Source organism: Rhinoderma darwinii, chromosome 4 (assembly GCF_050947455.1).
Source record: "Rhinoderma darwinii isolate aRhiDar2 chromosome 4, aRhiDar2.hap1, whole genome shotgun sequence".
Taxonomy (NCBI): Eukaryota; Metazoa; Chordata; class Amphibia; order Anura; family Rhinodermatidae; genus Rhinoderma; species Rhinoderma darwinii.
Genome location: NC_134690.1, coordinates 195,739,436 through 195,863,898, shown reverse-complemented (window position 1 = coordinate 195,863,898; position 124,463 = coordinate 195,739,436). Strand labels below are relative to the sequence as shown.

General features: G+C 40.4%; 1 protein-coding gene across 1 annotated transcript; it reads right to left on the bottom strand.

Annotated features, from left to right (window-relative positions):
* Positions 1–16,733: 16,733 nt before the first annotated feature.
* Positions 16,734–95,733, bottom strand: LOC142760983 (CD109 antigen-like). Its single transcript, XM_075864159.1, has 33 exons — positions 95,638–95,733; positions 93,034–93,194; positions 91,324–91,352; positions 90,016–90,246; positions 89,540–89,665; positions 89,055–89,094; positions 86,675–86,762; positions 80,392–80,488; positions 77,426–77,528; positions 74,910–75,019; positions 68,571–68,801; positions 67,197–67,292; positions 66,884–66,946; positions 62,434–62,619; positions 62,196–62,348; positions 60,929–60,958; positions 60,783–60,828; positions 56,890–56,983; positions 56,521–56,638; positions 54,204–54,317; positions 52,645–52,860; positions 52,375–52,519; positions 47,911–48,087; positions 44,242–44,323; positions 38,975–39,206; positions 34,991–35,162; positions 31,635–31,825; positions 30,591–30,755; positions 28,132–28,197; positions 24,979–25,115; positions 22,950–23,100; positions 20,651–20,753; positions 16,734–17,139 (listed from the first exon to the last, which is right to left on the bottom strand). The coding sequence occupies exons 1-33, from the start codon at positions 95,709–95,711 to the stop codon at positions 16,955–16,957; spliced, it is 4,212 nt and encodes a 1,403-aa protein (XP_075720274.1). The 5' UTR covers positions 95,712–95,733; the 3' UTR covers positions 16,734–16,954.
* Positions 95,734–124,463: the final 28,730 nt, after the last annotated feature.

Sequence of the window (124,463 nt, the reverse complement as noted above, 5' to 3'; positions counted from 1 at the left end):
CCAGATGAGAAAAAATGGAGAGGTGACTCTCTTTTGAAGCCTAAGGGAGTTGCTGGCTTGGCTCTCTCCATAAGTCCATAAATATCGGTGTGGTGGGTCACGGACATGCACGTCTGCTATATGTGGCTGCGATAGGGGGTCAGGTGTAGTCCCAGATGAGGGATGGCCCTCTCTACCAACCTTAATAATGTCATGGTGGAGGCCATGGACATTTGCCCTCTTCCCCCTCCTTCAATCAAGCCCTGTGTATTTTGTATCTCAATCTCAGTTATCACACATTAATGCACTATTTTGATGCGCTCTCTTTTGGGTGTATGTAAGGCCTAACAAAAGCCTGGGGCAGTTATATTAGTATTCTGTAGACATCGTATAGTGTTCTTTTCACCTATAATAAATGCATAGGAGAATACATCTAAGGCTATGTTCACACGGCATATGTTTAGATGTTTTTTTTATGTGTAATTAAAAAAATCAGCTTCAAGAAGGGACATTTCACTTTTTTAAAAAGCATATTTTTATGATGCGTTTTTTAAATCTGCAGCATTTAAATATGAATGACACAGTGTATTTTCCATAAAAATTATTGGGAAACTATTTGCAGGTGTATTTATAGATATAAAGCGTAATATGAGAATTTACACTCCAAAATACGCATGAAAATATGCCGTGTGAACATGGCCTATTATTCATTGTGTCACTAGCCATTTATAAGGCTAGATGCACACGTAGCGGAAATGCTGCAGATATTCTCTCCAGATTTGTAGATGGAAAATCTTCAGCGGATTACAGTAGAACAAATCTCATCTACATGCTGCAGAGCTTATCCGCATGGAAATTTACCTTTGGTGCGGATATTAAAATCTGCAGGATGTCAATTTCACTTTCAGAACTATGGGGGGATCAACCCCAACACATGTTTCGCACGAAGCTTCTTTCGGGTTTTGTCTGTTTTTTTTATACTACTTTGCTTTGGATGGTTTCTATCCATATTCATCGTATTACTTATGTACCAGTCTTTGCATGCACTGTTTGCACTTTATTATAGAGGCTGTGGGACCCGACCTATGTGGGGATCCTTTTTCTATGGGTAATGTTACTGCCAATGTACTTATTTTTAACGATTTTGTCTTTCTATAAAATATTGTCTGATTTTCACTAATAATGGTTCATGTGTGATTTCTTATATAGGCGTTCATATTCGTATATCACACAGTTTACTTGAGTTGCTATATGCATGTATTAGCCCAACTGTCTTAGTAGGTGTTATACTTTTCATGTACGTTAACGTATGTATGGAAAATATGCATTAGACTTTGCTTTAAAGCTTCTTGTGAAAGTGAATACAGGATTTGCTTATCGGCATAGTTTGTGTAGTTTGTTTAACCCCTTCCTGACAATTGACGTATACATACGCCAAAGTCGGTATATATGTGTGTGTGTGTGTGTGTGTGTGTGTGTGTGTGTGTGGTGTGTGTGTGCGTGTGTGTATTTGTATGTGTGTACATGTCTGTCTGTATATATACAGTATACATATGCTCTTTTTTTTGCTCTCACACCATTGCCTTTCTCATGATTACACTTTCTGGTTTCACAAGCAGACAGGATAGCCTTGATGCCATTGGTATGCAGAGAGGAAGGGAAGTGAAGTTCCTAGTCTTGGAGACCATACAAATCACATATGATTCACTTCCTTGCCTCGAGTCTAATATATCCCATTATGACATACGCATTGCTTAAAGGAGACATGAAAAATGTATGCCACCTGATGGTCACATCTAGTACCGCAGTATATATATTTTTTTTCCTGTACAGTATGTGTGTTTTTTTTTTTCTCAGGCTAAATTCACCCCACGTTTGTTCTGTGTGGATGAATAAATCTAACCTGGATTTTAGCAGCCAGAGATATGCCAAATATGTTTAGTCAATTAACATTGCATACCGTCATATATCTGTTCTTTTCGTTTGTATTGAAAGCCATGTTTTATATGCAGTATTTATGTGCCAATAGACTACATCAAGTAGTCCACTTATAAGGAATCCCGTTAACTGCTGGTGCATTAAAACATAACTTATAATGTTCATTTAAAATATTATTGTCTACCTCAAAATAACTATTTCAACAAAGAGTTTGGTTAAAAGGGCCGCGGTATAATAATATTAGCCATTTTGTGTATATTTTAATATTACTGCTGTTGGCAGCTTGATTGTATATATGACCACTGTGGAGTTCAAACTCTCCACATAGACATTGTTTGTATATAGATTACTAATTTCTGAAGTGGCGTGCTGCAACACCTTGCTGTAGCTAAGTAGAACAGCCTAAAGACAACATTCACGTGGGTGATTAAAAACATTTTCACAGACACCGTCGGCTAACCTGACATGTTTCCCCTATAGAACAACATCCTCAGGAGTCTCTGCACACAACAGAGTCTATAAGGGTTTGACCGTTTCACAGTGGTCATATATACAAATAAGGCTTCGTTCACATCTGTGTTGGGACTCCGCTCATGGGTTCCGTCTGAGCTTTCCATCAGGGGAACCCATGAACGAAATCCAAACAGAAACAAATGGAAACTATAGATTTCCGTTTGCATCACCTATGATTTCAACGGTGACAGATCCGTTGCAAATGGTTTCCGTTTGTCACCATTGATTAAGGGTTCCGACATTTTGACGGAATCAATATCGTAGTCGACTGCACTATTCAAACCTACCTGACGGAAAGGTCAGACGGAACACATGAACGGAGTCCCAACGCAGATGGGAACGAAGCTTAAGCTGCAAACAGCAGTCACATTGAACTATACAAAAAATGGCTAATACAATTATACCGCGGCCCTTTTAACCAAAATCTTTGTTGAAATTGCTTTACCTGACTGGCTGATTATTTAATATGAGGAATATGAGAAAAAATAGATGCGAATGGTTTGGGCCAAATTAGGTTAAATTGGATAAATTGTCACCCAGCTCTCTTGGAGTTTGTGTGTACAGCCGACTAGAATTACAACAGCAGAGAACAACTCAGGAGCCTATATTTACTAGTAATTTTATTTTGCTTGTTTGTTTTAGGGAGAAATACTATTTGCCATTTATTACACATACCCACATTTTCTCAAATGGAGCATTCTGAAAGATTGTATTTCTCGCATGCCTCTGTCTATGGTATCTTTCAGGGTTTCTTTATTGACACTTGAGTCAGGTAAAATGTGCATAACAATTGTGGGTAAAGGAAGTGGAATATTTTTAGTAACTGCTTTCAGCAAGTCTTGTTCTGCATTTAGTTTGTCTTGTTTTTTTTGCAAGTGTCTGGAATAAAGTCACACTTGACATTGTGTAATAAGAAAAGGCTGTGACAAGTTCTATCAAATGCATACTGCTGGTGTGACATCCCCAAATACCCACAGTGGTGAATACAATTTACTGAGTAACAAGGGAGCAAAGCATCAACTACACATTAGTTCTTAAAGACATTGTCTGCTTTGGACAATCCCTTTTAGTTAGAAGGGGTCCCCTAATGATAAGATGATGGAGTCCCATTGCTAGTTCCCCAAGCGATCACCTCTAATCAGTGGGGTAACCTCCTAGCAAGGGAAATTAAGCATTGCATGCTGCCCATGGGTTGTCTGTGTAATGCAGGGACATGACGGGTCTTCCAGAACGAGTGATGCTCTTTGTAGACACTCTCTGCTCTGGCTGATGGAGGGTTAACCTAAATGGGGGAATTCTCTTACACCTCTTGCACACAACCAAGTTAGGGCCGAGAAAAACGGTCCGTGTGTCGGACGGATTTCCCTGCCTGACCGCAGTACAGGTGAACGGGACTCCTGCCATCATAGTAATTTATGATTCCAGGAGTCTCTGCCTCCTCATGGAACTGCTATTTCGTACTGAACAAATTATACAGTACTGAACAGCAGTTCCGTGGGGAGGCAGGGACTCCTAGCATCATAAAATGTCTATGATCCAGAGGAGTCCTGTTCACCGGTACCATGGTCATACCGGGATCGTTTTTCACGCACCCAACTCAGTCGTGTGCAAGAGATGTTAGAGAAAATGGTGTTGTAAACCAGATAACCCCTTGGAAGAAGTTTCAGCTTTTATGTAAATTAAGCTGTAAAACTATATTTTATTCCTTAAAGTAATTTCCAGCATGTAATACTGATGGCCAATCCTTAAATTTGTGATCAGTGGGAGTCTGCTGGAGGACAGCAGCCCCTTCACTGCAATACCTGATGTAAGTTGGGGGTCACTCAAGGGGCACTATTAATGTCTGGAAGGCACTAAGGGAGTGTTATTAATGTGTGGGACACTTTTAATTAGTAGGGGCTCTAAGGGGGCATTTTTACTAGGTGAGGGCTTTAAGAAGCCAGTATTACTATGTAGGGAAGGTAAGGAGACATTATTACCATATACTAGCAGTAAGGGGGCACTATTACTGTGTAGGGGCAGTAAAGGAGCATTATTACTGTGAAGGGGCACCAAGAGGGCACTATTAGGCTTTATTGACATGAGAGATTTTTCAAGTGGAAAAGTTTGAAATGGATTTGCCAGAGAATATTAAGTTTGATATGCTGCACACGGATTGGTCCCATTAATGGGGCCAATCCGCAAGTGGCTACCCACTGCGGTTTCAAATCCGTGTCAGAAAATCCTACGTCATATGAACTGACACATACATTTCCCATTTAAATTTATGGGAGGTGGTTTGTAGGTGATTTCACTCGAATATCATCGCAGAATCTGCACTGGAATCCACGTGAAAAATCAGTCTTGTGAACATAGCCATAGTGTGTGGGGCACAATGACGCAGATACATTACTGTGCGTAGAACTATTGTTGTCTGGGGCACTATTTGTTTGCCACTATTATTTTTGGGGCAACTATAGTTATGACACCCTTATTTCTGAAGTACAGTATTTAGGGGCACTTTACTACACATCATTTAAAGTAATGTGGGCACCTGGGGTAGCAATAGACACAGTAATGGGGGAAGCAGCAGAATGGTCTTGTTAAAGGGGAAGCAGGATGGGAAATTTTTGTAGAGGGTTTTTGAATAGGAAAAGCCAAAAATGCAGTCCAGTCATCATGGCATTTGTCACGGGGCCCGTGGATAGTGAGACTGTCACAGGGCCTACAGAGGATGGTGTGGGCCCTCGGTGTCACCAAAGGAATTGATGTAGGGCTAACCTAGGGAGCATGAGGTGTTCATCAATAGACCTCCATACGGATATGTGGACATGGCCGCTAGAATCTGTTGGCAATGGCCGTCGTGGACAGGTGTGGTACAGAAACAGCAGACAGTATGCATGGTCAGGTATGGCGTACACTCAGGGTTAGCAGAGCCAAAGGTCAGGGTAGGCGGCAGATGGCGGATAACAATCAAGAGATCAGGGCAGGCAGCAGGCAGGGATAGTCAAAGTACAGGCAGAGGTCAATAACAAAAAATCCAGACAAACGATAAGCAGGGTACTACTAGTAAGCTATAAAATACAACCTAATTGCTCAGGCATTGAGTGGAGTGGAGTGGGGGCTTTTATAGCTTGGGAAAGCTTGGTGGAATTTTGCTGCATGCTGGCCTTTTAAGAAGAGAAGCCCTAGCAGCAGTAGCAAGGGACAAGGGAGGAGGTGAGTGTCGGTGGCATGGGTGGCCACCTGCAGCAGAGACCAGAAAGAAATGAATCGGCACTGCCAGGAGCCAGAAGACACCAGGAAGCGATAAGTATACAGTGATGGGTGCCCTAGCAACGTCGCTGGAGCACACAATATTTGATAACTATTACTGATTAGTCATTCTCAGTCCCTGGGTGAATAGATAGAACATAAAATATGTTTTTAGAGTAATTTAGTTTTACTTGCTGATAACCTGTTTGCAAACAGTACATCAATTTCTGTATTTTCTTTTTTTTTGCATGAACATACATCCTAGGAATGATTCAATACATTATCACAGTCCCTATTTGCATAACCATGCCCTTTATTTTCATGACCACACCTACAAATATTGCACAAACTGCACAGCTCCATGGCTTACTGCCTCTTCAGACATTTTAGCCCTGGCACTTTTTTATGACATCCCAGCTAAAGTCCCATAGTTGCCAACATTTTATTTTTTTCCAGGGTCACTAAGGATGTGGCATCTCTGGTGGGTGTGTCCTATGGGGATGACTTGTCTGGTTGGTGTGGCATTGCTTTTTTTTCCAGAATTTCTGCATACAAATAAACAAACAAAAATGTATGCACTGGTTTGGCTGACAACTACAGTATCGCTCTCTCTGGTTAACCGGCTGTTTAAAAGCAGTTGATGTCTCACTTTATCACTAGGGCTAGGCAATACGTGCTGTCCACTATAGGCTGCAAAAAAAAAACAGCATAGATAGTGCCACACCCAGCGACCCTTGTGCAGTGGATATAAAAAACAATGCCAGATTTTTTTGAACACAGTGGTGTTAAAATGCCATGTTTTTGTCATGTCAAAAAATCAGTACAAGATGAATAATTTCAGAACTTTTTCCACCTTTAATGTGACCCGTAATCTGTACAATTCCATTGAAAAACAAACTAAAATAATTTAGAGGGGAAAAATAAAAATAACAAAACTATTATAATGTGGTTGCATAAGTGTGTACACCCTCTTATAATTGGGGATGTGGTTGTGTTCAGAATTAGCCAAGAACATTTAAACTCATGTTAAATAGTAGTCAGTACACAGCTGCCATTATTTAAAGTGATTCTGAGTAACCCCATATAAAGTTCAGCTGTTCTATTAGGATTTTCCTTACATTTTCTTTGTTGCATGTGACAGCAAAAGCCATGGTCCCTAAAGCTGCTTACAATACATCAAAGGGATCTGATTGTTGACAGGCATTAGTCAGGAGAGGGGTATTAAAGAATTTCCAAGGCATTAGAACACAGTGAAGACGGTCATCAAGAAGTGCATTACATTTGGCACAACAGCGACACATTACCAAGAACTGGACGTCCCTCAAAACTTGAGGGAAAAGACAAGACGAAAATTGGTCCAGGAGGCTATCTAGAGACATACAGCAACATTAAAGGAGCTGGTAGGTACTGGTTGTGTAGTGCATATGACAACAATCTACCGTATTCTTCATATGTCTGGGCTGTGGGGTAGGGTGGCAAGATGGAAGACTTTTCAAACAAAGAAAAACATGCAAGCTCGGCTATGTTTTGCAAAGACCTACATCAAGTCTGCCAAAAGCATATGGGAAAATGTGTTATGGTCTGATGAGACCAAGGTTGAACTTTTTGGCCATCATTCCAAAAGGTACACTACCGTTCAAAAGTTTGGGGTCACCCAGACAATTTTGTGTTTTCCATGAAAACTCACACTTATATTTATCAAATGAGTTGCAAAATGACTAGAAAATATAGTCAAGACATTGACAAGGTTAGAAATAATAATTTTTATTTGAAATAATAATTTTCTCCGTCAAACTTTGCTTTCGTCAAAGAATGCTCCATTTGCAGCAATTACAGCATTGCAGACCTTTGGCATTCTAGCTGTTAATTTGCTGAGGTAATTGGGAGAAATTTCACCACATGCTTCCAGAAGCCCCTCCCACAAGTTGGATTGGCTTGATTGGCACTTCTTGCGTACCATACGGTCAAGCTGCTCCCACAACAGCTCTATGGGGTTGAGATCTGGTGACTGCACTGGCCACTCCATTACAGATAGAATACCAGCTGCCTGCTTCTTCCCTAAATAGTTCTTGCATAATTTGGAGGTGTGCTTTGGGTCATTGTCCTGTTGTAGGATGAAATTGGCTCCAATCAAGCGTTGTCCACAGGGCATGGCGTTGCAAAATGGAGTGATAGCCTTCCTTATTCAAAATCCCTTTTACCTTGTACAAATCTCCCACTTTACCAGCACCAAAGCAACCCCAGACCATCACATTACCTCCACCATGCTTGACAGATGGCATCAGGCACTCTTCCAGCATCTTTTCAGTTGTTCTGCGTCTCACAAATGTTTTTCTGTGTGATCCAAACACCTCAAACTTAGATTCGTCTGTCCATAACACTTTTTTCCAATCTACCTCTGTCCAATGTCTGTGTGCTTTTGCCCATATTAATCTTTTCCTTTTATTAGCCAGTCTCAGATATGGCTTTTTCTTTGCAACTCTGCCCTGAAGGCCAGCATCCCGGAGTCGCCTCTTCACTGTAGACGTTGACACTGGCGTTTTGCGGGTACTATTTAATGAAGCTGCCAGTTGAGGACCTGTGAGGCATCTATTTCTCAAACTAGAGACTCTAATGTACTTGTCTTGTTGCTCAGTTGTTCAGCGGAGGCAGCCACTTCTCTTTCTACTCTGGTTAGAGCCTGTTTGTGCTGTCCTCTGAAGGGAGTAGTACACACCGTTGTAGGAAATCTTCAGTTTCTTGGCAATTTCTCGCATGGAATAGCATTCATTTCTAAGAACAAGAATAGACTGTCGAGTTTCACATGAAAGCTCTCTTTTTCTAGCCATTTTGAGAGTTTAATGGAACCCACAAATGTAATGCTCCAGATTCTCAACTAGCTCAAAGGAAGGTCAGTTTTATAGCTCCTATAAACAGCAAAACGGTTTACAGCGGTGCTAACATAATTGCACAAGGGGTTTCAAGTGTTTTCTAATCATCCATTAGCCTTCTAACACAGTTAGCAAACACACTGTACCATTAGAACACTGGAGTGATGGTTGCTGGAAATGGGCCTCTATACAACTATGTAGATATTGCATTAAAAACCAGATGTTTGCAGCTAGAATAGTCAATTAGCACATTAACAATGTATAGAGTGTATTTCTGATTAATTTAATGTTATCTTCATTGAAAAAAACTGTGCTTTTCTTTCAAAAATAAGGTAATTTCTAAGTGACCCTAAACTTTTGAATGGTAGTGTATATATGTGGTTAATTTTTGGTTTCTGGAGGCAGCAATAGAGAGTCCCGCACAGGCACCATCCAACCTAAGGTCGGCCCTGGTTCCATACGCTGCATAGAGGCCATGTTGCAGTACTGCAAATCTGCTCCCATTCACTTAAGTACTGCAGCTCGGCCGCTATTCTGTGACTAGAGCCACCTGCTGTGCCCGGAGGCAGCCAGAACAGCTAATCGGTGTGGGGTCCAGGTGTTGTACCCCCACCGATCATATACTGATGACCTATCCTGTGGATAGGTCATCAGTTGTCCGTGCCCGGACAACCCCTTTAAGAGGGTATATGCAGGTCTGATATACATTCTTTAGCACTTGCTTCTTAATATTATTGCAAAAATATGTACTCAGACAGTGTATGAATGCAGCACACTGTATTTGTCAGGTCAGCGGCACGGAATGGGTCAGTGTCAGCGGTTCCTGCGTGCCTCTGACACTCAGGATAGAGCTGTTACTGATCATATCTAAGTTCATAACATAAATGTGATCGATAACAGGTGGATATCCATGATAAACATGAGGTATTAGTTGAAAGCCAGCATGGTGAACTACATGTAACCGTGTGACTGGCACACTTACAGAAGCTATATCTGTGTCCAATGATAATACTGAAGCAGCCACCCCTCTCATGAATTACGGGTGTGAGAGTGGCTGTTCATCAGTATATTGCACCTGAGTAATCTCCCACTATGTAGCATTGTGGTTTGTCTGCATCCTGCTGGGAAGTGGTGTGTGTACCTGCCCTTGTGAGTAAGTATGGCCTGTTCAGTGATTTTAAATTAACACAGCTCATTTTTGTGATTCTTTTTTTTTTTTGTACTTTTAGGTAGCATTTTAGATACATAAACATTTCCAAAGTATTTATTATAGTAATAATGTATTGAATAAATTATTAACAGCTGGCAGCAAGTTATAAATAAGTTATTATATGAATTACTACAGTTAGCTCACCTTATGTGTAGTTTCAATGTTGTAATGGAGGCATATGGATACTACATGTGTATGTTTGTTTCGTAATTTTCTGCTTTCATATTTTTCAGATCACTCTAGCAGAGGGGTCAGCAACCTTTGGCACTCCAGATGTTGTGAGACTACAACTCCCAACATGCTCTCATGGCCAAAGGTGTTATTATTCTAGTCAAAGGCTATTAGAGCATGCTGGGAATTATAGTTTTACAGCAGCTGGAGTGCCGAAGGTGGCTGACCCCTGCTCTAGGTTGTCTCTTCATCTTTAATTTTTCTTTTATATTTAAAATTCTTTAGTACACAGAAAATTTTGACTTCCAGGATGCAGCCTAGTTTTTAACCTCACGGGATTATGAGAGTCATACATTTTTTTCACTGATGTTGCTGTGTGAGACTCTTCCCTTTGACAATCGGCATTACAAGTGTACTGCTGCCAGTGCTCTACATTTACAGCACAGAGCGTCATGGGGTTACGGCATACTTCAACTTAGAAAAATATTTAACCATATAAATATTAGGGCATTTGGCTAACGGTTATGTATGGAGATGAGCGAATCAATTCTACACAAAACAAATTAATTAAAAATTTCACAAAAGCTTTGGATTGTCGCAAATCTGAAACTTTTGGTATTCGACCTGCACTTGCTTAAAAAAGTGGCTGACATTTTACAGATTAGAAGACAAGAACACAAATAAGAAGGATCACATGAAATCAGGAGGCATCCCGTTGGGCCTCCCCATAACTTGCAGGGAGCCCTCCCTTTAGAACAGCCAATCAAGAGGGGTATAGGGTGTAAGTCACTGATGACTCAGTGGATGATAATCATATGAATCATAGCCACTATAAACAGTCCAACTTGGAAATGTGAGTGCTTTGTGGCTAAGGATACAGATAGGAGAGACAGGACGTCAGAAAGAGAGTGATAGTTACATAGTTACATAGTTAGTACGGCTGAAAAAAGACACATGTCCATCAAGTTCAACCAAGGGAAGGGAAAAGGGAAGGAAAAATTTCTACACATAGGAGCTAATATTTTTTTGTTCTAGGAAATTATCTAACCCTTTTTTAAAGCCATCTACTGTCCCTGCTGTGACCAGCTCCTGCGGTAGGCTATTCCATAGATTCACAGTTCTAACTGTAAAGAAGGCTTGTCGCCTCTGCAGCTTGAACCTTTTTTTCTCCAGACGGAGGGAGTGCCCCCTTGTTTTTTGAGGGGGTTTTACAAGGAACAGGATTTCACCATATTTTTTGTATGTGCCATTAATATATTTATATAAGTTAATCATGTCCCCCCTTAGTCGTCTTTTTTCAAGGCTAAATAGGTTTAATTCTTTCAATCTTTCCTCATAACTTAAATTCTCCATGTCCCTAATTAGCTTCGTTGCTCTTCTTTGTATTTTTTCCAACTCCAGGGCATCCTTTCTATGAACTGGAGCCCAGAACTGAACTGCATATTCTAGATGAGGCCTCACTAATGCTTTGTAAAGTGGTAATATTACATCCCTGTCCCGCGAGTCCATGCCTCTTTTAATACACGACAATATCCTGCTGGCCTTTGAAGCAGCTGATTGACACTGCATGCTGTTATTGAGTTTATGATTTACAAGTACACTCAGATCCTTCTCAACAAGTGAATCCGCCAGTGTAGCTCCCCCTAGGACATATGATGCATGCAGGTTGTTGGTACCCAGATGCATAACTTTACATTTATCTACATTAAACTTCATCTGCCAAGTGGACGCCCAAACACTTAGTTTGTTTAAATCTGCCTGCAATTCACGAACATCTTCCACAGACTGAACTATATTACATAGCTTGGTGTCATCTGCAAAAATAGAAATAGTGCTATTAATCCCATCCTCTATATCATTAATAAATAAGTTGAATAATAGTGGTCCCAGCACTGAACCCTGGGGTACACCACTTATAACCGGTGATCATTCAGAGAAGGAATCATTGACCACAACTCTCTGGATACGGTCCTTGAGCCAATTCTCAATCCAATTACAAACTATATTTTCTAAACCTATAGTCCTTAATTTACCCATTAAGCGCCTATGGGGGACAGTGTCAAATGCCTTTGCAAAGTCCAAAAACACTAAATCCACAGCGGCCCCTCTGTCTAGACTTCTGCTCACCTCTTCATAAAAACAGATTAGGTTAGTTTGACAACTTCTGTCCTTAGTAAAACCGTGCTGGCTGTCACTTATAATGCTATTTATTGTCACATAATCCTGTATATAGTCCCTCAATAGCCCCTCAAACATTTTCCCCACGATGGATGTTAAGCTTACTGGTCTATAATTACCTGGGGAAGACCTAGAGCCCTTTTTGAAAATAGGCACCACATTTGCGCTGCGCCAGTCCCTTGGCACTATACCAGTCACTAGAGATTCTCTGAATATTATGAAAAGGGGGACAGAAATAACTGAACTAAGCTCTTTAAGAATTCTAGGGTGTAACCCATCTGGTCCCGGGGCCTTGTGCACATTTATTTTATTTTATTTAGCTTGGACCATCTCTACATTCATGCAATTCAGTATATCAACTGATATATTAACAGCACTGGCAGCGGCTACATCAGCTGCTCTTTCTTCAGTTGTATATACAGAGCTAAAGAACCCATTTAGTAACTCTGCCTTCTCTTGATCCCCTGTGATCAACTCCCCATTACCATTATCTAGGTGTCCTACATGTTCAGACCTTGGCTTTTTAGCATTTATATACTTGAAGAATTTTTTGGGATTTGTTTTACTATCCTTGGCCACCTGCCTTTCATTTTGTATTTTTGCTAATTTTATTACATTTTTACAGATTTTATTAAGCTCTTTAGATTTTACAAAGGCTACAGCTGTACCCTCAGATTTGTATTTTTTAAATGCCCTTTTTTTGTCATGTATTGCCCCTGTCACAGAAGGTGTAAGCCAAGTGGGTTTTAATTTGAGTCGTTTATACTTGTTACCTATAGGAATAAATTTTGCACTATAATAACTCAAAGTAGATTTGAAAATCTCCCATTTATCATTTGTCCCATTATTTGACATTAGTTCTTCCCAGTCCATATCCTGAATTGCAGCCCTCATCCTGGGGAAATTGGCTTTCTTAAAATTAAATGTTTTTGCCCTCCCAGCCTGCGTTTGTTTTTTACAGTATAGGTAAAATGTAACTATATTATGATCACTGTTACCGAGGTTTTCACGAACATTGACATTCCCAACAAGATCTGCATTATTAGAAATGACCAGATCCAACAGAGCTTCACCTCTAGTCGGGTCTTCCACAAACTGGCCCATAAAATGTTCCTGCAACAGGTTGAGGAAATGTCTCCCCTTTGCAGTTGAAGCTGAACCATGACACCAATTAATATCCCGGAAATTAAAATCTCCCATTATCACTACAGTACCCGCCTGTGCAGCCCGCTCCATCTGTTTATATAGCTGAACATCCATCTCAGTTATATTGGGGGGTCTATAGATTACACCAAAAGTAATTTTTTCAGTGTTTACCTCCCTTTCTAGTTCCACCCACAAGGTTTCAACCTCCTCACAGTATTCACCCACTATTGTCTCTTTCACACTCGCCTTCATATCATTTCTCACATACAGACATACACCACCACCTTTCCTATTCGTCCTGTCTTTCCGAAAAAGTGTAAAACCCTGTAGATTTACAGCCCAGTCATGTGAAGAGTCCAGCCATGTTTCAGCAACACCAACTATATCTATATTTTCTTCCAGTATCAAGGCCTCCAGCTCCCCCATTTTGCTTGCTAGACTTCTGGCATTTGTGAACATACACTTTAACTTGCCTGTCAGTTTTTCACTTTTATTATCAGAAATGTGATTTGACATTAATCGGGCCTTTTTATTTACACTGATGTTTTGTAACGAAAGGATCTCCTTATATTGTTGTCTAGTCCTCTCCCCACATTCTGTTTCTCCCCCCACCAATATAGTCTGACCCCTCTCTAACCTGGCTACCCCTTTTTTTTCTACATTGACCTCCCTCCTCAGCCCTAGTTTAAATACTCCGCCACCCCAGCTAGAATTCTCTCCCCCAGCACAGCGGACCCCCTTCCATTTAGGTGCAAATCATCTGCAGAATACAGTTTGTACCCCAATGAAAAGTCAGCCCAGTGCTCTAGGGAACCCAAATCCTTCTCCTCTACACCAAGACTTCAGCCATGCATTTAACTTCCTGAGCTCCCGCTGTCTTTCCTGTGATGCGCATGGCACAGGCAGTATTCCTGAGAATACTACTTTGGAGGTCCTTCCCTTCAGCTTGTAGCCTAGTTCTTTAAAATTATTCTTAAGGCTCCTCCACCTACCATTTATTCTGTCGTTGGTACCGACATGGACCACAACAGCTGGATCATCACCAGCCCCTCCCAGCAATTTGTCCACCCGTTCCACCACATGCCGAACCCTGGCACCAGGGAGACAGCAAACCATTCGGTTGAGGTGGTCTTGGCGACAAATTATTCTATCCGTCTTCCTGATTATAGAATCCCCTACGACTATCAATTGTCTTGGCTTACCTGCATTACCATCCCGCCGACTACTAGCTGGGCTGTTCTCCCGGCTGTTAGGGAGATCAGTATCCACTAGGGCTGCCATTTCTGAGACTGACACCCTCGCATCATCACCCAACTTGGCAATTTTGCTTGGAATGTCAGAAACCGGATCGGCCTTCCTTTTCTTTGACCCCTTTCTACTGCCCCTAACTACATTAACCCAGCTACTTACCTGATCCTGCTCACCCATGTCTTCACCCTCCAGTTGTAACCCACTAACTGCATGCTCCGTGAGCAGCAAGCTCAGCTCAAGATTGTCTATCCTCCTCAGTGTTGCATTCTGCTCCTCCAGATCTCTAATACGAGCTTCCAGGTGAACAACATGCTCACATCTGCCACAGAAATATTCACCCTGGAACTCCGGCTCCAGTCGTGCATACATATGGCAAACTGTGCACTGAAGAAAACCTCCAATCTTGCTATCCATTATCCAAGTTACAAAAAAAACAGCGAACAGGTGTTAATCAAAAAGAAAAAGTAGAAGAGTACTTACTGGGGCTTTAACTCCTTTTTTTGGAACTCCACTTGATCTACAACCCACTTGTTTTTTTTCAAGCCACAGAGCAGGCTTTACAGAGTACTGAGGCCTGATTTATAGCACCTGGTACCAGCTAACCCCTCCCCCTTACTCAGCTACTCAGGAAGGAAACTGCAAGGGAAAAATGGTTTTAAATAATGTCACTTTTGCAAACTTTGTAGCAAGCAAGCAATCAATACATATATCACATACAATGTCCCCCCACTTTGTCACACACAACACAGTAAGTCAATCCGGTTTTTGGAACTCCACTTGATCTACAACCCACTTGTTTTTTCAAGCCACAGAGCAGATGATATAAGATTAGTGTTAGTGAGTTTGTTTTATAGGATTTAGTCAGTGTCAGTGTTACTTAGACAGTTAGCCATTGCTGTGAATGCTACTGCCGTTCTACAGTTCTTACATTTAAGTAAAATGAGTTCACACCAGTGTTCGGCTTTCCATTGTTCTGCTCTGTCAGAGGAGCAGAATATCGGAAATACCGGAAGCGCTGGTTCCATTGCACGACGGACATCACTGGCGGCTGATCGAACATATTGACTTTTTATGGGTTCCATCAGGTTTCCGTCAGGGTGTCCATGGTTTTACCGGAAACAATAGCGCAGCACGCTGCACTATTGTTTTCGGTATTATTGGCCGTATCTGCGATGGTAGCTCCCTAAACAGAGCCTCCAACACAGATGTGAATGAATTACCAATTTTCATCACATCATTCCTCAATAATATTAATCCTGGTACTGATAGAATGCTGCTACCTGTTGATCCCGACATCACAATCACTCATTGTTTTGCATATATCTAATTGGTAATCATAGTGCCACTAAAAATTGCTTCTTCAATTTCCAGGACGATCAGGCACACTGTCCCTGGCACATGTAGTCGTGATGGTGGAAGTAGTGGATAATATACATTCTATTTTTCTTTCAAATAACACCAAATCTGTTGCTACTTCCAAAAAAATAACAATTTTGGACCGCTTGTTAAAAAGCCATTGTTTGTTCCAAAACCACAGTGTTTGTATAAACAGGGATAATTCTTTGCACTGTTTTTTAATTTTAAAAAGCAGAAAAAATGTGTGTGTGTGTGTGTATGTATGTGTGTGTGTGTGTGTGTGTGTGTGTGTGTGTGTGCGTTTATGTATGGGCTCATTTAAATGGCTGTATATGCAGTCCGTGTTTCCTCTGTGTGCAATTTGTCAATAGGGAAATAGCAAACATTGTGAGAAATGCTTGGGATCCAATCCTGTCTTTGGCAAATTGTACAGCGCAAACACATACCATAAATTTAGCCACGTAAGCGAGCCCGTGCATAGTTAGGCTGTTTTAACTTTGCTAAAGAGGCTCAGTTCGGTACCTCTGTCGCAAATTCATCACATTTGACGGTAAGAATAGGGCTGCAGGCTACGCTATTCTTTCCATCAAAATGACACACACCTAACAGACCCCATTATAAGTCAATGGTATTTGTCATATGACAAATCCGGCACTGAGCTGTTCCTTCCGTTATAAACAGAAGCAGGTGTAAACATAAACATATATATATATATATATATATATATATATATATATATATATATATATATATATATATATATATATATATATACCCTGACCCTACAATATCCTTAATCACCTGGTTGCATTAGGAGAACATTATAGAGTAGATTGGAAAAAAAAATCATAGCACCCCGAACCATAAAGAGGTGTTTATTTGGTAGCTATATGTATATCATATGAATACATAAAAGACATTAGTTATTGACCACATTCAAAAATAACACACCATGTTCTCTAATGTCACTATGTTGTTATTAGATATTACATGTTTCTGACATTGTCATAAAATATGATGGAATGATTGTAAAAAAAAATATATTTGACCATATTCATAAAAAAATTCTAAAAGTTTGGTACTTTAAAAATGGCAACATAATAATATATTACAACAAGTAAGAAATAAGAATGATGCAGAGGCACAGCAAGTAGAATCCTGGTTTGGCAGAACTGTTGGTCTGAGGTTTGATTGGCACGTTTGAGCTACACTGATTGCAGTTGAGCCCACAGAAATCACAGTATGATATCTTTTTCATTGTCAGAGAATTATATGTCCGTGTTGCTGTGTTTCCTAATGTAAGAGAAAAAAGCATAACACGTATTAAAATCAAAGAAAAGGTATTGATATTGCATTAACCCCTTCCTCTGCAGCCATTTTTATTTTTATTTTCGCTTTATAATCCCGCTTTCCAAAATCCATAGCTTTTTTATTTTTCCTTCAATATAGCCAAATGCGAGCTTGTTTTCTGCGAGACGAGTTGTAGTTTTTCACGTCACTATTTATTGTAACATATAATTATTGTTTTTTGAGTTTTCTTTTTATGGTGTTCACCATGCGGTAAAACTAATTGTTAGAAATACAATTTTAAAGTTTTGTGTTCCCATATTCTGAGAGCCATACCTTTTTGTTTGTGTGTGATGGTTTGTTTTTTTGCGGGCCGAGATGTAGTTTTTAATGATACCATTCTGGGATACGTTATATTTTTTGTGAGAGATAAGGTGACCAAAAAACAGCGATTCCGGCTTTTTAATTATTTTTTTTACTGTCTTTTTTTTACTGCCATCTCTATCTTGACTTTTAACGCATTAAATACACAGTCACAAAACTTTATTTACCTGTATTTAACTTTTTTATTAATCCCCATACGGGACTTGAACCAGTGGTCGCTTGCACGATATACTGCAATACTAATGTACTACAGTAGATTGTGATTTTTACAGGCTCTATTAAGCCCTGCCTCTCGCCCCCAGACTGCTGTGGCAACCTGCCATGACCTACTTGCCTTGATGTGCCATGAGACCTTGGAGGGGGCTGTCCCTTCTTTCTAACATCTTAGATGCCACGGTCGCTATTGCCCGTGCCATCTAAGGGGTAAAACGAGCGGGATAACGCTCCTTGCATTGAAGTGTCGGCTGTAACAAACAGCTGAGACACGCAAGTTTTGTAGGCCCGGTCCATGCTTTCCCTCCTGCCCTCTGCTGTATATATACCGTAGATGTCGGAAAGGATGATAACAGCTGATCGTTGGGGGTTAGGGTATGTTCACACAGCCTATTTTCGGCCGTTTTTCGGACCGTAAACGCCCGAAAAACAGCCCAAAAAATCATCGTAAGCAGAACACCTCCAAACATCTGCCCATTGATTGCAATGGGAAAACGGCGTTCTGTTCCAATGGGCCGATTTTTTATGCAGCCGTTTTGAAAAACGGCCGCGAAAAATAAGTGCAAGTCACTTCTTGGGATGTTTTTTGAGCTGTTTTTCTTTGACTCTTTTGAAAACAGCTCCAAAAATGGCCGTAAATAACGCAGCGAAAAACGCAGCGAAAGTCGCGAGTGGCTTAAAAAATGTCTGAAAATCAGGAGCTGTTTTTCCTTGAAAACAGCTCCGTATTTTCAGACGTTTTTGAGTTTGTGTGTGAACATACCCTTAGAGAAACCAGACATGTGATTACTGCTTCTATTTAACCTATTAAGAGCTCAGCTATTTTCACCCCTGAAGACACAATGATTTTTCATCACTGAATTCCAAAAGCCATATTTCTGTTGACGTAGGGGTATGAGGACTTGTTTTTTGCGGAACGAGTTATGTTTTTTAATGGCACAATTTTGGGGTACATATAATGTATCCCCAGAGGAAGCCGGAAGAGCGAAACCCAGGCTACAGAACTTGGTGTGCTGCGTGTGATTTTATATTATATATGCCTTTTTAATTTTGTCTATCTTGTAAGTTTTTTTCCACTATCTGTCTTTTTTCTCCCTTGTTTGGAGTTATAGACCAGCGATTGAAAGAACTTATATAGCACGCTGCTATATCGCTTTGTGGAAATACAAGATCTAGAACTACAGAGAAACACACCAGTGGAAGTTGGAATTGTCTCTTTGGCATGCAGGCCGGGGGATAAGGGAACTCTTCGTGAACACTTCGGTATAAATGACATTTTAACTTTATTAACTTTATTCTGCAGTACAATTATGAAAATACCAAATCTATATATTTTTTATGTTTTACCGCTTTTCGCACAATAAAAACACTTTTTAAAAAAAACTTTTATTTTGTGTCGCCACATTCTAAGAGCCATAACTTTTTTTTGTACTGTCGACAGGGCTGTGTGAGGGTTTGTTTTTTGCAGGACGAGTCGTAGTTTTCATTGATACAATTTTGGGGTACAAAGAACTTATTGGTTAACTTCTTTTCCATTTATTTTTTTTAAGGCGGATGAACAAAAAATGCAATTCTGTCACAGTTTTATAAATAACAGGATAGCCGGATAAATAACGTGTTCATTTTATAGTACGGGTTGTTATGGTTGTGGCAATACCAATTATGTGTACTTTTTTAGAAAAAATATTTTCATAATAAAGCATTTTGTAAGGTAGAAAACTTTTTTTTTGTTGTTGTTTTTTTCAGAGGATTTTTTTGTATAATTCTATAAATTTTATTTACAATTTTTTTAACACAAATTTTTTAGTCCCAGTAGATGACATGGACATGCAATCGTTTGATTGCTTACACAATACACTGCAATACTTCTTATTAGGCAGAGGCAGGGCCTAATAGGCATGCACAAATGGCAAACTTAAGGGCCTTCTTCAGGCCCCGGCTGCCATGACAATACATTGGCACCCCGAATTCACATCATAGGGGTGCCAATGACAGGGTTCTCTCCCTCTGTCTAACCACTAACAGTTAAAGTCCTAATTTGACATACACCTTCACGCATTCATTAAAAGGGGACCGAAAAGTATTAGCACTGTACACACTGCAGTATGTGAGTACACTTATATACGCTAATATACATTCTGGTCCCACGTAGCGCTGATTATGAGATTTTATTAGAGTTTTATAGCGCTGGCAGCCCCACTGTACTCTTATGTAATCAATGTACTACTGCTTGTACATAGAGTACAACGGGGCCGGTCACATGCTAATACTTTTCGGTCCCCACATAGCCCCTTTAAAACTCAGTTTTTCACAATTTCTGAAATCTAATCGTAGTACACATTTCCTCTATTAGGTCAGTGAAGATCACTACTATATTTCAAGAATGTTAAATATCAGAATAATACTAGAGACAATGATTTTTCCAGATTTTATTTCTTTCATTACATGAACATTCCGGTGAACATCATTATGGTGGGAAATACGATGTTCACAGCTACTGTGTTTAGTTGTATTTCCTACCTCCTACCTTCACCCTGCCAGCAGTCACTTTAAACATTTTAATGCTGCTGGGGAGGCCACTGAAGTGGATGGCTTTACTAGAACGTCTACATTTATGGCCAATATTTAGATCAGTAGGGACCCAACTCTGGGCACCCCCACCGACGGATGCTGCAGCCTCTTCATGTATCGTAGTAGTTTGCCAGACACAGCCCTCCGTAGTGGCTGTGCCGGGGATTGTAGCACCTGTCACATTCACTTGATTGGGATCGAAAATGCAATCCCCGGTACAGCCGCTACAGAAGTGTACGGGCTATGAACAACCAATTTAAAGAAAAGTTACCCGCTTGAAAAACCTCTTATAACCTATGCTTTCATAAAATGTATAACTGATAAAATATAACCAAACATTTGCACTTACTTGGATTATAATATTCATAAATAGTAACTACAGCATCTTGAGAACCTGCAACACTTGCGGAACGGACCAATGGAACAGATATACAAATCTCCTCAGAGGAAACCTAAGAGAAATAAGTGTAATAGTAAAATAACATGTTAGTGTTCATAGTATTCATATTATAAAACAAAAATACAAGCGTCGGAAATGCAGGGTCCCAATAATGACAAATTATGCATAAATATTCCCTGCCAATGTTGTTTGCTGCTTAACTACATAAGGCTGGGTTCACACTACCTATTTTCAGACGTAAACGAGGCGTATTATGCCTCGTTTTAGGCTGGGTTCACACGACCATGTTACGTCCGTAATGTACGGAACGTATTTCGGCCGGAAGACCCGGACCGAACACACTGCAGGGAGCCGGGCTCCTAGCATCATAGTGATGTACGACGCTAGGAGTCCCTGCCTCTCCGTGGAACTACTGTCCCGTACTGTAATCATGATTACAGTACGGGACAGTTGTCCTGCAGCGAGGCAGGGACTCCTAGCATCGTACATCACTATGATGCTAGGAGCCCGGCTCCCTGCACCGTGTTCGGTCCGGGTCTTCCGGCCGAAATACGTTCCGTACATTACGGACATAACATGGTCGTGTGAACCCAGCCTTACGTCTGAAAATAGGGCTACAATACGTCGGCAAACATCTGCCCATTCATTTGAATGGGTTTGCCGACGTACTGTGCAGACAACCTGTCATTTACGCGTCGTCGTTTGACAGCTGTCAAACGACGACGCGTAAAAATACAGCCTCGTCAAAAGAAGTGCAGGACACTTCTTTGGATGTTTTTGGAGCCGTTTTCTCATAGACTCCAATGAAAACAGCTCCAAAAATGGACGTAAAAAACGCAGCGAAAACGCAGCGAAAAACGTGAGTTGCTCAAAAAACTTCTGAAAATCAGGGTCTGTTTTCCCTTGAAAACAGCTCTGTATTTGCAGACGTTTTTGGTCACTACATGTGCACATACCCTAAGTGCAATGTACATGCACCCCAAATATACGATTAGTGCTGTAAATAATTGATCTGTGTGGAATAGCCCTGAAAGCCTATGTAAACATTTGGTGATATTTTTTATTATTATTGTAATGTACTTATATTGTGATTATAAACAATTTTGGAATATATATTTACTAAAACGTTTGTACCGTTTCAGCGTTGCAGCTTCTTTGTATCCAGGATCAGTATTAGGCTACATGCAGACGTTGCATATTTTGATGCGGAAAATACGCATCAAAACCGCGGGAAATTCGCAGATAAAAACCACACCTAATTGTGCATTTTTAAATGCGGTTTTTACATTTTGATGCGTAAATCGGTGCGTTTTCATGCTGCTACACCTACACAGATACAATTAGCAAGCGGAAACGCAACATAAATTGACATGCTGCGGATTGTAATATATGCATCGCAGGTAATTTACGTGCAGAAAAAAACAGCAGCGTGTACATGAGATTTCCTGTATTACGCTGTGGATTTGCTGCACTCAAATACGCGTGGCAAAACAGAACATAATACGCATGGTGTGCATTGAGCCTTAGGGTTTGATTTAGTGTCAGAGGCACACAGGAGCCGCTGTCAGCCAAGCCATCAGTCCAGCTCACTGAAGAATTCACAGCGGCGTTATGCAGCTTCTATGTAAAGTGGATACATAGAAGCTGCAACGATGAAATGGTACAAAATGTTTAATAAATGTATATTACAAAAGTGCTTATAATTACAATATACATGCATTAAAAAAATTTCACTAAAGGTTTACATATCATTAAATGTATTCAGCCAACACAGTTGTAATAGAAGTGACAGTGCCTCTGGTGCTTATATATGGTACTGCAGGCTGTTTTGTCATCGGTGCCTACTCTTTTTTTATATTTTTGCTGAGGCAAGCCAGAGTTTTGACTCAGTCTTTTATTAGGCACTGCAATACCTATAAGGAATAGCATTGACAGTGTCTCAAAAGTGTTTCTTGTTTTTTCTCTGCTTAGATCAGCACTCGATACAATACCACTAAACCTAAATGCAGGTAAATTATTGTTGAATGCTTTTATTTAGTAAAGATTCACAATTTTTTGTTTAAAGTGGAACAGATTTATGACTAGTTGCATTTTAAAGAATGAGAGTAGTTTTATGAAATGTAAGTACACAGTTCTGCTAATATGGAGAAGGGAGAATGTTAGTACAGAAATCAGCTTTATGTAAATAATTTTTACCACTAAAATAAAACCAGTTGCTAACAACAGTATTTTACTTTTGATAACTTACCGAATCCAAGTATAAGTAAACTTTATCATCTTTTGGCTCCACCAATTTGATAATCTCAGTTGTGGGAATACCTGTAGGGCTTAATTTGAAACCACTGAGGAATCCCACATCTAGAATTACCATACCGCTCTTAGTATTTGCCCCTTGGTATCTGAAATCAGAAAAGCACATTACTTTTATAGACCTTCTTTGTATAGTTTAAAATTAAAATAACACACAAGACATAATAACACAAGATTTATCACATCACGCTATTATTAAAAAGGGTTCTGTATGAATATAGCCCACAATGTAAAGAATGGATTTTGATATATATATATATATATATATATATATATATATATATATATACAAAGAAAAAAGTAGTAGGGATGCACACTGTAAAGGATTTTAAATCCCAGAAGGGTGCTCAGCTCACAAACCTAGGTCGTAACAAAATGTGGCAAAGAGAGAGCCGCACTCCAAAAGTTGGCTTCCCACCTGGCAGACCTACTTATGTCAGACCCGGTATTGACGTAGGTCTGCCAGATAGGAAGATGGTGTCTTCAGGGTCTATGGTAGACTGCACTTACGTGCTGAATGTGTGTCTATTGGTCATCAGCAACGTGTGATAGATTCAACCTATGAGGGATAGGTTGGAGCACAGGCGCGGTAGCGCCATTAACAAACACACGAACATGTGCAATGTTTGATCTCCTGAGTGAGTGCCATCCTCCTATGTTTATTACGTCAAATATTTTAATTGTGCTATTGGATACATGTGTGATTGTTATGATATTATTATGGATTGTATATCATTGAAAACATACTTTGCACTGTAAGTGATGATACAATATGTCTGTCTGTTTATACACTTCTTTGATATAACTATATTATGCACCTTGCACTTTGTTTATATATAATATATGAATTGTTTTTTATTCACATCATTTGATTATGCACATTTTTTTAATTTTTCTGTGAGATAGGTGTGTGTATATATACCCACACACAACTTGTTCACCTTGCTTGAGAATGACTCTATGGTAGGGCCGAAACATTGTCTGTCCACTATGGGTGAATAAACTTAACATTCTGATTAAGCCAACTTTTGGAATGCCACTCTCTCTTTGCCACATACATATACTGTATGTATATATATTGTGGGTATATATATATATATATATATATATCTATATATATATATATATATATATATATATATATATATATATATATATATATTATGCACCATCTTACATATGTTAGTATGTTAGGTTGAGAAACTGACCATATAAAAATATAAATGAAAGAAACACCATTACAGATGAGATAACAGAGTAGACATATTTCTTCATGTTAATGGCAACCAGATTGCTGATTTCTTATAACAAACAATCTAAAAGATAGAGACAATTTCCAAACACATGTCCCTGGTGAAAGCCGTGGCAACCAGAATGAAAACAATTAATATATATATTGCTGACTGCATTAAGAGAATATTTACATTGCTTCTTTATTTATCTTCTGACAAGCCTATTTATTAATAAAAATGATCAAGCAGGCAAAAGCCCCAGTGAGGACGACACCCTTTTCAAATGTAGTTCGCTAAGGATCAGCTGAATGTGGGGGTTCAGGTTTCTGAAACCCTCGATGACAATCAAATGTTATCACCCGAGGCACCTACAAATGCCTGCACATTTCACCTGGCTGCTAGAGTGGGAGATGCTTTTTGCTGCAGCTCTCCATTCTGGCTAATAGCGTGCAATGCATGGGTGAAGCCCCTAGGCAATTACCCAATTTGCCCTCCCTATAATCAGGCCCTGCTTCTAGAAGAGATTTGTTCCATATTACGGCATGATGAAACTTCTTTCTCACAGGTTCCATATTAATAAAAAAAATAAACAATGTGTGCCATACAATATGGCCACGTGCATGTCTAAATTGTCTCATTCAATGTCGTAAACTTACAGAAGGGAATCATGTTGATAAGTGGTTCATAAAATATAGACAGTATAGGTTGTGGTAACGCTGGACAGTCTGGTCTTACCTTGTACATACATCCACAGACAGTATATGAATGTTACTTGTGTCTTCCTTCACAGTTACATCTAACTTGAAGGCTTCTGGTACAGGAGAGTTTCTCTTGGCTCTGGAAGATGCCTTCTGATTATATACTAAATTAAGCTGCGAAAGAAATAGAAACATCCTTTATTTATGTGAGCTGAGCGATACCTATTGTTTAAATCAATTTTTATGTTAAATATATTTAAAGAAAATTAAAAGATTGGTGATGTTTTAATTAAAATTTTCCATGTAACTATTTAAAACATTTTTTTTTATTTTTTTTTTTAAATCTTGCAGTTTTCACTCTGGCCACTGAGCCTCACAATAGACTCACACTTCCTGTTCTGTAGAGATCACTTCTCAGCAGCCATCTCATCATCACAAACAGGATTACAATGAAAGGTAAAACCTCTATATAGATAACACAGGATCCCCTGCACAGGTCACAGAGCATGCCTAGAACACTGTCCCATAAAAGTCAAATGGTCATCTTCAAACTAGCATTTCCTAAGTCCATGTGGCTGCTGTAAAGCAAATCGCTGATCTGCTGTTCACAGCTCGAAATAACAGCTCAGGCAAGATGGACACCTCCATAATCATGTACAAAAAATAGAATTAAACAAATCTACAATCATGCGGCACTGGTATGTAAAAGTGCTATCACCCTCTTCTTTTCACATTTTTTTTGTTAGAGCTTCATAATATCAGCTCCATGTTGAGATGGTATGTGGCCACCTGAAGTTTCTTTTAGTTTTGCAGTTTTCAAGAGGGTCAATTATACCATCATTATATATTGCTCCAGTGAGCGTTTTATATCTTTACTATTAGTGTTGTTACCCTTATTTATATACACTCGGTGAACATCATTACAATTGTGCATGTTCTGATTGGTTCTTATTACATTTACCTATCTTTTACACATTCATAAACTGTGGTTATTTATCTGAATTGTTGGTTCTCTTTACTCTCACAGGTTATTTCCAATGTATGACATTGTGACTTTTTGAAATAAATATGATTAATAAAATATTGTTTTTAAGCGCAAAATAAACTCTGGTTTATGTTCTATATACCACCTTCAAAAAATATACCAAACGTGTCTGGTTTTAATTAGAAAAACTTTATATATGTAAAGGATCTGCCAGGCACTACGTCTGTGGATACTCCCAGGATTAATCAATCGACACCTGAGGCCGGACCTCTTAGACTGACTCCGGCTCCCACCAATCAGGGTGGCAGGCTCAGGAGTGGGAGAGCCTATCGCGGCCTGGTCAGTCGGAGTTAGCTCCGCCCCCTGTCCATTTATACCTGCCGTTTTCTCTTCCTCATTGCTTGTGATTCTTCCTGGTTTCCTGGCCCTGCTACAGCCTTGCTCCAGCCTGCTACTGCCTTGCTTCAGCCTTGCTACAGCTTCCGCTTATCCTGCTTCGCTCTGACCCCGGCTTGCTTCCTGCTCCTTGCTCTGCGTTCGTATACTTCGTGACTTCCTGATTCTGACTGGCCCGTTCACCACTCTGGTTTCCTCACTGTGTTCCATGGTCTACTGCCCCTTCCCTTGCTTGTTCCCTGTTTGTATTCCCTTGCACTTAGTCAGCGTAGGGACCGCCGCCCAGTTGTACCCCGTCGCCTAGGGCGGGTCGTTGCAAGTAGGCAGGGACAGGGCGGTGGGTAGATTAGGGCTCACTTATCCCCCTCCCCTTCTTCCTGCCATAACAATATAGGTGGTACATTCCATTTTTATAATTATGACCTTGTTTTTTTATGTTGAATACTTTTTAATACTGAAATAATAAAACAAAGATTCAAATGTAAAAAGTTGTCAAGCAAAACAAAGGAAAAAAGTAGAAATACCATGTTACTTGAATAATTTGATTATTTATCATACAGTCCATATGACTGACTCATTTATAACTAATGAAAAATCCAGTATCACTAACTGTATCTTCCGCAATCTTTCCCTGTTTTCCTACATTTCATTTTGGGATGCATACACCCCATAATCCATATTAGAACTCATGGGACTAATTTCTTTGTCACCTGTTCACCGAGAGTTCTCTTCACTTAGGTCTCCCTGGCTTATCAGTCACAGGAACAGTTTCCTCCCCTTTCATTGGTCTTATTGTTCAGAGACGTACTTGGTTAAATCTATGCTTGTAGGCAATAACATATGATCTGGCATCAGTAATGAAATGTGGATTTGTCCATCATGGATAGACAAGAGTAAAGACATGCCACATTCATTTACTTTTGCCAAAAAGGCGCTACATGTAAATATCCCATTGAAAAATTGTGTATTCACTGATTATAAAGTAAGAATAAATCATAAAATAGATTAACCCATAAAAGAAATGTACTTAATACAACCAGTATCAGCTACTCCAAACACAAGTAACTTTGTGTTTACTATACCGCCACCTATTGGCTATTACAGGGACTGGACAAAACAGGTACTCTGAATGCCATTGTGATTTACATTTTGGATTACTGTGACCGCATTTACTTTATAGTAAGTGAACAGACCAGAGCTTACACCATTATGTATAACCTATAAGAGTATAAGTCTTTTAGAGGGGTTGTTTTAGGAAGATAACCTCTGTAGTTTTTCCTCCTACTTAACTTTTACTAGATGTCACTGGTAGCCTAGAGGCATTAAGTGCATAAAAAGAAAAGGTAAGACATGGGATTTTTTATATACAAAAGTTGCAGTTTTATTTTACACCCTGAGACACAGTTAGATCCTGAACAGTTTTTTCTTCTAAATTATTGAAATACTCTTTATATGCTTACTGCGGAGATGGCGCAGGTACAACAGCTGCATACACATCATAACCAGCAAAAGCCAGTTGTGATTGACAGACATCATCAGAGATAACTCCGGTCCTGATTCTTTAACATCTTAGATGTTGTCGTCAATAGCTACCCTTTGTTAATCCAATGGTTTGCATTGCAGACTGCCATAAGTCTCTACGGCATCACCGAATAGGTCCCTTAAAGTTTTAGACCACTTTTTAGTTTGGCAAAACGTACATATGAAACCTATAGAATGCTCTGAATTTAATATTTTACAATTAACCACGCAGAAATAGTAGTAAGTACACAAGAGTCCATTAATGAAGTAATGCAATTGACTTTGTACCTGAAAAATAGCTAGTCCTCTTCCTACTGCAGTAGCGTTCATTAAAAGGGGCTGAGGGACTTCAATCTATCAAAGAAAGCACAAGGTTATTATAATATAACAGTTCAACTTTTATTATACCATTTAAAAGCCCAAACTTTGAATACGTGAGCCTAAAAGTTTTTAAATATAAGAAATAGTCTTAGGAGATCAGTCGTCTAGAAAAAAAAGTAATAAACCAACTTAAAGGGTTTGTCTCAAGAAAACAACCCCTGTCCATATGCCCTAACATTGTATTAGGTAGTTCTTCGCTCATGACCCTCCCCTATGAGCCATGTATTAAATGATCGACCATTTATTTGAATGCTACATTTTCTCTGCAGTGACCACTACAGGGGATATGACTAGCCAGACGTAGTTGCCCCGGTGATGACAGCTGACCACCAGGGGTTAGAGAAGGCAGACATTTGGCGATCAGCTGATCGCTGTGCCAGTTTTTATTAGAAAAAGGGATTGTCTACTTAGACAAAGCCCTTTAAATGTACACTACCGTTCAAAAGTTTAGGGTCACTTAGAAATTTCCTTATTTTTGCAAGAAAAGCACAGTTTTTTTCAATGAAGATAACATTAAATTAATCAGAAATACACTCTATACATTGTTAATGTGCTAAATGACCATTCTAGCTGCAAATGTCTGGTTTTTAATGCAATATCTACATAGGTGTATAGGGGCCCATTTCCAGCAACCATCACTCCAGTGTTCTAATGGTACATTGTGTTTGCTAACTGTGTTAGAAGGCTAATGGATGATTAGAAAACACTTGAAAACCCTTGTGCAATTATGTTAGCGCCGCTGTAAACAGTTTTGCTGTTTAGAGGAGCTATAAAACTGCCCTTCCTTTGAGCTAGTTGAGAATCTGGAGCATTACATTTGTGGGTTCGATTAAACTCTCAAAATGGCTAGAAAAAGAGAGCTTTCATGTGAAACTCGACAGTCTATTCTTGTTCTTAGAAATGAAGGCTATTCCATGCGAGAAATTGCCAAGACACTGAAGATTTCCTACAACGGTGTGTACTACTCCCTTCAGAGGACAGCACAAACAGGCTCTAACCAGAGTAGAAAGAGAAGTGGGAGGTCCCGCTGCACAACTGAGCAACAAGAAAAGTACATTAGGGTCTCTAGTTTGAGAAATAGAAGCCTGACAGGTCCTCAACTGGCAGCTTCATTAAATAGTACCGGCAAAACGCCAGTGTCAACGTCTACAGTGAAGGGGCGACTCCAGGATGCTGGCCTTCAGGGCAGAGTGGCAAAGAAAAAGCCATATCTGGGACTGGCTAATAAAAGGAAAAGATTAATATGGGCAAAAACACACAGACATTGGACAGAGGAAGATTGGAAAAAAGTGTGATGGACAGACGAATCGAAGTTTGAGGTGTTTGGATCACACAGAAGAACATTTGTGAGACGCAGAACAACTGAAAAGATGCTGGAAGAGTGCCGGACATCATCTGTCAAGCATGGTGGAGGTAATGTGATGGTCTGGGGTTGCTTTGGTGCTGGTAAAGTGGGAGATTTGAACAAGGTAAAAGGGATTTTGAATAAGGAAGGCTATCACTCAATTTTGCAACGCCATGCCATACCCTGTGGACAGCGCTTGATTGGAGCCAATTTCATCCTACAACAGGACAATGACCCAAAGCACACCTCCAAATTATGCAAGAACTATTTAGGGAAGAAGCAGGCAGCTGGTATTCTATCTGTAATGGAGTGGCCAGCGCAGTCACCAGATCTCAACCCCATAGAGCTGTTGTGGGAGCAGCTTGACCGTATGGTACGCAAGAAGTGCCCATCAAGCCAATCCAACTTGTGGGAGGGCCTTCTAGAAGCATGGGGTGACATTTCTCCCGATTACCTCAGCAAATTAACAGCTAGAAGGCCAAAGGTCTGCAATGCTGTAATTGCTGCAAATGGAGCATTCTTTGACGAAAGCAAAGCTTGAAGGAGAAAATTATTATTTCATATAAAAATCATTATTTCTAACCTTGTCAATGTCTTGACTATATTTTCTAGTCATTTTGCAACTCATTTGATAAATATAAGTGTGAGTTTTCATGGAAAACACAAAATTGTCTGGGTGACCCCAAACTTTTGAACGGTAGTGTACGTGTGTGTAACATCTCATAACCATATTCACCAATGTAGCTCCTATACCTGCAATACGTAATCATTTTGCTAGAGATCGCTCTTGAGGCAGGCACATGAGCACATACATATACATGTTCTGACTAAAGAGATTCCGATAATAATAGTTTTTTATATAATACCCTAATATGTACATGTAGGTTACTGCTCAATGACTATTAGAATTATTATTATTATTAGATTCATAAAAATAAACAATATTAGTGTATTATAATACATACACATAGATATAATTGCACACATATCATTTATATATATATTTTTCCTCATTCTTTACCTGCTGTTTTTGTAATACTAATAGATTGTTGTTGCTGTTGATCTGAAATGTTTTTGGTACAAATGATCCTGATCCAGTTACTGTCAAAGTAAGTGATGTTGCACCTTCACCAAAGTTCACCGCTGACACGAACTGGGAAAGAGCCTGCAGAGCCATCACTGTGTCCTATAGTAAGACAGATAATACATGGTCAGTGAATACGGGGCTGTTTTAAGGAAAATAAAGTGCAATACAAAATGCATAACAGATATCTTACTAAGAAGTATAGTACGTGTTATCCTATGCCTACAGGAAGCTCTGTAATACAGTCGTGTGTTTGAACCCTAAGGCCCCATGCACACGAACGTGCTTTTGCGGCTGCAATTCCCCTGGAAACCCACGGGAGAATTGCGGCCCCATTAATTTCAATGGGCCCAAGCACACGACCGTGGTTTCCATGGTCCGTGCATGGCCCTGGAGCCTGGTCCAGACTCATAGAAAAGAATGGACGTGGCCATGTGCACGGCCGCGATTTGCGGGCGGCTCGCGGTTGGCACTCTGCGGCCGTCCGACCCGAAAATCACGGCCATGCACATGGCTACGGTTGTGTGCATGAGGCCTAACATTGAGCATTTATTAAATGTGTAGGGACAACCACCTGCCCTACGCTGTACACCATAGGCAAGATTTTAATATTTCTTATAGGCATTCCCTTGATTAAAAAATGAATCGGGGTGGGGAGACAACAGGTGAGCCCTAATCAACCCGCAACTAAGTCCCTGCCTACTTGCACGGCCCATCCTAAGTGACGGCGTACAACTGGGCGACGGTCCCTACGCTCAGTAAGTGCAAGACAGACAACACAAGACAAGGGCACACAGAAGCAAAGGGGAAGTAGGGGCAGTTGCCCACGGAAAACCGTGAGCAACAGGCAGTGGTGAACGAGCCGAATCAAACCAGGAGAGTACGTAGTAGCAAAACGGAGCAGGAGAATAGTCAGGCAAGCCAGGGTCAAAAAGTTTACAGCGGTCAATCAGGTAAACCCAGCTTTATTCCATTCATTACCTGAGTAGATGTATATCCTCCAAGATGATTCCTTTGTTGACTCAGCCATTTCATGACAAGAATACCATCAGTGATTCTACCCTGCTGATAGAAGGAAAGCAGGGCATATGCTGCGGTCTCAACATCAGTTGTTCTTGGTTGCCAGTAACTGTTTGATTGTTCAGATGGTGAAGACCAGTACTTTGTACTCCCTAAATACACAAAGAGTGAAATAATGGTATAAAGGTTTGTGCATCTGATCAGTCCAAAATACCCACATTTATATCAACATTTTTATTAACAAGTTTATACTTATTACAATGATAGATAAATAAAATAAAAAAATCATTTCAATAAAGCCTCCTTTTCCCCAACCCCTGTCCCTGCCATATACCCCCTAGAGTGATAAACAAAAAGAATGGAGCATATTAGGGCTGAAAGCGGTTGTCTCATGAAGACAGCCCTTGTCCATATGCCCTCTATAAGCCTGTGGAAGAGCAGCTGCTGATCTGGTGGACTCAAGACGTTCATCTATTATATGGACAGACGATCATCTGAATTACAGCCATGTAATACTTCATTTCCCCTGCAGCAGCCACTGCAAGGGAAACGCCTGGCCTCGCCTTACAAATCATCTGTTTGCCAGGGGTGCTAGACCCGCAGTGATCAGATGATCACCGCTGCGGCTCAGTTCTGAAAGGAGATGTCTCTAATAAGACAACCCTTTTAATAAGTCAATTAAATTTAAATAGAGTAAAGTAAAATAACCACTGTTCCTATTCCTCAAACTCAATCTTGGTCTCAGTTTCCACCACTTTTCTTTCTAGTTCTATGCAAAATAGCTCATATCAGCAAAACAAGAGACTGGTCTGTTGAATCAGATGCCTTAAGGCCCTATTACACAGGCCAATGATTGGGCAAACGAGCGTTCATATAAACGCTTGTTCCCCATCATTGTCCTGTTTAATAAGGGCAACGATGAGCCGATGAACGAGAAAATGCCCGTTCATCAGCTGATCTGGTCTTTATGCAGATTTAAAAATCATCGTTGTCGGCAGCACATCTCCCTCTGTAATCAGGAAGATGTGCTGCCGACATGATGAAAATGTATGGGGAAGAACAATCAGAGTTTCGGGCGCTAGTCTTTATACATATCCAATCATTGCTCCATGTGATAGGAGCAAACGAGCGCCAACCAATGAGCTGTCTCGTTGATCGGCGCTCGTTCACACAGCCCATGTCTTGCATTAGTACCTTTAGACGAAGTTTGAGGGGGGGGGGGGTGAGTACTGGCTATCATTGAAGAGACCCAGCAGTTGTATGGAGGCTTATACTCCATGGAAGAAAGTATGCAAAATAGCTTGTATCAGCCAAACTAGAGACTCCTACAAAAGGAAGAGTGACCCATCTGTAAACAGCACGGTCTTGGGGTTCTTGCCCCTCTTTAGTACAGGGCACGGTACTGGTTAGCTGAATGAGAAGCCTTAGATGCATTTTTTATTTTTTACACTTTCGGTTAGCTATAATGATACAAGTATAACCATGCATCAAGATATACCTTCCTTTTTATATATTGTCTAATAATGTTGATATATTTATTCCCAAAAATCTCTTACAATCAGCACAAGACCATAGACTGTGAAAAAAATTGGCATGTGAGTAATCCTATATCAATTACACTCATGATTTCAAATATATTTTCCTAGCGTTATATGGAAAGCAAAGTATGTCCTATGAAAGATCTTAAATGGAATTTCCCTTTGTTTTATCGAGTTAAGTGCTTTCTTCACATTGTTGAGACCATGGATCATTCTGTATCTAACCATATTTCCCAAGATCACTAAATCCATATTCCCATTTCTCTAGGATGTCTTTTTAGCCATCTTTTTCCCCCAATTCACATATTCTGACATTGAATCTGAACATGGTTTCCTCTGCATGGAGTTTGTATCTTTCTACGTTCTTTTGTGGGTTCCTCCGTGTACTCAGATTTTTTTTTCTGACATGCCAGAGACACTGATAATTTAATAGGCTTCCTATAAAATTCGCTGTGGTGTGTGTATGTGTGCATGTGATAGGGAGATTAGATTTTGAGCCCCAGTTGAAACATAAACTGATGTGAGTGAATGTATTCTGTATACAACACTCTGGAACATATTAGAGCTATATATAAATGATGGGAAATAAATATATGGATTCTATTGCCTGCAAGAAAATAACGCTGAGACACATATATCATGGTCAGTGTGCAGCATGGGTGGTCTTCTCTCTGGTTAGGGTGTACACAGTGATGTAGTCAGAAAGATGCTCTGTTGTGTGCTATGAGCAAATTAGATGTCTCCTTCCTACTACTCCCCTCTCACAGCATGAAGTCTCAAGCACGCTAACTGACTGCAGCTACATTACCCTCCTCCCTGTCTACACTTACTGTATTACTAAAGACAACATACAGGCTTCTGGACATTTACCAAGAGTCTAGAAGAAATTGTAACTGCAGGCTGGTGAAAGGTGAGAAAGTTGGCACTTTGCCCTAATAAGTCATATATTCACATGTGCTACAGTTATTATAATGACAGGTACACTTTAAAAAGGATCTGTCACTAGTTTAGTAATGTCCAATCTCCTAGCTAATCTAATAGGTGCTGTCACACTGATAATGCTAGAGGAAATTGTGTCCCAAAACTTTTTATTATTTTAAAAGTTATGAGCTTCTTTCTAAACATGCAAATAGCTGTGAAACAACCGGAGGTATCACCAGTTAAAGACAGTCGGGAATGGAAACTGTATATGTATATAGTATACAGCTTCCAGAACTGTTCTAAGTGGTACACTATTTTAAGTGATCCCCCTTCTCTCCAGCCTCAGTCTCTCACACTGTGTGAAGCAGCTTCATGCTGATAGGACAGCGTCAGAGGCTGTGAGGTAGCTCCACCTCTGGAGAATCGCTGGTGTTGACGCCCATTTGGCATGTATAGCCTCATTTGCATATTTAGAAAGAAGCTCATAACTTTTAAAATAATAAACCTTTTGGGGCACAATTTCACTAGCATTATCAGTGTGATAGCGCCTATAAGATTAGCTAGGTTTGGGCATTGCTAAGTAGTGACAGATCCTATTTAAAGAGGACCTGTTACCTCTCCTGACATGTCTGATTTACTAAATATTTGTATCCCCCATGAAACAACATTTCTGGAGCACCTTTTCTTAGATATTTATCTTGTGTCGTTCCTCTGTTATTCCTCCTAGAAATTTATGAATATGTTAACAACTATATTATCCCAAGTAGGTTTCTGAGAAGCAACCCCACATTTTGCCTATTTTGGCACTATGTTAAGAGATGTATTGTTAGTTTGTGTTAATTTTATCTATAACTGTACCTGTAATGCTTGCTCTTGAATTGAGGTCATTCAGAGCAGCTTCTGCCTTGCTGCTGTTGGCCAATGATAGAGCATATGCCACAACGGACAGAGTGTAATTACTAGATATCCCTTCACTATATTTGCTTTCAAGGTACTGCACAGCTTTCTGAACTCGGGACTCGTAGCGATTCTGAAAGAGAGCAGAAAATACAGCGGATGTTTTTTAAGTACAGTACATATGTATCATTGTTATGTCATGTGAAATAAAATGTATATTTTTGAGGAGAATGGTTTCCCGTTCAGGTTAGTCAATGAATAAAGAAAACTGATGTAATAAATATATTGTCAATTGATACCAGTTAAAAAGAAACAATTCTAAGGTAAAATTAAATTAAAATTTTTACCTTTCTCCTTGACTTTTGCTATTGCAAGTAGCTTTCACTTAGTTTACCCTTCGCTAATGTATATCTCAACTGCCTTCACAGCAATTCTCAAATTTATACCTATTGGACTGGGATTCCCCAAGGCGTTTTTTGCTGCATTATTGAGCCACAGCAAAAAAACGCAATGGAAAAAACGTGTATTCAATTGCATTAGAAAACATTGCCTTTTATAGAGGTGTTACAACATTTAACACCTGCATACATCACTGGAAAATATATGCCCAGTGTAGAAAAATAGCAAGGGTAGCAAAAACATGAACTCTGCACAGTACTCAACCAATTCAGGTATTTAATGCCTGGCAGCCTGGGGGAGATATATCAAAACTGGTGCAAAGGAAAGTGGACATGTTGTCCATGGCAACCAATCAGGTAGCTGCTTTCATTTTTCAAAAGGCCTCTAAAAAATGAGAGGTGGAACCTGATTGGTTGCCATGGGCAACTACTCTTTTCCTTTGCACCAGTTTTGATATATCTCCCACATTGTGTATAAAAAAAAACCCAAAGAAAATAACACTTAGAAAACTACATAGACCAACATTAGCCACTGTTTTGCTCTGGCTTTAGGCCCCCTGCACATGCTACAGATTTTGTTGCAGAAATTTCTGCGACTGAAAATCAGTTTGATTTATCTGAATGGAGTTATTTCAGCAGAAAGCGCAAGATCTTCAACAAAATCTGCAGCGTGTGCTGCGGGCATTATATAACAAACAAACAAACAAACAAACAAACAAACAAACACGTAAAAGACGCAGCAAAATCTTCTGTGGAATCCCAGCCTATGTGATATGTGCACCTGTAATAAATGCCAATCTGTATACCTGTAGGTGAAATCATTAATTGGGGGGATTTGATTGGTTGGGGAGACATATTTATGGACAACACTGGCTTTTGTATATACCCATTGATAGAGCCATTCACAATATGCACGTTGGGGTCTCCTGCATACTCCTGGATCTAGCTCATATGCAATTGCCACTATTGCTTATGTTGATGTATGTTACACAGTTAAACTTTGATATGATGTTATTATTACTATTAGGCTGGGTTCACACGTGGCGGAATTTCACTTAAATTCCGCTGCGGACACTCCGCAGCGTTAATCCGCAGCGGAGCCGTTTGTCCATTGACTTACACTTTAATTTAGCAGTGTTCGTTTAGACGAGGCGTAAAATTCCGCTGCGGAGCATAGGCTGCGGAGCGGAATTTGGTGTCCGCAGCATGCTCTGTCTGTTGCGGAGCAGTGGCGGACTCATGGCGGAATTTCTCCATTGACTTCAATGGAGATTCTAATTTCCGCAATGAAGTCTGCAGCTGTCATGCACATGTTATGTGTGCTGCGGATCCGTCTTGCTTTTTTAACTTGACATTTCTTCATTCTGGCTGGACCTATGTATTTCTAGGTCTACAGCCAGACTGAGGAAGTCAATGGGGCTCCCGTAATGACGGGAGCGTTGCTAGGAGACGTCAGTAAATAGTCACTGTCCAGGGTGCTGAAAGAGTTAAGCGATCGGCAGTAACTGTTTCTGCACCCTGGACAGTGACTACCGATCACAATATACAGCAACCTGTAAAAAAATATAAGTTCATACTTACAGAGAACTCCCTGCTTCTGTCTCCAGTCCGGCTTCCCAGGATGACGTTTCAGTCTAAGTGACGGCTGCAGCCAATCACAGGCCAATAACAGGCTGCAGCGGTCACATGGACTGCCGCGTCATCCAGGGAGGTCGGCCTGGATGCCGAAAGAGGGACGCGTCACCAAGACAACGGCCGGTAAGTATGAAATTCGTTTACTTTCACTAGGGAAAGTGCTGTCCCTTCTCTCTATCCTGCACTGATAGGGAGAAGGGAAGCACTTTTCCCGCAGTCCGCAGCAGCTAGTCCGCATCAATTTACTGCACATTTTGTGCAGATCCGCAGCAGAATCTGCAACGCAGATTCTGTGCGGCATTGATGCGGACAGTTGCGGAGGAAATCCGCCACGTGTGGTCATGCCCTTAAGCCTTATTCACACGAACGTGTCCGTTTTGCGCGTGTAAAAGCGCACACAAAAGTTCTGTGTGGCATCAGTATGTGGTGCATGCCTGCGTGATTTCAGCGCATATGGCAGCGTGATGAGACTCTGTTTTTTATGTTTACAAACATAAAAGAAGGAGGTGCTTTTCTTGTTTCATTTATTTTACTAAATCACGTGCGGCACACGGAAGTGTACCCATTGTCTTCAATGGGTGCGTGATGCGCGGAAAACGCACAAATATAGGACATGTCGTGAGTTTTACGCAGCGCACATACGCTGCGTGAAAATCACTGACAGTCTGAACAACCCCATTCACTAACATAGGTCTGTGCGACGTGCGATGTATCACGGACGTATAACACGTTCGTGTGAATAAGGCCTAACACTTAGATATAATGTTATCGCTACATATGCAGCATATGTATAACAAGTAGTTGATGTTCTTACCGTCTAGACGAGTTTATTGTCTTACTGTTCAGTGCACTCTTCCAATCATTTGAAAGTATTTTATTATATCATTTTAATAAAAATAGCACTATTTAGCTATGTGAGTGTGTTGAGCTCATTGGTTTTGTAGATTGTTGTATTTCTGAGCATAGCCCCACATTATTTATTGATTTTCTTTAGTTTGGTGACTTTGGTGTATATACTGTATACCTATTGGTCTCAGGGTTATTTTGGCTTAAGGGCTGAGCAAGAGTAGGGAAATAAAATTCTCTCTGGTATCTGTCACTAGATACAGGCTAGATTTATGGTGCTTGTGATCCATCAATAAAGAGAATAAAGGGACTGTGAAACATTCTGTTGCTAGGTAGAGCAGCTTCGGTGAATTTGATTTCCCTGCTTTTGTAAAGGAACATTTGATTGGTCAGTATATATCAGGAAACAGTGTTAAATAAAATTCCCTAATATATCATTAAAGGCTCACAAAAGTTGAACATCTCCATTAATATGTATGTGCACTTTTTTTATACTGTCTCTGAAGTAATAATTATCCCTTGCATACATTATTATAAATCTACTTTCATTGCGGCTGAAAAGCGAATTTTTTGGGTACACAATAAACATAAAAGTTGTAACCATATAAATGACTTGTCCGAAAATAATCCGCTAGGCCTTTTCAATCAAGCACGTCATGAAACTTAGATTGGTAGCTATCTCGCGAACAATTGAATTAGCTCCAGTCATTGTAAAGTGACTGCTCCATGTAAAGGTTTGAGACTATTTCATTCTTGAGATCTGTTGTGTCTGATTGAGATGCCATAAAAGTCTATCTTGGGACAATTCCTTTAAAGAGGTTTCCCACAATATGCATTGATGACATACTGATTATGTAGGTCACCAATGTCTGATAAATTGGGGTCCAACAATTTATCAATTTCTGTTGTCACTTCGTCGTATACAACTGCCAGCCCCTCCCCATGATACATTGATGGTACATATATCTAATTGATTCTTATCATGGAAAAAAAGCCTTTCAGTTGATAAATTAATTTTAAACCAGCAGATGTTGGGGAAAATTGTTATATTTCAAGTTGTGCTTACTCTGTAGAATTCATCCTCGAGCAGTGAGGTCACTATATAAGCTGTTAGGGTGATGGGACCAGTCAGTCCGCCTTGTAGTTCTGTGTGAATGACACGTCCCGGTTCAGAAAATATGCCAGTGTTTATGTCTTGAAACTGTACCAACCATTCTACAGTTTGATTTAAAACATCTGAATTTATGTACATAAAGGGCCGAGCTTGTAGAAAGCATCTAAATACAAATGCTGTAAGCCTGCAAAAAAAAAACATAATGCATAGATTTTAATTTTATAATACAAATTAGATCCAAAGAAAACCATTATAATAAGACTGATAGTTCTTTGGAGTATTTTATTTAGTGCACACTACAAGGACAATGTGGCAACATAACATTGCAACCTATTGACAACACATAACATTGAACCCATTAACCTTAAAGGGGTTGTCTAAGGAAAAAAATCTCACACAACCCCTCTACATGCAAAGTTAAGTATTATGATCGTAATTAATAGATAAAATACAGTTAAATGGGATTATTCCTCCTTGGTCATTGGGCCCTTGCTTGACTGTTTCCATCAGTCCCATTGACTTTGAATGGAGCATGCATGCTTGACCATTCAAACTCCTACTCACTGTGGTGGTGCGGTGAGGAACAATGGGGGACTCAGGAGCCCCATTCTGGTGATCAGTGTTGGTCCCAGCAAGCATAGGTGATAAATGAGTTTCGTGGGACAACTTAGAAACAATGGAAGATTGTCTTCTTTCTGCAATATCCCAAATAATCAGGTTATTGTGCCCTTTTTAAGTGACATTGTTGGCCGCAAAATTAAAATGCTAAATATATATATATATATATATATACATATATATATATATACATATATATATGTGTGTATATATATATATATATATATATGTGGGTATATATATACATATATATATATATATATATATATATATATATATATATATATATATATAAATACAGTTGGGTCCAGAATTATTTGGAGAGTGTCACAAGTTTTGGCATTTTAGCTTTTTACCAAAATATATTGAATATACGGTTATATAATCAATATAGGCTTAAAGTGCAGACTCTCAGCTTTAATTTGAGGGTATTCACATCCTAATTTGAGGAAGGGTTTAGGAATTACAGCTCTTTAATATGTAGCAGCCACTTTTTCAAGGCACCGAAGGTAATTGGATAATTATCTCAAAAGTTATTTAATGGTCTATTCCCTGTGGGGCCTCACCCCTCACAGCCGAAATGCACGTCGGGTTGTGTGCCAGGCAGCCCTGTCTTTGTCCAGTTAACATATATCCATGTGTAAGATACATATACTTTATGTGCTTTATATGTATATTGTACACTTATAGTAATGTCATGTGTGCTTATTTAAGAACTATTTACTTCATCTGTTATAGAGGTACAATTCTAACTGTAACATTGCTCAATTATAACACATACAAATTAGCACAGTACACTTAATGGTGAAATACAGTTTGTATCTAAATACTGGAGTTGACTAGTTTTCTATGCACATTTGTGCTTATATGTTTTGTATTTCCTGCCTGGTTTCCAACCTACCACACTCTGGGCATTATCTCTGTTTTTTAACGTATGTTTTTAGATTGATATACTAATAAAATGTATACATCTTATATGCATATTGGTGGAATTAGACTCGTACTTTCATAGGTTTAGTGGTTATATATGTGCGTTTCTATTACTTACCACATGTTCAGCTTCTGGCTGTATGGGCCCGCCCCCTTTGGATTATTTAAGTATTAGCAATATGTCATTTCTTTATAATGGGGTGTGAGGCTCTGGTTGTCCTCTATATAGGTTGTGTCTAACTGTATATATGTGTATATATATTTACATATACACTACCGTTCAAAAGTTTGGGGTCACCCAGCCAATTTTGTGTTTTCCATGAAAACTCACACTTATATTTATCAAATGAGTTGCAAAATGACTAGAAAATATAGTCAAGACATTGACAAGGTTAGAAATAATGATTTTTATTTGAAATAATAATTTTCTCCTTCAAACTTTGCTTTCGTCAAAGAATGCTCCATTTGCAGCAATTACAGCATTGCAGACCTTTGGCATTCTAGCTGTTAATTTGCTGAGGTAATCAGGAGAAATTTCACCCCATGCTTCCAGAAGCCCCTCCCACAAGTTGGATTGGCTTGATGGGCACTTCTTGCGTACCATACGGTCAAGCTGCTCCCACAACAGCTCTATGGGGTTGAGATCTGGTGACTGCGCTGGCCACTCCATTACAGATAGAATACCAGCTGCCTGCTTCTTCCCTAAATAGTTCTTGCATAATTTGGAAGTGTGATTTGGGTCATTGTCCTGTTGTAGGATGAAATTGGCTCCAATCAAGCGCAGTCCACAGGGTATGGCATGGCGTTGCAAAATGGAGTGATAGCCTTCCTTATTCAAAATCCCTTTTACCTTGTACCAATCTCCCACTTTACCAGCACCAAAGAACCTCAGACCATCACATTACCTCCACCACGCTTGACAGATGGCGTCAGGCACTCTTCCAGCATCTTTTCAGTTGTTCTGCGTCTCACAAATGTTCTTCTGTGTGATCCAAACACCTCAAACTTCGATTCGTCTGTCCATAACACTTTTTTCCAATCTTCCTCTGTCCAATGTCTGTGTGCTTTTGCCCATATTAATCTTTTCCTTTTATTAGCCAGTCTCAGATATGGCTTTTTCTTTGCCACTCTGCCCTGGAGGCCGGCATCCCGGAGTCGCCTCTTCACTGTAGACATTGAGACTGGCGTTTTGCATGTACTATTTAATGAAGCTGCCAGTTGAGGACCTGTGAGGCGTCTATTTCACAAACTAGAGACTCTAATGTACTTGTCTTGTTGCTCAGTTGTGCAGCGGAGCCTCCCACTTCTCTTTCTACTCTGGTTAGAGCCTGTTTGTGCTGTCCTCTAGTTTGAGAAATAGACGCCTCACAGGTCCTCAACTGGCAGCTTCATTAAATAGTACCCGCAAAACGCCAGTGTCAACGTCTACAGTGAAGAGGCGACTCCGGGATGCTGTACTTCAGGGCAGAGTGGCAAAGAAAAAGCCATATCTGAGACTGGCTAATAAAAGGAAAAGATTAATATGGGCAAAAGCACACAGACATTGAACAGAGGAAGATTGGAAAAAAGTGTTATGGACAGACAAATCGAAGTTTGAGGTGTTTGGATCACACAGAAGAACATTTGTGAGACGCAGAACAACTGAAAAGATGCTGGAAGAGTGCCTGACGCCATCTGTCAAGCATGGTGGAGGTAATGTGATGGTCTGGGGTTGCTTTGGTGCTGGTAAAGTGGGAGATTTGTACAAGGTAAAAGGGATTTTGAATAAGGAAGGCTATCACTCCATTTTGCAACGCCATGCCATACCCTGTGGACAGCGCTTGATTGGAGCCAATTTCATCCTACAACAGGATAATGACCCAAAGCACACCTCCAAATTATGCAAGAACTATTTAGGGAAGAAGCAGGCAGCTGGTATTCTATCTGTAATGGAGTGGCCAGCGCAGTCCCCAGATCTCAACCCCATAGAGCTGTTGTGGGAGCAGCTTGACCGTATGGTACGCAAGAAGTGCCCATCAAGTCAATCCAACTTGTGGGAGGGGCTTCTGGAAGCATGGGGTGAAATTTCTCCCGATTACCTCAGCAAATTAACAGCTAGAATGCCAAAGGTCTGCAATGCTGTAATTGCTGCAAATTGAGCATTCTTTGATGAAAGCAAAGTTTGAAGGAGAAAATTATTATTTCAAATAAAAATCATTATTTCTAACCTTGTCAATGTCTTGACTATATTTTCTAGTCATTTTGCAACTCATTTGATAAATATCAGTGTGAGTTTTCATGGAAAACACAAAATTGTCTGGGTGACGCCAAACTTTTGAACGGTAGTGTATATATATATATATATATATATATATATATACATATGGATCCGTCTTTATCTTGACTTTTAACACATTAAATACACAGTGGCAAGATTCAAGATAAAGATGGCTGCATCCGTGTGTGTACATATATATATATATATATATATATATATACAGTCAGGAATTTCGGGGCCCCATACAGCTAAATTTTCTGGGCCCCCCTACCGTGGCACCGCCTGTAAACGGTACTCCATCCAGCACTATATCATGCTACCCAGGGCCGCCATCAGGGGGGTATTAGGGGTACTGATGTGAGGGGCCCGGCCAAACCTAATTGAAAGGGGGGCCCGGCAACTGCCGCGACTTGCCTTTGGTAGAAAAAAAAAACAGGCCCCTGCAATGGGGCCCGTTTTTTTCACCAAAAGAATGTCGTGAGCTGCCGGGCCCCCCTCTCATCATGGGGGCCGTCAAACACCACCCGCGCGACCGGTCGCGCGCACCCGCAAACTCCCACGCATGCGCACTCGCAAACTCCCGCAACGGAAAGTGACAGCACAGCTTCCGTTTCAGTCACCATTGATCTCAATGGTGACGGAAACATCGCTAATGGTTTCCGTTCGTCACAATTCCGACTGGTTTTCGGACGGAATCAATAGCGTAGTCGACTGCGCTAATGGTGACGGAAACGGCTTGAGAAAGGTTCCTGTTGAACCGAAACGTTGCTGTGTTGAGGTGAATAAATCCACCCTGCTTTCATCTACCCTGAAGTCCTGGTGCCGTTACTGTGTTCTATGCTTCTCTCTCTCTCTCTCTATATATATATATATACACATTATATATATATATATATATATATATATATATATATATATATATATATATATATATATATATGTATATATATATGTCTTCAAACTTCAAACTGCTCAGCTGTGACCTGGGGTTTTATGCATCCAGAAGATTATTTTATCATCATCCTACTGACCTTGGTTCTGAATCTTTACTATTTTTTTTATTGCAAATTATTTTGGAATACAGGAAGGGCAGTGATCATAAGTTAAAAAGTTGGATGATGATGAGCGATAAACCAATAATATTCACAACGTAAATCACTAATTAAACTGTCCTATCATGAAATGCTTTAATAGAAAAATATTTCCTTTTTGCGCCATGAAACTTTATTAGTGCCCAAAGGAAACTACAAGATTTGCTAGTCAAAAACACACAGGAGTTACTAGCTTCTACAGTAGAATTGCCACTACCTGAAAACATTACCCTCTGAAGTTCTCTTTGTTCTTTATTATAGGTAAACTGAAATTCATCTTAAACTTAATTCAATGTAATAGTGAAATTGTATATTTTACTCACCAGGTACTCCCAGAACTGTCATTGTCTCCAAATGCGCTAAAGGAACCATCATATCGCTTGTAATTCAGCTCCCTTTGATAGCCTGGGCGTGAAATATACACAGCTTTCAGTAATATGATATTACAATTATTAGTACTATAATACAAATGTAAATGAATAGAAATGTAGAGACCACGCTAAGGACATATTCACATGCAGCAGATTAGTTTCAGAAATTTCTTCAATTGGAGATCTATTCTATACATTTGAATGGAATTGTTTCTGCAGCATGTGCATGAATTTCTTCAATCTCTATTGAGGTGAATGGGACAATCTCAGAAATTTGTGCAACAAAACTGCCACGTGTGAATTTGGCCGGATTCCCACGTGTCGAATACCGTGCCTAAAAACTATGCAACGTATAGTACATTCCGTCCAAAAAATGTGATGCGGTTTTTCGGGCAGCATTTCTGCTACAGAAAGCAGTGCTGAAAAAAACCATAATGTTTATACTTACCCCCTCTCTCTTTTCTCTGAGTAGTCCGACCTCCTAAGACAGGGTCGCAATGTCCATGAGGCGAGATGAGCTGCCTCTCTGAGGGGGCGGCAGTGCCACTGAAACCAGCCACAGCCAACCCTGCCTGCACTACAATTGTACCTGCCTCTATAGGATGCAGATACAATTACATGCATAAGCACTGAATGGCTGGGCAATTTAGTGCTCTGCCAAATCAGCGCCTTTCAAAGACTATCTACTTGCCCTGTCATTCAGCGCCTTTTAACGATGCAAGCGGCACGATGACGTCATTGCACCGTTTCCATCGTTCAGCCCAGCAGACCTGCTGATAAGAGAGCAGGCCTGCATTGCCACAGGATGGCGCAGTATGTACAGTATGTAGAGTTTGGTTTAATTCTGCAGATAATCAGAACTGTAGTCACTGTATGATCTGCAGCGAGATGATGGGTGGTATGATTTTTTTGTGTGTAAAACAGCAACACCCAGCATATCCTTACCATTGTTCGGGCCATGCTGAGAGCTGTAGTTTTACACCGTTGAAACCTATACGGCAGGGGTGCACTAAATTGAGCTGTATTTGTGCTGGTGTTGTATTTCTGTTATGAGCTTGGTTCTAGTACTGCATTTATGTACTGAGCTTTGTTCTGGTGCTGTATATATGTACTGAGCTTTGTTCTGGTGCTGTATATATGTACTGAGCTTGGTTATGGTGCTGTATATATATATACTGAGCTTTGTTCTGGTGCTGTATATATGTACTGAGCTTAGCTATGGTGCTGTATATATGTACTGAACTTTGTTATGGTGCTGTATATATACTGAACTTGGTTCTGGTCTTGTATTTATGTGCTGAGCTCGGTTCTGGTGCTGTATATATACACTGAGTTTTGTTCTGGTGCTGTATTTATGTACTGAGCTTTGTTCTGGTGCTGTATTTATGTAATGAGCTTGGTTCTGGTGTTATATTTATGTACTGAGCTTGGTTTTGGTGTTGTATTTATGTACTGCGCTTGGTTCTGTTTCTGTATTTATGTACTGAGCTTTGTTCTGGTGTTGTATTTATGTACTGAGCTTTGTTCTGTTGCTGTATTTGTGTACTGAGCTCTGTTCTGGTGCTGTACATATGCATTAAGCTTTGTTCTGGTACTGTATATATGTATGAGCTTGGTTCTGGATCTGACAATATTTCCAAACATTCCCTTGTATGTTTTTTTCAGATGCAGAAAAATCTATGAAATCAACTTTTAAAACAAAGAGTCACGTAGTCCTACCTCCAAACCCACCTTTCCATGCTTGATTAACATCCCCCTGACTGTTATACATAACTAGCAGCCTCCTCCTACTTCCTCGGATACATCATTGCCTTGTAGTACTTGGGCACGCACCGTGAAGCGAGGTGTACTATGCCCGGCTTCATCGCTGCACCATGCATGTCAGGGAAGTACAAGGCAATGGCGCATCCGCAAGAGTTGGAGGATGCTGCTAGTGATGTAGAACGGTCAGGGGGATGTCAATCAAGATCTGGGGGTGCCATTTCAATTTTCACCTCAGGCAGCAGAAAAGCTGGAATTGGCCCTGTCCTAAGATGACGTTGCAAGCCATGTGACCGCTGCAGCCTGTGATTGGCTGCAGCGGTTACATGGGATGAAACATCATCCCAGGAGGCCAGACTGGAGAAAAGCAGGGAATTCTGGGTAAGAATAACTTTGAGGCCTCATTTACACGAGCGTATTATACGCGCGTGCGACGCGCGTGCTTTTCACGCGTGTCGTACGCACCTATAATAGTCTATGGGGCTGTTTAGACGATGCGTGAATTTTGCGCAGCGTGAGTGCGTTGCGTAAAACTCACGACATGTTCTATAATCGTGCGTTTTTCACGCAACACGCACCCATTGAAGTCAATGGGTGCGTGAAAACAACGCATGCCACACGGACGCTACTGCGTTGCATGCGCGAAAATCACGCAAGAGCTGTCAAAAGGATGAATGTAAACAGAAAAGCACCACGTGCTTTTCTGTTTACAAACATCCAAACGGAGTGTCAAATTAGAGATGAGCGTACCGAACTTCACCGGGTTCGGCCGAACTCGTTTTGACCGAACCCGGCAAAAAATGTTCGGGTACGCGACGTCAGGAGACAGTCACTGCCCACGGTGCTGAAAGACTTAAACTGTTTCATCACCATGGACAGTGACTTTCGATCACAATATACATATACGTGTAAAAAAAAACAGAAGTTCGGACTTACCGTAAGTCCCGGCTTCTTCCTCCAGTCCGACCTCCCGGGATGACAATTAAGTCCAAGTGACAGCTGCAGCCAATCACAGGCCAAGCACAGGCTGCAGCCAATCACAGGCTGCAGCGGTCTCATGGACTGCCGCGTCATCCTGGGAGGTGGGGCCGGATGACAAGAGAGGGACGCGTCACCAAGGCAACGGCCGGGAGACCGGACTGGAGGAAGCAGGCAGTTCATGGTAAGTTTGAAAGTCTTTTTTGATTCACAGGTTGGTGTATATTGTGATCGGCAGTCACTGTCGAGGGTGCTGAAAGAGTTACTGCCGATCAGTTAGCTCTTTCAGCACCTTGGACAGTGACGGGCGTCGACTAGCCTCATCTCTATGATGGCGGATGCGCGAAAATCACGCAGCCGCGCATCATACACGGATGACACACGGAGCTGTCAATTGCCTTTTGCGCACGCAAAACGCAGCGTTTTTTGCGCGCGCAAAACGCACACGCTCGTGTAAATCCGGCCTAATTGTAATTTTTTGTTACTTGCGATTTTTGCGCAAAAGTCGCCACACTTTACTTTCTGTTGCGGGTTTTGCATCCCCTTGAATTCAATGAGGAAAAACGGCAACAGAAAAGCAACTAAAATGCAGCATAAATTTACATGCTGCCGATTTAATCTCAGGTCATGCACCTCAGGTCAATTTGTTAACATTTACGCTGTGTATCTTTTAACTTGGGCATGAGATTTTCTAAATCTCATGCACTTTGCTGCTACTGTAAATGGTGCGGAATTTCCACACAGAATTCCGTTGCAGAAATTCTGCAGCGTTTACGGTACATGGGAACCTGGCCTTATGCTTCCAAAGATCAATCGATGCATTTAAACAAAAGTATCCCCCCCCCCCCCAATATAAGTATTACCTGTACTGCATTCAATTACCTTGCTCCATGAAGTTTATGGCTCTTTCTCTGATATCTGATTTAATTTGACTAGTTGCTATTAAATACACAAGAATATAGATGTTTGGTGCAAAGTTGATCATGTTTTGCTCTCCGCAGCCATATGGCATCATGATAAGTGATTCAAGACCACTTATTGAAGGTGCAAGAAGATCTCCTGTTAAAAAAGAGCATGCATTGGATTGAGTAACTACAAGTTGCCATATTCATGGAAATAACAAAATTCATTTTTAACTGTAATTTCTTTTGCAGATAATACTTGTAATTCAAGAAGACTTGATTTTTAATTCACTTTGAAAGTTATAAATATTATCCTCCAGTATATAATTGAAAATGGAATCCATTTAAAATAAGCAAACCCCTTTTTGTAATCTCATAACCCTTTAAAGATGATTTCATAGTAAAAATATCCTTATAATAGTAAATCAGACATTAGTGCAGCACCCAAATTTCATTTATTTGCGTTTCAGCTGGGGTGGCCATTTAGGTAAAAATGACAAAAGAAAGCGCAGCCATATTGGCTGTCACTTTAAAATGATCTTAGGAAGGGACTACAAACTGTCATTTTGTCAGAATGTTCCATAGATAACAAAGTGACAGTTTTCCCATCAGTTGTCAAAAATTACAATTAATATGGCTGCACTTCCTGTTTTGACTTTTTGCAAAAATGTCTGCCACAACTTATTAGAAAGATGTCAATATCTCGGTAGATAAAATAAATAAAAATAACAAATTCTGGCCACTGCTCTTCCCTTTTGATTTAACCCCTTAAGGACACGGCCAATTTTAGCCTTGAGGACAGAGCAATTTTTTGTAAATTTCCCTCTTTGTATCCCGACGCTCATAACGCTTTTATTTTTTGTACGACGTAGTTGTATGAGACTTTGTTTTTTGCGGGACGAGTTGTACTTTATGTACGTAACATTTTTTGGTACAAAGACATTATCGTTTAATTTCTATAAATTTTTAATTAGATTAAAATGCAGAAAAAAAGCAGTTGTGCAGCAGTTTTAATATTTTTTTTTTTACACCATACACCGATCATAATAAAGAATGGTATACATTTGTAGTACAGGTTGTTACGGTCGTTGCGATACCAAATATGTCTATATTATTTCATGTTTTGGGACTTATATTTTAAAAAGTTGATTTATTATAAAAAATGTGTGTTTCTGTGTATTTTATTTACTTTTTATTTATTTATTTACCATTATTTTTTTTTTACATTCATTTAACTTTTTTTTTTAATCCCATAAAGGGATTTATCATTTTGATTTTGATTTTGTAACTGTAATGTACTGGCATAGATCTATATGCCAGTACATTAGCCTGTTACTGATCGTACACAGGCAGTTGTTAGGGCATACCTCAGTATGCCCTAACAACAGGAAATATGTTCAGACAGCCCTGGGGTCCTTCACTGGACCCTGGGCTGTCTGGCCATACGAGTTGTTGGCTTTGATCGCGTCACAGTTATATTCTGTGACGCGATCAATGTGCAGTCCCCTCTCCTTGAACGCCGCGATCAGCTGTGATCGCGGCGTTCAAAGGGTTAACAGCGGAGAGAAGATGTTTCTCTCCTCTCCGCTGTCAGAGCGGGGCCGTGGCTGTGTATTACAGCCGTTGCCCCGCTCTCAATCGCACACACAGAGACGGCAGAGACTGCTGTCACACAGGACGAGTATGCTCGTCCTAATGCGCGAAGTGCTCGCTGCTCAGGACGAGCATACTCGTCCTGTGTCGGCAACCAGTTAAAGAGGATTTCCACTTAAAAAAACAAAAAATTGCATATTTAATAATTTATCAATATCTTTAAGGAGACTTAACTAGGCCATAAAATTTGCAATAAGTGGAATAAATGGATTTCCTTTAATGATGGCCCATTATTTTTTTACTGAACTGTGTAAAAAATAAACAAAAAAACAACTATTTTGATTTTTGAATATCACTTTTTTCCTATATTCCTGACGATATTACACAGTAATTTATGTTTACCCACAAACTTTGAAACGAAAAAAATATAACTTATCCGGCATAAAACAAAGCATTGTACAGCCACGTCAATGAAAAAATAAAAGAATTATGGCTGCTGAAATGCGGAAAGGCAAAATCAAAATAATTAAGCTGGTCATTAACCCCTTAGTGACCAGCCTATTTTAGGCCCTAATGACCAAGCTATTTTATTTGTTTTTCTATAGTCGCATTCAAAGAGCTAGAACTTTTTTCTTTTTTCATCTGAATACTTTTTTTTTACAGGATTAGTTGTACTTTTTAATGGCACCATTTTAGGGTACATATAATTTTTTGATTAACTTTTATTAACTTTTTTTGTGGGAGATTAGAAAAAAAACCTGAACTTCCACCATTGTTCTATGCGTTTTAAATTGACGCCGTTCACTGTGCGGTGTGAATAACACATTACCTTTATTCTATGGGATAGTACGATTACGACGATACCACATATGTAGAGTTTTTTATGTTTTACGACTTTTGCACAATAAAAACACTTTTGAACTAAAATGATTTGTTTTTTCATCGTCGCTTTCCAAGAGCCGTAATTTTTTTATTTTTCCGTCAATGCAGTTATTCTTTTGGCTTGCTTTTTGCGGGACGAGATGTAGTTTTGATTGGTACTGTTTTGGGGTACATGAGACTTATTGATAAATTTTTATTCTGACTTTTTTTGGGGGGCAATGGAAAATGGTATTTTTCAGGTTTTTTTTACGGTGTTCACCTTGCGGTTTAAATTACATATTAACTTTATTAATTGAGTAATTATGGTCGCGGCGATACCATATATGTGTACTTTTATTTATTTTTTACACTTTTACTAAATAAAACCACTTTTTATGGAAAAAAAGGGTTTTATTTATTTTTTTACTGTCATTTTTATTAATAATCTTTATTTCACATTAAGTACTTATTTTATTAGTCCACTAGGGGACTTTACTATGCGATCTTCAGATCGCTGCTATAATTCTTTGGTATATTTAGGCTGGGTTCACACGTGGCGGAATTTCACTTAAATTCCGCTGCGGACACTCCGCAGCGTTAATCCGCAGCGGTGCCGTTTGTCCATTGACTTACACTTTAATTTAGCAGTGTTCGTTTAGACGAGGCGTAAAATTCCGCTGCGGAGCATAGGCTGCGGAGCGGAATTTGGTGTCCGCAGCATGCTCTGTCTGTTGCGGAGCAGTGGCGGACTCATGGCGGAATTTCTCCATTGACTTCAATGGAGAGTCAAAATTCCGCAATGAAGTCCGCAGATCTTATGTGTGCTGCGGAGCGTATTGGTTTTACTACCATGACATTTCTTCATTCTGGCTGGACCTATGTATTTCTAGGTCTACAGCCAGACTGAGGAAGTCAATGGGGCTCCCGTAATGACGGGAGCGTTGCTAGGAGACGTCTGTAAATAGTCACTGTCCAGGGTGCTGAAAGAGTTAAGCGATCGGCAGTAACTGTTTCTGCACCCGGGACAGTGACTACCGATCTCAATATACATGTATCTGTAAAAAAACATATAAGTTCATACTTACCGAGAACTCCCTGCGTCTGTCTCCAGTCCGGCCTCCCAGGATGACGTTTCAGTGTAAGTGACGGCTGCAGCCAATCACAGGCCAAGCACAGGCTGCAGCGGTCACATGGACTGGCGCGTCATCCAGGGAGGTCGGGCTGGATGCCGAAAGAGGGACGCGTCACCAAGACAACGGCCGGTAAGTATGAAAATCGTTTACTTTCACTAGGGAAAGTGCTGTCCCTTCTCTCTATCCTGCACTGATAGGGAGAAGGGAAGCACTTTTCCCGCAGTCCGCAGCAGCTAGTCCGCATCAATTTTCTGCACATTTTGTGCAGATCCGCAGCAGAATCTGCGACGCAGATTCTGCGCGGCATTGATGCGGACAGTTGCGGAGGAAATCCGCCACGTGTGGTCATGCCCTTACAGGTTAAACGGCCGCGATTGAAGTAAACTTCGATCGCGGGCGTTGGAGCAGGAGCCAGGCTGTCATCAGACAGCCAAGCACCCGCTCCAGCCTGCACGGGACACCCATGCAGGACTTAGACTGGGCCGCCGTGAAAAGAAGATGGCATAGCCTGAGGCCCCTTAGTGACCGCCGTGAAAAGGCGTATTGGTGGTCACTAAGGTTAAGACCCTTTCAAGCCTGATTATTAAGGGGTTAAGAAAGCTCCCAAACATCCTAAAATAAAAATCCTTCATGGAATCCTTATTTATTTTTCCAGTTCTTGTTTATTAATGTCATGTGACCACAGGGGCAATTTGCCGCCTGCCATATAGACGTATAGACAATGGTGATGTGACATGTCGTCCCAATGAATGACTCATCATTACGCAAGTTTGTAATGACCGGAGCAGCCGATATCTGATATGCAGGAGGCGCTGCAACATTTAGAAAAGTATTTAATGGCAAAATATTCTTCTTACCAACAACTGTGACAAACCCTTCTATAGTGTCTGGTACAACATCACTAGGGAATGTGAATGAGAAGTTCTTCAATACAGTTTGTACTCCATTTCCACTAAGGTCAAAGAGGGCAGATTGTGAGTAGAATAATTTCACTCCTTCCGCCTGCAGAGTAAATATACAGCAAGTTTAGCAGTTTAAATGCCATACTTTTTATTTTTTATTTAAAAAAAATCCCATGAACCTATTAAAAATACACATCACCAAGAATTGGATAAAACTATTTTTACCTTCACGAGAATTGTTTTGGTTAAAACTTCAGTAGCTGCTTTTGATGTCACCGTCACTTTTACTGTGGCATTGCCCAGTTTTTTCGGTGTTATTGGAAACAGAACAGTTGTTTGAGCTTCACTTTGGACTGTCACATTATATTGGCCTGGAACAGTACCTGAATTATTAGGTACAATTATGTCAAATGAGTTGCTGGATTCCAAAGTGACCATAACCTGTAAACATTGGAACAGTACATGTTAAAATAAAGTCTAAACTCATGATTCATAGCTGGATATCCAGCGCCAAATTATACTTTACCATTTACCTAAACCTATGCCTTCAGAAGACAAGCACGGTAGTATAAGGGTCAGTTCACAATCAGGATTTTGCGTGGCAGGTCCCGCCGCAAAATCTGCGGCGAAATTATTCCCGCTGTCAGCAGGAAGATTCCTCCTCGCATTGACTTCAATTGGAAGTCTGGGCGTAATCTGTCCACAGATCGGGCAGGATGCTTCTTTTTCCTGCTAGCTGAAAAAATAGCGTCTGACTCCCATTGAATGGGAGGCGGAATTTTGTAGCGAATTCCGCCGCAAAAATTCCACCATGTGAACAGGGCTTAATACATATACGTTTGCCAGGTACTGTAGTAGCTGGGCTGTTCTTTACCCAGAGCAAACAATCAGTTTCCTGCACTCGCTCTGTAGCTAAGTACCCTGGCCAAGTATTGTTGGCACCCAGCACTGGGGAACATGCCCAGCCAACCCCCCCCCTTCCAATCAGCATCACTCAGGCTGTAGTTGAGAGGTGTAATTTGCACCTTCCATGTGCCAGTTATATTACTGGTATCTGCTTATGTGGCAGAGGGGCAACCTCTGCTACCTCTAAAGCCCCTATAGTTACACGCCTGCTGTTAGGTCAAGGTTATGAGTACTGTCATGCAGCTATTGATTTAATAAATTTAGTGATATTTAGAAGTAAAACATTAAACTCCAGTCATTAAAAAATTTTACATTTATGAGTCCTCACCCCCGCCAAAGGACACCAGTGGTAGTCAAGCTTTCTAACAGTAGAAAGCAGATGTGTCTTTCCCTAAGTTTAATGCACTCAGAGGAGCTTATTCCCAACTCAGACATGTATTGCATACAGTATCACCAGTCAAATGTCGCAGATCTGGGATCCGCAACTATCTCCAGAATGGCGCTTAACTAATCCTCATCCTGATTTGTGAGGTGGCCCGGCATCTATCAGATATTTATGGCATATCCTTTGCCATAATTTACTGAGTTGGGAATACCCATTTAAGGGGTTGTATAAGTTTGGTAAAACATAGCTACAAAGTTCCAGAAATAGCGTCACTCTTAGCATAAACTGTGTTTGACATTGCAGATCAGCCCCATTCACTTGAATGAGATTGAGCTGCAATACAACATACAGCCAATGGACAACAGTGGTGATATTTCTGGAGGAAGACAGTTATTTTTTTTTCATCTACAATCCCTTTAATTCTCTGTTTGTGGGCTTGAAGTGCTATAAACAGACAGGGTATAGCACAAAAACTGAATGCGAAAAAACATACCTGCAAGTTTTCTTTTAAGGAATTGAATAAAATGACTTCTACAATACATTGTTCACCTCTTGTCAACGAAAATGGCATGTGGAGTATAGTGATCAAAGACTTGACAACGGATATCTAGAAATAGATACAAAGTTGTAGCTGCAGAATTTATGTTATCATTTTATTTTGGGCTACTCTTATAACAGAATTTTACAGACTTTTCTATGACTATCGCATTTCATTATCTGACTGGCACCTATTAGGTTCCGTTGATCTCACTTTAAAGAAATGTTACTATATAATGTTATTATTGATATCACTAACTCTACAAGTTGAAGGAATCCAATAACAAACTTCAGAAAGTGCATATTCCCACACTGTATAAAATACAGACAGTTACAGAAGCATATCTCTATAAAAATGCCACTGTCATGAGACAAAAAGCGTCAAAATACTGCGCAGAATGGGGGCTGGGAAGAGCGGTTTGCAGATTTGTAGCTGGGAGCGGACCTGCATTTGATACAAAGACATTGTAGGTTAGCCATCCGTCCCCTGTATTAAGAACTGTACATGTGTTGAAGGAAATGGGGAGTATGTATTATAAATGAGAAAACTATAGACTAGTGAGGAAAGAGGGCAGCTGGGGGCCAATAAATGAATTATTGCCCAGCTGTCATCCTGCTAAACTTCAGGAACCGAGGGTGGTGGGGCATACTCTGAATTCTGAATTTCCTGCCTTTGTCACCAAGAAACCTTGTCCCACCCATGCGCAGAATGCCTGCTGTACAGCACCTTGTACTGGAGTTTGGACATGCTATTAAGCGCTCTCACTTTTTGGAAAGAAAGTCTCATCTGAGGGGCAAAGTCCTGTCATTCAGCAGCATTCCTCTAATTAGTAATGCTGAGCCTTCTCATGACAGTGGCACTCAGCTGTTGGTGGTTGTTATGTGGTGGCTGAAATAGACATTCCCTGTTATATGTAATGTTAGTATCATCACATAATGGAATTATTGTTGTAAGATTTTCTAAAAAACAAATAGCGGTTGTATAGGCAGAGGCGTAACTAGGTTCTCCTGCACCCGGGACAGATTCACTTTGCCCCCAAAACTTCTTTCCTGACATCTCTTTTCCCATCCCCATGTTTGCTTTCTCTACCAATCAATGAGGTGTATTTATTTTTTTTTTTTTATGTAATACGAGCATAAAACCATTTGTACATTTCACAAGCAATATAATTATATAAGGGAGTTAACATAACAATAAATTAAAAGAAAATATATTAAAGAGGTCAGTGTGCCTGATTAGAACAGAATGTATAACTGAGGCTTATCAGACCATATGAGGACATAATGAACAGCCTCCTTTTGTAGGTAGTGCCACCCCCTTGTAGATAGGTCCACACAGCCTCTCTGTAGATAGTGCCACACACACTCCCTTGTAGATTCTGCCATAAAGCCCCCCTTGTAGATAGTGCCACACAGCCCCCCCATAGATATTGCCACACTCCCTCTAGTAGATAGTGCCACACACCCCCTGTATTGCCACACATGCCACATGTAGATAGTGCAAAAAATACCCCCTGTAGATAGTGCCACCCCCTGTAGAGAAAGCCACACAGCTTGCCGCCCTTGTAGATAGTGCCACACACAAACCCCCCGGTAGATAATGCTCCCCCTCGTAGATAGCGCCATTGGGGTTCCCAGTAAGAGTGAAAACCCCAGCCAGAGCATTGCCGATGCTCTGGCTGGTGATTCCGCTCCTGGAGGAGCCCCTAACTTCTCTGTCCAGATATGGATAGTGACGTCAGGGGATACTCCAGGAGCGGAATCCCCAGAGTCGGAAATGCTCTGGCCATGGATTCTCCTCCAATCGGAGCCCGTGATGGAACTCTCCATGTAGGGACAGGGACGTCAGGGGCTCCCTCTAGGAGCGTAATACCTGGCCAGAGCGTCGGCAACTCTCTGGCCGGGGATTCCGCTCTAGAAGGAGTGAATGTCAGAGCAGGGAGCGGATAGTTTCCTGCTCTGCCATAATATTTAATTGTATCTGCGTCCTGAGGACGCAAATACAATTGAATATGGCAGTTTTCGGGATAACTCCGGGACAGTAATCTGCCAGGATTGTCTCTATAAATTTAGGAAAGTCCAGGCAAATTTAGGACCGTGGGCAACTATGCCCATGCCACACGGCCCGGTGCTTCTCCTTCCTTCCCTCCTAGTTGTGCCTGGGGCACATGCTCCGCCTGCCCCCCTAGCTACGCCCCTGATATAGGAAAGGGTACTTGACCACGGAAAGCAAATTGCAGCATTGTTAAAAATAATTTTAACAGATAACTTACCTCAATAGGTATATCAGTTACTCCAAGTCCAAGTCCCTCAGAAATAACAAACGCAGTGGCCGCCCAAGTAGTGTTTTTGTTAGGAACAGATACTTGAAATTTTGTTGTTAAAGATGAGCTGTGAAAAATTGTTATTTTGATGAAAAAAAAACAAAAAAAAACTGACTTTTATAAACCCTAATTAAAGTGCTCCAATAAATTATGCATTCCAAGAATAATTTGGCTACGCTTTGCTTTTACCTTGAAAGTTGGTCATTCACCGCTATTTAAATGACTTAGTATCATTACATTGTGTTGTCCAGAAGTCACACTCAATTTCACATCAAATGTACATTAGCATTAGGATGTAAGCAAAAGGTTTTAACATACCTTATATTGGTGTCCAGCCAAATCCAGGTTTCTGGACAAACAGGTTTGGCCATTTGGGTGAAAGCCACTTCCTTAAAAGCTTTTTCATAATAACCTATAGAAATTATATATGTCAGTTCCATTGTCTAAAAATACTTAGTGTAAAGCGGGATATTGTATATCAGTGATGTTTAACCTGTCACATTATGGAGATGTAAAATGTGGCCCTTGACTTCATTAGAGAGACGCATATTCATTTAATAGTTTAATATTTTTATTAATACATTTCTTAACCTGATTCTCAATTTGTTTCCTGTTGACTTTAAAGGGGATTTCCAGTCCCTAAAAAATGATTGCCTATCCTCAGGATAGTTCATCAATAGCTGTTCGGTCGGTGTCCGACTCCTGGGAACCCCCGCCAATTAGCTATTTTGAAGGGGGTGCAGCACTAGTACGAGCGCTGCTTCCCCTTAATTTCTTCTTGCTCACTGTGAATCGTCGACACACATGTAGCGGCGATTGAAGTGAATGGGAGGAGGCTTCAATACTGTGAATTGGCCATCAATTTTTAGGGACTGGAAAACCCTTCAATTGTTAAAATAATCCGATATTTAAAATGTGGTTGTTTTTTTTTCCTACAAAGAAACTTCCATAATATGAAAAATGGCAGTAGATAGATGTGAATAGAGCCTAATAGGAATTTAGAAATTGAATATTTAAAAAATTATATTATTTTTTAAGACGTTAGCTGATGAGAGAAGGATTTTTTTTCCTATCTTTGCACCACAGATTGGTTAGAAAACCTAGTCGGTGGACAGGGGTGGGCCCTGACTTCTTTACGATGGACCAGGCTTTAGGCTTTCTAAGGCTGGGTTCACACACACTATTTACGGATGTAATTTGGGCGTTTTAGCCCCGAATTACGTCCGAAAATGCGGCTCAATAGCGTCGGAAAACATCTGCCCATTCATTTGAATGGGTCTTACAATGTTCTGTTCCGACGATCATTTTTTTTACGCCCCGCTCTCAAAAGGCGGGGTGTAAAAAAGACGCCCACGTCAAAGAAGTACCTGTCACTTCTTCTGAGCCATTTTCCATTGACTCCATGGAAAAACAGCTCCATTTATGTCCGTAATGGACGCAGCAAAAAGCGCCTCAACATGCCATTACGGCTGAAATTACAGAGCTGTTTTCTCCTGAAAACAGCCCCGTAATTTCAGCCGTAACGGAACGCTGCCGTGTGAACATATCCTTATGCTTATGTTGAACTTGAAATCAAAAAGCTAAACTGCACTCTGAGTACTGTATTTCAGACACTGGTGACATGGTATATGGAGGTCGATCGTCACATCCTGTTAGTGGGAAAATACTGTGTTCAGAGAGAGGGTGAATGAACTAGAATTTTGTTTTATGTTTTTATCATCTGCTGAAAATATAATAAAATTGGATAGTTGCAGCAAGGCGTTGGATGGACAGGGTCAAAAAATTTAAGACAAGCTGTGAATTATCTGCAAAAGAGTCATTCTTCGTGGAAACTCATGAAACACAATGTGACAAGTGCCTAAAGGCATTTCTAAGGTAAGGAAAGCTAAAGCATCATCAACACATAAGGTCAAAAACTCAAAAAGCCAAGAGAAACCTTTAAAAAAAAAAAAGTTTCTTGTGTGCCCTCCACTGCCCCTTCCAAACTGCAGGAGAGTGGTAGTCGGTTGCTTGGAGGACTTCCTTTCACTTTAGCAGTATACATTTTTACACCCATTACATATCAATGTGATTTAAAAAAATAAAATAATAATAATTCAGGTGGAGGTGTTAGTACAAGTTATTGTAATAACCAGGGACGCTAATAAGGAAATAGGGCTGGTACAGCCATTAAGGGTGCAGTCAAAGTGTCAAAAAATTAGGGCCCGCTACTCTATTATTTTGTATTGACTAATAGGCCCTAGTTCATAGAAGCCGGGCCAGGGCTTCAGAGCCATGATGCTTCCTATCCTGACAGCAAGGAGGAAAGGCAGAGGAGACTAGGAGAGGATGAGGAGGAGACTAGGAAGAGATGATGAGGAGACTAGGATGGGAAAGGAGGAGTCACAGTGTAGCTGCAGGCGGGAGTCAGGACACTTCAGAGCCAGACGCTGACAGGCTACAGCACAGAGCAGAAGTAAGGAGGAAAAGACTGAAGCTGCCCTGCTTCCCACAGAGTCCTTGGTGCCTGTGAGATTGTCTCCCCTCTCCCTAGAGCGTTCCTGGCCCCTGATAGATTAGGCCCGCTCTCCTTACAGAGTCATTGGTCCCTGATTGATTGGGCCTCCATTCCTTTTAAACCCCTTAATGACCGCCGATTAGCCTTTTCACGGCGGTCATTAATGGGCTTTATTCTACAGCGCGGCCATTCCATGGCGCTGCATTAGAATAAAGCACACAGAGCAGGGAGCCGTGAAATCTCCCTGCTCTCAGCTGCCAGAGGCAGCTGAGGGCTGGGGGCGTCCCTTCTCTGCCGGGTGAGATCGATATAAGTATCGATCTCACCCGTTTAACCCCTCAGATGCGGTGCTGAATAGCGTGCACCGCATCTGAGTGGTTTTGGAGAGAGGGAGGGAGCTCCCTCTCATCCCACTGACACCAGGCGATAAAATCGCAGAGTGTCTGTGTCTCCGATGGCAGCCGGGGGCCTAATAAAGGCCCCCAGGTCTGCCTGTCATGAATGCGTGCTAGAATATGCCAGAGGCATGACCTAGCAGATGCCTGTCCGTTTTAAACGGACAGGCAGTAATACACTGCAATACAATAGTGAAGTCCCCTAGTGGGACTAGTAAAAAAGTAAAAAAAAGTTGAATAAAGTTAATTAAAAAAAATGTGAAAAAAAAATAAATGAAAAACGCACTTCTTCCAATAACAAAATGCTTTACTATTAAAAAAACAAAAAACACAATAAAGCAAAAAAGTTGCACATATTTGGTATCACCACGTCCGTAACGACCCCGACTATAAATAGATTACATTATTTAACCCGCACTGTGAACGCCGTAAAAAATAAAATAAAAAAACTATGGAAGAATTGCTGTTTTCTGTTAATCCTGACTTTAAAAAAATGAGATAAAAAGTGATCAAAAAGTCGCATCTACTCTCAAATGGTACCAATAAAAACTACAAGTCGTCCCGCAAAAAACAAGACCTTATATAGCTATGTCGACGCAAAAATAAAAAAGTTATAGCTCTTTGAATGTGACAATGGAAAAATGGAGAAAATGGCTTGGCCATTAGGGCCCAGAATGCAAGCAGGGGGAAGGGGTTAAGGAGACCATGGCACTGGTAAATTGAGCCTCCTGTCCTCATTGAGCACTTTTCCCTCGGCAGATTGGGCTCAATTTCCCCCCCATAGAGACCTTGACCCCTAATAGGTTGTGACCCTTCCCCTCATAGACACCTTGGCCCATGGAGAATTGTGTCCATCTTTCAATGTACCCTTTCCCTCTCATATCCACTAGATAGGCCAAAAAAATCCTGACGGAGGCATCTGACCCCTGTTTCTAAGTACAGGGTTCTTGGTGGAACAATCGACTGAGCATACACTGTATTTCTCCAGATAGAAACAGCCTCATGAGAGCGCTCTCTCTATGGGGTTCCCTTGTACTCAGGATCAGTGGTGCCCCCAGCAATCAGAACCTACCATTCAGATTTTTATGACATCCTATGGATAGGCTATGAAACAGTAGTTTGTTATTAGCCCCTTTCATATATTTTATATGTTTCACTTCATGTGCTGTTTAGAGATAAGATAAAGATAAAGCGGCCAACCCCATAATAAAAATGAATATGTAATCTACTTTCCCCACACTAACCTTTTAGATGGATATATTTTTATGAATTATGTTTTTGTAATAAACGTTTGTAAACATTAATAATAATAAACTTACCATACCAATTATATACTACAGCATCAGTCAGACGTGCTAGGGAACTCTAGGGGGATACAAAAACCATCAACTGTTTTAGTATTCAGGGTACAAATTGGTATGTATGAATCAGAAGAAGTTAGATGTTCCTTTATATATGAACGTACCTGATAATATGTATAGAGTTCATTTTCAATCTGGAAATAAAAGGTAACATTTCATCAGAAGACATTTTTCTTTCTCTTTGGAAATAAAAGGTAACATTTCATCAGAAGACATTTTTCTTTCTCTTTGAAAAACATTTTAAGAAGGATTGATTCAGATATGATGTATAATTTCAGTAGAAAAACATTGACTTTGTCATGAACAATGTACTGATACAATTCTAGGGCTTTTGTATATAAAATGTGGCTAGCTGTAATTCTGTATCTAAAAATGCCAGATGTGTTAACCAGTCATGTGCCATATGCATAATATGTTCTACAATATTTTCCAGTATAGAAAAGCATCAGAAACCAGTAAGTGGTCTCATGAAAATGTTATGCTCATGTAAATGTTTTGCTTATGTAGCAAGACTAAGGCTGGCCATACATACTGTATATGATAGCTTTTAACAAAATTAGTATTCGGCCGACATTTATCTTGTATAAACATGCAAGCCAGTGGGAGATACTGGCAGTTTATTATTATTAAATCTTGCAGATGGTATCCCACCAGCTACATCCCTGGGTTTCATATTGCATGTGTATGTTAACCAATCTGCCGATAGACAACATAAAAAATGAAGAGAAAAGGACAAATCTTCTTGTGCAAGTTTATATACATTCACAAAAACTAGTACTATTGAAATACAATAGAGCTGCTGCTTTAAAACAGATGTTTTGCAAAACTGATAAATGGAATAAATTTGTTGCGGTGTCTCCCTTTCTGGTCTAGTTTTATCCTGTATAACTTTACATCAGAATTAGTAAATCTGCCCCTACATTTTTTTTGTTCACATTGCTTTTCCAGCTGTTTTTGTCAGTCTATATCCCCTTTTTTAATATAAATGGAAACCCTTAAAGAGAAGACGTTTGCATTGCTTGTTCCCAAGAAGCATTTTGGGATGTCATGTAGACGTTCCTGCATCTAAATATAAGCGTCTTCTCCCCGTTTTATATTCAAAATAAGTACAGAAGACACAAGGGCTTAAATATGGAACTAACATTGATATAAATGTAGCAATGGTGATATAAATGTAGCAATGGGCTCTAGACGAGGGAGAAAAGATTGGAGAAAACTTTAGGTGTACAGGCCAAAATGTTTTGCTAATAGTTACAAATAAGTTTCCAAGTTTATTGTAAGGACAATAGTTGTAGAGCACAAAGCACACATTCATGAATGAAAAGTGTAACGTTTTGGGTGGAGACGTAAGTGCATGTCATCGATACTCACTCTGCTGGCAGTTATATCATTTCTGTCTGCCAGGAGCAGGCAACTTTTATCAACCACTTGCAAACACACCAAAGACCGTGATTCTTTTACACTGATAGACAAGGACACATTTTCTGATGGTTCAGCTCTGTTTTTACTCCATGATAAAGTCACCTAGATAATTTAAACAATTAAAATATAATTCCAAGAAAATATACATTAAATAATGAAACAATTTAAAAAAAAAACTAAATTGTACCTGGTTTCCTATTGAGGTTTTAACAGAAAACACTTGAGAGATATTTTGCACAATATCACCAAAGCTCCCGTTAATATTCAGGTAATACACCATTAGCTGGGCGGTGGGAGTCCAGGAATAATCAGGAGTTAGACTAAATGTCGTTTTGTTCTTTCCTGCAGATAAAATCCTCCCATTGGCCATAACCTAATAAAAAGAAAAAATGATTAGCGTGATATGTGTAAATAAAATGTTTTATTATATGCTGTGTCTAAAAGAAAAGTCTGACATTATTCTCTAGACAGAAACAAAATTACTTAGGTTGAAAAAAAGACACATACTGTAAAACCTTTCCCAGATCACATCATTCATTGCTAAATTATCTATAACGCTCAATGCCATTTGTAATTACATAAACATCTAGCCCATTTGTGAATATATTTGGATCACTCTTTGTTTTTATCCCTTTAAACACCCTAAAATCTTATTTGTTTTTCCAATCGGCACTCAGTGGCAGTACTGAAAGGCCACATTCAGACGTGGCAGAATTTTTCCGCTGCAAATGTTGGTGCAGATTGGGGGCAATTACACAACGAATCTGCACCAACATTTGCATATTTGACAGGTAATTCAGATGTTGCAGAAAACACAGCAGACTTGCCACAGATTTCAGTTTTTGCATTGCAAAGGCTAAAATACGAAGGGAAATTCCGCTTCTTCTCCACAACAGACAGTGCATGCTGCGGACTGAAAATTCCACACCTAAGCCTATGGTCCGCAGCGGAGTTTTCCGAAACATCTGAACTAACAATCCTAAAAATGTATAGAAATAAAAGTAAAAAATGGCCGCTGGAGAATTCCACTGCGGACTGTCCGCAGCGGAATTCAACAGCAATTCCGCCACGTCTGAACATGCCCTTAGAGTTGAAAGACTGCATGTAGTGATCTTTAAAACCAGAAAGAATTGATATAGAAAGTATGATGAAAAATGGTATAGCTTTTCATTATACAAAGAATAACTTTCACATCAGCGTCACCCTTCCATTGATGGGTTCCACTAGACCTTTCCGGAACGGAAATAAACGGCAACCATTTGCAACGGAAGCATTACCATTGAAACCAATGGTAATGCAAAGGGAAGCTTTGGTTTCCATTTGCCTTTCAGTTGATGGGTTCCTTCAACGGAAAGGTCCAGCGTGACGCTGATGTGAACAGGCACTTACTTGCTGAAACTGGAATACCCCATTTAACAATCCAATAATACTATCTACTATGCATAAAAGATTACATAGACTTAGGGCACATTCAGACGTGGCGGAATTGCTGTGGAATTCCGCTGCGGACAGTCTGCAGTGGAGTTCTCCAGCGGCCGTTTTTTTCATTTATTTCTATACATTTTTAGGAAACTTAGTTCAGACGTTGCAGAAAATTACTTTGCGGAAATCAGGCTACGGTGCAGAATTTTCCCTCAGCAGCATGCTCTTTCCATTGCGGAGAAGAAGCGGAATTTCACTGCGGATTTCAGCCTTTGCAATGCAGAAATTTAAATCTGTGGCAAGTCCACTGTGATATCTGCAACGTCTGAATTACCTGTCAAATATGCAAATGTTGGTGCAGATTCATTGCTTAATTGCCCCAAATCTGCACCAACATTTGCAGCGGAAAAAATTCTGCCATGTCTGAACGTGCCCTAAGTGTGCCTGGGTGGTGCTTGACAAACTGCTAGCAGTTAGGGCGGATTTACATGAACGTGATTTATATCCGTGCAACCCGCGTGAATTTCACGCGGGTCGCACGGACCTATGCAAGTCTATGGGGCAGTGCAGACTGTCCGTGATTTTTGCGTGAGTCCGCTGCGTAAAACTCACGACAGGCTCTATATTTCGGCGTTTTTCGCGCATCACGCACCCATTGAAGTCAATGGGTGCGTGAAAATCACGCGCGCCACATGGAAGCACTTCCGTGGTACGCGCGTTATTCGCGCAACATAAGTAAAAATATGAATGTAAACAGAAAAGCACCACGTGCTTTTCTGTTTACAAACATCCACACGGAGTGTCATAATGATGGCGGCTGTGTGAAAAGCACGCAGCCGCACACCATATGAACATGACACATGGAGCTGACAAGTGCCTTTTGCGCAGGCAAAACGCCAAATTTTTTGCGTGCACAAAAACGCACACGTTCGTGTAAATCCGCCCTAAGGGTATGTGCACACGATAACGTCAATTACGGCTGAAATTACGGAGCTGTTTTCAGGAAAAAAACGCTCCTGCATTTCAGACATAATTGCTCGTACTCGCGTTTTGCGAGGCGTCAATTACGGACGTAATTTGGAGCTGTTCTTCATTGGATTCAATGAAAAACGTCTCCATTTACGTCCCAAGAAGTGTCCTGCACTTCTTTGATGAGGCTGTTATTTTACGTGCCGTCTTTTGACAGCGACGCGTAAAATTACAGGCCGTCGGCACAGTACATCGGCAAACCCATTGAAATGAATGGGCAGATGTTTGCCGACGTATTCGAGGCTTTTTTTCAGACATATTTCGAGGCGTAAAACGCCTCCAATACGTCTGAAAATAGGTCATGTGAACCCAGCCTAACAGTCATCCCTTAGACTATTTCTAGCTTTGTCTCAGACTAAACGATAGCAATACAACACTGTAGCTGAGATAGCCAGGTTTGTGGACTGTCTCAGTGGTGTCCTAATGGATGTAAAAACAATGAGGAAATGAACTGCTCCTGTTCCTCCCCTTTACAAGCTGATGCAGCACCAGCTTGTACAGATCTCTCTGTAAGGCCTGATTCACATGAGTGCTGCGCATCTCGGACGTGAAAAACTGCATCCTTGCTCAGCGCTGAAGGGGACACAATGTCACGCATCCCCCATAGATGAGAGTCTATGGACGGATGCGTGATGCGTGAAAAGATAGGACATGTCCTATTTTCCCACGGACCCTTCACACGGTCCGTTGAAACAACGGCTGTGTGAACGGCCACATTGAATTACATAGGTCCGTGGGACGGCCGCTGTTTCATAGGCCTAAGCATGTGAAAAAGTAAAAAGTCCAGAAAAAAAGGAGATATCCAGAGGTATAACTTGAAGCTTTTGGGCCCAAATTAAAAATCTGTAGCAGGGCCCCACGTACATGTGCCATTTATAATTCTTGTGTCTTCTTATGTGGCAGAGTGACCTTTAGGCCTCTGAGATCTTTCAGAGACCATCAGTCTCGATCGAGGGGGTGCCAATGGTTGTCATGGCCACCCAGGGGCCTAATGAAGGCCCCCATGGCTGCCTTTCGTCATCCCCTGTTAAGCCCTGTCTGTAAAAATGACAATATACTGCAATACACTAGTATTGCAGTGTATTGTAACAGTGATCCAACGATCACTGGCTCAAGTCCCCAAGGGGGACTAATAAATTGTGTAAAACAATTAATAAAGTTTTTAGTAGTGTAAAAAAATTAAAACAAAATATTAAAAGTTAAAAAAAAAAATTTCCCATTTCTCCTCTAAAGTAATGTAAAAAAATAAGCAGAATTGATGTCACCGTAAAAGTCCAAACTGTTACAATATACCAATATTTAACCTGCACGGTGAATGCCGTAAAAAATAAAAAATTAAACCGCCATTTTTGGTCACATCATATGCCACAAAAAATTAAATAAAAAGTGATCAAAAAGTCTAAAAAATGGAAAGTACAGCTCAACCCGCAAAAAATAAGCCCTCATACTGCTGAATCGACAGAAAAATAAAAAAAAGTTATGGCCCTCAGAATATGGCGACAAAACACTAATTTTATTTTTAACAATTAGTTTCTTCCTTGTAAGTAGTAAAACATAAAAAAATATATACATTTTGCTTCGCCCTAATCGTATTGACTGGTAGAATAAAGTTAACATGCCATTTTTACCATACGGTGAAAGTCCTAAAAACGAAAACCCTAAAAAGGTTGAGGAATCGCTGTTTTTTTCCTATTCCACCCCTCAAATAATTTTTTTTACAGATTCCTAATACATTATATGGTACAATAAATGGTGCCGTGAAAAACTACAAACTCGTCCCGCAAAAAACAAGCCCTCATATGGCTTTATCGACGGAAAAATAAAGATGTCATGGCTTTTGGAAGGTGGGGAGGAAAAAATTAAAACGAAAAGGGGTTAACCCCTAAGCGCAATAGTATATAGTATATATAGTATAAGTACAATAGTAGCGTAGGGACCATGACAAGATTGCACATGTTCCTGTCTCTACTTAGCTCCTGTTCCCCAACAGGTTAAATTCCTGAGAGCACCCCTGACCGCAGAAGGAAAGGGGACATAATGGTATTGTATTAGGGAAGGAAAAAAATGCAATGGTCAGCCAGGTTTAGACTATATTTTTTTACAGTGCTCTACAGGCAAGATTACGACATCCCACTGGTGATCAAGGCCACAACGTGAGCAATTCAAACACCCTAAATAATACTTACCACATAATAAATATCCTGTACACTTGGGACGGTATCAATTTTTACATTAAATGGTGTTCCAACCTGCATGATACAATTTTAAATGTTAGCATAATACTATTCTTATAAGTCTACATTATTATATGTCATTCTAATTGCATCTTTACAACATAAACATGGCACATGCTTGTTCACACATATCAAAAGAAAATCAATGAATAATCAATTTCTGTGCAAAACTCTCCCTTGATCTTTTTGAAGCATATGGGAAAGGGGAGAAACTTACTTAAAAAAATTCACAGCCAGACATTTATGTGTTAATGACTTAAATTACCTCTAATACTGTTTTTGATATTTGCAGCCGGATAGAAGGGCGTGTCCCATATGATTTGTCAAAGTAGAATAGCTGAGTGGTGTTCTGGTAATCAACCTATGCCAAAAATATTAGTTTCAATATTATTAGAAGAAAAGGAAAAATTAAGTATAAAATGAAGTATAAATTAAGAAATACAAAGCAAGGGTTCTGCATAGTAATGCAGCTGCCCCTATATCTACATACACTTGTTGAGTTTTTTTAAAGGTGTTGTATGAGATTAAAAAACATGGCTACTTCCTTTCAGAAACACTGCCACTCTTATCCATAGGCTATGTCTGGTATTGCAGCGCAGTTGTATTCAAATAAAGGAGGCTGAGCTGCAGTACCAGACACATCCTATGGATCAAAGTGGCACTGTTTCTGAAAGGAAGTAGCTAGGTTTTGCTAATTGCATGCAACCTTTTTAAAGAGGCTCTGTCACCAGATTTTGCAACCCCTATCTCCTATTGCAGCAGATCGGCGCTGCAATGGAGATAAGAGTAACGTTGTTTTTTTTTTAAAAACGAGCATTTTTGGCCAAGTTATGACCATTTTTATATTTATGTAAATGAGGCTTTCTAAAGTACAACTGGGCGTGTTTAAAGTAAAAGTACAACTGGGCGTGTATTGTGTTCGTTACATCGGGGCGTTTTTACTTCTATTACTAGCTGGGCGTTGTGTATAGAAGTATCAGCCACTTCTCTTCACAACGCCCAGCTTCTGGCAGTGCAGACACACAGCGTGTTCTCGAGAGATCACGCTATGACGTCACTCACTTCCTGCCCCAGGTCCTGCATCGTGTCGGCCACATTGGCACCAGAGGCTACAGTTGATTCTGCAGCAGCATCAGCGTTTGCAGGTAAGTAGCTACATCGACTTACCTGCAAACGCTGATGCTGCTGCAGAATCAACTGTAGCCTCTGGTGCCGATGTGTCCTCGCTGGTCCGACACAGTGCAGGACCTGGGGCAGGAAGTGAGTGACGTCACAGCGTGATCTCTCGAGAACACGCTGTGTCTGCACTGCCAGAAGCTGGGCGTTGTGAAGAGAAGTGGCTGATACTTCTATACACAACGCCCAGCTAGTAAAAGAAGTAAAAACGCCCAGATGTACATACACAATACACGCCCACTTGTACATAACTGTAAACACGCCCAGTTGTACTTTAGAAAGCCTCATTTACATAAATATAAAAATGGTCATAACTTGGCCAAAAATGCTCGTTTTTAAAAAAACAAAACGTTACTCTTATCTACATTGCAGCGCTGATCTGCTGCAATAGGAGATAGGGGTTGCAAAATCTGGTGACAGAGCCTCTTTAAGTTCTATAAGAATACGTTTTCTTTCTACTCACCTCAACTATTATAACTTGGATTGACTGAAGAACAGGGAATTTCACGTCAATAATGGCAGATTCAGGAATGGTGTAATTCAGGAATGTGATATTGTCACCTAATATACTACCACTGATGCTTCTGCTCCTGCTAGTCCAATATTCCCCGGCTAACTGAGTTATTTTAACAGAAACTGTTTTACTCCTTTCCTCCTTAGTTAAGTTCTTATTGTCAATCCTTTGTACCTGAACCTGACGAAAAAAATGGGAAACAGACATTATGATAAGTATGTAAAATATTGTTACACTTTACAAATTATTGTGCTTGAATTATTAGTGAATTGCTTTAATAACCAGTTGTTATTTCCCAACTCTCTCCCTTCTGTAGGTAATTGGTATTTGGAGTTTTTCCAATATGAACTATCAAAGATTCCAAGACAATTGCCATGCTGCTGAGACCAACACGGAATTTAGTTAGGTCTTAGGAGAGGGCAGCAGAGGATCTAATGAATGGCACCATTTAGATACTTGGTGGGGATAGTAGAGCTCCAAGACTCTGGTCAAAAGCTGTATTTTCATTGCCCAATGCTTCACTTGAAATACAACCATGAGGCTGGGTTCACACAACCTATTTTCAGGAGTAAACTAGGTGTTTTACGCCTCGAATTACGCCTGAAAACACAGCTCAAATACGTCGGCAAACATCTGCCCATTCATTTCAATGGGTTTGCCGATGTACTGTGCCGACGATCTGTAATTTTACGCGTCGCTGTCAAAAGACGGCGAGTAAAATAACAGCATCGTCAAAGAAGTGCAGGACACTTCTTGGGACGTAATTTGAGCCGTTTTTCATTGACTTCAATGAAGAACAGCTCCAAATTACGGCCGTAATTGACGCCTCGCAAAACGCGAGTACGAGCAATTACGTCTGAAATGCAGGAGCTGTTTTCTCCTGAAAACAGCACCGTAATTTCAGCCGTAATTGTCGATATCGTGTGCACATACCCTAAGTGTGAATTAAAGATAAAGTGGGTTTTGCACCTACAGTCAGGAGAAAAACAAAGTACTTCCATTTAGATTTCTATGGTTTTACGTATCAGAACATAATAATAAAAAAAAACACACCTGGTCCTTAGAAGGTCCTTAGAAGGTCTTAAAATTAGGGAAATACAACCGCAGATGAAAAAACAACATATGACAAATTACACCGTGTCAATATTTAACACAAACTAGGCCAAAATGGAAAAGCCATGTGTGAAAAACGAAGTACACCCTTACGGCACATTCAGACGTGGCGGAATTGCTGTTGAATTCGGACTCTGCAGCAGCCGTTTTTTACATTTGTTTCTATACATTTTTAGGAAACTTAGTTCAGACGTTGCGGAAAATAACTGTGCGGAAATTAGGCTGCGGTGCAGAATTTTCCCTCCACAGCATGCTCATTATGTTGCGGAGAAGCAGCGGAATTTCACTGCGGATTTCAGCCTTTGCATTGCAAAAACTGAAATCTGCAGCAAGTCCGCTGTGATATCTGCAACATCTGAATTACCTGTCAAATATGCAAATGTTGCTGCAAATTCGCAAAGAATCTGCAGCAACATTTTCAGCGGAAAAATTCTGCCACGCCTGAACATGGCCTTACTGCTTCCATAGGAATAAATAGGGTAAGCTGCAGCGAGGTGCTGCTAATCAAATACCCTCGATTGACCATCATCAAGTGTGACCACCTCCATAAAAGCAGAAGGTTTGGCATTTTGGGGGTCTCGAGCAATAATGCCCAGCGCCACAAATAATATTATGTGTAGTTTAATAAAATTGACGATCATTTATAAACGTATTATAGCACCATCTAGCGTTTCAGCGCTCCCCCTATAATGCATCCACCTTATTAAGGTGGACACACATTCGCGGTTTCTCTGCTCCTCTGTTTTCTCGGTTTCATCTTAGGTGATGTGGAAGGATCTCTGCTAGTGAGCCGGCTGTTATTTAATCCTTGTAAGGCTTTATTCAGACGAACGGGAATTACGTCCGTGCAACGCGCGTGTTTTTCACGCGCGTTTCACAGACCTATATTAGTCTATGGGGCCGTGCAGACATGTGCGTGATTTTTACTCAGCGTGAGTCCGCTGAAAAAAAGTCACGACATGTCCGTTCTTTGGGCGTTTTGCGCGAATCACGCACCCATTGAAGTGAAAACCACGCATGTCGCACGGAAGCACTTCCGTGCGAACAGCGTGATTCGCGCAACAGCTGTCAAAAGGATGAATGAAAACAGAAAAGCACCACATGCTTTTCTGTTTACAAACATCCAAATGGAGTGTCATAATGATGGCGGCTGCGCGAAAAGCACGCAGCCGCGCATCATATGATGCTGCCACACAGAGCTGTTAAGTGGCTTTTGCGCAAAAACGCCACGCTCGTGTGAATCCAGCCTAAGAATAAAGCCTTAAGAAGGCCTGAATGTCCTCAGCAAACTTTTGGAATGCCACATTCTAAGGATTAATATTTTTTTTAATTTTTAATTTTAATTCCCCCAAATATGTTTTGGGGGACAGATCCGACTTTAACCCCTTAGTGACCTGCCTATTTTAGGCATTAATGACAAAGCTATTTTATAAAAAAATGTAATCGTCACGTTCAAAGAGCTATAACTTTTTTAGTTTTCTTATATTGTTTTCTTATGTTTTAATACTTTTACACAGTATAAAAACATTTTTCAAAATTATTTGTTTTTGTGTCGCCATATTTTAAGAGCCATAACTTATTATTTTTCCGCCGATGCAGCTGTATGAGGGCTTTTTTTTTTTTTTTGCAGGTACCATTTTGAAGTACATGTGACTTTTTGATCACTTTTTATCACATTTTTTTTAAGGCAGGATGAACAGAAAACAGCAAATCTGGCATTGTTCTTTATTTTATTTTTTACGGCGTTCACTGTGTGGGTTAAATAACGTAATAACTTTATACTTTTCTTTGTTTTTTCATAATAAGACATTATGTTAGGGGAAAAAGTGGGTTTTTAATTTTTTTTTACTTGGGATTTTTATTTATTTATTATTAACTTGATTAATTTTTTTTTTAGCTTTTTCTTAGTCCCGCTAGGGGACTTCACTATGCGATCATTTGATCGCTTTTATAATACTCTGCAATACTTCTGTATTGCAGTGTATTATGCCTGTCAGTGTAAAACTCTGCCTAAGGCCCCATGCACACAAGCGTAAAAATCGTCCATAATCGACACATTCACTTCTATTGTTCACGGACGCCTTATGGGAAGGTGTCTGGGACATAGAAGTGTATCGCAAAAGATAGGAAATGTCCTATCTTTTGCTGTTTACAGTCTGTGCTCCCATACTTTGTATGGGAGCATGGGCCGAAAATGCGGTCGACTGCCTGCAGCCGTAGGCATGGGGCCTAACCGAGGCATACCTGGGAGCCTTTGTTAGAACCCTGGCTGCTATAGAAACTATCGGCACCCCGTGATCGCACCAGTGGTGTGAGAGAGGGAGCCCCCTCCCTCTAAAACTACTGAAATGCGGTGGTCCCTACTGACCTCCACATCTGAGGGTTTAGACGGGCGTAATCGATGTTGATTTCGATCCCGCCCACACGAGCAGAAGCGGTAGCTGAGAGCTGGGAGCTTTTACTTCTCCCGGCGGCGCAGATATATTCTGATGCAGTGCCGTAAAAAGGCATATGCATCAGAATAAAGTCTGTTAGTGACTGCTGTGAAAAGTCGTATTGGCGGTCAATAACGAGTTATTGTAGTACCAAGACAGAACCGGTATAGATAAAAAAAATTACGTTTTATCCAGAGGAAAATTTGAGAAAATTCCCTTCATTTTTTCCTTTTCTAATTTAACGTAATTAGTTTAACTGGACTTAACTTTATGTCACAAAATAATCCCCGCTTTCTCCCCTGTATAACGATACAAAATATGTGTGCTTTACCCAACTGACATTATTGCTAAATCGCCAGAGAACAAATGTCACAATATTTTTTCTAGCGCGGCTCCTGCCTTTAGGTGGTACTGTATGTGGGATCTGTAAATAGGTGCAAAGCACTTGTGTACAGACATTTTCATTGTAGGCATAAGTGTATATAGGTACAAAAACCAGTGACAGGTAATAATTTGTTTTGATTTGATATAACATAAATTCTTTGATATGAATCCATTATTTTATGTGTCTAAGTAAAATGTGTCCATGTCACAGAAATTAGTCCCTGAAGGTGTGGGTGGCATGCGGACGATTCTCCTCTTCCCCATCAGACTGTTAGAAGCCTGTGACATCATCGAGCTGTGATGGATTTCCATGTCAACAGCTAAATGCAAGTAGAAAACTTCTCGCATTCGGGTCCCATTGCAGAACACAGCGCATGTTTTGAGGTATATTTGTGTGGTATATGCTACAGCGACATAAACAGCCAGATTGGCAACATGACAGGGATAATCTTTAGCGTCTTCTCTGCTAAGTCATGCTGCCACCGTTATGGAGTCCAGACAAAAAAAAAATTGTAGTTCCAGCAGCCAAGGGAAATTTTCAAAATAAAAAGCTTTTCTTTAGAAAAACATGTTAAAAACATGGACGTGTACGCTCCATAGAAGGGGGGGGGGGGTCAGAATCGCTTACGCGTTTCGTACTGGAGAAAACAAGTCCTTATTCATAGCTCTAAAAAACACATGTGAAGCCCTCTAAGATATACACAAGAATGAACAAGGCGCCTCCTCTGGAGGAAGCACCTGACCAGAAGAAACCACACCTGTGCATTGATTACATTAGGTATGTGTGTTACCTGGGATAAGTAAACAAAAATGAATTCAATGTTGTATGAATATCTAAGTGAATTTCAATAGAAGGTAAGCGGGATACAGAATAAAGGCTACACAATGATTTAGTACAAATACATCGAATAATAACCATAATTTAGACCTCGGAAATGCCTGGTGTCAAGTGTGAGTATCCAAAAGGATTCTCTACTGAGAAGAGCCGTTCTCCAATCTCCTCCTCTTTTTGGGCGTGAGACCATCTCAATGGGACATACTGTCATGCTGCTCAGGTTACCGCCATGAAAATCTCTGAAATGCTTAGAGGCCCCTGACAGACTTCGATTGAGGGTATTAGAAGAGGGGTCTGCCCCCAAAATATGTTCCCCTAGCTGGGTTTTCAGTTTGCGGGGTTGTACATACCACATACTCTAAAGTGCAGATGTTACAGCATATAATGTACACCAAGTTAGTGGTGTTGCAGTTCATATGCCTCATAATGGCATATTGAGTGTTGGTAGAGGAAAAGGATGTACTTTTGCTAATATACCGGCGCAGACCACATCTTTTCAGGCCACAGAAATAGCTACCTTTATCATTACGGTAAGCCATGTGGGTACTTGCACATTATCAGTGTACATATTGGGTGATATGGCATTGCCTATGGTAACAGGTCTTTTGGATACAAAACTAAAACCTTTGTCAAGTATATTGTGAGAAACAGTATCTTGGTGTAGTATGGGAAGATAACTTTTAATGATGTTGACTATAGTTGGTGCTATACATCGTGCTGAAAGTGATGCCACCCTGGGCTACATCTGTCACTTTAGCTGATGTGTGCACATAATCGTTTCGTGGTTTGGAGTCTGCAATGCTTCTTGCTCTATGCAATAAGCCATATTTATATCCCCCATTTTTTAGTCTATAATCAACTAGTTTGCACTCCCTATGGTAATCTGATTAAGAGGAACAAGCTCGTCTAGCCCTTATATATTCCCCAATAGGCAAATTTTTTATGGTATGAGTGGGGTGGCAGTTAGCTGCATGAAGTATTGTGTTGCCATCAGTGGGCTTACGATATAGCAGGGTCTCTACTGGGTCAGTAGTGCTGTTTCCTCTGAGGAGCAGATCTAGGAAGGGAATTTTAGTGGATTCCAAATGATGAGTGAAACTCAAATGAAAAGAATTGTGATTGATGTACTGTATGAAGTCCGCAACTGCCCCCTGGTGGCCTTGCCAAACCAGGAGGTATTCGTCAATATATCTCCCATACCAAAATATGGAATCAATATGTGGGTTGGTATCATCTAGTAGATGTTCTTCCTCCCATAAGGCCACATAAAGATTAGCCAGGGTAGGGGAAAATTTGTCCCCTATCGGGCAGCCCTGTTTCTGAAAATAAAACTAAGAACTTAATGAGAAAAAATTATGGTGGAATGATCTTCTTGACAGGTTCCCTTTATCTCTATGACCGTATGAAGGAAAGCAGTTCAATGCTGTGCCACATAGCAGTGGCCTGGTTGACCTCTATTGTAGGTATGCCCCTCTTCTTGATGATGAAATTACATCTGTGTGTTAGACAATGGTACAGTACCTCGAATGTGAAATTTTCACCAGGTATAAGAGCTTGTTGCTGGCCAACGCCTATAAGCCTGTATTCAGAATCCACACTTTGTACACTGGATGATTCATTTACAACAATACCTGTAAATAAACATGAGTGGCAATTTTAAATGAGAAAATATTGAATTTCAATAAAATACATTTTAACCAGATATTTCTTGCTTTGTTTGTTGTTGTTGTTGTTTTGTTTTATATAAACTACATCAATGTATCACTCAGGATGATGAAATTGTGAAAATGAAGACTATATCATATATCAAATTAACGTATTTGACTGTTTCCAGATGTAATTCGAGCATTTTACGCCTCAAATTACGCCTGAAAAAACGGCTCCATTACGCCTACAAACATCTGCCCATTGCTTGCAATGGGAATTACGATGTTCTGTTCCCACAAGCCTTTATTTTACATGTCGTTGTCAAAATACGGCGCCTAAAATGACGGCTCGTCAAAAGAAGTGCAGGACACTTCTTGGGACGTGTTTTTGGAGGCGTTTTTCATTGACTCCATTGAAAAACAGCTCCATATTTTCAGAAGTTTTTGGTCACTATGTGTGAACATATCCTTATGCCTCTAAAAATCATATGCCCTATTGCTGGAATTCACCCAAGGCTGATCTAATAGTGCAATAGCATTGAGGGACCAAAAGTAGATTATTAGGCTCATAGGGCAAGATCTGCTTCGACCATAAAAAAAAATGTTTAGGCCGGATTCACACGAAGCGTAAATACTGCAGATTTTCCACAACAGATTTTATTGCGGAAAATCCGCAGCACAATACAGTAGCAGCAGAGTGGATGAGATTTCAACAAATCTCATCCACACGCTGCGTAAATGATAAGCGGAAGAAATGCTCAGAAATTCACCTGCGATGCGTTTTTTTATTCCGCAGCATGTCAATTGTATTTTTTTCCCCATTGTATCTTGTACTTACCCAGAATTCTGTGCTTCTTCATCCTGGCCGGCCTCCTGTAATGACGTTACATCCCATGTGACCGCTGCAGCCATTCACAGGCTGCAGCGGTCACATGGGATGAAACGTCATCCGATATGGCTGGTCAGCAGGACGTGAGAGGGTAAGTATGCGTGGTTTTTTTTTCCCCTTCTGTTTTCCACAGCGGACATTTTGGCTGAAAAATGCACCACAATTTGGTGGGGTTCTTCGGCCGGAAGTCCCTGTGGCCGCGAGGGCGTATACGCTGCATATCTGCCCTGTGTCTAAAAGTGGCAAAAGATGTTTCCAAAAGTTGCATGCCAGTTCTTCACAACGATTAGTGTGTAAAAAGCAGTGATATACAGGAACACCCTTTAAAGGAAAACTGCAGTAGAGCACCATTCCTTTGAATTGGACCATGCTGCAGTTCCCTTCACAATGGGTGGCCAGGAGCACCGCTGTGCAGGGAGAAGTAGTGAATGGAGATCCCCACCGATACTGAGAATGAAGGGGCCATAGCGCTGATTTAGGACTGTGTTCTCTTCATTGTTCTTCCCTGCACAGCGGAGCCCGACTACCCGATGTGCTGTAGTTGGGAGCGCCTCTATGCAGAACAAACTTAGAAGAGGGCGCAGTGTAAATAAGTGGTGTGGATTCTAAGGATCGGTGGGTGTCCCAGAGTTTGGTCCCCCACTGATCACATCTTAGCGATCTGCCATAATTTTATAAAATGGGAATAACCCTTTAAGTAACTGTAATTACTTTATTTTACTTGTCTTGCAGATTTTGAGAGTGGAAAAAACACATATTCCATTAAGTTACATGATTTTTTTCTTGATTCATGTCTAAAGCTAAATTCAGATTTCTGCTGAATCTCGAATATCTCAAAGACCTGTGCATTGTGGGAGCATAGAGAACAGGTTTGTTTAATCTAAGACACTTTTGAGCATTGACAAATCTTGATAAAAAGTTGGTGCAGTGTCTGAGCCCTTTGGACTATTTCCTTAACCCTTCATGGACGTGGCTAATTTTGGCTTTCAAGACGCAGTGTATTTTTCAATTTTTTCTGGTCTCTGAACAGCCGTAATTATGTTTTACACTTATTTTATGGTTTGTAATCATTAAGGAGATCCGTAATATGAATATATTTTTGTTTTATGACTTTTATTTAATAAAATCAGTTGCATTAAAAATATTGGTGTATATTCTGTTTTTGTGTATGTGTTTTTTTTAAGTGTATGTGTATTTTGTAACTAATGATGTTATAAAACATTATTACATTTTTTTTTTTTTTGTCCCACAAGGGAGCATTTACTTTTTCATATTTTTTTTTTTTTTATTACAATGCATTATTGTATGTGAATGTAAAATGTGCATAGAAAAGCCCTCAGTTAGGGCCAAGACTGTCCCTTAATACTGTCAGCCCTGACAATTGCTATAATAACCAATAAACGAGAAAACATATTTTCTTTCTAATAATTAAGTTCAATTGTACCATTTTCTACTTCAGTCTATTCTTCCTACATAAAAAAATATGTGCATAACATTTTTACCAGTGAATTCTTCAGTTACTGTGGCTGTTATGTTCAAAGGTCCCCAGTACAGTATCTTTTGTATTTCTTCATATGTGAAATTGAAGTTTATGGACCCTGAGATCTATGACAAAAGAAAACAATCCAATAATATTTGTATTGCCTGGACTGTAAAAGATGATGCTTCTTCAACTGCTATAAGTTGCAACATACAACAGCTCAGTCCTTTTGAAGAATACCCTTAAAGGGTGCGCTCACGTGACATACTTGCATTGTATTTTTCGCAGTCTAAAAACACTGTGCGGAAAAGTAAAATGTGTGCCTATGGGGAAAATATTCTGCAACACAGACAGATTTTTCTGGTTATTGAGATGAAGAATATTTTTCCTACAGGCATCACAGTAAATATAATGCAAGAATGCCACATGTGAGCGCGCCCTAATTGTTGTAGTTGTGTAGCCATTGGGTTCAAAGTGTTTGTAAGTGCATTAGTGCTAGGAGGAGAACACTGGAGAGCAAACTGTCTCCACTAGCATTGCAGACAAGTGCAGGCTAACACAAGAAGAAACAGTTCACCTCTAGTGTTCAGGAGAAGGATATAGCCAATGCTGATCTCCTGAAGGTGGTGCTTATTCAAGTGTGAATATATGTGTGAATGAATATATAAGTTTGTGTGTGTCTGCCATATATATATATATATATATATGTAACGCTGCAAAATATCAAATAACGATACTGCAACTAGCCATCTAATATAGCCATATAGTCAGATATTCTGTTACATCCTTGTGATTGTTAGATGAAGCACTGGCTATGGGAGTTAACTAGGAGATTATTATACATCTGGTAATCTAAAAAACAAGCAGATTCTACAACATTTGGCACCTTGATAAATAGTTTACATATTCTCTTTTATATCATATATCTCTAATAAAAGTCCTCTACTAAATTAAGGCCATTTTACACGGGTTGATGATTAAGGGAAATCTTGAACGAGGGCCCAGCGATCAGCCTGCAATTGAGCATCGAAACGCATACCCGTATTACATTAAATTACCCACATATTTATATCTGACTTCTTAATTCTTTTGCAGCGCCATTTGGGGCCATATATATATATACATATATATATATATATATATATATATATATATATATATATATATACTGTATATATATACTTTTATATATATTTTATTATTTTCTACCTCCCTTCGACAATTGAGCAAACACTTGTTCGTCGGTTGATCGCATCTTTCAACGTTCAAAGTTGACGGCAACACATCTCCCCGTGTAAACAGGAGACGTGATGCCGACAATAATGCAAACTGTATGGGGATGAACAAGCTTGTTCATTTTCATACAGTACAATGATTGCTCCATGTAAATGGTACTAAATGGTACTATATCATTGATCGTCACTTGTTTACTGGTAGAAATCTGACAGTAATGCCCTGTGTAAACAGGGCAGCGATCAGCAGATGAACAAGCAAACGCTCGATCATCTACTGATCGTATCATTTTAGAAAAGTAAAATATTATCGTTGTCGGCAGCACATCTCCCTGTGTAAACAGGGAGACACGCTGCCGACATGATAATAATGTATGGGGACGAGCTGTGTCGTTGATCGGCGCTTGCTGCACAGGCCAAAATCGGCCGGTGAAATAGGGCCTTAATATTACTCTTAGGGCATGACCACACGTGGCGGATTTCGTCCGCAACTGTCCGCATCAATGCCGCACAGAATCTGCGTTGCAGATTCTGCTGCGGATCTGCACAAAATGTGCAGTACATTGATGCGGACTAGCTGCTGCGGACTGCGGGAAAAGTGCTTCCCTTCTCCCTATCAGTGCAGGATAGAGAGAAGGGACAGCACTTTCCCTAGTGAAAGTAAACGATTTTCATACTTACCGGCCGTTGTCTTGGTGACGCGTCCCTCTTTCGGCATCCAGCCCGACCTCCCTGGATGACGCGCCAGTCCATGTGACCGCTGCAGCCTGTGCTTGGCCTGTGATTGGCTGCAGCCGTCACTTACACTGAAACGTCATCCTGGGAGGCCGGACTGGAGACAGACGCAGGGAGTTCTCGGTAAGTATGAACTTATATGTTTTTTTACAGATACATGTATATTGAGATCGGTAGTCACTGTCCCGGGTGCAGAAACAGTTACTGCCGATCGCTTAACTCTTTCAGCACCCTGGACAGTGACTATTTACAGACGTCTCCTAGCAACGCTCCCGTCATTACGGGAGCCCCATTGACTTCCTCAGTCTGGCTGTAGACCTAGAAATACATAGGTCCAGCCAGAATGAAGAAATGTCATGGTAGTAAAAACAATACGCTCCGCAGCACACATAAGATCTGCGGACTTCATTGCGGAATTTTGACTCTCCATTGAAGTCAATGGAGAAATTCCGCCATGAGTCCGCCACTGCTCCGCAACAGACAGAGCATGCTGCGGACACCAAATTCCGCTCCGCAGCCTATGCTCCGCAGCGGAATTTTACGCCTCGTCTAAACGAACACTGCTAAATTAAAGTGTAAGTCAATGGACAAACGGCACCGCTGCGGATTAACGCTGCGGAGTGTCCGCAGCGGAATTTAAGTGAAATTCCGCCACGTGTGAACCCGCCCTTACAATTTAGCTATTATCACCACTGTTACTTTACTGAATGAAATCTTCCTCTGAGATCAGGAGTGAATTGGATTACCCAAAGAAATCTTGAATACATTTCCATCTTCATAAGAATTTCATAAGTTTAAATGAATATAACCACCTACAAAAGCTAGCAAATTCTAAACCAAAAAAGCTCAGATAACAAAAAAGTGTTATCAACATGACTATATGAATTTTATCTCCCAGTCAGGATTTCCATAGGTAAGAACATATTGAGGACATATTAGAGGTTATTCTAGTTGTTCTGTAGCTTTAGGAGTCTATATGTCCGTCAGTAATTCTAAACAAGCTGGTCATAGTACTACTTACCTGGTAAGTTTTGCTTATTTCAGTAAAAATGTCAGAAACATACAGTGGTTTCACAGATACGATTACATTTCCTTTTAAGGGTTTGCCAAAAAAATACCTAGATTTTGGAAAAATAGATTTTAGTAATTAAATGTTCAAGCACATTGAGGTGAGTAGCTTTATTGCATGTTTAGAAGATATTCCTAGTAACACATCCGCTAGAAAATATATAAATCCCTCTCATCTATATACAAACTATGAAGAAAATAACAACTCAAAGCAGTACACACCGTTCAACCATTATATTACATTAAAACCACTGACAGGTGAAGAGAATAACATTGATTATCTTGTTAAAATGGCAGATGACAAGGGATGGGATATATTAGGCAGCAAGTGAACACTCAGTTCATGAAGTCAATGTGTTGAAACCAAGAAAAATGGGCAAGTGTAATTATGCTGGGTTCACATTGTGCATTTTTTTCTTTTTTTTTTTTTTTGCGTCTTGAAGATGCTGTAATTTTTATTATGTGGTAATTACCCACATGTTGTTAGAATGCATTTCAGCTTTAAATATACTAAATTGTAATACACAATGTGACTTTGACAAAGACCAAATTGTGATGTCTAGATAACTTGGTCAGAGCATCTCCAAAACCACAGATCTTGTGGGGGTGTTCCCAGTTTACAGTGGTTAGCACCTACTAAAAGTGGTCCAAGGAGGGACAACCAGTAAATCGGTGACAGTCATGGGCACCCAAGGCTCATGGATGCGCGTCGGGAGCAAAGGCTAGCCTTTCTGGTCCGATCCAAGAGTAGAACTGTGGCACAAATTGCTGAAAAAGTTATTGCTCGGTATGATAGAGAGCTGTAGGAACACACAGTGCATGGCAGCTTGTTGCGTTTGGAAATGTGCAGCCACAAACCGATCAGAGTTTCCATGCTAACCATTGTTCATCGCCGATATTGCCTAAAATGGGCATGTGAGCATCAGAACTGGACCATGTAGCAATGGAAGTGGTGGCTTGATCTGAAGAATCACGTTTTCTTATACATCATGTGGACGGCTGGGTACCTGTGTGCTGCTTACCTGTGGAAGAGATGACACCAAGATATACTATGGGAAGAAGGCGGAGGAGTGTGATTTATTGGACAATGTTTTGCTGGAAAAACCTTGGGTCCTGGTATTCATGTGGATGTTACTTTTGACACGTACCACCTACAAGATGCTAGTATGCTAACAATTTGGTGCCAGATACCATAGGGCACCTTCAGAGATCTTGTGGAATTTATGCCTCAATGGGTCATAGCTGATTTGGCAGCACAAGGAGAAGCTACATAATATCAGGCAGGTGGTTTTAAGGTTATGGCTGAATTTATATATATATTTTTTATACATATATATATATATATATATATATATATATATATATATATATATATATATATATATATTCCCTATTAAGAAAAAAATTCTGAAAGTGTGCTGATTCTTTGGGTATGACCCTTCTTATTCATTACTATTTTTTTTTTCTTGTTAAATATGTTTTTTTTAAACTTTTCTCAGTACATAACAAATAAAAAATAAAGAAATAGGTGTTGGGGAAAAAGGGGTGAATAGGAAAAGGGGGAGGGTAATATGGAGTACTCCTAATCGCCTATACGATGCATATGATAATGGGAGTCTTTCATTACATGCTATTGTAAGTTGAAACCACAGGAATTGACGATCTGCAGAACATGCGATTGGCTGGAAGATTGAACCAATCTATGTATACGATTTTACGAGTAAACCAGCCGTCAGCGCATCTCATTGGGGGAAAGTAGAGCCATGTCTTGTAGTTCCTCTCTAAGGTACACAACAATGTCATGTGTATTATACTGCTCTCTACCTGTGCCAGGACAAGTAGCTACTTTGGACATCAGGTGTCAGACACTGGATGAAGTGTGTCTCTAGAAGCTCCTGTCCTCAACATAGATAGTGATTCCAAATTTCCAGAATCTCTTTCTGACCGTTCACTATATAGCCAATAGTATGCGGACACCTGACCACTACACCTAAATTAACTTGTTGGACAACCCTTTCCGAAACCATGGGCGATAATATGGAGTTGTACCCCCTTTTTTGGTTTTTACAGTCCCCACTCATATGGGAAGGTCTCTATAAGATTTTGGAGTTTGTCTGTGGGAATTTTCACCTAAAGGAGAATTTCTGAAGTCAGATACCGATGTTGAACGAGAAGGTCTGGCTCACAATCGACGTTCCAATTCTTCTCAAAGGTGTTTGATGGGGTTGAAGTCAGGGCTCTGTGCAGGCCACTTAAGTTCTTCCACACCTAGCTCCTCAAACCATGTATTTTTGGTCCTCGCTTTGTGCACAGGGGCACAGTCATGATGGAACAGGAAAGTATGCTTTGGATGCATACTATTCTCCAAAATGTATTCGTATTCTGTAGCATAATTATTATAACCCTTCACTGGAAATAATGGGCCTAGCCAAAACCTTGGAATTCATTCCCAGACCATTATCCCTCCTCCATAAAACGTTACAATCGGCACTTTGCATTCAAGTAGGCAGCGTTCTCCTTGCAACCACCAAACCCAGATTCATCCATCACACTGCTAGTTAGTAAAACTTGATTCATCACTTCAAAGACCACATTTCCACTGCTCCAGAGTCTAGTGGCTGTGTGCTTTTCACCACTCCAGCTAACGCTTAGCATTGTGCATGATCTTATGCTTGTGTGCACCTACTTGACCATGGAAACTCATTTCATTAAGCTCCTAACACACAGGTCTTGTGCTGATATCACTTTCAGAGGCAGTTTGGAAATCTATAATGAGCGATGCAACAGAGGATAGGCAATTTTTTCACTCCACGCGCTTCAGCACTCGGCAGCCCCGCTCTGTGAGTTCGCAAAGTTTACCGCTTCATAGCTGAGTGTTGTTACTCCTACATACAGATGATCGGGGCAGATCTAGCAGCTCAGAAATTTCACAAACTGGCAGTGACACTTTTAGTCACTGAGCTCTGCAGTACAACCCATACCACGACCAATGTTTGTCTATAGAGAGTGCATGACTGTGTGCTTGATTTATGCATCTGTTTGAAATAAGTATGGCTGAAACACCTGAGCTCAATAATTAGGAGAGGTGTCCACATACTTTTGGCCATATAGTGTATGGATTTGCTTTATCTGTATTAGTTTTCTGCTTACTTGATCTCCTTGATCTGAATGTTATCTTATTTTGGGTTAACATTTCTGAACCAATTACTAGAGATGAGCGAATATATTAGACATGAATTAAATTTGGTAATAAGTACCCAAAAGTTTAAGATGCAGCAAAATACAAAAATTTGGGGGTTTGCGGTGCATGAATCACAGCAAGATGGCGGACACAATTTTACAGATTAGAAAAATGAATACATCACCTCAGGTGGGCTTCCCTATAATACCTTGCAGACGGCCTTCACAAAATGCAGAGCTTTTATTTACCCATACCCATATATGTTGCTGTCTGTTTCACATTACTAATGCTGGCTTTGCGTTAAAGACCTTTTAAAGGGGTTTGATACAGTCCTAGAAGACGTCGGAGAGTCAGACACAAGTTTTCAGGGGAAACGGGGACTTGCTATTCGCTGCCAATTTATTCGGACAAAATCTGATCAGACGGCCGATTTGATCAAATCAGACCCGAAAAAGGTCTGGAAATTGTTAATCTCTACTAATTACTATTTTTCCATATTTTGCCTCTATTTGTGTCAAACACTAAAATAGGTAACTTACTAATAAATCCTTTTTAAAAGTTCTGCTGCGTTTTCACTATATATGAAGCCACACAGCCTGATTCGCATGTCCTTCTCCTCCCTGACTGCAGACTGTTCCATACATTATATGTAAGTTCACACGGCCTATTTTCGGCCGTTTTTCAATGGGAAAACGGCGTTCTGTTCAGACGGAACATTTTTGGCTGCATTTTTTTACGTGAAAAAGGTCACTTCCTGGGGCGTTTTTGGAGCCGTTTTCCATAGACTATTGAAAAAAGCTCAAAAAATGGCCGTAAAAAAAGCAGCGAAAATCACAAGTGGCACAAAAAAAAGTCTGAAAATCAGGGGCTGTTTTCTCTTGAAAACAGCTCTGTATTTTGAGACGTTTTTGACTCTGCGTGTGAACATACCCTAAGACAAAAGACGTCTGTCAACAACCCCCGGTGAAACCCACTGCGCTTGCGCTAGTTTCCTCTGCACTTGTGCAGGTCCTGAACAGTCAGGAAACCAGCGCATTCGCAGTGGGTTTCATCAGATGATATCTCTTGTCTTGTGTCCCTCCATCTATGGCCTTATTATAGATGGAGCTGCGTGCTTTTGGGGAAGAGAAGGAAATGCAAACCAAATGTCATGGTTTTACAAATTGCAAAAATGCCACAAAACTTCTAAGAATAATTTATGAGTAAGTTGCCTATGTTACTTGTTTAGCACTCATTTGCAAATAGTATACCTAAAGTGACCAACACTTTTAGGGTATGTTCACACACAAACTCAAAAACTTCTGAAAATATGAAGCTGTTTTCAAGGGAAAACAGCTCCTGATTTTCAGACGTATTTTAAGCCACTCGCGATTTTTGCGGGCGTTTTTGGAGCTGTTTTTCAAAAGAGCCTATGAAAAACAGCTCTAAAAACGTCCCAAGAAGTAACATGCATTTCTTTGTCGAGGCTGTTTTTTTACGCGGATGTTTTTCATAACAGCTGCATAAAAAACGGCCCGTCCAAACAGAACGCCGTTTTTTCCATTGAAATCAATGGGCAGATGTTTGGATGCATTCTGCTTCTGATTTTTCATCAGTTTTTCGGGCGTTTCTCAGGCATTTACGGCCGTTTACGTTCGTGTGAACACACTCTAAAGTTACAGTATTTTAAAGTTACAATGGCTGTACTATCTCTGAGAGAGGACAAGACATGACAGCTTTGTTTTTCCAACGTTATGAATCAACTTGCTATTAGGTTATCAAAACAAATTTATAATTTATTTTTATCTCCTCCCTTATAACAAACATAACACATTTCTGGGTAGCGTAGATTGTTGACCTGATAAATTGTAGAAATTAAATTATGACCAATTAAAGTTATGTGAAACTGTACAGCACTTCATTAGAGGGTTTCAAAAATATTCCTGAATGCATTGAAAACTTTATATCTGAGGCTAAGTAACAGAAAGGATGGTTTTTAAATGAGGCCAAAATAATAAAATTTCAATGTTTAGTACTAAAAAGAAAAAATTGAGGATCCGCAGCAGTTGATACCAAAATTCTTCAGATTGCTATATGATTTTGTAAACACAAACAGTAGACGTGGCATTAAAAACACTTTTTTCCGTGTCTGCTTCACTACTTTTTACCACTGCTTCACTAGAGCAGAGCTAAAATCTTTGACTCCAGATTATATACAGTATCTATTGGACTCTAAGGCATTCAGAAATCAACCTCCTGTCTCATATCTGAGTGAATGGAGTGTGGATTTGTTAGGACAGAATGATTCTTAAGCCACCAGTGACGAAAAAACAGATAATCATTTATTGAACCTCAATACGTTGCTTGAGTTCCTCTCTTATTCAAACCATTCAATAATTGATTCTATGCAGTTACCAATCTCAAAACTAAGTACTTTGCTTTTGCCTTTTAATTCTTGAATTTAGGCATTGTGATGGGATCGCGTCCTGTATGATAAGGAAAGCCAAAGCTTTCCCAAAAACATATTCATTTCAGTACGTCATCTGATATATATTTTTTTTGGCTAAAATGTTTTCAAATAAAACATAAAAAGTGCAACCTATCACTAAAACAAGTATCTTTATATTATGTAAGGTGGCCTACCAATAAATTCTCTCCATTGTATAGTCTTCCAAAGTGAACTGGGAAAGACACATATGCTGAATGTTAAGTTGGAATGCCCATGTCCTCTATAGGCCTTCCTCTATAGGAGCAGCATCCAGATCATTTATATTTCAACATAGGACTAGTTTAAAGTTTTACTGCTTCTATGACATCATATAATAATAATTTCCTCTAATTTAAAGGGAACCTCTTCTGGGGGTATTGTGCAAACATGCTGAGTCTTGCTGACCTTAACTGATGGTTATCAAACAGTTAATTACTATAGTTTTATGCAATTCCTCTATGTCTATGAAATTACATGTCACCTCTACCATGCATAACTGCCTGGATTCATGACTTTCACACAGAATAAAAAGCTTAAAAGGTTGATTGCAGATAAACAGGTAGATTGTCTTTTGACCATATGACTTACTTTGCTGTGATTGTACCACTGAAGTTGAGTTTCTTTGGGGGTATGTAGAAAGAGGGAACATCTAGCGTTACAATAAATTGTGGGGAAACTGTAATGAAACAAGACAAAAATGATAACATGTAAAATTTAAATTAAGCATAATAATAGTTATTTTACTCCATAGGAAAGAAACTTTGTCAATGATCCAAGCACGGTCTCTTTGCATTCAAATGAATAGGAGTTATAGAGTCCGACAAGTTCTTTATCAAACAATGTTTATTACCTATCCTATCGATAGGTCACAAAAATGTTTTCATTTCTTCCCTCATAAGTTGGCATATGCGTAGTTCCCATTAATAAAGGTCACTGATCTTGTGTAAAAGATAAAATGCAAACAGGTTAACGGTATTGTAAGCCCACGTCGGGCAATAATACCCATTGATGCTGTGAGCAGTCATTCAGTTCACAGTATCAAGGCGATACCTATAGGAGAATTCATAAGAGCTAGAAGAGCTTATTCTAATGATAAAAATGTTCAGGATCAATGTAGGGGTATTAGCAATAGGTTACGTCAAAGCGGATATGAACAATGGATGCTAGAAAAAGTATTTAATTATGTGAGAGACGAAACACAAAAATCTATTTTACACCAAAAAAGAGAAAACATCGAATCTATAAGTCAAAAGATAAAGCATAGATTTTATTTCAAAAATTCTAAAAAATCAGTACACAAACTGTTTCAAAATTAATCACCACAGATAACAGAAAAAGACCGCCAAAAAATGAGACAATTATTGTGAGAGGGTTCACATAACAAAACTATGTCCACATATACGTTGGTATATAATATTGTGAGAAAGTGCATAGTGCAAAGTAAATATTTGACCGTTTAAATGTCTAGTTGTAGAGATATGAGATCTAAACTATTATCAGCCTCCAAAGGAAATCCAATGGAAACCCCCCTACCACTATTCCATTAAACTCCATATACTGTTTATAAAGTGCTAAGTGCAAACAATGAACAACCTGGAATAAATGGTGGACTACTGACCCATGTTGCTGTATCTCAAAGATGGCGACCTGTCCCACGCGCGTTTCGGCTTCCGCCTTCGTCTGGGGGTGGCACTTGCTAGTTTCTACTTCCTATTTATTCCATATGCTAACCAATTGTAAGATGTTCTGCTCATCTGCAGAATGTTATTACCTGAAATATCTCTGTCATTCCTCGGCGTCATGACCGCAATTGTCCATGGCAGCTCATCACATGATATGGGCGTCATATGACACGTGGAGTGCGTGCGTGATTGCATCATCGCAACGCATCACCATCACGTGTGTATTACAGATACCGGCTCATAGTGAATCGCCATGGACGCCTACGCATGTGCACTTGACACACACGTACTTCTTTTCATTTCGAAATCTCTCAACATGTCTATATCATAACAAGTAAGTGTTTTAGTAAATAGTGCTCACAGCATCTCCATCTATGCACAGGAGGCGAAATATTGCATATGTACTACTACAAAAATGCACAAATACGTCATATCACCACAACATCCTATAAGTTTGGTCGTTCTTATATCGTTACTAATTGTCAATTTTGTATGGTGTGACCATACCTGGCATTTAAAGATACATATAACCAAATCTCAGAAATCGATTTTGTTTAACAAAAAAATTAAGAATGATAGGGTACAATTGCCCATATTTTTAACAGTCCATAACCAAAAAGACATCAAAAATATAATTTACAAATATCTATCTATGTTTCATCAGGAACTAATTCTAACTCAAATAATAGGCAAAGGTTGCAGCTGTGTTGTCAAGAGAGGTAAAACACTGGGAGACATTATCTACGGGTTTGTGCACTACTGTCTCTATGAAGGAAACTTGGGTTTCTTAAAAAGGCTTTTTTAAATGTGGCGGTCGCCATTTAAAATAAAAAATACTGATAATTTCAACTCCTCTGGTGGCAAAACATAAAATACACCAACAATAAGCATTCAAGATTAGTCGTTAGTCTTTTAAGTAGTGCAGGATGCCTTAGTGACGTACGGTATGCTATGACTAAGAAAAATTGTGTTCAAAACACGTAAGCATCCAAAGTCCATGCCTTTGCTTCCTTTATAGCTTTTAAAAAGTTGGCAATAAAGGATTTTATTTGATATAAGGAGGTGCTTCACCTTCACTTATATTGTGCCTATATTCACATGAATACGCAAAACTTCCTGGAACGCATCCAATATTATCTAACCCATGGAAATTACTTTGCCCAGATACTGATACCCTACTGCTATTATTGATAATCTCCAGTGAGACTGGCACATATATTTAAAAAAATAAAAATAAAAAATGAAAAACATAAAGACCTAATTTCAGTAGCAATACAGTCACCTACCAGAGTCAGCAACAGAAAAGTATACAGTCCTTACAGTATCCTGAAGAAATAAGAAAAAGGAATATTAATAAAAGATTGTAAATATGTTATAACTCAACTGTCACAAAAATTTAATAAAAACAGTTGCATTCTACTTCTTTTATTTTTACAATTTAAGTGAAGTTTGTTCAGTGTACTATGATGCCAATATTGAGGGGGCATCAAACAATGTACTAAGAATATTAACACTATAGTTGTACATTATTCTATGCTAAAGTTTATAGACAATGGAGACAGAAGTACTCCACCATCCGGTCATGATCAAATCTCCGCAAGCCATAAAGTTCTGATCTTCAGTCTCCTTTCTCAATATATATACACAATGTGGGTACATTAAAATAATTTGAAAGGAAAAAAAGGACCAGTGCAACCTATATAGTAAAATCATACATAATTACATTTGGATTGGGACACATCTATTGTGGCTTGTGAGAAGAACTACTTACATTACATGTTGCTTGTATATTCCAAACACCCAGCATGGGATTATTAGACAATGAAAACTCGGTTGAAACAACCCCTAGGTCTGACTTCATGTTCAGCCTTTGCTGGATGATGTTATTCTGAGGATCCTGTAATTACAGAACGAGTAATGAATAATGTGTACAAAATTATTGTAATGGTTTTATTTTTACAAAAATATTTTGGTGCCCTGTATGTAATTTTTTTCAAATTCTGTTTATCATATTATCACTATGATACCGAGTTGTTTGAAAGGGGCACATACATGCCGTATATCACAATGGTTTAACAACAGGGAAGAAATGCACAATATAGGGCGTATACTGTACATAAGAGTTTCCTCAAAATTTGCATAGACATGTACTGTAAAATATATCTAGTATAGTGCATATATCAGAGGCTATAGTAATATATATAATTCTGTTGTTAAAAATCTTTAAAAAATTAAATGATATCATACCCTAATCACAAGGTTCACATCTCCTTTATGTGGCTTCGTATTAGGATGCACAGAGATTATCCTGATTTTGACATTTTCTCCAGGCTTGTACAAAGGTTTGTCAGTTTGGATCAGCACAGTTATATTCTTCATTTCAACAAAGATCTGTGTTCTTTCAGAAAAGATCAATGTGTTATTAGCTGATCCATTCACAACCAGCATATAGGAAGTGGATGAAAAATTTTGTGAGACCTGTCAGAAAAAAAGAAAGTGATTTGAGTGTTAATAAGTGGGGGATCTAAGGTTTGCTATAGACATCTTCTACCACAAGTCCTGCCGAGAGTCTCATCTCATTGCCAGTTACATTAAGGAACATCTCTTTACTTAGCCTGCTCTTCTCTAGAGCAAAAGTCTACAAAGTTTACAGATTCATATTACAGTAGGCTATATATATATCAATATGAAAATAGATAATCAGGAAAACATGTATAAACTAAATCAGTTTTTAAAATATATGCTTTTATTAAATTACTCATATTATATTTTCCAAAAAGAAAAAATAGGTAAGGCTGGTTTCACACGGCCAAAAAACAACCACAACCAGCGATAACGGCCTAAATGACCTTACAGCCTGTAGAAGGGTCATTGAAAGCTGTAGCAGTTACTTCGCATGTGGGCACCTTGGAGTGTTGCGTAGAAATTAGAACTGATCCCAAAATGTAAGGCTGGATTCACACGAACGTGTATTGCGTCCGTGCGGGCCGCGTGGTTTTTCCGTGCCACGCACAGACCAATACAAGTCTATGGGGCAGTACAGACAGTCCGTGCTTTTTGCGCAGCGTTTGTCCGCTGCGCAAAAAGTGCGACATGGTCAATATCTCGGCCTATTTTGAGCATCACGCACCCATTGAAGTCAATGGGTGCGTGAATACCACGCAGGTCGCACGGAAGCACTTCCGTGCGAACTGCCTGTTTCGCGCAACAGCTGTCAAAAGGATGAATGTAAACAGAAAAGCACCACATGCTTTTCTGTTTACAAACATCCAAATGGCGTGTCATAATGATGGCGGCTGAGCGAAAAGCCGCGCATCATATGATGCTGCCTCACGGAGCAGGTAAGTGGCTTTTGCGCAGGCAAAACACCGCGTGTTTTGCGTGCACAAAAACGCCACGCACGTCTGAATCAGCCCTAAATCCTATAAAATGAATGAATCAGTTATTTTAAATCGGACTTTGCCATCTCTAATATTAAACAGAGTGGACAACCCCTTTTAGTCATAGTTTTAGAAATGATTGATTGTATAAGTGGAATGGTATCTAATAACTTACTGCTGGGAGAGTCAGGATTCCAATTGAATCTGAAAAATAATTAAAAAAAATAGGTCTAGGTCAGTCATGAACTAAAAGTAGTTTTCTGCATATACATGATTAAATGAAAAACAAATGCGATATCAAATAATCAACAAAATTAACAACTCTGTTCAAAGATAAAAGATGAGAAAAAAGTAGGAAATAATATAAAGCAATTTATTAACTTGATAAAAAAAAAACATAAATAGATTCCGTTTTTTTAAGCAAGCCAGAAGTAAATCCAAGAGAAAGGAGAGGTATACAGAAAAACTGATGCATCTCTTTTCTTTTGTGTCTACTCCTGTGTTTGGCACAAAAATCTGATCCAAAAATTGCACCAAACACGAAATCAAAACTGCATGTGTGATTCTAGACTTAGGGGGGATTCACACGAGCGTGTATTCGGTCCGTGCGGGCCGCGTGGTTTTCACGCGGCACGCATGGACCAATACAAGTCTATGGGGCAGTACAGACAGTCCGTGCTTTTTGCGCAGCGTTTGTCTGCTGCGCAAAAAGCGCGACAGGTTAAATAACTCTGCGTATTTAGCGCATCACGCACCATTTGAAGTCAAAGGTGTGCGTGAAAACCACGCAGGTTGCACGGAAGCACTTCCGTGTGAACTGACTGAAACAGCGCACCAGCTGTCAAAAGGATGAATGTAAACAGAAAAGCACCACGTGCTTTTCTGTTTCCGAACATCCAAACGGAGTGTCTTTGCGATGAGCGAAGCCGGACAAGCGAACCGAACTTCACCGGGTTCGGCCGAACTCGTTTTGGCCGAACCCGGCAAAAAAATTATCGGTACGCGACGTCAGGAGATAGTCACTGTCCATGGTGCTGAAAGAGTTAAACTGTTTCAGCACCATGGACAGTGACTTCCGATCCCAATATACATGAACCTGTAGAAAAAAAAACGAAGTTCTGACTTACCGCTAACTCCCGGTGTCTTCCTCCAGTCTGACCTCCCGGGATGACAATTCAGTCCAAGTGACAGCTGCAGCCAATCACAGGCCAAGCACAGGCTGCAGCGGTCACATGGACTGGCGCGTCATCCAGGGAGGTGGGGCCCGATGTCGAGAGGCGCGTCACCAAGGACGCGTCACCAAGGCAACGGCCGGGAAGTTCTCGGTAAGTACGAACTTTTTCTTTTTTTTCAACAGGTTTTTCGATATTGTGTTCGGCATTCACTGTCGAGGATGCTGAAAGAGCTAGCTCTTTCAGCACCTTGGACAGTGACGGGCGTCGACTAGCCTCATCTCTATGATGGCGGCTGCGCGAAAATCATGCAGCCGCGCATCAGACACGGATGACACACGCAGCTGTCAAATTGTTTTTGCTCGCGCAAAATGCAGCGTTGTTTGCGTGCGCAAAAACGCAACGTTCGTGTGTATCTGCCCTTATAGTAAGGCTGGGTTCACAAGGTGCATTTTTGTTGCGTTTTTAGCATGTTTTTTTTTTGTTTTGGTTGATGAACTTTTAATGAGAGACATTATTTTTTACTTTGAAAAAACAGAACTGGAGGTGAACCAGAACCGCTAATTTGCTACAACTTTAATCTGCTTTGTCACAAAAGGCAAAAAAGATGTATTAAAATTTTTGTAGCTATGTTGCGCATGTGCATCGAAATGGTTTTTTTTCTTATATGGAAGCCAAAGCAAATTTAAAACATAAATATAAGTTGCACTCACCGTTATGGAAAACTTTGCTTGCACTGGCTAAAGTGTTGTTGATATCCATAATCTCTGCAGTTACAGTAATTTCAGAGTACATATCGCCAAACCAATGAACAGCCAGGGTAGTATTAGCACCATAGATTATATTAGCTGGTGTTGTAATGTAATATGATGGGCTGTGAAAGAAAGCATAATGTGTAAATGTCAGCTAATATACATTCATTAGAAGAGCCTACCCTTGATAACTTAATTGTAGTTCATCCCCTAGAAAAGCATAAAATCACACGGGAAACCTAACACCCAGTGTTCATTTCGCTGCAGGGGTAATTACGCACTATACTGCACCCATTGGGATCAATGTGGTGTCTGTGTAATTTATGAATGCCCCAAGACCTCCAGAATGATAGCCACTCTTTGTAGTGGCTCTAGACTCTGGCTAATAGAGGGAGGTCTTCAGTGGGGGTTTCCTCCCTCTATTAACCTAATTTGAAAATGAATTGTCAAAACCAGACAACTCCATTATTTACCGACCTGCACGACAGGTAAATGATGGATTCCCCATTGAAGTCTGGGAAACAAGAATTTTAGGCAGAAGGCCAACTCGTTGAGTTGACATAGACAGACACAACGAAGAGTATGGGGAGAACGATTCCCTTTAACCCCTTTTCACCGCAGCATTTTTTGTTATTTTTTAATTTTAGTTTTTTCCTCCAGGATTTTCAAAAGCCATAACTTCTTCATTTTTCCAACGACATAGCTGTATGAGGGGATTTTTTTTTTCTGGAACAAGTTGTATCCTTTAATGGCACCATTTGAAAATTGTAAAAATTATTTTGTGAGGTGGAATGGAACCACAATTCCTCAATTTTTTGGGGTTACATGTTTACGGCGTTCATGGAGCAGTAAAAATGGCATGTTAACTTTATTCTGTGGGACAATACGATGCTGGCAATAACAAATTTATATATTTTTTAATTTTTACAAAATAAAAGCAATCTGGTCAAATAAACATTGTCTTGTGTTGCCATATTCTGAGACCCATAACTTTTTTATGTTTGCGTCGATGGGCTTGTTTTTCACGGGGTGACCTGTAGTTTTTAAAAGTACCATTTTGGGGTACATGTGACTTTTTTTGGGAGGTAAGCTGACCAAAAAACAGCGATTCTGTAATTTTTGGGGAAATTTTGTGGTGTTTACCGCGCGGGATAAATAATTTTATATTGTTATAGTTCTGAATTCTACGACTGTGGCAATACCAATTATGTTAATTTTTTTTATTCCTGTAATACAAAACATTTTGTTTAACATATTTTTAAAAAATGTTTAGTTCCACTAGGGGAACTAAACAGTATATTATGCTTTTTGCTGGCTTCTACTAAATGGGGAGTCCCATCTACATTTATGGCAGATGCACAGGTTATGTCTGATAAATACTGGTTCCAGCTCGAATATAAAAAAAACGGGGCTCAAACCCCTGCCCTGCCTTGTGAGGCTGGCACGGGTTGCTGAAATCAGGCGAGGACTATGTGGAGAGGTGACCATGCATACGCACGGCACTTTCCATTATGTTTTGGTGGAGTTTCGGTAACAGCAGAGCAGCGTTTGCTTGACTGTTTCTGTAGATCCTATAGAACACAATGGAGAGATGCGTGGCCACCTCTCCACTTAGTCGGTGCCAGCGATGACCTTATGTTCTTGATATAAATGTGAGTCTCAAAACCTGGACCCGCATCAATCAGACATTTATGGCATATCCTGTTGATAAGTGTCTGAGATGAAAATAACCCTTTAAGCCCTGCCTATTGCAGCTTTGCTTTCTAAAACAGTGTTAAAACTGTCCATTGGTTGTATCCAGTATTGCAGCTCAGCTCTATTTAAGTAATTGGAGATGAGCTGCAATATCACACGCAACCTGTGGAAAAGTGTGGGGCTGTTTTTTAATGATTTGATACCTTACATAAAATATTCATGATGACCATTACATGTATATTGAATTCAGGCAATTTCTATTTACAGACTATAAGAAACATTGTTACTTGCACTTTGAACAGCGTGTTTAGTATTTTTTAGGCTTCGTTCACATCTGCGTCAGGGCTCCAGTCATGGATTACATCTGAGCTTTACGTCAGGGGAACCCATGAAAGGAACCCTAACTGAAACAAACAGAAACCTTAGGTTTCCGTTTGAATAACCATTGATTTCAATAGTGACGGATCCGGTGCAAATGGTTTTCGTTTGTCACCATTGTTTAAGGGTTCTGTTGTTTAAACGGAATCAATACCATAGTAGACTGCGCTATTCATTCAGTCAAAACAACGGAACCCTTACACAACGGTGACAAACGGAAACCATTAGCACCGGGTCTTCACCATTGAAATCAAGGGTGATGCAGTCAGGGTTCCGTTTATGGGTTCCTCTGATGGAAAGCTCAGAACGGAGCCCTGACGCAGATGTTAACAAAGCCTTAGAAATGTGAATCCAGACACCTGAATCCCTCCAATTACATACACAGTAGCTGTCCAGGATGACACAAGATTTCAGATCTCAGGACAGTTACATTTGAATCAAGTGTGTTACGGTACTACCCAGACAAGCAATCAAGTTATTATATACACGTACCTGCCATTACAGGAGACTAGACACAACAAAAAGAAGACCGCATGCCCCAAAACAGGAGGGCAACATAGGTACATCCTGGCTTTTCCACTGTGATGACAAATGTACAGCTTCTAGATACTACAAAAGAATGAGTTTGTCTTCAGAATGACAGCACATTTTAAGCCTTTGTAAGAAACCCAACCCTAAAGAATCTGACACTTATTACACACCTTATAAACAAAGCAGCACAAAGTCACAGGGAAAATCCCTTGTATAGACAAGTCACTATTGCCTAATTTCTATCTGAAGCAAAAAAAAATAATAATCATTCAAGCATTCTGTAAACTACTACATCGCCATATGTACATATATATATAATCTTTACAGTTTACAAGTTTCATGGTCTTTTCATCCCTCAGGTCGGCAATAAAATGTTACCTTTTTTTGACACAATCATAGAGTGTTTTTTTCTTTTTTGTGCTTATTAATTTTTTAGTCGACCCATTTGTTTAATTCTTTTTGTGGCACAGATTGGATTTCCTCATAATACCAATGTGGAATATGATGAGAAATAGGGAGAAAATGCAATAAAATTGAACACAGAAGTTTTTGAATTTCTTGACCTTTTTGCATTCATGGATCAGATGTCAGGTAATATATTATCTGTGCTTTCCCTGAACATGTAAAAATTATCTAGATAACAAGCACCCTTTCTTCTTTGTCTAGCTTATTTACATGTCTTGTTACAAGGGTATATCATCTTTATCATTTATAGTACACCACTGAATAGCATGTTGCCACTTTGTAAATACATGATAATAATCTAACCATTAAATGAATAATAACAGTATTTTGTTTATAGGGAGAATGCAAGGAGGACACAGATTGTGTCTCCCTGACAACCTTTCCCCTCTCTCACACCCCACTAACAAAGAAATCTCGTAATTAGGAAATCTTAAATTTCCACAGCAAACTTGTAATTTGTGTGAAGAGTAGACACTATCCCAACAAATAACATTAAAAAGGGGAAGGACTGTGTTATTTCTGCTGTTATTTTTCAGTAAGTTGAAAATATGTAATAATAGGCAATTCTGAGTTTTGACCACTGGAAGCATTTATCATCTCGCTCATACTGTACATAAAATCGAATTCTCTCCTGCCTAGTTGATCAGGGTATATAAGTGTGTCATATATGTCCAGTAGATGAGACTGGTCAGTCTGATTACTCAAGTTAGAATATTGTAGTGTATTTTTATAGATTATTCAAGGTAGAGGGACTATAAAGGGGGTTTCCACCTTCTGATAACTGATGACCTATCCACTGGATCTGTGGGGGTCCGACACACGGGCCCCGCACAGATCAGCTGGTCCGGTGCCTCCGTGCACCGGATGTACATGCTGGAAGCAGTTGGCTCCAGCCACGGAATAGCAGCAGAGCTGCAGTACTGCAGCTCTGCTCCTATTCAAGTAAATAGGAGCGTACCTGCAGTTCTGCAGCACGGCCGCTATGCTATGTATGGAGCCAACTGTTTCTGACTCTGTACATAGAATTATGTGCCATAACATTCGGTGTCCACATACCACCGAAGCGACTTATCGGTGCGGGGTCTGGGTGTCGGACCTGCACCGATGATATACTGATGAACTATCAACAGGATGGGTCATCAGTATATGATCGGTGGGGTCAGACACCCAGACCCCACCCCGATCAGCTGCTCCACCTGCCTCCAGGCACCAGATGTCCATGCCGGAAGCAGATGGCTCCGGTCACAGAATAGAGGCCATGCTGCAGTACTGCAGCTCTGCTTCTATTCAAGTGAAGAGGAGCAGAGCTGCAGTCCTGCAGCACGGCCGCTATACTGTAGTCGGAGCCATCTTCCGGCTCCAACTACTGCATACAGTTCATAGCATCCGGCGCCTGGAGGCACCTATCATATCCTGTGGATAGGTCATCAGTTGTCTGTGCCCGGACAACCCCTTTAAGTTTCCTACTTATGGCAGGTGTACAAAAGTAGGACCAATTTAAGCAACATCTACCACATCAAGATCTAACACTTCTATCAAATTATAATTTTTTTTATTTTAGGCTAAGTTCAGGGTTTGAAATGGGTGAATCTGGCATGGATTTTCATCATAATCTTCGGCAGAAATGCGCAATGTTGTATTTTTTTATGTGAAACTGCATGTATTAAAGGAGGATGTCGATTGACAGGTATTTATCTTTAAGTCACAATTGCAAAATGTACTCCACCCATCATAGAACATTACTCACATTATATTTTCTATTTCCTAATACTTTGCAGCATATATGTATAACATTCCATACATGTATTGCTCACTAGGAAATATTGAATGATGTAGGTTTGTCTAGTTCAACAAGGAAGCCATTCATGCAGACGTTATGAAACAAGCAAGCATATCTTGGTATTGGTCTATCAGTATATCAGTATCAGTTAATAATGTCTGCTAGGAAAAGAAAAAGGGGAATTTTTTTCTGGCATATAAAAGGCGCAAATGGCACCACAGTCGCAATTTGCCATTTTTTGTGCTGTTAGCTACGGTCATGGTACATTTTTAGGCTCAGATTAGCAGAATGTGTCCTGTAACTTTTGGAAATTACAGTGCAAATATAGATTTGACTTTCTTGCACACAAATGGCCTTGAAATGCGTACGCCTGTTAATATATTTGGCGCACCTTACTCCCGCGTGTTTCAGATTAATAATAACAGATGAAATGCCAGTCTTAATAACTTCCCCCAGAAAAGTTTTTCTCCATTTCTCTCTGTCTTCATATTATGAATAAAGAGTTCAGTGAAAGCAGACAGCTGCTGACAGCACTAATGTAAATGTCCCCTTGTAAGCAGACGTCACCAGAACTGTGCTCCTTCTGCCCTGTAAATCAGAAAATCAAAAAATAAATGTTTTTCTCGGAAGATAAATTCTGCCCAGCGACAGAGGCAAGTCAAGATGGCAATGGCGGCGATACAGATCAAGAATTGATAGTCATATCAGCACAGACAGCAGGATACACCTTATGGAATCCACAACTTCTCAACGTCACCAAGAAGTAATAGCTCCTCTGAAATCAGGGACTAATGCTGAGTACAAATTCTCTGCAGTTTAGCCTTCCTTGGCGCAATGCATTATGTGAGAAATATCATCACCAGCAGACATCTTTCTTTCATATGCGCTTAGGTTGTCTGTACCTCTATCTTAGGACTGAGATCGCAAGCCAGTTAGGCTATGCTAGCATGGGGCAGATTGGTTGAAGAAATTCTTGCGACTGAAAATCCATGGATTGGAAATGGAGTTGTTTCTACAGCATGTGTTTGGATTTTTACAAGCCCCATTCAGATGAAAGTGATAATCACAGAAATGTCTGCAACAAATCTGCCATTGTGCCATTACACTAACAGGATCTTTTAAGAAAAATGCATTTGCAAATCTACCGTACATACCTCTTTACCAAAATCATAAGTAATGTTCTATATTCTCCCTAAAAGCGGAAATAACTTTAATTGGATAATATGCACTCAGCAAAAATAAGATTGCAAGAAAATCACAATAAAAATGAAGTAAAAGCAAAATGAAAGATAGTGAGGTATTTTCCAATCATGGCCGGCCTTAGGAGAGTATAGGGTGCAACGCTTATCACCACTCAAAGTGATGTCAGTAGCTTTTATGTTTGCACTCATGATCCTATACTTGGTGCCTAAACCTATGAATGCGGCTGCACAGGTTACAGCTACATTGCCTAGTTTGAATGGGCAGTGTTATTTGGGCACTGTACGGTATGGCTAATTGTACACTGTATCATTGTAGTATTTGGGCACTATATAGTACACCATAAAAGAAGTGGGGCCTGAAAAGTGAGGTACTTCACAGGGCACCATCCATCTTAAGGTAGGCCCTGTCTCCCATAGGAACAATGTTACTTCAGATCATTTCTTTAACTGGTTGAGGACCGCCCAATGTATATGTATGGTGCTAGTTTAAGGATGCTGCCCAAGTGATTGGGCAGCTGAATGTCGGGTGCCCAGCAGTCAGAGACTGCCACGGAGCATGGAGAGAAGAAAGAAGCTGTTTTCACCACTATTGTCAACTCTGTACTAATGTACACAGTGCTCACTGGGCGCTGTGTATAGAATAGTGGCTGCTTCTTCTACTGGTCCTAGTGGTCATGTGACTGGTAGGAGGCTGCTGCTGGGTCTACCACCTAGACTAAGCAAAGCCAAACAGTGACAATAGTCACTATAACAATGGCTGATTTCTCCTGTAACTAGGGCTGCTGTACAGCACCAGTAACAGTCTAAAAATATAGCGTAAAAAAATAAAATGAAATAATAAAGTCAAGTCTCCAAAGTTTTTTTCTGACTTTTGAGGGAGAAGTCGTAATAATTAAAAAAAAAAAAAAAAAAAATTAAACTAAAATTTACACATAAAAAAACGCTCCTCCACCAACCATTGTCGTAACACTAGCTCTGACCCAATTACCCTAAAATAAATATGTAATATATAAAAATTCACAGTAGACAATGATGATCACAAATAAAAAGTCTATTTCATTGTAACACTATATTATTACCATAAAAAAATTTGCTAAAAAAATCAAAAGGCATATTTGTTTACTAATTTTTTCACACTATAAGCCTAGAAATGCTAAAACCAATCAAAAATTCTGCGTAGAAAAATGGTCAAAAAAATAAACCTATCGCTAAAAAAAAAAAAAGACAAAAATAAGGTCGCTGGCCCATCAGATAAATAATTACAGGCATTTAACTAACTTGTGCTAAAAATGGCTAAACAGTGCATGGTCCTGAAACGGTTAATTTAATCAAAATTATTAATATATACATACTGTTGTTGCTGCAGTCAAGTAGGAGGAATTTTAATTTCACAAAGCTTTCTTTTTTTAGCTGTACACAACAAGGTTAAGGTGAAGAGGACTAAAAACAAACATAAAAGTCAGCCCATTTAAGCCCTACCTTCACAGAGCCATGGTTTCCCTTTCTTGCACTGATGAGGGCAATAAGCTGGAGTAAATGGCTCTGTACTTATTCAGGCTGTATCTTTGCTATACAGCAGCGGTTCTCGATTCATAGTTGGCAACCAAGGGCATTAAGCAACAATTTCCATGTCTCAGCCCACTATCCCAAAAAGAGGATTTATTTCATTGTTGTATAGATATGGGATAGAACTGGACATGTGAATACCGTGTTCTTCTCTAGCTGTAAATCAGTTGCTAGCTTGTTTGAAGTGTAGAAATTTTTCACTTCCCTTTCACATTCTTTGGTTGAACTTGATGGACATGTGTCTTTTTTCAACTGTACCAACTATGTAACTATGTAACTATGTAACAGAAAATGGCCTGCCAAATATATTGGCATAATGTTGGATCCATATGTTTTTTGATCAACAGAAAAAGAAAAAAATATTATCTACATGTGATCTACATTGATTACAATTATTAAATAAAAATGACCTAGAGCAACTCTGACAGTGTTATAAGCATCTGTGGCTGAGATAACAAAGATTGTGCACTGTTGCCTAGGTACCAGTTGCAGCTTTATAGAAAAGTTGGAAAGATTGACAAAAAATTATATGACAATTCAAATACAGCTTGTCAAAAAGCATATAGGAGACTCAAAATCAAATATAAAAGGATTCTATGCTCTGATACAAAAAAATTAAATTGCGGCGATAAAAATATATGTGTGTGGTGTAAGCCAAATAACACATGTCACCAAAACACGCCATACTTACCAAAAATAAAGATGATGTCAAGTTAAGCTTCTTTGCAGCAGATACTAGAAGGCTTGTGAAGGTAGTGGGTAAAATAAATGTAGTAAAATAAAGACAAATTACGGAGAAAAATCTGCTACAGCATTCATGTAGAAAGAAAGGAAGAAAAAAACAAAAAACACGGCGCCACATAGTGCAGGTTACCCAGGTGGATTACAGTAGAAAAGACCAATAAACTACTAACCTGGTTAAGGATGTAAAAAGGCTCTAAATGATATGTGCGCTGCTGCCAAGACTTGATGCCGGTGATCCTTCAGGAGACCGCAGTGAATAATGGTATAGGTGAAGAGAAAAGTGGAGTCTTCAGGAGGCGCTGCTACACACGGGATAACATGCAGACCCGTGAACAATAGTAAATCACGTATGCAGTTGAAAGTTCCTAAGATTTATTGTAGAAGCAAGTGGCAACACGTTTCAATGCTGGAACAGCATCTTCATCAGGCCATAATCTTATGGCCTGATGTAGAAAGAAAGAAATTTATCATTTGGGAGATTTTCAACAAGGTAACTATCTTAAAGGCAACATTACACAGTAAAGGCTTGGGTAACATGAATGTCCTGAGGGGTACAAGATTTCAAGATTCACAATTCAATGGAGAATGTGTGGCTGATTTGATAATAGCTAACTAGAGTGGGGAGAAATTGCATTTCCCCCATGTATAAGGATGATAGAGGCCTGAACGCTCAGACTCAAGACTGTAATTGTTACCAAAGGTACCCCTGCTTAAAGGAGACTTGAAATGGCTAAATAGTTATGCACTCAATGATTTTGTGTTTAATTGTAATGAATGTTAATCAACTTGTGAATATTTCTTTACACTTTGACATTAACCCCTTAAGGACGCAACCCCATTTTTCAAATCTGACATGTGTCACTATATGTCATAATAACTGTCACGGGCCTACAGAGGATGGTGTGAACATACGGTGTCACCAAGGAATTGACTTAAGGCTAATCCGGCAAGCGAAATCTAAGTGATCCCTAGGTATTGACCCTTTAACATGTGCAAAGTTCTCAAATACTTTCCAATCTTTCGTCCTCATAAAGGAGTGGTAAGTATTTGAGCACTATATGTTTAATATTCCAAAATTGTTGGCTATGTTGGAGGATCAATGTAGGTTTTGTATTATGTTTAGTATTTGTGCTTTTTTCATAACCACGAGTTAATCTCTCGATCTACGATTTACCATGTCACTAGCCTTATTTAGCATCCATCTTCGATACCCTCTCAGTTTGAGGCCACCCTTTATTTTGTTAGACTCACAAATAAAGGAATCATTGGTGTTACAGTTTCTCTTGGCTTTTACCATTTCCTCTACTGGGATAGATTTTAGTATATGTTTGGGATGTGCACTATTTGCATGCAGAAATGTATTTCCTGGAGCTTCCTTGCGGAATGTGAGCAATGAAATTAATTAATTAGCTACACCACTAAGACAGGGATCCAAGAAGGAAATCTTGTATGAATGGTATGTAAATCTAAGATTACAGACATTTTCATTTATGAATCTAATACACTTTGGAATAACTGCAATTTTACCTATATATCATCATCTATATATCTACTGTACCACTTAATTTGAGTGTAGAATGGATTTTGTACGGTAAAATATAGTGATCCTCCCACCATGACATCACCAAATTTGCCAAGAATAGGGAGTATTTAGCTCCCATAGAAACTCCTTGTGTTTGTAAATAATATTGTTGGTTGAAACTGAAAAAATTATGTGTCATTAGAATAGTCATGTGATTGACGTTTTCTTGCAAATCCTTGGTATATATACTGTATTGAGATAAATTATACTCTAATGCTTGTAGTGCTGCAAGGTGTGGAATTGAGGTATATAATGATACTACATTACAGCTTAGCCAAGTAAAATTTGCAGACCATCTTTTGCCAAAAAACTGTTTAAGTACATCTCTAGTGTCTGGAATGTAACCCGGGGATCTCTAAATGAGGGGCTGCAAGATGGCAGCTCAGCTATTCGCACAGCCTCTCGTTAAGAGAACCAATTCCAGAGATAATTAGTCGCATTGTAGGGGAGGACACATTTTTATGAATTTTTGGCAGAGCATGCATGATAGGGGTGACTGGATTGTCAACAAATAATTACCCCTAATGAAAAACCCTCTGAAATATGCTGTTTAACCCGTTAGTGACCGGCCCATTGTGTTTCTACGTCGGTCACTAACGGGCCTTATTCCGATGCCATAGACTTTTTACGTCGCGGCATCGGAATAAGTTTACAGAGCAGGGAGCTGTCAAATCTCCCTGCTCTCAGCTGCTAGAGGCAGCTGAGGGCTGGGAGCGTCCCTGCTCTGCCGTGTGAGATCGATATTAGTAACGATCTCACACGTTTAACCCCTCAGATGCGGTGCTCAATAGCGAGCACCGCATCTGAGTGGTTTTGGAGAGAGGGAGGGAGCTCCCTCTCTCCCCCACCGACACCCGGCGATACGATCGCCGAGTGTCTGTGTCTCTAAAGGCAGCCGGAGGTCTAATAAAGGCCCCCAGGCTGCCTGGAGTGAATGCCTGCTAGATCATGCCGCAGGCATGACATAGCAGATGCCTGTCTGTGTTAAACGGACAGGCAGTAATACACTGCAATACAAAAGTATTGCAGTGTATTATAAATGCGATCGCAGAATCGCATATTATAGTCCCCTAATGGGACTAGTAAAAAAGTGAAAAAAAAGTTGAATAAAGTTAATTTGAAAAAAAATTTGAAAAAAAATGAAAAACCCAGCTTTTCCCCTTACAAAATGCTTTACTATTAAAAAAACAAAATAAAGTTAAAAAGTTACACATATTTGGTATTGCTGCCTCCGTAACGACCCCGACTATAAATCTATTACATTATTTAACCCGCACGGTGAACGCCGTAAAAAAAATAATAAAAAACTATGGAAAAATTGCTGTTTTCTGTGAATACTGACTTTAAAAAAATGTAATAAAAAGTGATCAAAAAGTCGCATCTACTCCAAAATTGTACCAATAAAAACGACAAGTCGTCCTGCAAAAAAAAAGCCCTCATACAACCGCATCGGCGAAAAAATAAAAACGTTACGGCTCTTCAAATATGGAGACACAAAAACAAATAATTTAGAAAAAAAAGCGTTTTTACTGTGTAAAAGTAGTAAAACATACAAAAACTATACAAATTTGGTATCGTTGCAATCGTAACAACCCGCTGAATAAAGTTATTGTGTTATTTATACCACACGGTAAACGACGTAGATTTAGGACGCAAAAAAGAGTGGCAAGATTTTTTTCTATTCCCCCCCAAAAAAAAGTTAATAAAAGTTAATCAATAAATAATATGTACCTAAAAATGGTGCTATTAAAAAATACAACTTGTCCCGCAAAAAACAAGACCTTATACAGCTATGTCGATGCAAAAATAAGAAGGTTATAGCTCTTGGAATGCGACGATTGAAAAACGTAAAAAATAGCTTGGTCATTAAGGTCCAAAATAGGCTGGTCATTAAGGGGTTAAGTAATAATTGGTATATTTGAGTGGGGTTACATTGTAGTTTACAATAAGTGTCACTATTCGCCAATACATTTTCAAATTGATGACAATAAAAGTCACTATTCATGACTACAACATTCCCTCCTTTGTCAGATATTTTGATTGTTATATCCGAGGAATTCTGCAGTCGTAAGTGTGTCATTCAATTTCATGTCACTATGCCAGGTGTTTTATGAAATGATCGCTGAATAAGAGCATTTATACTGTCAAGGAGATCGCTGGATTGTACTAATTTCTTTCTGCATTCACCCTTTAAACCCTATACAGGAATCTGGACTTCGCTGCTGAGAATAACCAGGTCGCTACCCCCAGAGTATTCTCCCTTGGCTAAAGCCGACATGGATAGGAGAGGTATAGAAACTATAGCTGACTGAATACAGTGTAGGTCAGGGCAGGTGGCAGATGATCACTCTTGGTTATCTGAGCCAAAGGTCAGGGCAGGCAGCAGAGGGTCATCACGGGTAACAAACAAGAGGTCCAGTTAGGCAGCAGAGGGTCATCACGGGTTACACGCAAGAGGTCAGGGCAGGCGACGGGCAAGGATAGTTGAAGGTACAGTCAGGGTCAAATCACAGGAAATCTAAACAAACGACAATGCAGTGTTTCACTAGCATGCTAAGAGGAACCTAATTGCTCAGGCAATGCGTAAACAGCAGGGAGGTTCCTTTATACCCTGGAAAGCTGGGTGGATAATTTGTCACACACCGGCCCTTGAGGGAAGAAGGGTCCATCGCAGCCGCTCTCCTGCTGCAACTCGCGCACTAGGAAGTGACCAAAATACAGGAGGAGAGCGGCAGCAATGGAGGCCACAACCAGATGGGAGTGAAGGAGCCAGAGCACGCTGTCGAGAGGTCTGTATATGGTGGCGGCGCAGAGTGGTGGCCATTATAGTACCCCCTCCTTATGCCCCCTCTTTTTAAGCAGAGATAAAATTTCCTGAGGAGAGATAGAGTGTGAATATTCGCCTCAGGTTCCCACAATCTCTCTTCAGGACCAAATTTCTTCCATTCAGTACAGGAGCTTCTGGACGTCGACGTCCAAAATCTCCCTGACTTCATACTCTGTATAAGGAGTTTAGAAGGCAGGAGTACAAGGAGATTTCTTGAAAAAGAAACCAGCGGTTTGAGGAGAGACACGTGAATAGAATTGGGGAAGACGTAGTTTGTAGGAGACAGGGTTGATCTGTTTCAAAACAACACAGGACCCAAAAACCGATGAGCCAACTTAAAACAGGGGATCCTCAAACAAATGTGCTTGGAAGATAGCCAGACTATGTCCCCAGGGTGGAATTTTGGAGTAATTCTGCGCTTTTTCTATGCGTTATTCTTAAAGCGGCTACTGTTTTATTAATAGACTCCTTGGCCTCCTGCTAGTTGCATAAGAATTGGGCATGATAAAGATTGGCTGCTGTAACTTCAGAGAGAGTTGCAACTGGCAGAGGAATTTTTGGTTGTTGTCCATAAACCGAGAAGAAAGGTGACGACTGTGTGTATTCCCCAGTATTATTATTATTATAGGCAAACACTGCCAAAGGGAAAAGACAAGTCTAGTCATCTTGAAAAGGTGAGACGAAATTCCTGAGAAAGTTCTCCAGAACCTGGTTTATCATTCCACTTGTCCATTAAATTTAAGTTGGTAGGCAGATGAAAAGTCCAACTAAACTTCATGTAACTTGCAGAGTGCCCTCCAGTATTTGGCAGTGAATTGTTCTCTTCTATTGTATACAATATGCTTAGGGAGTCCATGCAGGTAAAAACAGTGTTTGATGTAGAGAGTAGCCAGACGATAAGCAGAAGGAAGGCCAGACGGAGGAATGAAGTGTGCCAGCTTTGAGAAGCAGTCAACTATGACCCAGATTACAGTATAGCCAGAGGAACTTGTAAAGTCAGTAATAAAATCCACAGCGATAAGAGTCCAGGGAGAGTCAAGAGTAGGTAATGGATGTAGTAATCCAGCAGACCTTAGGTATGATGTTTATTTTGCGCACAAGTGGAATATGCTGTGACATAATCTTTAAGATTCCGTAACAGAGGAGGCCACTAGTAATGACGAGAGACTAGATCTAGTATTTTCTGAATGCCTGGATGTACAGTGAATTTGGAGGAATGACCCCAATGGAGGATCTGCTTTCTTTGATTTGGAGGAACAAAAGTCTTTCCTGGAAGAATATTGAGAACTTTGGTCTATGATAAATTGAGGTTCAGGATCTTTATCCTCTGGGTCAAAGGAAAGAGATAAAATATCAGCTTTGATGTCCTTGCCTGCTGGTCGATAGTGCAGGAAGAAATTAATTCACAAGAAGAACAAAGTCCAACATGCTTGATGAGGGTTTAGTCGATATGCCAGCTGAATGTACAATAAATTATTGTGGTCGGTGTAAATGATGGGGTGATGAGCCCCTTCCAACAAATGTTTCCATTCTTCGAGGGCCAATTTGATAGCCAAGAGTACATGATCTCCTATGTCATCATTCTTAGCTTTGGAGAAAAATCCACTGAAAAGGCTTTACCTTTATACATTTTTGGAGAAAGAACAGCCCCTACTTGTACAATTGAGGAAGGCAGAATCAGTCATGGAAGTCCAGACTTTGGAATTTAATCCTTTTTTGATGAGAGCAGAGATGGGAGCCACCAGAGAAGAGAAATGAGGAATGAGTTGTCTATAGTAGTTGGCAAAACCTAAAAATCGTTGTATGGCTTTGAGTACTTGGGAACGAGGCCATTTGAGAACTACAGACAATTTTGTTGGATCCATTTGAAGTCTTTGATCAGAGATTATAAATCCCAGGAAAGACAGACAGGACTTCTCAAAAATACATTCTCCACCTTGGTATATAGGCGGTTCTCCCTGAGTCGTTGAAAGACCTCTACACCCATTGTACTTGCGATGGGTGTAGAGATCTGGGTCAAAAACAAGAATGTTATCAGAATATTCCACAACACAGCTGTAAAGAAGGTCACAAAAAATGTCATTACCAAGTTTCTGAAATACAGTCGGAGCATTACTGAGGCCAAAAGGCATAATCAGATATTTAAACTGTGGCTCTCTAGTATTAAAAGCACTTTTCCACAAATCCCCTCACGGATTCAAATTAAATTGTATGCTCCACATAAATCTAGCTAAATGAAAATCTTTGTGCTTTGCAGTTGGTCAAAGACCTCAGACATAAAAGGCAGAGGATACTTATTTTTTATTGTGATCTCATAACAGGGACGTAAGGAACAATCTTTTTTCTCGACATGAAGAAGTCTGCTCCAACACAAGATGACGACTTGCACACAAACCACCTCTCCAGGTTTGCTTTCATGTACTGTGACATTGCTTCAGTTTTATGTATAGACAAAGGGTATACTCTACACCGAGGAGGAGTGCAGTTGGGAACCAACTCAATAGTTGTAAGATCTATGGAGTGGAAGGATCTCTGCTTGACATTTGCAGAACACATCAGAATAACTAATATAAGGTTTAGGCTAATCATCAAGAACTGGTTCATTAGCCCGGGGACTGAGAGGATAGATGACAGGTCAGACAATATAAATGACAGGTTTCACCCCATCCGGTCATCTGACAAGAAGTCCAAGCTGTCACAAGAGAATATTTTCGTAACCAAGGAAGACACAGAAGAAGAGGGCTGAAAGAATTTTTCAGAACATGGAAGGAAAGTAGTTCATGATGGAGTGCTCCGATTTGCATGGATATGGGCTCGGTAACCAGGTGGATGATTTCCGGTAATACTTTTCCATTCACAGATGTATAAGGAAAGGTGCCCGTCCAGTTGGAGCACCGGGATCTGATAGCATGTAACTAGAGATTGGCAGATAAAGTTTCCTGCAGAGCCAGATTCCAGAAATGCTTGGACTGAGAAGCGAACTTAAGTGGTGGACAAACTGACAGGTACAGTCATTTTTTGAGGGGCACATACACTGCCTAGTGTAGCCTCTCCTACTTGCCCTAGGCATTGGAGTTTCCCGGTCTCACCGCACAATCATTAAAAAAGTGTATGTTTTACTGCCACAGTACAGATAAAAGGTTATTGGTGTGTCTTCTTAGGCATTTTTCAGCAGAGAGCATAATTTTTCCACTTGTATGGGTTCTTCCAGACAGGTATCAGACTTTAATGTGGCTTGTCAGACTTTCCCAAAATGTAGCGATGAGGGCTTTGTTATTTTACTGTAACTCCATAGCTAGGATACGAAACTGGATGGCAGGCATATTGTCCATAAGTAGAAGTACCTTAGCGGAGTTTGAGAAGAGACGATGCTGCTGATGATGCCCGACCAAGCTCTTAAAACAATTCAAATACCTTAAAGGGAATGTGTTGCTAGCAAAAAATGTATTTTTTTTTTTTAGTTCAACAATTAGTGTGTGGGTGATTAAACATTGTTCTCATTTTTTTTATTTTTTTCACGAGTCAGGAAATATTATAAATTAGATTCTAATTTATAATATTTCCCAGTGCTGGCCACTAGATGGAGCAATTCCCAAAATTGCAGCATTGCATGTGGTAAAGCAACCACATTGCTTTATGCTGCAAAATTGGGAAAAACTCACTCGCTCTAGTGAGCTCTCAGAATCCCCCCTCCTTTATCCTGGCTAGTGACGGGAGAAACTAGGGGATTGAACGGTCAAACCTCCTACACTGTGTGTCGCCATTTTTTGAGCTAACACACAGTGTAGTAGGTTTACATACAGTAGTAAACACACACTGAAACACGAACATACATAGAAATCACTTACCTGCTCCAGTCGCCACCGCTCCCTCCGGTCCGTCCACTCCGTCTGCTGCCGCTGCTCCATGTGCACAAGTCCGGAAGCCGCGACCGGAAGTAGTAATCTTACTGTCCGGCCGCGACTTCCGGTCCACAGGAAAATGGCGCCGGACGGCGCACAGTTCAACTTGGACTGTGTGGGAGCGGTGCATGCGCCGTTCCCACACAGACGGCGTACAGCATAGTGGATGGAACGGGCCCCGTTCGCATTCACTATGGGACTGGAGCTGCCGTATTCCATGTCTGTATGTGTCGTTAATCGACACATACAGAAATGGAGTAAAAAATGGCAGCCCCCATAGGGAAGAAAAAGTGTAAAAATAAAAAAAAGTAAAACACAAACACACAAATAAATATTAAAGTTTTTAATAAAAGACTAAAATCAAACTGATGTTAAAAAAAAAATTTTCGTGACACTATTCCTTTAAAGAATGCTTGAGTGTCAAACATGATAGGATTGTTCCGTTTCCATACTAGTGATGTCAGGCAAGCACCTTATCAGACATTAGAGATAAGATATAGTCTATCTTAGCCCGTTTAGAAACAAATTGATGCACCATTACCTCAAAATGGATTGTGCATTAAAGAGGCTCTGTCACCAGATTATAAGTGCCCTATCTCCTACATAATCTGATCGGCGCTGTAATGTAGATAACAGCAGTGGTTTTTATTTTGAAAAACGATCATTTTTGAGCAAGTTATGAGCAATTTTAGATTTATGCTAATTCGTTTCTTAATGACCAACTGGACGTGTTGTTACTTTTTACCAACTGGGCGTTGTACAGAGGAGTGTATGACGCTGACCAATCAGTGACCAATCAGCGTCATACACTTCTCATTGTTCCAGCCCAGCTTCTTTCACTGCACAATCACACTGTGCTGTGGATCATGCTGGGCTGGAATAATGAGAAGTGTATAATAATGATTGGTCAGTGTCATACACTCCTCTGTACAATGCCCAGTTGGTAAAAAGTAAAAACATGCCCAGTTGGTCATTAAGAAACTAATTAGCATAAATCTAAATTTGCTCATAACTTGCTCAAAAATGATAGTTTTCAAAATAAAAAACACTGCTGTTATCTACATTACAGCGCCTATCACATTATGTAGGAGAGAGGGCATTTATAATCTGGCGACAGAGCCTATTTAATTCAGGAATCCTCCACAAGCACTTAATGCCTTTATAGCGAGGGGGAGTTGATAGATGCAATCCAGGACTGAAGGCAGTAGCTTGAGGTGATGGTGGTTTCGTCACAGGAGCCGTTTGGGAGGATAAGGCCTCATGCACACGACCGTAGACGTGTGCACGGCCGTGATTTTCGGGTCGGCCGGCTGCGGACTGTCAGCGGACTGTCAGCCGCAGGCCGCCCGCACATGCACATGGCCGCGGCCATTGTTTTCAATGAGCCCGGACCGCAGAACCGGGCCGTTCTTTCTGCGGTCCGGGCTCCCGGGCCGTGCACGGACCGCAAAAACTATGGTCGTGTGCACGGCCCCATAGAAAAGAATGGGGCCGCAATTCTCCCGTGGATTTTCGGGGGAATTGCGGCCGCAAAAACACGGTCGTGTGCATGAGGCCTAAGGCATTTAAACGTAAAGATACATTCTGTGATAAATGAACAAGGGATCTATAGGACATTTTCTTTTCTGCCCTGTTCAATGTCTCTATCGTGGGAAGGCCCCTGGCAACTTCCCGCGGCTGTTCAACGCTGTCTCTGTCTTGGGGAGGCCTCTGGAACATAGCAATCTCGCTTAGACTAGCGAAGGTTCTTTATACTCCACTCGCTAAACCAAAAGATCCTCTCTGGCTTCATGGCCTAATTCGCTACTAACAGCACCCCTGCGGCCCTATGGCCTGCAGCCCGCGCACACTGAACCCTGTTAGTCGGGAACAGAGACCTTAAATAAACTAAGCGCCCCCTTCAGCATGAGGCATGCACCACATTCATGCTGTCTGCCATGCCTCCCAACCATCCCAGATCTAGCTGGAGCATTACACTATGTGTGGGGAGGCACTATGGGGGGGGGGGTATTACACTGACTCATTTATCAAAGACGAAAGTTAAAAGTAGCACAAATGTATAGCTGCTCAAAGCAGGAGTAATAAGACATTCAGTCAGACAATTCCACATGATTAATAAGAAGGCATGCACCTTTTAATAAATAATGGGCAACTCTCACCCACTACCCTCTTCAATTTAGTTGGTGCAAAATTATTATTAAACATGGGCCAATGTATACACATTCTAACAGTATAATTTTTATATTTTACCTCTGGTCCGATTATCCAGGGCTAGTTTCCCATAACTGCCTTTTAAAAAGGGATGGGGCCCAACACAGTATTTTCCCAGGGGCCTCCACAGACATTAATCCGGCCCTGAGTCTGACTATTTCTTAACTGGAGAAGTCTTTCAAGTCAAATAAAACACCTTATCTGTGGTTAGAGAATAGTATCTTATTTCACAAAGCCTGCATTACTCTACAAGAAAGCCATATATTCAAGATTAATCCCATGTGAATCAATAAGAATGAATCATATTTAGAACAAATTAAAATGTTTTCTTCCCTGCATTGCAGGGTGGAGTGAAGACATTTAAACAAAGAAAACTCTATGTGAAGTTATACCTTTCTATAGTAATTGCTTCACATGGAGGAAGAGAACACTTTCAATAATTAAACTATTTGCAAGAGTCTTCTAATTATACACACACACACACACACACACACACACAAACACACACACACACACACACACACACACCTTGCATGTGTGTTCCTAAAAGTGTATTTCATAAAACTGCTCATAAAAAAAAAAAAAAACCCACATAGCTCACAAGAATAACAGAAAAAAAGTTTTACATGGTGGCACTGAGAAAGAAAAGGTCATCAATAATTTAATAGCTACGTCAGATGTAGCCATCTTTATCTTAACTTTTAATGCACTAAATACACAGTGGCAAGAAACTTCAGTTCAGTGGCAGCGGGTGCAGTGTGTTTGTGACATGCAGGACCGAGCTTTTATCGATCACATTTAAGTTCATAACTTAGATGTGATCGATAACAGATGGATCTTGCATGTCAGAAACATGCAGGATCTGCTTTCACCGAACGTGTAAGTCCCGCTGACCTGATGGATTCAGGTCTCAGCGACTATATAAAATGAGATAGAAGATATGGAGGCACTCACCGGATATTCAACAAACTTCTTTATTTCTGGATCTCGGTCAGGATGTGGAATTAGCCTACGGCCGTTTCACGTGCGTACACGCTTCCTCAAGGCCTTGGCGTCACTTCCTCTACCTGCCTTTTTATCCACATGTCAGTACAAAATGTTATGCAACAAAATACTAAAAGACAGGGAAATACACAATATATAATATGGTGAAATAGTATATCATATTTGTATCAAAGTAAAGTAACAGTATATTACTATTTATTCATTACGTTTAAAAACAACAAGGTTCTGGGGGCATGGCCTGGATGCTGACTGTGGCGGACGCTTAGCTCGGAGCTCCGTCCTCAGACCTCGAAGCGACGGTGATTAAACGACCGAAAGCTGACTTACCTGTCATTTCCCGGTTCCCCTGATTGCAGGCGAGATGATGACCAGGAAGAAGGGCAACAAATCCGGCCCGAAGCGCCTGACGGACTTCTTCTCTACCCGCAGCATGAGGCGGGATGGCATCCAAGATGGTGCCGGCTCCAACTCCCCAGGAGATTCCGGCGCTTGTGGCAGGGACTCTGGACCAGCTTCCCCTGCGGCCTCTCTGGGTGAGTCTTCACGCACTCTGGTGTGCCCTAGACATAGATCTAAGGAGAGTGAGGGAGACACGCTATCTGCGCCTAGCCTCTTGCAAACACCCAAAGCTGACAGTGCAGAGGAACAGAGGTTAGAGAGGGGGGAAGATGGGATTATAGATAACCCTGGTAGACAGAGCTCACAGTTCTCAGAAGAAGATGCTGCACAGGGAGGAGACCCAATATCTAATCTACCCACCACAGACCAGGCGTCAGAAACGTTTATTAAAGGCATTGTAATGGCGCTCAGAGGATCTTTGCAACAGGATATGGCCAAAATTACTGCCAAGCTTAATACTTCCATAGAAGATCTGGGTGCTAGAGTGGATCATGTGGAGAACAAGATGGGAGATTTCACACAGGCCCATAATGATCTGGTTGACGCGCATTATGTGTTAGAGGAGGAGATCGAGGCTATGAAAAGCAAAATGGCGGATATGGAGGATCGGAACAGACAGAACAATGTTAAGTTTCGGGGCATTCCTGAATCGGTGGCACAAGCGGATCTTCAGGGTTATCTCCAGAAGCTGATTAAAACCCTCTTGCCTGAATCCCACCCTCCGGATTGGATTATTGATCGAGCCCATCGTCTGCCTAAACCCAAGGCTCTACCGGCTGACATCCCACGTGACGTGATTTCCCGCATTCATTTTTTGCATGTGAAAGAGGCCCTGATGTTTGCTGCACGGAAAAGGCAGCCTTTGCCAGATCCATATGGCGGCGTCCCTCTCTATGCGGATCTCTCGCAGGCTACGTTACAAGCAAGGAGGGCCTTCTCTCCGGTAACCATGTTGCTACGTAATCACAAGATACCCTATAAATGGGGCTTCCCTACTAAGCTGTTGATACGGAAAGATGATCGTACCCATGTCCTGATCAAGCCTGCTGACGGGGATAAATTGATGTCGGACTGGGGTTTCCCACTCTCTGACCCACAGCGGAAATCTTCTCCTAGGGGACCGGCGAGGATCTCCCCAGAATGGTCGAGGAATGCTGAAGCTCGCTGAGGGACTGTCTTTTCTTGGCTATATATGAGGTCGAGTCTCATCTGGTCGAACTTTCACCCCCGAAACCTTTACGGGATCGCCAAGGTTGATGGGATCCTGCTGGAACTGTCCCTGGCCCCAGGGAATGTTGTTTTTCCAATATGAATACAGGTTTTTGTGTTTCTGTTTTTCCCGGTTGTCTTCCCGGTTTTCTCACCCAAACAGCTTTTCCAAGAATATCCTTTTCTGTATTGTCCAAGTACTCAATGTAGAGTTGATACAGTGCCTTAACTATGTTATATTGCAGCTCTGTAATAGGGATTATGGTGGTTAAGATAGTATCCCTTAATGTTAAGGGTCTGAATAGCCCTTTTAAAAGGTCGTCTGCCTGGAAGGAGGCTCTGAAGTCCGGTGCGGATATTATATGCCTGCAGGAAACACATTTTCAGCAATCGAAATGTCCGACCTTTGCAAATGCTAGATTTCCCCATGTCTTTATGTCTAATGCTGAACGGAAAAAGGCGGGGGTTTTGATCGCCATCAGGGATACGATAGATTTTAAATTAGTTGACTCCCGGATGGATGTTGGGGGGAGATTTCTGGCTCTAATATGCTCCATTAATGATACTTTAATCACATTGGTCAATATATATGCCCCTAATGCTTCTCAGATCAGATTTCTAAACAAAACCATGCGGAAAGTCCGCAAAATTCAACAGGGTCAGCTTATCTTATGCGGAGATTTTAATGTCATTCCAGACAGACTTCTAGATTCTACCAGTAAGAGCAGGAGATCTCTCCCTACTTTATCGCCGTGGGCTCAGCAGCAGGAGGTTTACGACGTATTTAGATGTCATAATGCTTCGGCTAGAGAATTCACTTTTTACTCGTCTTGTCACCACACCTTTTCTAGGATAGACCTATTTCTAGTAGATAAGTGGCTGCTGAATTCAGTGTTAAAAGCTGACGTGGGAGAAATTACTTGGTCAGATCATGCCCCTATCTCCATGCAGGTAGCGCTGTCACCCTGGTCTCGTCCTCGCAGGTCTTGGAGGAACAATACCTTTTTGATGGCTTTGACCCAATATAGAGGACGTATTTCCTCTCAGATATAGGATTACTTTGACCTGAATGACTCCCCGGACATAGATCCATTTGTGTTGTGGAATGCCCATAAGGCGGTGATGCGTGAACTCTTGATCCAACAGAGTTCCCATTACAAAAAACAAAAACAGATGAACACAGATCGCATCCTAGCACAGATTAGGGTCCTAGAGTTACAACAGCAATCCTCCCCGTCACTCACTGTGCATGACGCTTTGGCTAAACTAAGACAGGAATTGAGAGAACTCCTGATAGCAGACTTTGACAAAAGTTTGACCTCCCTTCGCATGACCTACTACACCTCCCATAACAAGGCGAGTAAATATATGGCGAATAGAGTTAAACAAAACGGCAGAAGTCTAAGATACCGTTTTTGATAGCGAAGGGAAGTGAGCCAAAGATCTCGAATCCTCAAGGTATTGCAGACAGGTTTAGCCAGTTTTACTCCAAATTGTATAATTTACAAGACGACCCTACTATAGTACCGCCTACGGCAGAGGCCATAGATACATTCCTAGATCAGATTCAGCTGCCTAAAATAACTTCTCTTCAACTTGACCAACTAAACGCTCCTATCCTATCGGACAAGGTGTCCAAAGTTATAAGACTAGCTAAATCATGCAAAGCCCCGGGACCGGATGGGTTCTCATCTGAATATTATAAACTTAATGAATCTATTTTGGCCCCTTATCTATTATTTTTTAACGCGGCCATAGCTAGGGGAAGCCTCCCGGCTGAGATGTTGCAGGCTACCATTGTAACTATTCCAAAACAAGGGAAGCCTCCGACTATTCCGGCTAATTTCCGGCCCATCTCATTGCTAAATTGTGATACGAAGCTTTATGCGAAATTATTGGCCCAACGTCTCTTGACGATACTTCCCACAGTAATTCATAATGATCAGGTGGGTTTCACTCAGGGGAGACAGGTGCCAAATGGCACAAGGCGCATTATAAATTTGATTTCTAAGGTGGAGACTGGTCGGACGCCTTCTATTCTCCTTACTCTGGATGCGGAGAAGGCGTTCGACAGGATACATTGGGGATTTGCCTTTGAAACTATGAAACGATTTGGGTTTTCTGGCTCTATACTGGGGGCGATTGGGGCTCTGTACTCTACACCTTCTGCCCGGGTGTTAGCTAACGGGATGCTGTCTAAACCATTCAATATCACTAATGGAACGAGACAGGGCTGCCCATTATCTCCCTTACTTTTTACCATGGTAATGGAGGCAATGGCAGAATTGATACGGATGGATATGGGAGTGCGGGGGATATCTGTGGGACATCGACAGCATAAAATTGGATTGTTTGCGGATGATGTCATATTGACCCTCACAGACCCGCTGACCTCTCTCCGCAGAGTAGCAGAGATTTTGACACAATTTGGCAAGGTGTCCTATTATAAAGTGAATGCTTCTAAGTCTCAGATATTGGGAGTAGCCATGCCATTGACATTGCGGCAAGATATTCAGAAGGAGTTTCCGTTTGGTTGGGAGGAGATGTCGATTCCATATTTAGGCATAAAATTGTGTTCTCCAACCTCTAAATTAGCTCATATTAATATTCTCCCTCTCCATGATAAATTGCAAGACGAATTGAAATGCCTGTCGGACACAGAACCGTCCTGGATGGGTCGAGTAATTCTATATAAAATGCTTATCCTCCCCAAGATACTCTATGTTTTTAGGACAGTTATGGTTCCTCTGCCGGCCTTCATCCTTCGGAAGTTACAGGATCAGCTGATGCGGTTTATATGGAAAGATAGGAAACCTCGGATAGCTAGACACCGCCTTTACATACATCGGCAGAGAGGAGGTATGGGAGTGCCGAGCTTAGAGGCTTACCATAAGGCTATAGTGGTGCGACAATTGAGATATTGGTGCACTTCATTCTCTGGCTCTAGTTGGCCTACGATTGAACGACACCTGATGGGGGATGTCCCTCTTCCCTCGCTACTTTTAATCCATGCAAAATTTCCTAAGAAGGTACTTCCTAAATTCCCCACGGTACGAGTTTCGGTACAAGCATGGAGACATATTTTGCCATTGATACCCTCCTCTGCTTCGGTGTGCAAGCTTTTCTTACCACTGGATGCTCTTGAGCTTTTAATACCTAATCTGAACCTGCTACGTTGGGCGTGGCGACGTTGGAAGACCTTTATTGGGAGGACCGTATTAAATCCTTCTCAGAATTAAGGGCGGAGTATGCCATTTCTCACTCTGAGTTTTTTAAGTACTTGCAGATTCGACATCTCCTCCCGTCACGGGCCCATGCACAGGTTTGCATTCCCTCCAGGTTATACCATCTGCTCTTCGAATCTTCCGCGATAGAGTCTAAATTAACGAGGTCCTTCTATGAAGTGCTCTTAGGGGATACGATGATGGCTAAAAGTCCACAAATGTTACAGTGGGAGGGGGAATTGGGATCTATTTATCCCATAGAGGAATGGTCCAAGGCTATTAAGTGGACGCTTAGGTCTACCATGAACTCAAACCTTTTGGAAGTTTATCACAAGCTTTTGTTGCGATGGTATTATACTCCCCTTAAAATATCCAAGATATTTCCCGGAGCTAGCCCAGGATGCTGGAGTGGGTGGGGACCCTACATCACATTTTTTGGGAATGCTCCGTTATTGCTCCAGTGTGGGTCTCAGTCTTCAATCTTTGTTCTAGATTGTAGGGGTTCAGCTGACACCAAACGCAGATATAGCCCTTCTGTCCTTAAATATGGGTGCAATTCCACCGGCAAATAGAGCCCTGGTTTGCCATATATGTCTCTCAGTTAAACTATTGGTGGCTAAAAACTGGAAGTCGGCCACGGTCCCTTCCTTGAGAGAGATCATTGAAAATGTTTCATCCCATTGTGTATATGAGAGATTATTTGCACTTCGACAGAACAGACTGAGTAGGTTTAAGGCCCAGTGGCAAAGGTGGACTGATATGTTCCCATGTTGAGGCATATGCATGGAATTCTGTGCTTCACCACTATGACTATGGTTGGTGCTGTTGTAAATTTTGATGTAACACAATAATGGATATACGGATGATTTACTGAAATTTTTCCTTGTTTCCCTGTCCCTTCCCTTCCCTTCTCACCTTCCCCTCCAAGATTGTATTTTCATTCTGCCTACCTCAGATGTACTGGATTGTACTATTTTGTCCTTTGATTATCTTGTTGATGGTACATTTTATATGCTTTTGTACAACAGTGATTTCTGTGTTTAAAACCAATAAAAATTAATGTTTAAAAAAAAAAAAACAACAAGGTTCTTTTATGTTATAAAGGCACTAAGGTCGTTTCGGTCATTAAGGCCGAGAGGTCCTAGTGCCCCTGTCTGCGAGATAATTTCTGCCTCTTTTTGCAATAGAACTCGATGCCTGTCTCCTCCAGACACTAACGGTTTAAGGGAGTCTTTAAGTCAGAATATAAAAACATGTACTTTATTGGACAACGTCTAAAAAGTTATACACACATGAACTATTTAAAAATGAAACACCACAGATGACAGACAAAAAGAGCGCCAAAACATGAGGTATTTATCCATACACTTTCACATAACCATTACATGTCAATGTATACATTGGTATACCGTGTCATAAATAAAGTGCATAGTGCAGCATGACTACTTAAACCAGGAATATATCTGGTTCTGGGAATATGAAGAGTGTACTGTTTGTTGATCTAAGGGTAAGTAGAGACCCCCCTTACCACTATTCTACTTGTTATAAAGTGCAAAGTGCAAACAACAAGTAAACTGAACAGAGGTGGACTACTGACCCATGATGCTGTACCTCAGGAAATGGCGACCTGCTTCTTGGACGTACATGTGACAATAGAGGAGGGTGAAATACAGACAAAAGGATATCGAAAACCCACAGCTACTAATACACTTTTACGATATGATAGTTACCATCCAAAACATGTAACTCAATCTTTACCATATGCTGAATTTTTACGTTTAAGAAGAATTAATAGCAGTGACATTCCTTGAGCAGGCAGATGAAATGAGAAAAAGGTTAGAAATTCGTGGCTACCCTTCTAGATTGGTAGAGGAAGCTTTAAATAAAGCTAATAACAATAAACAGTCATCTCTATTACAACACAATAAAAAGAGAAAGAAAAAATTCAATACAAAAGAGGATAAAAGGTTTGTTTTATCCTTTGGTCATAGTCCAATGAGCGATGTTATCCGTACGAGTATTAGAAAAAATTGGCATCTTGTTGAAAATGATCCTCTATTAATGGAGGTTGCAGTTAGGAAACCAATAACATCTTTCCGTAGATGCAAAAATTTGAAGGACATATTAGTTAGAGGTCGTTTTTCCCAAAAAGAGAAGGGAAATGAGAATTGGTTATCAGCCATAGGACCGAAAGGTAATTATAAATGTGGACAGTGCAACTATTGCAACTCCATTATCCGCACTAGGAAACTTAATTTAGGGGGCTGTGTGTTTGAAATCAATGAGCTGATAACATGTAGAACTCAATTTGTTGTATATGCTATTGTCTGTAACTGTGGCAGATTTTATGTAGGTAAAACTATCCGACCAATGTATATTAGATTTCATGAACATATGAAAGTGAAGGTTGTCCTAGATTAATACAGCATATGCAGGAAGAACATAAAGGCAATGCTAGATGTATGCGTTTTGTGGGTATAGTTCACATTAAACCGTTAGTGTCTGGAGGAGACAGGCATCGAGTTCTATTGCAAAAAGAGGCAGAAATTATCTCACAGACAGGGGCACTAGGACCTCTCGGCCTTAATGACCGAAACGACCTTAGTGCCTTTATAACATAAAAGAACCTTGATGACTACTTCCGGTCGCGGCTTCCGGACATGTGTTCTGAAGCAAGCACTAGGAGCGGAGGGAGCAGACGGAGCGTACGGACCGGAGGGAGCGGCGGCGGCAGGAGCAGGTAAGTTATGTCTGTGTATGTTCATGTTTTAGTGTGTGATTACCACTGTATGTAAACCTACTACACTGTGTATTTGCTGAAAAAATGGCGACACACAGTGTAGGAGGTTAGACCGTTCAATCCCCTCGTTTCTCCCGGCACTAGCCAGGATAAAGGAGGGGGGGATTCTCAGAGCTCACTAGAGCGAGGGATTTTTTCCCAATTTTGCAGCATAAAGCAATGTGGTTGCTTTACCACATGCCAATGCTGCAATTTTGGGAATTGCTCCCTCTAGTGACCAGCACAGGGAATTGTTATAAATTAGAATCTAATTTATAATATTTCCTGACTTGTGAAAAAATTAAAAAAAATTATAACAATGTCTAATCATGTATACACTAACTGTTTAACTAAAAATAAAATAATAATTTTCTAGCGACACATTCCCTTTAAAAAGTTTACAATATGGTGACAATCAATACATTCAGTGTCGGACTGGAGTACCTTGGGCCCACCAAAGGAAATAATTTTTGGGGCCCACTCTTCGGTTATATAGAAATAATGCAAGCCCACTCTTAAGGCGAAATTCACACGAACGTGTGAGGTTTTGCGCGAGCAAAAAACGCAGCGTTTTGCGCGCATTGCAGTTCCGTGTGGCATCAGTGTTTGGTGCGTGGCTGCGTGTTTTTTGTGCGTATGGCCTCGTTATGACACGTGGTTTTAATGTTTAGAAACATAAATGAAGGAGGTAGTTTTATTATTTCCTTAATTTCGTCAACAACTGTAGCACAAATCATGCGTGGCACACGGAAGTGCGACCGTGTGCCGTGCGTGATTTTCACCCACCCATTGACTTCAATGGGTGTGTGATGCGCGAAAAATGCTCAAGTATAGGACATGTCGTGAGTTTTACGCAGCGGACACACGCTGCGTGAAAAACATGGAATGTCTGAAAGGCCCCATTGATTTACATAGGTCAATGCGACGCGCGTGATTTTCACACGCGTATCACGGACGTAAAATATGCTCGCGTAAATAAGGCCTAATTGTGTAGTAAAACCTGTATAGTAAAACAAAGACCAATATTACCACCATTTAACCCCTACCCGTACAAGTCAGTAACTATACGTGGTCACAGGAGGTTACTTCCTGCACGAGGAGGTATAGTTACTGAGTTGTTCCCGGTGGTACACGAGGAACCGGGAGAGAAGCTGTCCCTGACAGCTAACACTCCCAAGTCACCGGCAATAGACCCCGATTAGCAAGCCGATGCCGGTGATCAATGTGATTGGTGGATCTGTACAGCTCCACTGATCACATTCTTTTTACTGTGAAAGTTTTAAAAAACATTCCCGGGACTTGTAGTTAAGTCTTGGAACAGTTACAAAGGTCCCCCTCCCTGACCCATGCACCATGTGACCGGCAATAGACCAATAGCGGCGGTCCATTGCCGGCGATTGCTCTGATTATTGTTTCTGTTCAGACCTACCAATCACAGTGCGCTTTTAGCCAGGGGCTCCCAGACACGATCCATAAAAGCGGTCCAATGCCGGCGATCAATGTAATTGGTGGATCTGTCCCTAAAAGTGATCAAAAGTATTATAAAAGTTGTAAAAACTCTTCCTGTGAAAAACTCTTCCATGTACGGTATAAAAATGTACAAACTGTGTGAATCGGAGACCGGATACACACACGCTTTCCGGATTTATGAGGGGAAGGACAGGACAATACAGCCCCCAAATTGCCCCGCCCCATCCTGTCTACAACAGGGAAGATAGTGTGAGACCTCCTACACCCACTGCTTGATCAGGGGTACAACTTGTACTTGGACAACTGGTGCACAAGTGTACCCCTGTTCAAATGTCTAAAAGACAAAAAAACAGTGGCATGTGGTACGGTGCGAAAAAATCAGAGGCCCCTTCCCAAGACCCTCATCGGCCAAATCCCTATCAATTGGCTAAAGCAGGGCATTGCTGCAGGATGGGATCCTGTGTCTCAAATTTAGAGGGCATTAAAAACATGACATGGCACCAAAAACTATTCCAGCAAAATCCACGCTCCAAAATCAAAAAGGCGCTTCTTTGCTTCTGAGCCCTACTGTGAGTCCAAACATCAGTTTATGACCACATTGTAACGCCTATGGCCGCGGCCCGTCGTTCTGACTTACCCCTTGACAGCCGTGGCCATGGACAAGTGAGTTCCCTGCAGCATCGTCCACCTGTGAGGCGCTGGCACTCACTTCCTGGTATCAAGACTGTCTCCTGGGGGGCGCACGCCCGGGCATGCACGGTCTTGAAGGGCCAGTGCGTGCATAATTGCAGGAAGTCTGCAATCAAGCCCAGAATACTACTGGACTATAAAAAGGGCTCTGCCTTCTTGTTCCTTGCCTGAGCGTTGTTCGTTACCCAAAGTTTGTCTTGCAAATGGTCTCCTAGTGTCTTCCAGGTTCCTAGTGTTCCCTGTTCCTGTATCCTGTATCCCGTGCTATCCTGGTCAAGTGCCGCGCTGAGCTGTTGTCATGTTGTGCTGTATTCCACGCCTGTTCTGCTATTCCACGCCTGACATCTACCTGCTGCCTGGTCCCAGCCGAACCTGCCTTGCTACTGTCCCAGTGGCCACAAGTACCCTTTCTGGACTATAGACTCTGTACTATATCTGTTTGGCCAACTGCTATCCCGCTACGCGGTACAGCCCAGTGGGTCCACACCCCGCATCGTGACACACATATGGGGTATTGCCGTAATCGGGAGAAATTTATTTATAAAAGTTGGGGTGTTTTTTCTTCTTAATTCCTTGTAAAAATTAAAAAATTATATGTTTGTTCGGAAAAAAAGTATATTTTCATCTTCAGAGACTAATTCCACTAAATTCTGCAAAAAAAAAAAACTGTGGGGACAAAATGCTAAGTATACCCCTTGAAAAATTCCTTCAAATACTTTCCAAAATAGGGTCACTTTTTTGGGGTTTCCCCTGTTTAGGCACCAGATGACCTCTTCAAACCTGACATGGTGCCTAAAATATTCTAAAAAAAAAAGAGGCCCTGAAGTCCACTAGGTGCTCCTTTGCTTCTGAGGCCTGTGCATTAGTCCATTAGCACTCTAGGGCCACATGTGGGATATTTCTAAAAACTGCAGAATCTGGGCAATAAATATTGAGTTGCGTTTTTCTGGTAAAACATTCTGAAAAAAATGTATTACAAATTAATTTCGGCAAAAAAAATGAAATTTGTAAATTTCACCTCTACTTTGCTTTAATTCCTGTGAAACGCCTAAAGGGTTAAGAAACTTTCTGAATGCTGTTTTGAATACTTTGAGGGGAGCAGTTTTCAAAATCGGGTATTTTATTGACACTTTCTAATATATAAGGCCCTCAAAGCCACTTCAGAACTAAACTGGTCACTGAAAAAATATGATTTTGAAAATGTGAGAAATTGCTACTAAAGTTCTAAGCCTTGTAACGTCCCGGAAAAATAAAAAGACGTTCAAAAAATGATGCAAAAATAAAGTAGACATATGGGAACTGTTAACTAGTAACTATTTTGTGTGGTATTACTATCTGTTTTACAAGTAGATACATTTAAATTTAGAAAAATGCAAATTTTTACACATTTTCTCTACATTTTGGTATTTTTCACAAATAAATATTGAATTTATTGACCAAATTCATTCACTAACTTAAAGTACAATATGTCACAAGAAAACAATCTCAGAATTGCTTGGATAGGTAAAAGCATTCCCAAGTTATTACCACATAAACTGATATATGTTAGATTTGAAAAAATCGTCTGTGTCCACAAGGCCAAAACAGGCTGTGTCCTAAAGGGGATAGTAAAACAAAGACCAATATCATGACCATATAGTAAATATATAGCAATAGATACCAGTTCTACACAGGCACTCTGCAGACCATATAAGTGAATACAGTACAGTGAAATCCAGTGAATCAGAGGCAA

Coding starts and splice junctions, on each gene's coding strand:
- LOC142760983 (XM_075864159.1), bottom strand. CDS start 95,711: ATGTACCTATGTTGCCCTCCTGTTTTGGGGCATGCGGTCTTCTTTTTG. Junction 77,529..80,391: donor AAATAAGCAAAACTTACCAG/GTAAGTAGTACT, acceptor CTTTTGTCATAG/ATCTCAGGGTCCATAAACTT. Junction 31,826..34,990: donor TTCAAGAGCAAGCATTACAG/GTACAGTTATAG, acceptor TTGTGTATTTAG/GGAGTACAAAGTACTGGTCT.